General features: G+C 56.5%; 1 protein-coding gene across 1 annotated transcript; it reads right to left on the bottom strand.

Annotated features, from left to right (window-relative positions):
* Positions 1 to 34,806: 34,806 nt before the first annotated feature.
* Positions 34,807 to 68,267, bottom strand: SV2B (synaptic vesicle glycoprotein 2B). The gene is made up of 12 exons (XM_058665382.1): positions 67,739 to 68,267; positions 63,631 to 63,811; positions 62,690 to 62,841; positions 54,830 to 54,963; positions 54,199 to 54,288; positions 50,836 to 50,946; positions 50,137 to 50,225; positions 43,942 to 44,106; positions 39,418 to 39,551; positions 37,609 to 37,809; positions 36,653 to 36,812; positions 34,807 to 35,169 (listed from the first exon to the last, which is right to left on the bottom strand). The coding sequence occupies exons 1-12, from the start codon at positions 68,214 to 68,216 to the stop codon at positions 34,986 to 34,988; spliced, it is 2,079 nt and encodes a 692-aa protein (XP_058521365.1). The 5' UTR covers positions 68,217 to 68,267; the 3' UTR covers positions 34,807 to 34,985.
* Between the last annotated feature and the right edge of the window lie 75,047 nt (positions 68,268 to 143,314).

Genomic DNA, 143,314 nt, shown 5'->3' on the forward strand with positions numbered 1-143,314 from the left:
CATTCGGGTTCCTCAGTCTCGGTCCGCACCCAATTCCAAGCCCAGTTGACTCTGGCAAGGAATCCATAGCCTGGCGTCCAGAGCAGCTCTGGGGGCTCCGGGCCGGGCCTGTGCACGCCCTCACGGCAGTGACCTCACCTTGGCCCTCAGCTCACCTCCCCACTCCTCACTGGTCACTTCCCTGGCTGATTCTGGCGGTCTCCCTGACCCACGCTGTGCTTCACCGTTCCTGGAGTTGCCCAACAGCATTGGGAGTCGGAGGTGTGAGCTCAGGACACCGGGAAATTCCAAGTGCTGTAAGGTGGTGCTCATTCCACGCCTAAGTCACCCTCAGACAGTGGAAATGAGGATATGCGGAGGAGCCCTCAGATCCTGGGTCACAGCAAGGCGAACACCTGGCTCCTGGCCGGTGACCCTGGCTTGCCCCCTCGTCTGCCTGGCAGCTGTCCACACGGTTGTGACGTCCTCCCTCCGGGGTCATCCTGGGCCTGGAGAGAAGTGTGAATAGCACCTGGCCCGCAGACCAGGCTTCCACCATGTTGCCACTGGCACCCCCGTGCTTCCTCCAGTGCTGCGTCGCTAGCTCAGACTGCACCGTCATCCCTCCACACTGCCAAGGGTGCTCTGAAAGCCGCCAGCAGACACCACGGGAAGGGCCGGCCCTTTGCACTTCCTGCAAGCTGTAAGTAGGAAGGAAGTTGCCACTCTTCCTAATGAACAGCAGGTGTCCTATGTCGGCAGTCCTACCAGGAAATCGACCAGCACTGCCTGCTGGGGGAGCCTGGTCACATGGCTTGCTAGACACATTTCTCTGATCTCATCTGGTCTCATTGAACTTGTTAGATGGTTGGCTTTATTAGCTGGATGAACATGAGATAATGGACACTCCCTAATAAACAAATAAGGAGTGTCACACTAGGAAGAGACTCCTCCATGTGACAGATTAACTGCTCAATTACTGAATGTTGGGAGCCATACCAAAGCGAGGGGATGGAGCTCACAGCCCATAGCCCCACAGAATCAACTGGGCAGCCAATCCAGTGGGTCCAGCCAAGAGCCTCAGGGGCTGTGCCCTCCCACAGGGTCAGTCCCAGCCAGCGCGGACCTAGGCACGTGAGGATGCCCCTGGGAGGACTCTGTGATGTGTGTACAGGCCAGCACTCCCCCAGGGGTTCAGGGAAGACCCCACTCCACGGCAGCCACAGCCTCTGCTGCCTTGAGCCTGTGCTGTAGCCTCCCCACCTCACAGGCCCTTCCTCTCGTACATTGCTACCCAGCGAGGCCCTGACCAGGCTCTGCAGCCAGGGGAGTGGCCTCATTCTGTCCTCCAGCAGCTGCGGGCCTAGTGAACGATGGGACCAGGAAAGGTACAAGTGACACTCAGTGTCACACGGCAAATATACCAACAGGGAGGTACATGGAGACAAGGGCTCAGGCTAGTCCTCCAGCCAATCTGGTCCTCCAGCAGCAGCCATGCTCTGGGACCCCTCCCTCCCTCACTCCTGGTGCTGGGAGTGTAATGGCTCTGCCGTGTCCTCCAGCAGCAGCCATGCTCTGGGGCCCCTTGCTCCTGGCGCTGGGAGTGTAATGGCTCTGCCGTGTCCTCCAGCAGCAGCCATGCTCTGGGGCCCCTTGCTCCTGGCGCTGGGAGTGTTACAGCCCTGCTCCCTGCATGTCCTTCAGTGTCAGCTGCACCCTTTGCTCCTTTGGGGCCCTTCGCTCCTGGTCCTGAGGGTAAAATGGCCTTGCCATGCCCTCTTCTTGTTTTGCCATTCTCCATGGACCCCGGTAAACCACACGCTCCCCTTGAAATCTCATCAACAATGCTGTTTCTTCTAAATGCTCATGACACCTTTCCATTCTCTAAAGTTCTGCCTGGGCCTGCTCATGACAAGGTGGGTGCTGTGTGTCTGCTCTCAGACACAGAGTGTAAGTCCGATGACACAGACTTCATTCCACAAATAAAACAGTTCTACGGCAAATTAACACTGTCAGTGCGTCTTTAAGGGAAGCATCGCGGGGCAGCGAGGTGCCCAGCCCTGATCAGCACTGTGCTGCTTTTGGGAACACAGCACGGGTCAGCAGGGGTGTGTGCCACAAAAGTGTAGAGGAGGATTTGCTGCACCTCCCCCCTGGAGACCACTCATGCACAGGGACACCTGTGAGGGCCAGGAAGGTGTTGGTGTCTTTGTCGAGGACAGAGGCAAGAGATGTCACGCTGAAGAAGGTAGCAAGGACGGTCTCCCGTGGCCTGCAGCACAGCCTGCTGGGAGCAGCCATGGAGAGTGAGCTGAATGCCTGACTACCGTGCAGTGAGCCCAGAGTCAGCCCCAGGCACTGCCCACGGAGCTCAGCTCTGGCCAGAAGCCCTGTGCCTGAGCTCCAAACCAATCCCTAGAAACACCAGACAGGACACCTGCACCAGACAGGACACCAGACAGGACACCTGTCCCGTGGACACAGCGCCAGGTCGAAAGATTAAATTAAATTCTAATTTAAAACTTAAAAAAATTTAAACTAAACAAACAGGAAAGGTCTAGATCCATATTTGTACCAAACCATTTGCTCCTGGAGACCACACCAGAACAACCCAGGCCCACTCTAACTACAGGACCGCAGGTCCAGGGCCAATTCCACATGTCAGCTTCCAGGCCTGTGCTCCTGGACCCAGCCCCCAGGCCCATCTCAGGCAGCCATGGCGTGAGGCCAACCTGCATGGACCCCCGATCCAGGCCTGCACCCACACACCCAGGTCAAGTGCTAGAATAAACTTCACAAACCCAGGAAACAGGCAGTGTGCCCAAGGATGACAGACCCCACCAGCTGCCCACACTGAGCTTCTGGATATCCCTGCGGATCAGGGGTGGAGGGATTTCCCTGCCAAGGCCAATCCATTAGGGCTGTCTGCTTCAAACGCCCAGACAGCAACGTGAGATCCCGAGACTAATAAATAATCAGAGAAACAGGGCACCACTGAATGAACCAAGCAAAATCTCCCTAGATACTCTTGGAGAAGCTGCCTGGTAAAGAATCCAAGATGATCATGGATAAGGGCTTGGGGAGCCACACACACAGGGTCAGGGCGTGCTGGAGCCACCTGCAATGCACACACACTCCCAGGACTGGGAGTATTGGTGTCACTTGTGACACACCCAGGGTGAGGGGGCATCAGTGCCAACTGCAACACACACAGGTAGGAGGGCATTGGTGCCATCTGGGACACACAGTGTGGAGGGGGCATCAGTGCACCTGTGACATACACATGCACACCAGAGTACCTGGGTTCCATCCCACCTCCTGCTGCCCAACTTCCCATCCACCTTCCTGCTAACACACATACCCTGGCAGGTGAGAGACGACAGCTAAGTGCTTGGGCTGCTGCCACCCACACCGCACACCATGGTTGGGTCCTGGGCTGCTGGCTCCAGCCTGGGGCAACCATGGCTGCCATCCACACCGCACACCATGGTTGGGTTCTGGGCTGCTGGCTCCAGCCCAGGGCAGCCCTGTCTGCGGTAGACATTTGGAGGACGAATCAAAGGATGATAGACATACCCCTCCTCTATTCCAAATAAAATAAAAATAAATTTTTCAGGACACATAGACAACTACACAAAATTATATAGACCATACATGAACAAAATAAGAAATCCAGCAGAGACAGGAAAAAATAAGAAGTAATATAAAAAGACCTCTTAACCTGAAGAATACAATGACTTGACTGAAAAATATCATAGGGAACCCCAGAGCAAAAACAGATCAAACAAAACTGCAGATTAATGAACTCAGAAATCATCAAAAGCTACTTTGTCAGAGCCAGCGTGGTGGCATATCAGGCTAATCCTCCACCTGCAAGCACTGACATATCACATGGGCACCGATTTGAGTTCTGGCTGCTCTACCTCCAATCCAGCTCTCTGCTTATGGCTCAGGAAGGCAGTGGAGGACAGCTTACACCCTTGGACCCCTTAACTCACCTAGGTGACACAGAAGAAGCTCCTGGCTCCGTATTGGCTCAACTCTGGCCATTGTGGCCGTTTGGGGTGGGGGGGTGAACCAGGGAATGGAAGACATTTCTGTGTCTCTCTTTCTCTGTAAAATCTATCTTTGAAATAAAATAAATAAAGCTAAAAAAGCTACTCAATCAGATGTTAAAAATGAAAAAACTGAATGGAGACCATGGCCCTCATGGCAAACTCTCAGGAAAACCAAGAAAGAGAAAGGAAAATTTTCACTTAACTGAACATTCACAGAAACTTCTCAAGCCTAGAGCAGGACATGAAATCCAGATGGTTAAAACCCCAAGTATTTTCAATAAACTAAGTCTAAAAACACCTCCAGCACACATGATCAACACTTCACCTGCAAGGGCAGCAAGAGAAAGGATTGGGCACCCGCAAGGGGGTCCCACAGCCCTCAGATTTCTCAAGAAAAATCCTGCCTGTGGAGGGGTGGGGTACATCCAAAGTGCTGGAAAACCCACACCCGGGAAGGCGCCGATCAGAAATCCAACAGGGAAGAACGTTCCTAGCCAGAACGGGACGCAAGCCACGAGTGCCGGTCTGCCGGGGGCACCCGCAAGTGCAGACGGGACACTGACAACACGGACACTTCAGCAAGGGCAACACCCACTGGCAAAAGGAATAACATTCAAATTCAGAAAACTCCAATACTGAAATGGTGGCAAATAGACCACTTTTAAATTGCATAAAACTAAAACAGCAGAAGTGTTACAAACAGCCATAGCAATGCTCATTTGTTATTGATATGCCGTATAACAGGTGTGATTGGACATGCCGTATAACAGGTGTGATTGGATATGCCGTATAACAGGTGTGATTGGATATGCCGTATAACAGGTGTGATTGGACATGCCGTATAACAGGTGTGATTGGATATGCCGTATAACAGGTGTGATTGGATATGCCATATAACAGGTGTGATTGGATATGCCGTATAACAGGTGTGATTGGACATGCCGTATAACAGGTGTGATTGGATATGCCGTATAACAGGTGTGATTGGACATGCCATATAACAGGTGTGATTGGACATGCCATACAACCGGTGTGAATTGACATAAACAATTCAAGAGCAGAGGCGTAAATATGTAAGTTCTGTCTCCGTGGTTGAAGTTGCGTTGACAACTAAAAATACATTTTCATCATTATGTTGTCTTTAAGTCTGGGGTAAACAGGAAGAAAAAGCCTGTAGTAAACACACAAAAAACTAATGAAAGGAATCAAAATCCTCCAAAACATGTTCAAATTACCAATGACGGCAGTGAGGAATGGAGAAGTAAGTGAAGGGGTCACAAGGCAGCGAACAGTCATCAAAACAGTGACAGTGGGGCCCGACCCACAGCGGCTGCCTTCAGTGGAAGTGGATTTACACTCTCCAGTAAGGGTATGGTGTGGCTGAATGATTTCAGCCACCTGCAAGAACCACCCTTCAGCGCCAGGAGTGTCAAGAGGCTGAAGTGAAGGTAACCAAAAGAAAGCCCGAGTGTGATACTCAGAACACAAAAGGGCGGGGTGAGAAACCCTCACAGCTCACGCAGCAGCAGCAAGGGCCACGAGGACTCAGCATTTGTACCTACATGTGCACCCAACAAAGGAACACTTAGGCCTTCAAAGAAATTAACAGAACTGAGGGGCAGAAACAGCAACACAACAGCAGGAGACCATGCTAACTCACACCCAACTAAGCACGACTCAGCCAGACAGAACACGCACTGAGGTCCGCACACTTGCCCGGTGCCTGCGTCCTTCTCTCCTGCTGCGGGAGGCCACGTGCTAGAGCCACGTCAGGCCACAAAGCAGTTCAGGCGATGGCAGAACATTTCCTTTGCTAATCACAATGGTGCAACACTAGACGTCAGGAAGAGGAGAAAAATGAGAAAATTCAAAAATATTCTGTGTGAAAATTAGACATATTCTCCTAAGTAACAAATCGATTAAAATCTTAAGAGAAATGAGATGAAGTCTTGAGGCAGGCAGGTGGCACAGTGTAAAGCCACCGGAGGAGCTGTGTCCTGTAGTTGAATTCCTGGCTTGGGCCCAGCACCTCTGTCTCGACCAGGCCTCCACTCCCGCCCACTCGTCCTCTGCACACTGTGCTGTGTGAGAGGGGGTGTGTTTCGTTGTATTCGTTACTTGAGTGTAGGAGTTGCTGCTATTATTATTATTTCCATGTTGCAGATTGGCTCTGCTGTTTCCTTATTGATTATTTTTGTACCTAGTTGATCCATCCCTTGATGACAATGAAGTATCAAAGTCCCCCGTTATCACTGTACTGGAGCCTAGACCTCCCTGCAGAGCCATTCACACTTTTGTTTTGTTCTTTTCACTAGTACTTATTTTAAACAGTCAGGTAGCATGACCTGTGGTTTCCAAGCCCCTGGCTAGCAGGATAGAACGCAGCCTAGGCTCATGACCCGGGATTTCTACCCCGCCAGCTGCCTGGATATGGCTGGCAGGATCTTGGGTTGGGCGGCCGGGCACCAATGACACCGGGTGAAGTTCTCGGGCCACCTGGCAGTGAGTTCTCAGGATTTGGAAGTGCGGGCCTCTAGAGAGTCGGGGATGGCACAGGTGGGGGTGAGCAAGGACCTCAGGGTTCATGTCCAGGACCTCAGGGTTCATGTCCAGGACCTCAGGGTTCATGTCCAGGAGCAAGGACCTTAGGGTTCATGTCCAGGACCTCAGGGTTCATGTCCAGGACCTCCAAAGACTGCTGTGCACAGTGCCACTGCTCTAGCGAGTGAGCAAGGGAGCTGCCACTGAGCTGGTTGGAGACAGAAACAGGAGGACCTGTGGAAGTTAGACCAAAGTACACAGAGGCGACGTAAGCTGGGGGAGTTTGCACTGAGCATCACCAAACACCACTCACCGGCACACACTGAGGAGGGGTGGGAGCCTTCCTGGCAGAGTTGGATCACGGTGCGTCCCTGTGAGTGTCAGAATGGGTGGTGTGTGCTTGGGCCAAGGCACTGAACGGCACATGAATGAATCAAACTGGGGGCAGAATCTGTGAGGGCATATAGGTGCTTGTCCCTATGGAACAACAATTTTCACTAGTATGTGCAAGATCTGGGGCTGAGACAGGCCTGGTTGGGGAGCTAAGGGGATGCCCCAGCTGGGCTGAGGTTCCCACTGGTGAGCGTGAAAGCCAGAATGAGGTCAGTGGGTCGGGCTGGACATGGCTGCAGTTGGCTTCAGGATGGGTGTGAACTGGGTCTGGGGCATGCCAAACTGGGCTAGACTCCAGCACCCACTGGTACTCGTGAAAGCCAGAATGGGTGTAGAACAGGCTGGGCCAGATCTTGGCTCCCGCTGAACCACGTGAGAGCTGTCTGGGTGTGGACCAGGTGTGGCTGGACTGTAGCACCCAACAGTGAGAACTAGAATGGGTATGGGCCAGTTAGACAAGGACACTGTTCTTGTCAGGACAAAAAAGAGGTGGACAAAGTCAACCTGGGCCAATGACTCACCAGTGTGCATAACACCTGCTATTGGGGCTCGGCAGTGTGGCCTAGTGGCTAAGGTCCTCGCCTTAATCCCATATGGCCGCTAGTTCTAATCCCGGCGGCTCCACTTCCTCTCTGTCTCTCCTCCTCTCAGTATATCTGACTTTGTAATAAAAATAAAATAAATCTTTAAAAAAAAAATAACACCTGCTATTGGGATGAGAGCTGATAGAGGAGCTTGGGAAACTCCTGGTCAGGATGCAATCCTTGAAGCTGAACACAAGAACCAAGACAAGGAGCAGTCCATGCCAGGTTACAGTGTCCACCACTATACAGGAGGTCAGCTCTGGGGGAGGACCAGGCTAGGCCAGTGCGAAAAATTCACTGGCAGACCTGAGAACCAGGACAGAAAGCAGGAGCGGCCGGATCAGGCCACAACACCAGACCAAAGCGAAGTGAGAGGCGCTGCGTCAGCTTGGGCCAGAATTACTCAGCAAAACATGAGCCTCCCTGACCAGAAAATCCAAGGAAGATGCCCTGAGGCCCTGGCCACACAGCCCATGACCCAGAGCAGGGAGCATTGCTCTCCCAGGTCTCTCAGTACATCTCATGTCTGACTGGACCCTCTAAATACAGGCCCTCATTGGCAACATAAAACTACAGTTAACACAAGTTACAGATCTGAGAGTCAAACGCCACATTGTAGAATTCCCAGAAGACAGAACCAAACCTCCATGGCCAGCGTGTGGAGGTGCCTCTCTAACACCGCACTAAGAAGTGATGCAGGAGGAATCACTGATGTGCTGGGCTTTCACTCTCTGTGAAAGGCACTGTAGCGGAACCGGAAGACAGCCTCCAGCGAGAACAGACGCCTTGGAAAAGGATCTGTGTGAGAAAGAACTGACACCCAGCACTCAGAAAAGGAACAATCCACTCTCACCAAAAGTGTATGCAGATGACAAACATATGAAAGGATAGTCCACATCACATGTCACAGGAAAAAGCAGATTAGAGTGACAATGAGACCTGCATCCACACCTGTTAGAGGGCCAAAGCCAGCATGGTGAGAGCAGACGCCTCTGAGGATGTGGGGCAGGTAGAACAGCCTCACTGCTGCAGGAAGTGCAAAATGGGGCAACCACTTCCGGAGACAGCTGGCTGTTCCCCCTGGAGCAAAACACACTGTGAGCACGGAGACCACACTCATGCACCTTGGCAATGACAGCCAGAAGTCAGGCTGTGTCACAGCCATCCTCGCAGTCATATATGGAGCAGCTCTGCTTGAAGCTGCCAAAAGTTGGAAGCAATCAAGACCCCCCTCAGCAGCTGTACAGAGAAGTAACAAGTCACTCCCACGTAGTGGGCATCATTGAACGAGGGAAACTTAAATGTGTGTACAACATGAAAGAAGCCAACCTCAGACAAGAGCCTAGTGATAAGATTCCACCTGTGTGACCTTCAGAAAGTGAAGCTGTAGAGATGTTGCAGGAGTGGGGGTGCATGAAGCTGCAGGGCAGAGTGGAAGGGGTGGATAGGCCAGGGAAGGAGGAGGCGACAGGCAGTCGGTGGTCCCGGAGTTGCTATGGTGCTGGGCAGCACCAAGCCTTATTTATCAGACCTCAGCAGGAGCTCTACAGGGACTTGGTGAGCAACATAGGTCTGTGTTGACACTCTATTGGGAAAAAAGTCACGACCATGATGGGGGGAATGACAAGGAGGGACTGAGGGTGTGTACTGGAGGGGCAGGTGGGAGGGTGTGCACTGGAGGGGCAGGTGGGAGGGTGTGCATTGGAGGGGCAGGTGGGAGGGTGTGCATTGGAGGGGCAGGTGGGAGTTTGTGTACTGGAGGGGCAGGTGGGAGGGTGTGCACTGGAGGGGCAGGTGGGAGGGTGTGCACTGGAGGGGCAGGTGGGTGGGTGTACGTTGGTGGGCAGGTAGGAGAGTGTACGTTGCTGGGCAGATGGGAGGGAGTGCGTTGGTGGGCAGGTGGGAGCTTTCTGCATTTGCTATTCTACTTCCTGCTAACCTGCAACTTCTCCAAATAAACCCCAATGAAAAATGCTGAGCTGTTAACATAGTCTCTGCTTTCATGGCTGGAGATTTGTCTTGAACACCCATGTCACCGGCAGTGACCGCTTCCCTTTGGAATTGGCTAATACAACATCCCCTGTCACCTTTTCCTTTCAAAATCATTTCTACCAGCGAGTGTTTTCTGTGATAACTACTCTTGAAAATCAGGAAATGTGCGGAGACTGTAGTCCTCTCAAACGACTGAAGCACTAAGGAGCCTGTTTCTGTAGAGACGCCGGGAGGCTCAGCCCTCCAGCACGGTGCTCACTGCTTTTCAACTTCTTGGTGACTGTGTGTGTCACCAAAAGCAACGACAGACACCATGTGATTGAGACAGACTCGCGTGCTGCACGGATGCAGACAAAGGAACTTCAAACACAGAATCACAAGATAAGTCTATTTTGGCAAAAATTCGTATGTGGATTTTTTCATGATGGATATCCATGAACTTTTGGAAAAGGCCTCTTGTAAGTTCAAATATAAATCGCATTAATGCCACCATCAACGGTCTCACACCTCTGTCAGCAAGGTCCTGAGACAGTGAATTCCGTGGCCTGCTCCTCAGGTGGCCATGAGCGTGTGGGCAGCTGTGACCGCAGGCGTTATGGGAGGAAGCAGAAACGATATGGGATTTACTGATCTTTCGAGGGAAATAGGGCGAGTGACACGTTTCTTCGAGAAACTAGCAACTGTGCTGAGACGCGGCGTTTGCAGTGCGCATCTGAAGCAAAGTGCTGATTTTCTCCTACGGAAATTGTCAGTATTACCAAGCCCAGGAAGGCACACACTTTAAACACAGAAGTGAAAAATAGCTTGACTCATTTAGTTAGCACCACTCCTAAGTTTTCCCCAAAAACCCTCTTTTAAAGAACTTCAGAGTCACAGAGCACTCCAGTAGAGAAAACCAGCTAGACAAGAGGAGCTGTGTGCGTGAATGCCAGCCAGCCGAGAGGCTCCGCAGGCTGTACTCAGCATTCACACGCTGTCTCCCAGCCTGACGGCAGCGCAGGCACAGCATCGGTAACCCCACTTGGCAGGTGAGGTGTCCCTGCAGCGGCGCTTGCTCCCTGCGTGATGGAGCAACCGCGCTAACAGCCTCTGTCACTCTCTGCTGTGCCCCTCTCTCTGCCCGACCCAGCAGTGACAGGTTTTGCCTGATGACTCACTGAGTCACAGCCGCTTTTCAGGAAGTTTGATGCCAACGTGATCAGCCAGCAAGTTGCCTGAGCTGATTTATTAAATGAGTACAGAATGAGAGCAGTTGAACAAGCACAAATCCACGGCAAAGGACAAAGCCTCGTGCAGAGGTGGCTTGCAGGAGGGAGCGACACGCACAGGAAGGAAGCCACAGGGGTAGCAAGGACACTCTAGAGGCCTTCAGAGCTGGGGCAGCCAAGGATTCCCTGTCAGGACCCGAAGCCCTCTAGGAGCGAAGGCCCCTGTGCCCATGGAACATGAGTGTCGGTAGTGACCCCTAACGGACGCGGGGAAGCCTGGCCTGGGCGGCAGCTTCCCATCCCACCGGCTGTGCTGCTTGGCTTTGCTCTGACTGCCATGTGGACCTGCGTGATTGTGTCTGCAGTGTAGACGGCTGAGTGTGTGCACACCTGTGTGTGAAGAAATGAACTGCTTAAGGCAGGGCAGCCCGGTGCTCACCCTACATCCCAGCCGTGTCAAACAGTGATTCATGAAGCTGTGAGGTGTATGCTGGACCAGAGGCGAGCTGCAGCCCCAGCTAGCCCAGAGAGCAAGTGCGCTGCGAAAGCCAGCCCTTGGTGGTCACAGGATGGCTTACAGTGGGGTCCCTGTTGGAGGTGGCTCCTGAAGGTCCAATGAGCAATCCTTCTCTGCCTCCACAGTGGCACCACAGAAGCTGGAAGGGAAGGAGAGAAGGAGAGAAGCCAGCCAGAGCCCCTTCCGTCTCCACAATGCCGTGACTCCGACATGGACCAGGACATGACTGCTCACAGCCATGACTCACACCATCCTGGGATCTATGTCTGTACTGCCCGTGAGCTAAGAATGGCTCCTACCAACATTCTGTGATATACAGACGATAGGAAACTATCTTCATCATCCCTGAGCAAAGGGGCACAAGGACCCAGCTCCACCTGCTGTGTGTTTTCATAGCTGCTTTCATGGGAGCCTGGAAGAGTGGTTGTCACAGCAGCACCAGGCCTGTGGGCGTCTGGCTCCCAGCCCCGGAGTGGCTTCCGGCCGCCCTGGCACCAGGAAGCTCTCCCAGTGCCTAGAGCGGCTCTGCAGCCGCTGCGCAGTCAGGATCACGCCTGCCACGTGCTGCTCCGTGAGCTCTCCCCATTTCTCCTTCTGTTGCACGTGCCCACACACTCGCATGCAACAACTGAGAGAAAAGTGGCTCAGCTGCTCACCGGCCTCGTAGAAAATCCCTTTCACAGAGCTGGTTTGCTCACTGTAACACGTGACTATGCCTCGCCCTAGAACAGACCTTGTGTGCATGTGTGTGTGTGGTGTGTGTGCAGGAGCCATCATGGGGGGATGCATGTCTGCCTAGGCACAGGCGCCCGTGTGTGAGACTGAGTAAATGCAAGAGTGTGTATGCGTAGAAAGTGGGAACATATCTGAGTGTGTGCATTTCTGTGTGTGAATGAGTGTGTCATGCAAATGCATCTGTGAGTGTGTGTGTCACTGTGTGTGCGGGTGTGCGCATGTCTGCATGTCTGTGTGAGTGTGTGTCACTGTGTGTGCGGGTGTGTGCATGTCTGCATGTCTGTGTGAGTGTGTGTCACTGTGTGTGCGGGTGTGTGCATGTCTGCATGTCTGTGTGAGTGTGTGTGTCACTGTGTGTGCGGGTGTGCGCATGTCTGCATGTCTGTGTGAGTGTGTGTCACTGTGTGTGCAGGTGTGCGCATGTCTGCATGTCTGTGAGTGTGTGTGTCTCTGTGTGTACGGGTGTGCACATGTCTGCATGTTTGTGTGAGTGTGTGTGTCACTGAGTGTGCGGGTGTGTGCATATCTGTGTGTCTCTGTGTGAGTGTGTGTGTCACTGTGTGTATGGGTGTGCACATGTCTGCATGTCTGTGTGAGTGTGTGTGTCACTGAGTGTGCGGGTGTGCACATGTCTGTGTGTCTCTGTGTGAGTGTGTGTCACTGTGTGTACGGGTGTGCACATGTCTGCATGTCTGTGTGAGTGTGTGTGTCACTGTGTGTGCGGGTGTGCGCATGTCTGCATGTCTGTGTGAGTGTGTGTGTCACTGTGTGTGCGGGTGTGCGCATGTCTGCGTGTGTGTGAGTGTGTGCATGCGGGGTGAGGTGCACATGTCCAGGTGCAGTGCGGGCAGGGGTGGGGAGGGTGAGCAGGAGTAAGCAGACAGAAGTCACAGATGGAACATGCACACGTCCTCTCCTCCGTTCAACCACACTGACATAACAAGGTTTTAAAAATGAAGAAGCGCACAAGCTAAGGACAGCAAGAAGACAATGCCTTCCGTAGGGGCTGAGAGGACAAGGGTGGGCGACACGTGACACAGCAGCCCCAAGCCAGTAATGAGGAAGCCACCAGGAGCCCCCTGACTCTTGGGGGTTGGCAGAAGTGAGTGTGGGGTGCATGCAGGGGTCCCAGGCCAGCACTGGCCCTGGCCTGGGTGGCTGTGTGCCTCCAGTGGCCACAGCCAGGAGCATTCTTCCTGAGGCTTGGCGGAGTCCAGGGCGGGAGCTGTCCACCCACACAGTGCTGAAAGCAGGCCCCAGCGTCACACACCAACACTGGTGTCACTGGCCGGCTTGGGTCCCTGCAGAGTGGCAGCCGCACAAGCAGAATGCAGAAAGACTGTCCTCTGGGGAGAGGCCCTGGAGACGCTGGTGCCCAGTGGGGACCCAGCAAGGCCACTTGCAAGGACTCCCCTCAGTGCCGAGCGCCCATTAGTTTTTAGCCACCAGCTCCTGGTCCAACAGAAAGAGGTGGAAATCATCACCTTACAAGGCAGATACTGTGTTCATGACGCGAGAACCCAAGCTGGGGAAAAGCACAGCGCTGGTTTAAAATTGTCACTGGAAATGTAGAAAGATAAACCCAAGACCTGTTTGCACTAGAATATGAGTGCAAACAGAATAGACACAGAACATAGAAGATGACAGACAAGAAAATTAAAGGAGACTGAGCCCTGAAATAATGAGAATTCCAGAGAGAGAGGAGGGCAGACACCTGGACCATCGCGGGAACAGGAGGGGAGGGGGATGGTGGGAGGAAGAAGGGCAAGGCCGGGGAGAAGGGGGATTGGAAAGGGAGAGAAGGGAGGAAGGAGAAACATGCAAGGAAGATTATTTACACCTTACCAGTCATCTCACTTTATCAATGATTCATTTGTTCCCACAGAGTTTGATTCATTGGAGTGGATGCCCTGCCTGCCCTCCCTCCCAGGCAGGTGTCAAAGGGCAGCTGGAAGCAGTCATCCACTGAGATAGGTGATGCTCACATCCAAGAACCTCCCAAGAAAAGCTGCACCTCCAAGGGGCCATCTTCCAGGAAAGCTGCACCTCCAAGCGGTCACCTCCCAGCAAAGCTGGACCTGCAAGGGGTCACCGCCCAGGAAAGCTGGACCTGCACCTCCAAGAGGTCACCTTCCAAGAAAGCTGCACCTCCAAGCAGTCACCTCCCAGGAAAGCTGGACCTGCAAGGGGTCACCGCCCAGGAAAGCTGGACCTGCACCTCCAAGGGGTCACCTTCCAAGAAAGCTGCACCTGGAAGGGGTCACCTCCCAGGAAAGCTGCACCTCCAAGTGGTCACCTCCCAGGAACGCTGCTCCTGCACTAAGTCCTCAATACACACAGCACACCTGAACGCCCAGGTCAGTGTCACGCCTCGGTACAGCCTGGCATGGCTCGGTACGGCTTGGGATGGCTTGGCACAGCCTGACACGGCTCAACACAGTCTGACACAGCTGGACACAGCTCAGCCAGACTCGAAGCAGTCGCCACAGATCTCTCCCCACCTCCCACCCACAAGGCTGGAAAGGCCCTCCCCACCACACATTTTCTTTTCCCTTTTCCTGTTTTCCTCCTCATTCTAAGGGCTCTGTGTTTAACAAGTGTTTGTGGCATAACAATAAAGATGCATTCTTTTTCATGTAATATATACGAGGGTTTTGGAACACGTGTTCAAACTATATAAAACAGAGACATGGAGAAAAAGCTCTAGGACTCAGCCGAGATGGCCACGGCATGTCTGCACCGTAGGGCCATGAGTGACTCTTCACTCGGGTCCTCTCAAACACTGATTTCATTATGGTGGGAAAGTTAAGTATTTGTAACAATTGGGTTAAATAAAAGGATAGAGATTGTATTCCTTAAAAATCCATTTTTTAGCCTGACTTATAAAATGTCTCCATTCCTAATCATTGCACCCCCCCAAAAGAATCTTGTTTGTAAAAAAAAGGGAGAAAGAAAGAAAGAAAGAAAGAAAGAAAGAAAGAAAGAAAGAAAGAAAGAAAGAAAGAAAGAAAGAAAGAAAGAACGTTTAAATACAGTCGGTTGGGGTGGTGCAGCAATTCCCACTGATGCTCCATGCCGCCCAGCCCCACGAATCCAAGTAAATCCCGCTTGACCTGTCCCATACAGGCAGCAGCAGTGGAAATAAAACAGAAAAACACAGCCCTGGGCGGGGCTCACAGGGCACAGCCCTGGGCACAGCTGCAGCTCCCCCAGCTGCCTGCACCTGTGGCCTTGCCCACTCGGGGCCCCTCATACCCAGCTCCCTCAGAATACGCTGCCTGTTGTCTTAACGTGTTCTGACTGGCCAGTCCCAGTGGTGAGTGGGCCAACATCAGGCTCAGTACAGAAGCAGCACATTGGGCTATGATGCCAGCATCCCACATGGACTCCAGTTCAAGTCCCGGCTGCTCCATTTCCAATCCAGCTCCCTGTTAAGACGCCTAGCAAAGCAGCAGAAGATGGCCCAAGGCCTTAGACTCCCACTGCCCATGTGGGAGACCTGCTTGAAGCTCCTGGCTCCAATCCCACCCTCCTGCAGCCATTTGGGAAGTGAGCCAGCAGATGGAAGATCTCTCTGTCTTTCCTGTCTGTACATCTTAGAGGGCACAAGGGTACCCTCTCCCGCACAGCACAACCATCTGCCCCTCCGGTGTAGCAGGCCTGTCTTAAATACATTTCCCTCTGACACAAAGCGCAGATGCCTTGGTCAAGCAGCTCTGCTTACCACGCCTGTTCCTAATAACCCACTTCACCTCCCCACCAAGCCACGCTTGATGTCACCACAAACACCCCTTGTCAGCCCTGCCCCTAAGTGGAATGGGCCTTAGGGTCCGGAGCGAAACCCTCAGAGTTTCCATCCCAGAGCTGCCACTTCCATGCTGCGCTGCCCTACCTGGCTCAGGCCCACATGGGAAATCTTCCACCACCTCACCAGGCATGCCAGTCTCCTGGTCAGACAGTATTCTGCTGCCCCCAGCCCCACCCAGGCAGGATCACAATCTATCCTCCACACATGAGACAGACATCGCTGGCCTAAGGCCACAGGGGAAGAGCCCCAGAACTCCGAGTTCCCTCACCAACAGTGTCTGACAGCCGAAGCTGAAAGGTGTGAGGAGGGGAACAGGCAAGGACAAGAGGGCAGCCAACACCAAGGCCAGGGCCTGCCTGGGCACCTGTGCCAACTGCCAGCATGAGGAACTTGTGGCCGTGTTAGAGGAGCAGAGATGGGTAGGTGACCACAGTGAGGCTGGACGGTCTGGGGACCCTGGTGCTTGGCGGAGGGCAGGATGGGGACCCAGAGCTGCGAGGACAGGCTGTTGGGAAGGGTACGGGGTGAGGGGAGGGGCTGAGCTCACAGGAAACGGGGTGCCTTGCCTCATTGCTAACCCCTGGCGCCGCAGAGCTGCAAGTCTTGGGCCTTGGCCTGGGAAGTGGAGGCAGTAGTGCCTGGGGTCTCCATTCTGTTAGAAGCAGGACAGAATGTCCCTAAAGTGACCGGTCTGCGGCCTTCCCCCAGGGACACAGCAGCTCTTCCTGTAGAGGGCTCCACCCTGACCTGCCGGCCCACCAGGGACCTCAGCCGCTATCTCATCTCACTTGTCCCACTGCTCCACCTGCTCAGCCATCACCCTATGCAGTGATCAGCATCCCGGGCTGACATCACCCCTGCAGTTCTGTCCACACCTGCTCCCTTTGCCAGCCAAGGGGACACACTGGCAGCACACGCTGTCCCCAGCGGCAGCACCTGGGCATCAGGAGTGGAGTGTGGAGCTAGGACACCAGGCTAGAACAGAGCCACCTGCTTCCAAGGGGCAGGGAGGGGACGGGCTACACACAGAATTGTGTGGCATCGAAGGCCCCATCACACACCAGCTGCAGCTACAGCCGGGGCGGGGCAGGACAGGCCTTGTGTTGATCCTTACAGCAGTACCAGTCGCCAAGAATCGAATCAGCCCCCAGAGGGACAGCGAGCGTCCAGGCTGACCTGCAGCTTCTGGATCCGGAACACAGCCACCCAAACCCCCATTGATCAGGCGGGAGCCTCACAAGGCAAATCTGGGGGACGGTGCCCCTCCCGTGGCCAAGCTGAGCACAGGCCCACACTCCTAGGGACACTCATTCGCTACCATTACCTCAGAGTGCATTGACAAGGCTGGACACCAGCCATGTGACACAGTGCTTTCCAAGTTGGAATTCTAAGTGGACGGTGAGAGACCAGAGGACCCCCTGCGCCTCTGTCGTGGTTTCTGTCCATGCCGCCTCACCAGACTTGCATAGGACAGAGCCGATCCGCCGCAGAGTCCAAGCAGGGAATTCAAACACCTTCTTGGGTTTTTGGTAAATGTATACAGCACCTCCTAGTGTCCTAAGAGGGAAGCACAGGGTGGTCAGTCCACTTCAGCCCCAAAGAGGCATGCACCCTGGGGTGGGCCACACCACTGGGGGATGCTTGAGCTAGCGGCACTCACATATCGAGTTCCGACCCTCACTGGGTGACCATCTTGGGCAGATGACTGTCCAAACAATGAGTGATCATCTGTGAAATGCGGCGAGAAGCCTGCCAATGAGCGGGGTCCCTGGACACGTGTGGGCACAGCACTCGGTGTGCTTGGCATACCATGCAGTTAACCACAAAGACTTTTTATTGTGACGAACCCCAAGGTCACAGCCCAGCTGTCAGCTTCATGCCACACAAGCAAGCTGGCTGCTGTGACCCTGCGGTGGGATGGGATCCAGGTCGGGGCCAATACTCCTAAGCTAAGAGGCTGAATCACACAAGTCCCCCATTCCCAGAGGACTTGGAGTGTTAAGCAGAGAGAAAGCAGCACGCCTGCCCAGGGCTGAGAGAGCAGACCCTGCGTGTGTCGAAGGAACGGCAGAGAGAATGAAGGAAAGGAGTGGGCAGGGTGACCAGCAACAGGCGACAGGCACTGCGCAACGTGGGCTTGTCCGGAGGGTTTGAGAAACACGCCTGGGGAGCTGGAGGCCAGCTCCCTCATCCCTGTCCTGCAAGTCCCCTGTAGAGCCGACCTCATGTGGAAGTGCCCAGACACGGGCAAGGCTCTGCCCACGAGGGTGTTCTCACAGCAGAGCAGGGGCCTGAGGGGCTGGGGAACTGGGTGCTGCAAGCTGGCCGGGCCAAGCAGTAGCCGGGGGTGCAGCTGTCATCTGCACTCGTCCGTCTCCATGGCTGAGGCTGGCCGTCCACACACCCTGAGGGGGAATCTTGGCTGTCCACACAGCACAGCAGTGTCCTGACGCAGGTAAGACGGGTGTGTGGGGTGGGCAGGTCACATGGGGATTGGAAGGTCACATGGGAGACAGAGCGATCTTATGGAATAACGTGAGAAACAGGGTGGTCACTTAGCAGGAAGGAAGGCAGGAGTCCTGGAACAGCCTGACCCGCTCCTCCACCCCAAGCCACTCCCCACGTCTGTCTCGAGGAAGTCAACTCTGGTTCGAGGAGTCTTTAAAAACGTAAGGTTAGTCATGGCTTGAGTTAGTTTTATCACCTCTTTTATCCCAGTAACTCGGGAGTTTAGAATAGCCTGCCTTCAGGGCCGCATCCTGAGCAGAAGCTAAGCCACCTGAGCCTTCCGAGACGCAAGCCCCTCGTGCCCGCGGGTGAGGATGGGGTGTCACCGACTGCACCTGCTCAGAGGGAGGCAGGACACACACTGAATGAGGTAGCAGCCCGCCTGAGGGGTACGCAGCCACGCTCTGCGCCCAGATAAGCCAGGACAGGGGCAAGCTCCTGCTCACTGCAAAGCCATCACACAGGTCAGGGGCTTTAGCTTCTGCTGCGCCGGGACCCGAGAGGCTCACGGAGCTGGGCCCCATCCTGCACACAGAGGTGCCCAGCTTGAGGATGCGCAGTGCATGGCAGAGAGCCAGCTGCATTTTCCTGGCGACGATGCTGCCTCCAGCTGCCTCTCCTTATGTTTTCAAGCAGAGACGCAGCATCTTACAGGTGCTTCTCAAACCCTCCCACCTCCATTGGCCCGTCAGCCTCAGGTTCGTCCCACCACACAGAGCTGAAATCAGGGGATTCCAGTAGCCGAGAGGGGTTGGCCTCGGGACGGCTTCCTCAGCCCACATCCCATGGCGTGGCAGCACCTGACAGCTGCAGAGGAGCGGAGACCAGGAGGTGACAGAGATCCCTCCGAATCACACAGCTGAGGGGCACGTCAGGGCCAGCCAGGACCAGGACACTCAGCAGGTGGCTGTGATGAGAAGCCGGTGGGGAGCCACATCGACCCCATCTGCTGGAGTCCCGCCCTTCCTTCCCCTGCCCTCTCCTTCACCCAAGACGGCCAACCAGCAGCACACAGGGCATCCGAGGCCATGTCCCAGGAACCACACGGCTTCCATCTGGGTCTCCTGGAGCTTGTCCTTGGCGGGACGCCAGCCAGGGCTGGGAGGACACCCGGCGCCCGCAGCTGGGTTCTCTCACTGGCCGCTCGCTCATCCTGCTTCCTCCACAAGCGCCACCCCCTCTTGCCCACACAAGGTCACAACCCCACTTTCCAGCAGCTCCCGAAACTCCAACCTTGGATGCTCCTTCAACAATCTGACTCTGACCTTCACCCAGCAGCTTCAGCTGTTCTCTGTCTCGTCCCACCTGGAGCCTGAGACAAGGCTGCCCGGAGCAGGGGACGAGGCTGCTACCTGCTCCGCCTGAGCCTGCGGGGCTGGAGTGAGGGTGCAGACGGCAGGTCCAGAGCCTAGCCAAGCTCGCGTCGAGCCCAGATGCCAGGTCCCTGTCTCCTTCACAGCACAGGCTCCGTCCTTCCTAGTTTATCTTCCTCACTCCGGAGAAAGCACACCCAGAGAAGCAGGCCGTTGCTTCCCAGCAGCTCACCCTTCCAGAAAATGGGTTTGTAAGTCAGACACTGAGGGTCCCAAACTAAATACATGGCAAAACCACAAGTGTCTGAAGTCGGGCCGCAGCTGCCATAAAGGGAGAGATCCGAACCTTAGCCCGGGCCTGGGGGCCGTGTGGGGCCAGAGGGAGGGAGGTGGGCAGAGGGCAGGGCCGCTCCAGCATGACTGCAGGGTCAGCAGCACGTGAGGCCCTGGCCGTGCAACTGAGCTGACTGCAGCCAGCGCATCCCCGAGAAAGCTCATGACAGGGAGGGGCACGCGTCCCCCTTCTCTCTGGGGCTCCATCACGAAACAGAGCCATGGATTTGTGAAGGGACAGGCAGGGAGACATTGCAAGGGAGAACCTGACAGCTGAAGGACGCCACCGAGAGAAGGCAGCCACATGTGGGGGGGTTCCACCCCCAGCCAGCACTGTGCCTAGTGCTCAGTGCCTGGTATCCCTGTGGGCCATGGGCCAGCACCATGCCTAGTGCTGAGTGCCTGGCACCCTTGTGAGCCACAAGGCCCCCCTCCTGTTGAACTGTGTCCCACACTAAGGACTTCCCAGGCTGCCCCAGAATCTTCTGTCAGCAAGCATGAGCTCTGAGCGCCCTCCGCAGGAGGTTGAGTGGCCTGAACCAGGAGGCGTGCTCGAACTGCTGACCACTCCTCGGGCTGGGACTGACTGCCCGTGGTTCAGGGGAGTCCAGGAGGGTCCAGGAGGGCTCATCAGGCCCCGTAGGCTGGGGTCCCCAGCTAGGAAGCCACCGCAACAGCTGGGCAGGGCGGAGCCAGTAACAAGGGCTGCAGTTGGAGGGAGCAGCGAGAAAGGACGGAAGCTTCTGGCAGGCGACTTCCTCCACCGTGCTTCCCCCACCGTGCCTCCCGGCCTCCCAGGTTCACAGAACACACCAAGAACACGCGTGAGCTGTGTGGGCGGCAGTGAGGCCTCCTGCTCACACTGTGGACTCTGCCCCCACACCCAGTGATGTTGGGCAGGGGGAGACATGAGGAGTCCTGGGTGGCTCCCCAGGCCCAGGAGTGCCCCCAGCTCCCTGCATGCCGCAGGGCGGGAGAAGCAGACAGATAACCGCGCGTCCTCTCTGGGAGGTGGGCTGCTGCCACTGCAGACACGGGTGGAACCCTGAGGAAAGTGCTGAGCGGCTCGGCGTGGTGTGAGCGCCAGGAGCAATCCTCAGAGGGCAGGCCTTTCTGTCCCTGCCCTGCTCTTCGTGCCCAGTCCCTACATGGCTCTCTCTTGCTCACTCATCCTCTCTCCCAACAGGGAATTTGCTCTCAGAGGTGGGAGGTGTCCAGCTTGGAGTCCTGGGTTCCTACACAGCTGTATCTGGGGAGAAGGTACCAAATCCTTGGCCCACTTCCTGCCACTATTGGAAGCGTCTGATCCAGACCCAACTCCTCGCCAAGGGGTGTGCAGCACAGAGCCCTGCCCTGGCACTCACACCCACGGCCACCCAGCATCCCAAGGAAAAACACTGCCAGCTTGAAGACAAGGCAATGCCCTGGGCGTGGCATGTGCCAGGTGAGTGAGGCGTTCTGGCGCAGACAGGCAACTCCAAGGTCAGGCAAGGGAGAGACTTGGTCCCCCTGTGAGTCACAGGGTGGGGCTTTCTCCCCTTCCAGGCCCTGGCCCAGTCGCCCCTGGCCGAGAGCCACCAGGGGCCATGACGGGCCATGACAGGCCATGTGCGCACTGCAGACGCTCCCAGTATCATCATTTCTGGGTGGAGTGTGGGACACAGGGGACAGGCAGGGACACATGCAGTGAGAGTTCCAGTGCAGCACAACGGACCTGCTGGTGGCCGAGGGCACCACCCATCCTGCTCCTGACTTTGACTCTCACCCAAGCCCCACTTTGGTAGGTGCTTGAGGGTGGCCAGGGGGACATCTCCCTCTCCATGTCCGGAATGTGCCATGTGCCATGTAATGACGTCAGTTGCTCTGTGTGCATGTGTCTGAGGCACGCGCCAACCCCAGCATCTCCTCTGAGTATCCCCGGAGTCCAGTGAGGAGCCGGAGAGTGAGGGCCTTGTGCAGAGGGAGAAGGACTGCCGGGCACAGTGGGGTGTGCCAAGCTGGGTGTTACCCCTATCCTGGTGCAGTGAGGCCCTGAGGGTGCCAGCGGCCTCCAGCCCCAGCAGCCTGGTGGAGAGCTTGCAGCAGAAAGCCGAGGGGAGCTCTCAGTGCCCGGGCATGGGCAGCAGCAGCAGCCCCTAGTCCATGTGGATCTCAGCTGCTCAACCTGTCGTGGCCGAACTGCAGGTCGGACCTGCAAGAGCCGAGCATAGAGCCGCAGGGTCAGCCACATGTGGGCGCCCTTGCCAGCCTGCTCTGTTCACCCCCTGTGTCTTGGGCAGCTGCGACAGCACTGTTCCAGCCGTGCGCATACTGGATCGGGAGGTGCACAGCCTAGGGATTTTCCAAGGATTACTCACTCATGCATGCAGATGTGACGCTGGACATGCAGTATTTGTTAAACCACTATTCACACTAGCAAACAGCTGTCCATCCATGGAGGACTGACCAGTATGTACAATTAGTAACAGATGCACAGATCAATGGACCAGGGGGACCATTAACTGCTCATGCCCCGGACTCCAAGCCTGGAAACAGTTCCAGCCCTGCCTGGTCTCCACTTCTAATCCAGCTCCCTGCTGATGCGGTCGGGAAAGCAGCGGAGGACAGGCCAGGACCCTCTGAGTACCGCCGCCCCATGCCTGGAGGCCAGCCCGCAGCATGGAGCTCATCAGACTGCCAGGGCTGGCTGTGGCAGCATCGGGCACCCTGCCACCTTCCCGAATCTGCAGGACAGCAAGTGTTTGTGCGTTTGGTCCTCAATGGCGTCTGTGAATAGCAACAGAAACATGATCGTGTCTTCTGTGGCCTCGCGGGGTCCTACAACACGAGTGAGCATCACACCCAGGGCTGCCGCTGTGGCTCCAAGCTGCCCAGCGCCCACCCGGGGAGTGCCTTCCGCCGTCTCCGCAATGCACAGGCTAAGCTGAACCGCGGGCTCCCAGCAATTCCCTGATGGCTGGCACACAGCCACGCTCTGTTAGGTGGAGTGCCCAAGTCAGATGCCAAACCTCCTGCCCATGAGAGTGGACGGTCCAGTTGCCACCTGCAGCTCAGATGCCTTTGATGAGAGTGAAGAGAAGGTGCAGGGGTCACTCATGTGGCTGATCCCACTGTGCCCAGCGCCAGCTGCTGCACACACACGTCTTCAACTGAGGCTGTCATCAACTGAGCTGGAGGAGGTCCGCATTCCAGTTCTGACCCATGATCTGGTCTCTGCTTCCTGGTCCCTCAGAACTCGCGTGGGCTGAGGGTCTCGCTGGACAGCGCTGCTGGCCTCTACTGCTGTCCCTACTGGCCACGCCACCAGGCAAGTGCAGCTGACACTGAGGCCCTAATGGGGACACTGTCCTGAGGGTTAGCCATCCGTCCCCTGCCTGCTCCCCTGCTGGCCGCACCCTCCAAACACCAGAGGGGTGCACGTCTCACCTCTACATGGTAAAATAATGTTTAGCAAAATTAAAATGACCTTGCCAGGTATCACAAGACAGTATTGATTGACCGTGTGAACCATGGGCAATATTTTATTTAAAAATAAAATCAGGAGCAAGTAATCTGGGCTAAGCAGTCATCCTCAGTGTTGGCATCCCCACATGGGCACTGCTTCGAATCCCGAATGCTCCACTTCCAACCAAGCTCCCTGCTGCTGAGCCTGGGGAGCAGTAGAGGCTAGTCCGCGGCCCCAGGCCCCCACAGCCACGTGGGAGACTAGGTGAAGCTCCCGGCTTCGCTCCCGCCCAGCAGCAGCCACTGTGAGTCACTTTCTATCTCTTCCTCTCTCTCTTTGTAAATCTGCCTTTCAAATAAGTGAATCATTAAGGAAAATCAACAAATAAATAAAAGTAACATGAAGGGATGAGATGTGTTGGTGTGGCCCGACAGTCTCCCCAAGCTCTAGCACAGACTTGGCTGTTGCACCCCACGGCACTGCCAGGCCCGCTGCAGGGAGCCCATGTCTTCTGCCGGTCAGAGCTGCACCCCACGACACTGCCAGGGCTGCTGCAGGGAGCCCGTGTCCTCCACCGGTCAGAGCTGCACTCCTTGGAAGCTGAGTCAGTGGCCACCGACCCGAGTGTCTGTGCTCTCCACGCCTCACCTCACCTTCCTTCTATGGCAGCTCCAAGGAGCCACACAGCACACACACACACACACACACACACACACACACACACAGAGCTATGGCAGCTCTGAGGAGCCACACACACACACATACACACAGACTGAGCAAGCCCCACATGTGTGTTATCACACGCTGCTCTAACAAGAGCACCATGGAAACAGCGATTTGTCTGAGTGGTTGCCTGGCGAAGGATTGATTTCCTGAAGTAACTGAATCTAGTCCGTCACAGAGACTAATGAGCCCAGCCAGAAGCGTCACCGCCAGCCACCTCAGGAGGACTAGCGGACCCAGCAGGGCTCATGCAGCTGAGTGAATGGTCGACTCGCACACAAACAAGTGACCTCTTTTCATCTTAACAGCCCTTCTTCCCTCCTGTGGCCCACCTGCCGCCAATCACGCTGATGCCATGGGAGCCGGAGCCAGGCACGCCCCAGCCCTGGGCTGGCACGGCGGTGGTGCCAGGAGCCAGTCCCCATGGGAGCTGGAGCCAGGCACGGCCCGGCCCTGGGCTGGCACAGTGGTGGTGCCAGGAGCCAGTCCCCATGGGAGCTGGAGCCAGGCACGCCCCGGCCCTGGGCTGGCACAGTGGTGGTGCCAGGAGCCAGTCCCCATGGGAGCTGGAGCCAGGCACGCCCCGGCCCTGGGCTAGCATGGCTGCCTTGGAGGTGCGGCCAGGAGTCAGCCGCTGGTGGGAGGCTTATCGTGGTGGGAAGCCCCGCTGTGCTTGCAACCTTGTCCACACTGGAGGGATGGGCTGATCTTACAAAGAATGGAGCAAAAGGAGCTGGTGCACACAGACCAAGAGGTGGACAATAGGCACGTTCCAGAAGCTTCTGTGTGCGGGACCCAGGTGTCCGGAGAACAGATCACCCCCACTCTGTTCCTTTGACTTACCTCGCCTGCTGCCCTGTGTACCTACTCAACCTTTAACGGTGCTGTGGCCGCCAGCGGCGACACCTGCCAGGCCGCCACACAGGCAGAGTGCGGCCGCCAGGGCCAGGGGTCAGCTGAGCGCGTCTCAGGCTGTGGACGCAGCAGGGACAGCCCAAGATCCACCCGCGCTCAGCCAGCCAGCGTGCAGCTTTCCACACAGGGGAAGACGCTGTGAGATTGCCCGAGGCCTGGCCAGCTGCACTCGGGCTGATGAGGGAGGCAGAACTTGCCAGGCCCGCCCAGCTTCCCCATAGAAAGGAAACCTCAGACCTGGGTGAGTTCTGTCAGCCCACCGCCAGTGGGAGGGAGGGAATATGTAAGACAGAGCTGACCTGGACAGACGCACTGCCTCTCCCCCTGGCGGGGCAGCCTTCTGCCACCTCCTGGCTCGTTGGTTGAGGCCCTCCGTGGCCGGCTGCCCAGGTGGGCAGTACTGGGGAGGCAGGGCTGTGCACCAGGCTTGGGCTTCTGCCAGCAGCACGTGGAACCAGCCTGGGCTGGAGCAGCTCCTCCTGGCTGCGGCCGTGCCGGATGCTGCCCTGCGAGGCTCTTTGTAAAGCCACGTTCAGACTTTGATGACATCCTCTATATCTCCAGGCAAGAGTCCCCAAAAGTCACCAGGAGGCCCAGCTGGTGGCTGAGGTTTTATTTTTGACACGTGCACAGGAGTTGGTGTGAGGTTGATAACGTACCTTCATCATGCAGTGACCAAATTCGTCTGCTCAGAGGCTCAGCATCTCCTCGTGGGGAAACAGTGCCCTCTTGTGGCCATGTCTGAATTGCGCGTCCCTGCAGGCTGTGCTGCAGAACTCTAGGCAAACCCGGTCTGGGACTCAGAGGCCTGCCCTGGCCTGCCCTGGCCTACCCTGGCCTGCCCTGGCCTGTCCGGACTTTCCCTGCCCTGCCATGCCCTGCCCTGGCCTGCCCGGACTTTCCCTGCCCTGCCCTGCCCTGCCCTGGCCTGCCCTGGCCTGCCCTGCGCCCCCACCCTGCCCTGCCCTGCCCCGGCCTGGCCTGGCCTGGCCTGGCTTGCCCTGCCACCCCACCCTGCCGTGCCCTGCCCGGACCTTCCCTGGTCTGCCCTGCCCTGCCCTGGTCTGCCCGGACTTTCCCTGCCCTGGTCTGCCCTGCCCTGCCCTGCCCTGCCCGGACCTTCCCTGCCCTGGTCTGCCCTGGCCTGCCCTGCCCTGCCCTTCCCGGACCTTCCCTGCCCTGTCCTGCCCCCCTCCCTGCCCCACAACCCTGCCCTGCCCTGCTCTGTCCTGTCCCACAACCCTGCCCTGCCCTGCCCTCCCCTGCCACCCCACCCCGCCCTGTCGTGCCTTGCCCTGCCCTACCCTGGTTCTGAACCCACTATGCCCAATTCCGGTGAGCTGAGATTCCACAGGCAATGGACAGCACATGCTGGAGCTGCGTGACGGGCTGTCACCCAGTGTCACAGGAGCCGAGGTTAACCCAAGCCGTCACTCAGAATTCGGGCATGGGGTTACCGTATCCCAGCCTCAACGCTGCTCATAGTCACTGCTGTCATGCTGGGGTGGCCATGTCCCCTGGGCCGTACTGTGGGACAGTGCCCTGACTCCACCAGCAGCGGTCAGTGGCACAGCCCTGCCCCATGGGCCCTGCATGCAGCCTCCCACTCCCCCCTTGCTGTGCTTTGGAGGGGGTCAGGTCTGTTCTCCCAGGGGCTTGTTCCCCAGTGGGGCCTAGAGCACCGTGACCAGTCACTGGGACACTACCCTTTGCAAGGACCAACGCGGTGCCCAGGGGACCTGCCAGCTCCACCAGATGGGCGAGAGGAATACTATCCCCGCCCCCCGCTCTGTCCCTCTCTGGTCATCTGTAACCTTGGGACCCCTCTGGCACGCATGGCTGCCTGGGGGCACCACCAGCAGAGCGGACATCTCTGGAACCTTCTCTGCCCATCGCCCAGGCTAGCTTCACATCCGTCTGAAACCGAGACGTGCGTCTCCTCCGTGTGCGTCGCTGGCCTCAGATGTTGCCCCCTGTCCTAAACACACGCTTGGGTTCCCGGGATCTCCCATGGGGCATCACGTGCTGTCCCCTTCCAACCTGGCCTTGTTCCACATTCTAGCCTTGTGGGCACATCACCCAGATGTTCATGAACACCTCTCCCCCACCCTCTCTCTCTCTCTCTCTCTCTCTCTTTCAGGCAGACTAAGTTATATCTGAGAACTTGAGGCAAATGCACTGTTGATGCTGTAACTAAGACTACTGCCCATGGTCTGTCTGTCTGTCTGTCTGCTTGCTCAAACCCCGCTGAGGAAATGACAAAGCTGTGGCTCCCTGCTGTCAGGCAGATTGCGACAGAACTGTAAGAAGCCTGACCCTGACCCTGACCCTGACCCTCAGCGGTGGGGGTCAGCGCTGCACCTCACCCTGGACAATCGTCCACCCCAGACCTGGAGACACAGCCCTGCCAACCTGCGCCCACGCTCTCCCTGCTTGCCACCCCTGCCCTGCCAACCTGCACCCGTACTCTCCTTGCTTGCCACCCTTGCCCTGCCTGAGCTGCGTCTCCCTTTGTGGGGCGCACTGCTGAGGATTGCCCACGCTTACGGACTCCCCCAAGCTCACCGTGCAGGTGCTCCCCACTTAGGGAAGTGCCTCAGCTCACCCAGCTCAGCTCAGCAGCACCATCCGCACCACAACCCTGGGGGCCACAGGGAGCTGCACTCAGGGCAGGCCGAGCTCACTGTCCCGAACAAACAAAACTGTGCATCCAGAGACAAGGAGTCCACCCTCACAGGATTCAAACAGGAGTGCAGTCCTCCCACCCTCATGAATCACAGCCCAAGATCGGATCCCAGGGCTTCCAGGCTGCAAACTGCACCCACCCACCTGTAGACCCAGGGTCTGCCGCTGCTGTGCTGGCATCCGGGCTGAGGTGCAGACGTGGCCAAGCTGCCCTCTGCCTTCCCGACCAACCTTTGCCCAATTCTGAGCCTGAAGTCCACCTGTTACTAGTTCCTATGGTCTCCTTGGTGGAGGCCGGACAGGCCTGGTCAGGCATGGCCTGCCAACACCCCCAGTGATTCCTGGCTGAGCCTGCCCCAGCCTCTGTCTTCTGTGCTTCCCCAGGTGGGCACCGCCCCCGTTCCAGATCCATCTCACACCTACCCACGTTCCCGCTGGGGAAGTCGAGGTCAGGCTCCAGCCTGACACTCCAGGGCTGCCTCTTGGTCGCCGCGCAAGCCGAGAGCTCCCAGCAGAGCGCCTCCCCCAGTCCGTTTGCTGTCCTCATGGGGGACCCCCTGCGGGGGTCTCTGGTCTGCATGGAATTGGCCAGCAACTGTGAATGGACCAGGGCTGGCGACATGAACCGTCTGCCAGGGCCACGAGGGCATTGCCACACTATGCTTAATAAGTAATAACTGAATCTGATTGTGCCAACAAAGTTCTGGACCCAAGCCCGTTGTAAACACCCCCACCTCCACCCCAACCCACACGCCCAGCAAGCGCGACATGGAGCAGAGAAAGCAGATAAGCCTGTGCGGGGGACCAGGCGCCCCAGCCTGGAGGGGTCCTGCTGGCATCCTCCAGGTGGCTGCTGCCCTCCAGTGTTGGCTGAGGAACCAAGCTGAGAGTACTCCTGGCAGACCCCTCAGCCAACCTTGCTTCTTTTATGGGTGAGGCCTCCCTAGCCTGGCAGCTAGCTTGGAAGGCACTCTCCCACACCCCTACCCAGCCTGAGTGCTGGCTCCCCAGGTGTCCGTGTAGTCCTCCACCCTTAAGGCCCACTGCCCCCACCCCCAACAGCCGACAGTGAATGCTGAGCCAAGCGAGGAGCCTCCCATAGCTGTCCTCTCATGTCAACCATCACTGGAGCCAGCTCCATGGGTGGGTGACCCCTCCATGCCCCTTCAGCATGGGACCACCGTGCCCACACCTGTGTAGCCCCCAGCTGGAGTCACAAGGCCGCTGGGACGCCTCTAATGGAGTGTAGGAATGCCTGTAGCTGTGAGCATGCATGTAGGAGCGTCCCCAGTCCTAGAGGGACGGGTCGGGTGAGTGGAGGCAGGAGGACCATCGCACGTCGTTGTTAGGTCACACTGCAGTGTTGGCTGACACCGATCACAGGGTTACTGTGTATTCAGCAGTCACCACATCCACACCCACGACCAAGGCAGTCGGGGCAGCAGGACAGGTCCACTTCCGGGGTTAGCCAGCCCTCGATGAGAGCGGGACAGGGCAAAGCAGAAGAGGGACACGGCCTCGGTCACACTTTGCAGCACCTGCTAACCACGCGGCAGCCGCACTTCTGCCGCACACGACGGCATGGACAGACTGTCAGCTGTCACACCGTCCCGGGCTGGCTGGTGGGTCGCTTTGCCTGGCGCCTTTAGGGACTCACTGCTTGGAGGCTCCGTGTCCTCATATTACCAGGGGCTTCAAGGCTCGAAGCCCACAAGTGTGAACCAAGGGACTCTGCTGCCTCCCCGCTGTTTGCAGTGACGGCCCCTCCCCGTTGCAGCTGCTCTTCCCCACACAGGTGGGCCTCCCCACGACAGGTCTCTGCTCCCTCCCCGACAGTCCAGCAGCTGGGGATGCCGGAAGGCAGGGGTGTGGACTGCATGGCCCAGCCCCACCCTAGAGGAACCCAGGAACCAGGCGCTGCAGCAAGCACTGCCCAGCCCTTCGTCTGTCTCACCCATTTCTGCTCGGCCTGAAAGCCCCGCTGCGTGTCCAGTCCCCAACTGCACGACCGGCCCCAGCATCTCAGACACGTTCACAATGTGGCGCAGCTGGCAGCTCAGCGTTGGAGGCCGCGAAGTGGTCTAAAGTTTCAAACCTTCCCCACCTCATCCTCACAGGAAGACAGACTGAAGAGGGGAGGGAAGTGGAGCCTTAATATGTCCTCTGTGATATGTGCATTGACTTTTTAAACTATTTATTTATTTATTTGGAAGGAACAGAGAGGGAGAGAGAGAATGAGTCTTCTATCTGTTGGTTCATTCAAGAGTCAGAGCGGGGCCAGGCTCCAGCCGGGAGCCTAGAGCCATCGGAGCTCCCACGTGGGTACAGGGGCCCGAGTACTTCCTGAGGGCATTAGCAGGGAGCTGGACCAAAGAGGAGTGGCCAGGAGCTGACACCCACCTGGCTGCCCACACCATGGCTGGTGGTAGCGCCTGCTGCAGCACAGCATGGACCCTGAGTGTTCTGAACAATTCTTTGTTGTCTCCCAAGGCCTGATGGCCCCGGCAATCACTGATTAATTAAGGAGCCTGCTTATAGTGTGTGTGGTAGTTGTTGTAAGCCAACACTGAGCAGTGGCCGATTCCAGCTGCTTCCCAGATGTGTCCACTTACAAACTCACACTTTCTGATCTGTGTGACAAGAGGAAAGCTGCCTTTCCCGGCCTGGCAGTCACATCCTTCTAAGATGGTCACTAGTGCTGACTTAGACGCTTGAGTTATTGAGATTAGAGATGCATTGAATGGCCGTTCCCCTGGGTGACATGCTCCCTCCTTGCCCCGTCACCCAGTGCGGCAACTCCATCACCACCTGGAATAACTTCCGGCCTAGGACAGAAACACCTGCATCCAGAATTCTTAATAAAAACTACCCCCTGTGGGCAGACTGTCAGTGTTGCTCAAAATGTGGTGCCCACATCACCAGGAAGTTGGGTCAAAATGCAGATTCACAGGCCCAACTTGGCGAGTCGCGAGGGCTGGGGAGGGGCCTGGCCTGGTCCTTCTAACGCCTCCTGGTTGCCCTGATCGGCCTGAAGCCCAACGAGCCCACCCTGGCCCACCATCGCTGCACATCGAGATTCTCTACTGCAGGAAGGTGGCAACGTTTGCAGCAAGCGAGCCGAGTGTGACCGTCGCTGGCATCTCCGTGTTGGTACTAGCGCCCACGGCACACCCCCCAGCCGAGGGCAGCAGGGCCTCCAGGACTGGCTCCACTCGGAGGGGCAGCCCCTTCTTGCCCACATCCTCCTGCTTCTGGCTTGAGCTGAGGATGTTACGGTCCACACTCCAACAGCCAGAACAGCCCAGGAGGCAGCCCGGTGAGGAGAAAGCACTACAGCTGGGGAGCCCACGGTCAGCTGGGCAGAGGGGGCGAGGCCAGATAAGAGGCAGCTGTGGCAGCCAGGGCCCCTTTCCTGCAGGACCCGTCAGGGGATGAAGAAACCAACCATAAACTCGTCCACGCGTGAGGAAGCTGCTTTTGAGAGTTTCAGAATGTGCTCTCCAATCTAAGCCGCCCCAAATCCCAAATATGGCATCTGCCCTGGGGCAATGAGAGATGCCCCACGAACATTCAGCAAGCAGGAAGGACCCCTTCTGGCCCACTCACTACACGCAGGTCAAGGCAGGAGGCAGTGCTGAACTCCCAGGTCTTCACACGCAGAGTGACACAGCAGGGCATCAACGAGGGTCTACCAGGTGAACACATGAATAGATGGATGAATGGACACATGGATGAGACGGAGGGTGGGTGGGTGGATGGGTGGATGGATGGGTCAGTGGATGGAAGGAAGGATGAGTGGATGGATGGATACATGGATGGGTGGATACATGGATGGGTGGATACATGGATGGGTGGATACATGGATGGGGGATACATGGATGGGGGATACATGGATGGGAGGATACATGGATGGGTGGATACATGGATGGGTGGATACATGGATGGGGGATACATGGATGGGGGATACATGGATGGGGGATACATGGATGGGTGGATACATGGATGGGGGATACATGGATGGGGGGATACATGGATGGGGGATACATGGATGGGAGGATACATGGATGGGTGGATACATGGATGGGTGGATACATGGATGGGGGATACATGGATGGGTGGATACATGAATGGGGGGATACATGGATGGGGGATACATGGATGGGGGGATACATGGATGGGTGGATACGTGGATGGGGGGATACGTGGATGGGGATACATGGATGGGGGATACATGGATGGGTGGATACATGGATGGGAGGATACATGGATGGGAGGATACATGGATGGGTGGATACATGGATGGGGGGATACATGGATGGGGGATACATGGATGGGTGGATACATGGATGGGGGGATACATGGATGGGGGGATACATGGATGGGGGGATACATGGATGGGGGATACATGGATGGGTGGATACATGGATGGGTGGATACATGGATGGGTGGATACATGGATGGGAGGATACATGGATGGGGGGATACATGGATGGGTGGATACATGGATGGGGGGATACATGGATGGGTGGATACATGGATGGGTGGATACATGGATGGGGGGATACATGGATGGGGGGATACATGGATGGGGGGATACATGGATGGGGGATACATGGATGGGTGGGTGGATGGAGGGACACATGGATACGCAAGCAAGTAGATGGATAGATTACAGATAACAGAAAAATGGAGAGATGAGGACGGACAGAGGCATGGCTGCATGGATAGATGGATGAGTGGATAACTGCCATTTTTTTCATGTTTATAGTGATCATTCTATCTCTCCAAAGTAAAAATTTCCAAGTAAGTATTCAAGGAACGGCCCCAGGGAACAGCGGTAATTTGGTCCCATTGCCCATTCTCCAAGGACCCAAGGGAAAGCTCTGCACAGCAGGGGGCAGTCAGTGATAGACCCCCAGAATCCTGCACAAGCGCCCTCAAAGGCCTCGGAACCATTGAACCTCTGTGCTGAAAGCAAACCAGACGTCAAAGGAAATGACGCATGCCAGTCCTACCAGGCAACTAGGTGCATGCAGGAACACAGAGGAGACCCCAGTGCCCACACACAGGCTCCAAGCTCAGGCCCTCGGGTTTGCCAAGAGGGAGCTTTATTGTGATTCGTCGGGAGCAAGAGGGCCGGGGAGTCTGGGGAACGGGGTTACAGCTTACACAACCTCAGGCTAATGTGCTGGAAATGTCACAAGTGGACGCGCCTGTTGCTAGTCACTTTTAATAAATCAACAACTAGAGCTTGGTGTCGGCAGGGGACAGACTCTAAAGGTACTGACTCCCGCACCAGGCTCGCCTGTCATGAACTAGACCCTCCTGCCAACGGGGCACTCGCCTGCTGCCCGCTCCGATACCAACTGAGCCTCTTGATGGCAAACAGCAAATGGAAGAGCAACAGGCCACCAGGGCCACCAAACATCACCCCGCCCCTTCCATCACCTGCGCAGGGACCGCTAAGGCGGAGCGGCACAGCAGGACCAGGACGGCGCCCTGGTGGGCACCGCCCGGGCTGCTCAGGCCGGAGGCTGAAGGAGCCACGAGGGCAATGCGCTGGTGAGAGACGACACTCAGCACAGCCGCTGGCTCCCTGAAGCCACAAGGCTCGAACGCACAAGCAGGACAGCGAACGGACGGCAGCCTCTGCATGGCTCGTGGATCTCACGAGCGGCAGCTGCCCAGTGGGCTCTGTGCCCGCAGAGCAGCGCCAGGCGAGGGTGGCACTCCCAGTTCATATGTGACGGCTGCACCCCCAGGCTCGTGCCGCATTGGGTAACTGCAGCAACGCGGATGCAGGCACCCCCTCAGGAGACTCAGGGTTGAGCTGGACTCAGTGCATCTTCCTTTCCCGAATGGGGAGAAGGGCAAGAGGTGGCCGAGACAGGGGCGGGGGCAGAGACACGGAAGAACAGCATCTAGACCCTTAGTGCAGGCAGGCCCCAGGGGGCGGGCAGGAAGGCGGGGGCAACCTGTGCCTTGGGTCAACCAGAGGCAGGGCCTGTTCAGCTGTGCGAGAACGCCGGGCACAGCACGTGCCCATGGACGTCCCTGGTCGGGGGAGTGCCCTAGCCAGGGGGGCTGGGTCACGCCCGAGCTCTCACAGGCTGCTGCTCACTTCCCTCCAGGAGCAGCACCGTCTGTTCTGTGCGGGGACAGCTCCTGCCCCCGAGTCCCACTTAGGGCCACCACCGAAGCTGGCCAGGGCAGCCACACCTGCCTGTGCACACTCCACACTGGGCCTTAGGGATGGGAAAAGCACACGTCACAGCTGCCCCGGGCCCCAACTCCTTGCCAACGGCCTGCATCCCAAAAGGCCCAGGCCGGGACGCAACAAACAGACATTACCACCTACCAGGCGTGGATGGCACCTTGTGCTAAAAAGCCCTGACACTGGCCAGTGTGGCTGTGCTCCCCAACCCTTGGCCCAGGGGGTCAGAGACCACCCAGCCGCTCCCGTGGACAGAGAGAACAGCAAAACCAGATGCCAGGGCCAAGGGATAAGCAGGTGTTTCCCACACGACCCATGTGAGACAGAAAGTGACCGCTCGCCGCACCAGAGGAGTGCCTGGCTAACTGTGCACAGGTGAGCGTGCTGTGGGCACTGCCCACAGCAAATCTGATGGCTTTGAGAGAGTGGCTGGTGTGTCCCCTGACCATCCCCAGTGTCTGGGGCCTCAGACACCACATTCTGCCCAAACATGGCTCAGACGCTGCCTGTGTTTGCAGGCGCCATTTGTGGAAATTCAGCCCAAGTATATACAGACTGGGACTACAGAGGTGCAAGCCCATTGAGTCCCTGTGAACGGTGCACAAGCCAGGGGGCTGGGGCGACGGCAAGCAGGATCCTCAGTGTACCCCCTCATTGCCGTGGAAAGCCGGGGTACCGGCAGGGAGAGTCCAGCTCTGTGGATATTGCTGCCATATCCAGCCCTCCGTATCAGGACATCTTCAATGCCAGGATGCCAATTTTTAAATGGAAACTGCAAAAGTGCAAAAATATGTGTGTGTGTGTGTGTGTGTGCAAGCTCACTGCAGGCTCTTCTACCTGCCCTGGCTGGGGAGCCCACGGCCACACACAGCGCAGGGCACTCCTACGTCAGTCACCTGAGTTGCCAACACCACAAACAACTGGAGAGGTCATGAAATGAGCCTGCCCTCCTGCCCCCGGGGTCACCGCCAGAGTGGGACAGGCAGGAAGTGCGACTGCACCACGCCGCTGTCGGCCCCTCCCTCCCCGGGCGGTCACATCAGGACCTGCTCTCGCGTCTCTGGCAGCCGCAGAGCGATCAAGCCCCCGCCCACCAGCGAGGCAGCAGCCAGAAGGATGGGGACCACCTTGGTGATCCCCACAAAAGAGGCAAAGATGGTGTTTCCCAGGATGGCGCCGAACTTGCACAATCCGTTGAGGATGCCAAAGGCCGTGGCCCTGCAGGGAAGAGCAGAGGACATGGGTTACTCGACGCAATGCCAGCAGACGAGGGGCTGGCGTCCTTGTGAAAGGCCACAGTCTGGCACTCGGGCAAAGCAGCCCTGGGCACACAGACTTGTGCCCAGGAAGAAGTGGCATCTCACACACCCTGCAGTGCTGTCTGGGGCTGTCCACAAAAGGCCCTTAGTAAGAACCTGCTCAGCAAGGGGTGCAGAAGCAGACAGAGCAGGTGTCCGCATTCCATAGCGACACCTAGCCCACTGCCCCCAACAGCCTTCTCAGATTCCCAGGGCACCCTGTGGCCCAAGCAGGAACAGCGGAGAAGACAGCTGATTCAGAGAGCTCCTGGGCAGGTCTCTGTTCTGTTTACTCAACCCTCTTCTTTCCCCTGGGCTTCTGGGCAAGTCTCCGTGAGTGAGGACACAGAAGCCTGCACTTCCCGCTGTGTGCACACACAGGAGAGATCCGAGACAAGGCCTCGTCCTGGGGGCAAGAGGTGACTGTGGTCTCTGTCATGTACAGGGGAAACCGCTGCTGATCCCTGTCCCTCCATGGCCAGGGACAGCCATGGTGGGCCATCTCCCTCCATGACCCGGAACAGCCATGGTGGGTCATCACCCCCATGACCAGGGACAGCCATGGTGGGCCACCTCCCTCCAGGACCCGGGACAGCCACGGTGGGCCACCTCCCTCCGTGACCAGGGACAGCCACGGTGGGTCATCACCCCCATGACCAGGGATAGCCATGGTGGGCCACCTCCCTCCAGGACCCGGGACAGCCACAGTGGGCCACCTCCCCCCATGACCAGGGACAGCCACGGTGGGCCATCTCCCCCCGTGACCAGGTGTGCTTTAGACGTGGCACCCTTCGTGCCCAGTGTCTGCCTCCGCATGCCTCTGCTCCTGCGTCTCTGTGGTTGAGCTCATGTGTGACTTTTCCTAGCCAACCTCAAGCTCCCAAGGGGAGACGTTCGCATGGAGTTCTGAATAGCAGCTTTAAGTTCTGCAGCCCTGCCTCTCTTCTCCGACCTGTGATTGGCCTGCACGCCCCACCAGGCTCGGCGGTTCCCAGCGTGCTGTGTGGCGCCATGCTAACAGACTCCTGGATGTTTCAGGATCTGCGGTCTGGCGTGGATTCTGACCATGACTTAGCTTATTGATATATTTAGGATCCAACACCGTTTCCTGTTCCTGTTTCTCTCAGCTCTGCCACAGGAGTACCAAGCCTGTGGGCACCAGCACGTTGTGGGCAGAAGTCCACTGGTCTGCCCCCTACACCATGGCCCTTGCTCGCTGGCCACGGGGCCACTCCTCCACTCTCCCCACAATGCACTGTTTCTCTTCCAGCAGCAGAAACAAGTGCCGGGGCTGGGTCTGACTCTGGCTTCTGAGACATGGGGAAGACAGGCTCCCAGGGCAGGTTGTGACAGGCAGGCACAGAGGGGCCCCCGAGCCCCTGAGAGGCCAGGTGGACACTGACCTCTGGGTGGTGGGGTAGAGCTCCACAGTGATGACGTCCAGGGCGTTCCAGGCCGCGATGCTTGTCCCACAGAACAGGCACTGCCAGCCGATCATGGCCGACTCACTGTTGCCGAAGAACAGGAAGAAGCAGCAGACGGCCGAGAGGAGCATGGAGCCACCTGTGCAGGAAGGGCGAGGCAGTGAGGACACACTCATCAGCCACTTCCCACCCCTACAGGTGGCCGATGGGAGTGGCTCAGAACCAGCAGAGCATAGCTGGGTCCCTGGCTCAAGAACCCCAGAATGGGCTGCCAGTTTGTCTTGAGGAAGCACTGAGGTCATCCACCCCAGCATGGGGCCTGGGGTTAGGGTTAGGGTGCGAGTAAGTGGGTGCCCTGACCCGGCACAGCACAGCCCCACTCCCAGCCCCACCATGAGTTCCCGTTATCGCACCCACAGCTGCATGTACAGACACCCCACCTGCTCTCAGCGCCTGTAGCTGCTGCCCACGCGTGGGGAGCTAGAAGCCTCTTCCCCTCCAGCCCGGGAGCCCTGACCAGCAGCCTCTTCTCTGCCCAAGCAGGAAGTGCCCATCTTTGTTCTTCCTGGAGTTTCACAGCCAGGAAGCCTGGCAGTAACTTCCCTGGCCAACCTCAGCCTGGGTGGATCTTTAAAACACACACATTTTCCTTGGTACGGCGACTGCCGCCCCACCCCTACGGCCTTGATCCAGACTGTAGCGGACACCTCCCGCTCTCGGCATGTGTGCCCTGTGCCCCTGGACTGGCCACACAGGCCACATGGTCTGCCGCAACTCTGGGGAGGGCAGGGCACACATGGGCGCTTAGCCCGCGAAGCAGTGGGCGGGCCTATGTAAGAGGTGAAGGGTCGCCTGCCTGGGCCCGCCTGCTGCTCCCACGATGCTTGGGACCCCACGGGAGCCACGCCTGCTGGGAACACATGCCAGCCGCTCACCTATCATCTTGAGCCTGCCGACGCGGTCGATGAGCAGTGCAGAGACGATGTTCCCGGGCAGCACGGACAGGCTGCCCAGGAAGCTGACGAGGTAGACGAGGAAGTCATTGTCCTCCTCCGAGTCCAGGTGGCAGCCCTGCTTCTGCTCCAGGAAGGTGGAGTTGACAAACCGGCAGTTGATGAACTTGTGCTGGTGCAGGTCTGGGGAGAGATGGTGGGGTCGGGGGAGCGGCGGGGAGCCGGCCAGCAGGGCCTCTGCCCCGGAGAGCCCAGGGGCCCTCGAACTCAGGAGCCCCAAAGCCCAGTGCCACATGGCTGGGGCTGGAGGCCACGTGGAGCCTCCAAGAGCATAACCCATCCAGGTTCCAGCACAGGTGGCAAGTGGCAAAGATTCAACCCCCAACTGCCCCACTTCCGACCTAGCTCCCCGTGGCTGTGCCCGGGAAAGCAGCAGAGCCTAGCCCAAGTGCTTGGGCCCTGCATCCACATGGGAAACCCAGATGGAGTTCCAGGCTCCTGGCTCCAGCCTGGCTCAGTCCTGGCTGTTGCACTCAGTTGGGGAGCGACCCACTGATGGAAGCTCTACTTCTCTCTCTTTCCATCCCTGCTTCCTTCACTTCCTCTCTGCGACTCTCTTTTAGATAAACAAATCTGTTTTAAAGAACAGCAGATGGCTTCTTGGCCTCCTCCCAAAACTTGAGGCAGGGCAGACACTGTCACCTGTGACCTGGCTGTACAGCAGGCCTGCCCGTGTCTAGCACTAAGGGCCACACCTCTGAGGCTGCACCACTCAGGGAAGCAGACCAGAGGTGGTTCCAGCACCCACGCTGGGGTCATGGGCACCTGAAGCCTTGGGACCACATGGCACGTCCTCTGGCATCTGCCAGCCCCAGCTGGCTGGGGGGTGAGAGCCCACAGTGCACGCAGCAGCCCAGCAGGCACAGGGCCAGCCCACGCGCGTCCTCTGTATCTCCAGGTTAGAAGTGCAGGTCGGGTGGGGCCATGCCCCCCCACCAGGCTGACACTTCGCAACCAGCCCCCATGCGAGCCTGCTGAGTGCACAAGCCTGTCTTCAGGGAAGACAGGGCCTACAGTAATGACTGCTTCTGCAAACTCAGGCTCAGAGACACATGTCAAGACAAGCCCTGAGGCACTGCTGAGTGCAAGCCCTGCCCATGAAGGCCAAGGCCCCGGGGGAAGCTGGGCCTGACAGTGCAGCTCCCCCTACCAGCTGTGGGTCTGAGGGCTTGCAGGTGCAACTCCTGCACCATAGTCTTCCAGTGAGATGAGCACGGGGGGCCTGGAGGGGGTCCCAGACACCCTCCTCATCTCCCACGCTCCACATGGTTGGCCACTGCCTCGTGAGCACAGCAGAAGTGCTGGAACTTCACGGTCTGCTGTTTTATCATGGAAACTCGAAGCAGTGATTCGCCCACATCCTTAGCTCTGGACTCGGTAACAGACACGCTTTTTCCTGTCGTTACTGTGAGAGGCCGAGTTGGGGAGTGTTCAGGTTCCTGAGTCTGTGTGTGCAGGAAATGCAGCCCCCAGAAGCCTGGTTTCTTGCCTGTCCCCCTTCCCCGAGTCCCGAGGGACCCCGGCCCAGAGCCTCTGCCCCAGCCACAGACACAGCTGAGACGTGGGCCAACCCACCACCGGGGCAAACGCGTGCACCCAGGTGGTGCAACCAGCTGGAAACCGCGTCCCCCTCAGGGCTCAGCATGTGCCCCTCTGAATCCCCTCCTGCTCCTGAGGCCCCAACAGCCCTGCCCACCCACGGTGGGTCCACCTGCTTGTCCGAGTCCTCACCTGTGTTGTAGAAGATGGTGGACTCAATGGTACAATTTTTGAAGTAGGTGTCTGTCGACGTGACGTCCTCAAAGTAGCATTCGTCAAAGAACGTGTCTTCAAAGAGCACGTGCTTAAAGTGCATCTTTGTGAACCTGTGGGCGAGATGCAGGCCCAGAGAGGGTGGGAAGGGAGGCCCTGCGCCATGAGGTCCTCCCTGTTCTGGAGCTGGTCAGCTGTGAGCCATGTCCAGCTCCGGTCCAGCGGGCCCGGGAGCTCCAGCACACAGGCTCTGTGCCTGCTGCCCCAGATCAGCCCATGGACACCGGCCGGCTCCCTGCAGGGGCCGAGGCTGTTCCTGGGAGGCACGCAAGCCTTCCAGGGTCTAAGACAGAGACCAGGAAGCAGGCACTTCCATGGAAGAACTCTCAGGGCAGCTTCGGGGTGGGGTCGCCTCCTCCAGGGATCCACCCTGCTTATGATGCAGGCAGCTTGCCACACCGCCCATCACGGCAGCAGAAGCTAAAGCTCCAGACCTACACACACACACCACAGCCAGGCAAGAACCAGAGCAGACCCAAAGTACCCCAACCCCTGCGTTCTGCCTTAATCCAGCTCCACCCTGCCTAAGCTGTTGGCCCAATGCCTGCCAAGTTTAAGGAGCCTCCACAAGAGGCCAGTGTGATGGCACAGTAGGCTAAGCCTCCAGTCGTGATACTGGTATCCCACATGGGCACCAGTTCATGGGTTCTTGTCCCGGCTACTCCACTTCCATCCAGTATCCTGCTAATGGCCTGTGAAAGTATCAAAAGCATTTATATATATACATATATATATATATATATGACTTTCAAATAAATTAAATGAAGAAATATTTTAAAGTGAGAGAATAAGTATTAAAATAAGTATTAAAAATAAGTATTAAAATACTTATTCTCTCACTTTAAAATATTTCTTCATTTAATTTATTTGAAAGTCAGAGACAGACATCTCCCCTCTGCTGGCTCACTCCTCAAGGGCCTGCACCAGACAGGCCTGGGCCACATCCCAGTCAGGAGTCCGGAAGCCACGTCTCCACCCCTTCCGCGCAGGTGCGTGCCAGCAGGACGCAGGGCTGGGGAGGCGCCCCTCCAGGACGGGCGTCCCGGGCAGCACGCCGACAGATGTGCCACAAGCTACCCGCTTTGCGAGTTGCAAGCACTGTAAAGATAACAGTGTTAAAGCAAAAACCAGAGCAGCAGCAGGGCCTGCAGCACGGGTGGGAGACACACCGATAATGACGGCAAAGAGGGATTAGGAAAATAACTAGGATAAAAGAGGGCAGGAAAAGGGTTTTTCCAGGACACAGGAGATGGCATGCCAGAAAGCAGCCTACAAGACGGCAGATGTTTGCTCCAATGATATTAACAATTCCTATAAGCGTAAACATCAGAACACATCCATTGAGAGGCAAACAGTCGGCCTGGGCCAGGGAGTAGGGCCTGACCCCAACAAGCATGTCTCAGAGCATAAACACACAGGCTAAAGGAGAGTCGGACCGTGTGAACCCTGGCCAGAAAGACGCTGGAGAGTCAGATGAAAACAGATAACGTGGCCCAGGAGCAGCAGCAGGCATCCACAGCGTCCTTCACCGCTGGGCACAACAGTCATGGCCACGTGCGTGTGACGGGCAGCGGGCACAGATGCTGCTGGCTGCCGGCAACCCTCCCAGACAGTCTGGGTTCTAGTCCCGGCTCCACTCAGATTCCACCTGCCTTCCATCGCAGACCCAAGTGCCTGGGACCCTGACACTCAGGTGAAGTCTTGGCTGAGCTCCCAGGGCCCACTGCCACTTGATCCAACCACAGGCTGGTGCGGGCACTTGGGCAGGGAACCAATGAAGACACATGCTCACTCACTCTCTGCCCTTTAGTAAATATCTAAATGTGGGTGTGTATAGCGATACAGCTGTAAAAGGGTCTGGCGAGACCTGCAACTTTGCACTCCTAAAAATAAACTCCAGCCACATCATCTCCGCGCTGCCCAGGCACCTCTGTGGAGCCGATCCCTGGGCAGTGGCACCGTGATCCCTTTGAACATTTTAAAAAGTTGTTTTTGGCTTATTTAAAAGGCAGAGAAGCAGAGACAGAAAGATGGACAGACATCTGTTCACTGGGTCACACTCCAAACGTTCGCGGCAGCCAGGGAAGGAGGAAGCCAAAGTCAGGAGCTAGAACTGACTCCAGGTTCCCTAAGCAGGTAACAATGAGTGCTGTCTTACAAGGCGGCATTGGCAGGCAACTGGAGCCAGAAGCAGGTGTAGTCAGAACTTGAACAGGCATTTCAGAGTGCGGTGTGGGCATCCCGGGGGGCATCCCGGGGGCGTCCTACCACTGGGCCAATGTCTGTTCCCTGAAACTCACCCACACATGCCTGTGAGCTACAGAGCAAGCGCTCGGGGAAACAGTCGTGTGTGTGTGTGTGTGTGTGTGTGTGTGTGTGTGTGTGTGTGTACTGCCCAGCCCTGACAGCCAGGTGGCGGGACAGGCAGGGCAGGCAGGGCAGAGCAGCAGCTGGGGCACCTCTTGCAACCCCAGCATCCCTTGTGAGCACCAAGTCCAGTGCCGGCTACTCCACGTTCCATCCTGGACCCTGCCGATGTATCCGGGAAAATAGTGGGAGATGGCTCAAGGCCTTGGGCCCTTGAACCTGTCTGGGAGACCCAGAGGAAACTCCTGGCTTCTGGCTTCAGTCTAGCGAAGCCAGGACCCTTATGTACATCTGAGACTGAACCAGCAAGTAGAAGATTGTGTGTGTGTGTGTGTGTGTGTGTGTGTGTGTGTGTGTGTCTCTCTGTAATGCTTTCCAATAAATGAATAATTTTTTTAGAATTACATGTTCTAACTAAAGCAGCAGATGGAGGCCAATGTATGCACTTAAAATCACTCCAATTCTTAAAATCAAGAAGCCTGAAAAACAAAGTAAACCTAAAGAAAAAATATTAATGAGTATAAACATAATTAAGAATTGATTCTTACGAATGATTACTAAAACATGCGATCTCTAGGAAGAATCAAAGGGTACAGAGTCTTACTTTTGGCAGAACGAGACCAAGAGCACAGATGGGCGGCATGAGTGCACGCCACCCTGTTGGTAAGTCGACAGGAAAACTGCAATTCCATTTAAAGATGGGCTGGCACTGCCCGGAGAGTCGCAGGGGCTGGCTGGCTGCGCCAAGCCTTCAGGTCCTACCAACCCTACCAGATACAGTCTGCTTTGGAGGAAAGTAGACCAAAAAGCTGAGCCAGGGTGCTGCACGCCCTTCTGGGCGCACACAGCACCTCCTCCGGCAACCTCACCTGCAGGCAGGCGTGGCCACTGCCCATCAGACAGACAGAGCAACCTGAGGGAGTGAGCAAGGGTACATGTTAGACACAGGTGTGACAGTGCTGGCTGCTGCCCGGGAAGGCGACCCAGGGCACTGTGCTGGGCCAGCTCTAAAGCTGACAGCCGCCACCTTGCACCTGCTGCTACACCTTGCACCTGCTGCCTGCAGTCTGCGTGTGTGAGATACTGCCCAAGGAAACCACAGGCAGCCAAGAGTATCTGCAGGCATGGGATCACAGGAGGAGAACCTGAACGTGCCAGCAGGAGTAAAAGCAGCACAGCTGGAAACGCCCCTGCCCTGGGACGCAGCCATCTCCAGCCACGCAACCTGGGATTGCCAAGCTCAGGCCTTTCCCAGCTCACGACCAGCAGGTGGCAGCACAGCTCATTACAGTTGGCAAGGGTCCCCATTCCTGCCAGGGGAAAACACTCCTTGAAGTCCAGGAACGGTAGGGGTGCGGTCACAGGGACGGTGGCTGAGTTCTTGGTACCCGCACAGAGAACAGGAATCACAGTTCACAGCAACCTTGGAGAGCATCTGTGTGTGCACAATCGCACAAGGCCCTCTACACACACGGAGACCACAGGCACACCGTGCATCTTGGAACTCGGTGGCTGCCTCCTGGGGTTTTGCAAGGATTAAACTGGACAATTGAAGACACCCAAGGTAGCGCCCACACAGCTGCCACGGCGACTGTAGCTGGCACATCGTCTGCTTTCTTTGCTCCCCCCACATGCAGCACCTGCACAATATCTCGGCTGTGTAGGACACGGAGCCCCCCAGCCCCGTGTGACCCATCACCCACCGGGCTCCTCGCTGTCCCACATGCACGAGGCTTCCTCCACAGCACACCCCCCTGTGCGCCTGGGAGGGCTCAAGGAAGGACTGCCTGTGCCTGGACGCCACCAGTCCCGGAGCATGGCAGCAGCCCAGGAACTCACAGCCACTCACTCGCAGGGGTAGGTCCTAAGCATCTCACGCGTTGGGGCTGGCTCCCCAAGTCCTGTGTCCCATGCCTCCCATCTGTCAGGGCTGGGTCCCCAACATCCTGTATGTCCCATCTCTCAGGGCTGGGTCCCCAACATCCTGTATGTCCTGTGTGTCGGGGCTGGGTCCCCCACAGCCCACGTGAACGCTGGTGGGCTAGGTGGTACCTCCCCCCGGCCGGCCCCACTCACTTGTCATTCACGAGCTTCCCATGCTGGTGGATCTGGTTTTCCATCGTGAAGTTGATCGTGGCACCATGCACATGCTCACCAAAAAACACCTTCATCTTGGACTTGTATTCTTCATCTTGGAAGTAGCGGATCATGTCAGGGAACCAGACAACCAGGCCGTAGTAGCTGCAAGAGAGAGGGCGGAGCCCTGAGCAGCAGCCCGGCCAACGCACGCGAGCCACACCTGCACGCCGGACGCACGCAGCCCTGGCTGATTCCGCAGGTGTGCTGTCAGAGATGAGATGAGACACTCAGAGACGAGATGAGACACTCCCATCGACACAGGTGCCGCAAAGGCACTGGAGAAGAAAAATACTCCTCCCGATCTAAACACAGAGCAGGAGATGGGGAAGGATTCGCCCTTGGCACAAAGGAATCGCATGTCTCAAACGCCGGAGCCTTGGGGAACGGAAAACAAGACAGGACACTAAACACAAAGCACTGCTTGCCTGCACCGGTGAGGGAAGGGCGGCGTGAACCCAGGGCAGGTGCCAGGCCCAACGGCCGTGGCGCGTGGCCACAATGCGAGACCTGGGTTTGCTTCCCAGCCCCGGCTCCTGACTCAGCTCCTGCTGTGTTGACGGCCCAGTCGCTGATGTCCTGGTACCTCCGTGGGAGACAGACTGAGCTCCCAGATCTCAGCCTTGGTCAGGCCCAACACTGCACACCCAGCAAAGCACTGGGTTCTGGCTGGCACTGATTGCAGATCAGGCTACAGAAGCCCGAGCCCGACCAGGGTGTGTTATGCCACAGGCCTGGGAGGCCTCCGGCTAATGGGTCAGCAGGGAGAGCGGCCTGAGGCCCCACTGCTGTCAGTCAGCGGGTCAGCCCAGAGTAACAATGAGGTAGCTGCCAGCAACCTGTTCCCAGCACTGCACGCACACGTGCACGCGAGCACACGCACATACATGTATGTATGCAGACACACGTGTGCACACACATCACAAATGTGCATACACACATGCCCAAGACACATACGCAAGCATGTGCAACCCACACACGCACACACAGGTACACACAGAGCACCTCCCCCCGGCACACATACACACGCAAAAGCAGAAGCCAGGAAGGGATGGTGTGTCTGTGAGCTGGATCCTCACTGCGACTTCCAACACAAAGCTGCACACCATGGTACACATGACTGCAGGCCCCGGTCTCCCAAGGATTAACTCCACAGCTTAACTTGTTTCTCAGAGCATAACAGGATTGGTAATTTTGGCCTGATACATATAGCCACTGGCTTAACCGCAAGTTCCTGCTTCCTATTGTCAAGTTATCTGCCAAGGGATTGGATAAAACTCAAGGGATTTAGGGTGGCCACTAGAGGATTGGATAAACACTGGGAGGAACTGAAGGGATTTAGGGTGGCCACTACTGGGAGGAGCTAAGCAGAGTATAAAAGAAAGTCTGGAGTTGCAATAAAGATCATTCTGTCATCGATCGGCATTCGGTGTACTGCGTGTTGCCTTGTCTTGTCCCTCTGCGTTGTCTGCGTTGCAACCCTAGTCCCTCCGCTCAGCTCGGATTACGTGGCGACGAGGGCGTTGCCAACATCTGGAGGTTCTCACCGAGATTGAGAAAGAGAGGATACGACGAAGGGTCGTCCCAAGAGTCTGGCCAGCTGATTCAGGTAAGTGGGACGTATTGTAAGTCTCTCCTAAACTGGTAGGAGAGGGAGGTTCATTTTGAAATATAGTCAGGTTTTGGATTTATTTTGAAATAGAGTTAGGTTTTAGACTTATTTTGAAATATAACTAGGTTTTGGATTTATTTTTTAAGTTTTCGATTTATTTTGAAATATAGTCAGGTTTTAGATTTATTTTGAAGTATAGTTAGGTCTTGGTGTTTAATTTATCCGTTGAAAAGGACGATAAAATGGGTTCTGCCTTCTCCCGGGATAAATTGGCCACCGAGCTTGAAGAACTTCTACGTCAACTGGGGATGCCAGTTAAATTTAAAATGATTAGAAATTTTGTTAAAGCCATTCAATCTAGCAGTCCTTGGTTTATTGTTTCAGGCAACTTCAATATTCCCGATTGGGAACAGGTTAAGGCCAATTTACAATCCTGTTTACAAAAAGACCCAGATAATTTCCCCATTGTTAACTTTTCTTTGTGGCGCTTAGTCCGTGATTCATTATTTACTGATAAAGTGAAAGTTGAGAGACAGTTAAGAGAAGTACAGACTACTTTTGAAGCAATCCAGGGGTGGGAAGTTCTACGGTCCTTGGAAGCCTGGAACGAGGCGGCCTCGAGTGAAACCACCCCGAGTGAGACCTCTTCTTTAGAGGAGAGTGAGGTCTCTTCTTTAGAGGAGAGTGAAGCCTCTTCTTCAGATGAGAACGAGGCCTCTTCCTCGGAAGAGAGTGAGGACAAACGAGATGAGGAGGCTTTCTTAAAGCGGAAAATTAAGGATAAGGAGAAGGTTTTCTTAAAGCGGGAAATTAGGGACATTAAAAGAAAGTTAAAGAAAGCAGGAATAGGTGCACGTTCCTCTGGCAAATTGTCCAGTTCAAGACCACCACCTTATGCCCCTAATTTTGTGACCCCTACCGCTCCTCCTGAGGAGGATGCCGCGGGCCATTCACCCAATAATTACCCCACACGGCCATGGAATGACGGCCTCACTGATCAGCCGGTGGGTGGGGTTCGATGCTTCCCTGTAATAGAGGTCCCAGTTCGAGGAGGTCCCCCTCGCCGGGAGCATCAGCCCCTTCAATTTAAAGACCTCAAAAATGTAAAGCAGGCTGTTAAAGATTATGGTGCCCAGGCACCCTTTACTCTTGCACTCATAGAATCCTTTTTGAGTTTGAATCTTACTCCTAGTGATTGGATGCAATTGTGCCGCTCTGCTCTCGATGGTGGTGACTTTCTCCTATGGAAAGGGGATTTTCAAGATAGGTGCAGATTTTTTGCTGAGCAGAACGCGGCTGGGGGACACGCAGATCGAAGCCTTGAAATGCTTACTGGCACTGGACCTTTTGAGGGCATCCAACAACAAGTTAATTATGACCTAGGAGTTTATGCACAGATAGCAAATGCAGCCCTTGGAGCCTGGAAGGCCTTGCCTAATGCTAATACAGGAGACCAGCTTTCCAAGGTCTTGCAAGGCCCTACAGAACCTTTTCAAGAATTTGTGGACCGTATTATGCAGGTTGCTACTAAAATCTTTGGTAACGTGGAGCCAGCAATGCCAGTAATTAAGCATATAGCCTTTGAGAATGCTAATAAATATTGCCAGGATGCTCTCAGGTTCCACAGAGATAAGTCCCTGCATGATTATCTCAAAATCTGCAGACATATTGACTCCACCCATGCCCTTGGGCAAGTGATAGCAGCCGCTGTTCAACACCCTCAGCCCCACCCTAGGGCGCCTCCCAAAACCTGTTTCAGATGTGGACAGCCTGGACATTTTAAAAAACAGTGCCCCAAAATTCCGCGACAAGGAAGATCACCCCCACAATCCTTGCAGGCCCCAGATCTTTGTCCAAGATGCCATAAAGGCTATCATTGGAGCAGTGATTGTAGGTCCAGATATGATGCCCAAGGCAATCCCCTATCGGGAAACGGGGTGAGGGGCCCGCTCCGGGCCCCCCAACCTCAGGTGTACGGAGCCCAGCAGACACCTGTAACTTCCGGAACAGCGCAGACTCCTTCCAGAGTCCCTCTCCCACGGCGAGGAGCACAGATATTTCAACCCTCCTCAGAGCAACACCAGGTAGCGCAGGACTGGACCTCTGTGCCACCTCTGGAGAGGTATTGACCCCGCTCCTGGGACCCCAACGGATAAAAACAGGAGTCAGGGGCCCCTTACCTAAGAATACCTTGGGCCTGATCCTAGGAAGAAGTAGTGCTACTATGCATGGAATCAGAGTACTCCCAGGAGTGATAGATGAGGATACTCCAGCAGAAATAGAGGTCATGGCAGAATCAGCCAAAGGCACTATAATCATTCCACCTGGAGCTAGATTTGCCCAGCTGATCTTGATCCCCAAGGTTCCAACTGACAACCCCATTCTTAAGAGAGATAGACAAGGAGGATTTGGACATTCTGGCCCCTTGGCATGTTGGGTCTCCGACATGCAAACCCGACCCACCTTACAGTTAGAGATAGAAGGGAGAAAATTCACAGGTTTACTTGATACCGGAGCTGACAGTACAGTTATATCCCAGGCACAGTGGCCAAGTTCCTGGCCATTAGAGGCCACCCCAACCGTTCTCCAAGGGATAGGAACTTCTCAGCCACAGAAAAGTGCCAGGTTGTTAAGGTGGAAGGATCAAGAAGGGCATTCAGGAGTTTTCCAGCCGTATGTCTTACCACATATTCCTATCAATCTGTGGGGACGAGATTTGTTGAGTGCCATGAATGTTGTATTGACCTCTCAGCCTGTGCCAAATATGCTTAATAGACAGAGATACTTTCCTGGAAAAGGTTTGGGCAGACATCTTCAAGGTGACCCCCAACCAGTCTGTGACAGGGTGGAACAGCTTGAGAGAAATTAAAAGAAGCCCATTGTTTACAGGCCTTTGCCTATATTTTAATATAACTCACAAAACAGGCATCCCTTATAATCCTCAGGGTCAAGCCATTGTTGAACGTGCTAACCGCACCCTTAAAGTTTATTTAGAAAAAATAAAGAAGGGGGATGTGGCTGAGCATTGCAGCTCACCCCATTCCTTACTGGCATCTGCCATCTATGTGTTAAATTTTTTAACTGTCACTAATGATGTAGCTCCTGCAGAGCGCCATTGGCTTCGCCCTTCTAATGAGAATAAAGGCCAAGTAAAATGGAAAGATCTGGCCACAAATAAATGGCGAGGACCAGATCCAGTACTAACATGGGGGCGAGGCTCTGTTTGTGTTTTTCCCCAGGATGAAGAAACACCTAGATGGGTTCCCGAGAGACTTACACGACAAATCTCCTTGGCTCCAACTCAACATGATCCCACTCCTAATGATGTTCTTGCAGGATAGGAGACCTTGACAGCAGTGGTGCAACTTCCTGGTATCCTGCCCATGGGAAACGCAGATCTCCAGCTGCTCCCAGATTTACCATCATATATGTGTTACCCCTGTGAAATGGCATTTAACTGGCAGCATGGATGCTTTAGGAACAAAGCGGAATCTTGGCCATGGGGCTGATGGTCGTAGCCATGATTGCAGTACTGTTTAGTCTTCTTTGCCGCCTATGCAGGCAACAAGCCTGGGAGCAGGTCATTATTTGACAAACCATGATGGATTTAGCTGTGGAAAACCCTAGTGCTGAACATGGTGTGATGGGCAGCCAGAGACGGGTAAGATCTGGCAGCGCTGATGACCAACCTAAGACAGGGATTCCCCAGGTGGGGCTCCCCATGACGGGTAAGGCGTCAACTGACTGCTGGACAACCTAAGACAGGCGTCCATTAAAAAAAAAACAAAAAAAGGGGGACATGCAGGCCCCGGTCTCCCAAGGATTAACTCCACAGCTTAATTTGTTTCTCAGAGCATAACAGGATTGGTAATTTTGGCCTGATACATATAGCCACTGGCTTAACCGCAAGTTCCTGCTTCCTATTGTCAAGTTATCTGCCAAGGGATTGGATAAAACTCAAGGGATTTAGGGTGGCCACTAGAGGATTGGATAAACACTGGGAGGAACTGAAGGGATTTAGGGTGGCCACTACTGGGAGGAGCTAAGCAGAGTATAAAAGAAAGTCTGGAGTTGCAATAAAGATCATTCTGTCATCGATCGGCATTCGGTGTACTGCGTGTTGCCTTGTCTTGTCCCTCTGCGTTGTCTGCGTTGCAACCCTAGTCCCTCCGCTCAGCTCGGATTACGTGGCGACGAGGGCGTTGCCAACACATGACCATTGTCCAGGAGACTGCCCTAAAGACAGGGAGAGCAGCTCTGCCCGGGGCTCTTCCTGGTCCACAGACCCAGAGCAGGGCCTCCCCCCAGATGACCACCAGAGCTGGCTGCAGGCTGGACACCTGCGGCCCTGCTTGTCCAGTGGAGTCTTCAGAAGGAGAGCAAGTCTGCTCTTGGAGAAGCCTCTGGAACAAGCTGCTGCTGCATGCAGCCGAGGGCACTGCCCGTGGGGTCCGGTCGTGACCATCACTGCTCGTGCAGGGCCAGGGAGGCCCCAGGACAGGAGCAAGGCAACGGGGGCTTACCTCAGAGCCATGGTGAACCAGACCACAGCCAGGATCAGCGTGTTTGTCCGATAGGGTCCCATCACGCAGTACAGGGCATTGTCCCAGACCTATAGCCCGTGCCGGAGATGGGAGGGCACGGGAAACGGGGGTAAGGAGTGGCTTACGAGAGTGCCCAGGTTTCCTGACCAATCACTTGGGGACCCACAGAGTGGACGGGCCACCCGAGGCCTCTGGGTGGCAGCAGGCCGGCCCCGGCCCCAGGCCCTGTCGCATGTTCCCAGGGAGTGGGACAGCCCAAGAGTGCCAATGGAAGCTCATGAGTTGGGGCACCACTGCGGCAGTGAGCTCCCTCCTCACCGTGAGCAGGGCTCACCCCACACACCTCCCAACCCCACGGCACGCACTTCTCAGCCATCCCCGACGCAGGGGGCTCCGTGGCCACCAGCCTCTCCCTCCTCACCGTGAGCAGGGCTCACCCCACACACCTCCCAACCCCACGGCACGCACTTCTCAGCCATCCCTGACGCAGGGGGCCCCGTTGCCACCGGCCTCTCCCTCCCCATGTGGTGCTAGAGCGCTGGGAAGACATGGGCTCCAAGCGGCTGTTTCTGCACATTTCAAATCCCCACCGTGGGGGGCACAGGGAGTGTGACAGATGTCGCCATGGGGTGACAGGACACTCAAGGTCCACTGGAGACCCACAGCCACCACACACACCTGCTTGAACGTGGTCTTGAACCTGACCAGCCAGCGCTGATACCAGGTCCCTGTTGCACTCTGGATCTCGATAAACTCGTCCACCTGCTTGGGAGTCTTGATGTTGGAGACCTGAAATGCAGAGGGAGACAACAATCCTTATTTCCCTTCCCGGCAGTCTCCACTGTGCATGTCTACAAGCCACTCCGGCGTGCACCTGCAGGACACAGGTGTGGCCCAGTCCCAGTGGGCCTGAGGGAGGCTGGCCTGGAGTCCCTTCACTGAGGGAAGCTTCACCAGCGAGTCCCTGCGCTGAATTCCCAGCACAGCTGCTCCGCCTGCAGAGCTGATGCCACCCTGAGTCCCTGTCATCTCACCCGAGGCTGTCCAGGTCCTGGAAGCCCACTGAGCAACGGGTGTCGCACAGGACACCTGCAGAGGGAATCGCAGCCCCCCTCATCTTCATGACTTTCACGGAGGACAGCAATGTCCCAGCAAGCACTGGGATCCCTGCGTAAGCAGGGACAATGCCGAGAGCCTCTGGCCTGAGGAATGCGGCTGGAGAGAGAAAAACGAAGGGGACCCCAGCCCAGGGAGGTCCCGGCCACATCTCCAAGGCCAGCGTCCCGGATGTTCTCCCTCCCCCACACCGTGGGATGGAGGGAAGAACAAACAGAAACTGCAAACGTCCCTACTGCCTTCTTCGCCAAGCCTGCAAGCAGGATAAAAGTTAGCCATAAAAATGTCAGCCAGGCCCTGAGGCTGGAGGAGATGCAGAGAGGGCCTGTGAGTGAGGGAGGCAAGCTGCTGTGGAAGAGGCTGAGGAGAGCACAGGCTCCCAGGCCACAGTGCTGAAGGCATCCATTCGCGCATGAACAGGGCCGCTCCTCCAGTCACCAGGGCTGTGGCTAGGCAAACACCACAGGCCACCACCCACAGACATACAGAACACACCCACAGACACACAGACCACCACCCACAGACACACAGACCACCAACCACAGACGCCCACAGGTCAACACTCACAGACACCCACAGACACCCACAGGCCAACACTCACAGACACCCACAGACACCCACAGGCCAACACTCACAGACACCCACAGACGCCCACAGGCCAACACCCAGACACCCAGAGGCCAACAACCACAGACACACACAAAACAACACCCACAGATGCCAACACCCCACCGACAGCATGAACCTAAGCCATGGCTGAAGCAGGCCTTGGGCACGGTGGCCCCACTGGGAGGCTCCTGGACAGTCCAAGTCTGATGGCAGCCCTGCTCATACGGCTTGGTCCTGGCATGTGCTGCAGGAGTGTGACACCCTGCAAGTTGGTGAGTGCACGTGTGCACGTGCGTGTGTTCGCGCTCACAGCTTCAGCTCCATGACTGACAGCTCATTACATCATTTGCTTCTGACTGCCCAAGTTGGCCCCAAAGAGCACAGGTCCCCAGGTCCTACCCAGGAGTCATCCTGCCCTCTCCAAAGGTGTCCCTGCTGGGGCTGCGAGTGGAGCCTGAAGACCCTGGCTCCGCGCCCACAGCGGGCAGGGAGGCAACAGCTACAGCCATGAACATGGAAAGCCCACTGGCCCTGGCCCATCCTGCAGAGCCCAGGGTTGTGACAGAGACAGCATGAGGCGTTCCCCAAGCTGTGCAGTGCAGGCACTGCTCCCTCTACAGGGACCCATGGCCACCGAACTGTGGGATCACCAAGTCCACAGCAGAGATGGATGCCTGGTTGGGGGGAGCCTTCTACTGTTTCACACCCCAAATGCCCACCATAGCCTGGTAGGCATCAGGAACCAGGGACCCCCTGCAGGTTCCCCTCATGGGTGGCAGGGTCCCACGCACCTGAGCCCTCACCTGCAACTGCCTCCAAGGAGTGCAGAAGCAGGAAGCTGGATCAGTACGGGGTCCCATCTGGGAATGCCCGCACTTGGGGTTCCAGGCATCCCAGTCCCCAGCAGCATTCTAACCACCACACAACCCCACCCACCTCCCAGGCTCTGTAACGCTTCCAATCCCCTCTCTTGGCCTGTAGAAACTAACAGAGGTTATGAGAAAAAGGCACACGCCCACTCTTGCCTCCTTGGCATGTGCCTGGCAGCTGGTCCTGCAGGCAGAAAGCCTGACTTGGTGCCGGCTTCCAAGCTGAGTTCATTGCACACTCCGAGGCCACCTGCCTTTGTGGAGCTGTGACGTGGGAGGCCAGCAGGCCTGCCCGGCTCTTGGCAGGTCGCCCCATCCCCCTGCCAGCAAAGCAAGCCCAGCTCAGAACTGCAAAGGAAACGAAGCAAGCCCACCAATCCCGGGTGGCCGATGGTCTGTTAGAGCGCGTGAGCTCTACAAACACAGCTCAGATACGCCACTGGCTGCAACACGAACCAACCAGACCCCTTCCTTCTCCGCAGGCATTCTTACCCCCAGAGTGTCCAGGAGCAGGGACAACACATCACAGCCCTGCACCAACAGCCCGGCGTGGTCAGCACGCTCCAGGGCTTTCTCCAACACTCACAGTACCTGCACCTGTCAGCACACTGTCCACAGCCAGACAGCTGGAAAGACTCGGGCCAACATCTGGGCCCAGAATGGCCCCCGGGACACACATGTCCACCACGTGGCCCTGCCCAAGACACAGGGGTGCAAGCAATGAGCTGGAAGCAAGGACACATTTCACCCAGGACTGAAACTGTGGTGCCAGCAAAGCAGAAGCAGTGACGGGAGGCAGCTGAGAGTTCATGGGCAAGATTTCCCAGAGAAGGCAAATCCAAAGACATCCTCAAGGAACGCAGGAGGCAGCACACAGATCCACCCTGGGCAGGCCTTCCCCAGGGCTGGTCACAGCGGGAAAACAGCCTGCGTCTGATGAAGAGGACATCGCGGAAATGCCCAGCGTTGATGAGCAGCCGTGAGTCCCCAGGGGCTAACACAGCCCAGGTGGAATGTGATCTGGCAAAACAGGTTGAGACCCAGGACCGAGCCCACACAACCGGGCCAGCGCCCACGAGGACAGCAGGAATCGTGGGCCCAAGAGCCGTGGACACAAGAAGGCTCACTGTGATGACCTCCACAGGACCAAGGCCATGGACAGGGCCTGAGCTGCCAACCTCGGCAGCTTGGTCAGGAAACGCCGTCTCTGTGCTAGTGTTTCTGTCACCAGGACGACGGGGCATGCTCCGTGGATAGCGGGGAGATGCCACGTGCAGGGTCCCAGTGCACACAGACATCCCAGGCATAGGCGCGCCCGTGTGAACATGTACGTAACAATGAGCTGCCCACAGAAGGCCCCGGAACAGGGTGGGCGTCCTGCCTGCAGAAGCCTGAGAAATCCCGTGGTCCGGCCATCCCGAGGCAACCGCCGCCCACACACACTCACCGTGAATACCTTCTCCGGGGTACCCTTGGCCCTCATGTTGGTGTCATGGACTCGCTTGAGGATCATCCAGGCCTCGTCGTGTTTGCCCATCTGGTAACACCAAGGGGAAAGGCATGAGACCACCCAGTGCATCCATGAACGCAGGGATGAGGAGGGCAGCCTTGCTGCCAACAAGGACCGAGGACAGCGGGCAGGGCTCCTCCGTGTCTGAGTCTCAGCCGGGCACACACAGTTGGGGTCCCAGGGCTGTGATGGGTCACATGCTTGGGTCCCGTGGCCAGTACTACACAGAGGGGAGCTGGCTCTTGATGGGAAACTCCCTGGGGCATGGGACAGAGGAGGTCCCTGCAGGAGGCCCCTCGAGAGGCAGGCATGAGCACACAGTTCCTGTCTTCAGCCACACTGCCCGGCACCATCCCTGGACCTGTGATCCCACTGTACAGTCGGAGTGCCGGGATTCCTCTCCCAGCTGCAGGAGAAGCTTTCTGGATGCTGGGCACAGTGCCATGGAGTTCACAGTCCCGATGCAGAAACAGAACCCAGGGCCCTGGAGGCCTCTGAAAGCACGCCCCTGGACACAGCTCCGGTCCCCACCCCCAGCCCAGCCCGAGAGGGCTCCCCGCCGACTCACCCCAAGCAGGAGGCGGGGGCTCTCTGGCATCAACTGCAGGGCCAGCAGGGACAGGGCGCAGGGTAGCACACAGACGATGATGAACACCCGCCAGCTGTGTAAGTGTGAGTGTGTGGCCATGGCGTAGCCCCAGCCTGCGGGGAACAGCACAGCGTCCTGCCACAGCCAGAACCCATGCCACCCACCACACTGCCCGAGCTCCAGGGTTCAGTGGCAGGTGCCAGGAACCTGCACACTGACCTCTGGGGTGAACCCTCCAGGCCAAGGGTCAGAGAGAAGACAGACAAAGTAACGTGCCCCAGCTTCCGTCGGTACAGGAAGCAGCTGTGAGAGCCAGCCTGCACCTGCCCAGCCAGGCACTCACAACCCGACAGCCCACCCAGAATTACAGCCACCCTCACCAGACACCATTCCCCAGCTCCCCAGCCCTGCCTGCAGTCACACACACACACACACACACACACACATCATAGTGACATGCGCACACTGTATGCCACCCACATGCATGTGCACATTACAGTGTCACAGTCATAATGACACATGTACAGCACACACACCACATAAGTGTCACACATATATCAACGACACATGTACACACACCATATGCCATGCACATACTACAGTGTTACACATGCACACACACACACACACACACCAGTCAGCCATGTGCAGGCACACACTCTCAATCCCTTGAGTTCAGAGCCAGTGCTTGGGGTCTGAGTACCAGATCAGGAGGGGGCGGCCGGGCCTCACCACCCCTGGCACCAGGGGTCCCGAGTTTCCCGTGGGTCATCCTGCCAGGCTGAAACCCGGCCCCAGCACCAGGTGACTCCAGTCCCTGTAACTCAGGACCACACTGGCCAACACAGCATGTTGTCAGGACAGAAAACAACAGGGAAAGGAAAATGCTGGACTTGCCCCTTTCGAGGACCCTCTCCCCCATGTCCCATCCTGTGGGCGCTGTCTGAACCTCCTGAGACTCCAACATGATCCTGCACAGTGCCTGGCGGCCTGGCCCTGCTGATTGGGAGCAGTGCCCAGCAGGGAACCAGGCCCTGCCGACAGGGAGCAGTCCCCAGCAGGGAACCAGGCCCTGTGCAGCCTCATCGACAGAAGGTGAGCCCAGCTTCACCACGCTGGTGTCACAACCCAAGCCCCGAGGCGTGTGGGCTGCAAAGCCACGTGGTCTCCCCTGCTCTGAAGGTGAAGCCGCGACGTGACATCCAGAGTCAAGAGGCCAGACAAAAGGGAGCAAAAAACGGCCAAGGCGTCGTTCTGTAAAAGCGCACAGACACAGTTTGCAGGGTAACAGCTGTTTGAATATGCACGCCGTGGCTGAGCCTGGTGGCTGTGGGGCAGCTGAGTCTGGGCACTTCTGGGACGCCCCTGGTGGCCCACATGCTCCGCTCATCCTGGGCGCCCAGCCAGGACCTGGAGCCCCTCAGACACTTCCTAATCCATGTGCGTGGCAGGAAGTGGGACAGGGATCAGCCACACTTGGCCATGGAGCTCATATCTGCCCCACTCCCCCAAAAAACAAACAAACAAAAAGCCACAGAATCCCATTTCTTTCTGCATAGCCTGGTCTCTTCCCATTTCGCTGGGATCTGGCTGGTTGGTTTCATTAACTTTGTACTTATTTGTATACTCGAGAGAGTGAGACCTTGCTCTGGTCTCTTGATTGCCCCTCCAAATGTCCCCCACAGCAGCCAGGGCAGGGCCAGGCCCAGGGGCGGCCTGGGGGAGGGCGGGGGAGGGCTGGGGGAGGGCTGGGGGAGGGCGCGGGGAGGGCTGGGGGCAGGTCTGTTTACAGAGCATTCCTCTTGGGAAGATTTGTTTTTTCAGTTTATGATAATATGTGTAAATTGTTCCAAATGCAAGCTTCTCTCCTGCCTCTGTGGTTGCATGGAGATTCAAGAATTCGCATTCACAGCATTCATTAGGCACATCCTTGGGGCCTTAAATTAAATGAAATTAAATGGCGAGCTGCTTGCAAACAGTGTTCATTGGGAGGCAGGCCTGTTCTGACAGCTCCCCTTTTAGCTTGCCCCACTTTCCTCTGCCAGGATTCTGCAAACATCTGGCGCTGCTGGCTGCAGAGAGAACCCCTCCCCCAGAGCAGATGCACCCACGCCAGCTGAGCCTGAAGTGCCCAGCCAACACTGGGCTCTGTGGGTCCTTTCTCCAGCAGGGGTTCTGGCTGAGGACACGCACTGGCCTCCTTGAAGTTGGGGCCTTGGGGTGCTGAATGCATGAGCAACAGCCTGAGCACCCACAGCTCCTTGGACAGAATACCTGCTCCTGGCACCGCCTTGCTCATCCTCCACGCCCAGAGGGCAGGCTCTCTCTGTCCTATTCAGCCCCACCGCCCAGAGGCTTCTGGTGGGACACAGAATTAGGGAAGCATTCAAACGGGAAGACTCCTGTCCACTTGGGTTACAACGCTCACCCCAGCAGCCGTCGGCCAACATGCCCCCACCCTACACTCTAAGAAATCAGGCACCTGTGGGGCCGGGGCCAGTGCCGTGGTGTAACGAAGCAGCTACCTACAATGCCACGATCCTACTGTATGGGCACTGGTTCATATTCCGGATGCTCCACTTCTCATCCAGTTCCCTGCTGAAGCTCCTGGGAAGGCAGCAGAGGATGGCCCAAGTGCCAGGGTCCCTGCACCCACGTGGGAGACCCAGGTGAAGCTCCCGGCTTCATTCTGGTATAGCTGGCCCCATCTGCAGAGTGAACCAGCAGGGAAAGACCTGTGCGTGCTCTACCTCTCTCACCTGCCCTCACTCTCTGTCTCTCCCTCTCTCTCTTAACTCTGCCTTTCAAACAGATAAATCAATCTTAAAAAAAAAAAAAAAGAGCCATGATGTACATGATGTAGACTCCTGAAGACCATAGGGGGCAGTCTCCTTTCCACACTCACATGAAGTGTGTGTGCATGTGTGTGTGCATGTGTGTGAGTCTGTGTAAATATGTGTCTGTGTGTGCACATGAATATGTATGTGAGTGTACACGTTAGGGATGACTGTGCATAGTGTGTGTGTGTCTGTGGTGTAAAGACCCTGGACAGTGTGTTTTGTCAGCCGTGACCGCCACAGGTGGCCAGCGCCCTCACAGCGCCCTTGCCACCATTCCCCATGTGTTGACCACAGGGCCTTTGGTTTGGTGAACAGGACCCAGCATGGTGCCAAGGCGAGGAAGGGGATGTACCCAAGCCCACAGGCACCTGCCTACCCTGGGCACAGGAGCAACGCTGACCCAGCTGGGTGAGTTCAAAGGCCTGGCAGCAGGCGCCATCGAGGACCTGCTACATGAGGGACATGAGCATGCCTCCACTAGCTCGGCACTCATGGCAGAGGGCGGCTCTAAAGCAAGGAAGCAAGAACAAGAGTGGCCTAACCCACGCAGGAGGGCAAGGGCTTGTAGGGGCCTGTGGGTGTGGGCTTGCAAATGGCCTGGGGTATGGAACCTGTGGAGACCTGCGGGCACATGCCCAGGCAGGCAGAGCGAGCCTGGGGATCTCCCCGTGTCCTTGGTGCAGGGCTGGAGGGGAGAGGGCAGGCAAGAAATCTATGATAGAATGCCAGCCCAGTGTGCTGGTGGACCCGGCTTGGGGAACCTTGACTGGGCCTAGGTTTTGAGTGAATGGAGGGGTAGGCTCCCAGGTCAGCACACATGCTAGGAGCTTGGGACCCTGGTGAGCAGGCAGAGTTCTGGGCCAGCACGCCATCCCATCAAAAGACTGGGCTTAGGAAGGGTAGGCTGGGAACCCATGCGCTTCCGGGAGCAGAAATTGTGGATTGACCAGGGCAGGGGATGTGTGGGCAGGAAGACCGCTGAAGGAGTATGAGAAATGACCTCTGAGGGACTTCCATCAACAAAGCCACTGTACTTGCAGGTAAGCAAGGTGGCTGAGACCAAGCAGTTTTGAAAACAGGAGGCTGGAAGACCTTTCCAGGTTGGACCTATGCACCAGCTCACATGGGAGACCTGAGCTGGGCTAATCAGCATGGATTGCAGCTGACCACCACTGGCACACACTAAAGCTAGGGCTGGGGCCTACCAGGCAGGGCTAGTGACCCACCAGTGAGTCAGAACAGGAGATGGGTATTGTCAGGCTGGGCCATAACACTGACCAACATGCAAGAGAACCAGGTCTGGAGGCAAATTCTGTCGGGGATAATGTGGACCCACCCTGTGGAACCACAATTTCCACTGGTTTGCTTAAGAGCTGGGGGAGCAATGGCCTAAGCTAGGCATGGCCATGGAACCCTCCAACACTCATGGGTACAGGGTTAGGAAAACAGGCCGGGCAGTGTGGGAGCAGGGTGTTAAAGCCGCTCCTGGGACTGGGAGGGGCCGTTGCAAGATGGCGGCTGGCCCAGGGCCAGGAGGCGGAGCTGGTCTCGCCAGCAGGTAAACAGGAAGTCACAGGGATAGGCTAATGCCCTCACTGCGATTATGTCATTGCTACTAGCCTATCACGTAGTGCCAAGTGGACCCACGGGGAGAAGTGATTGGTGGAGAATGATATAAAAGTAGCCAGTAATAGCTAGGCGGGGAAGGACGGGACGGACGGACGACGAGGATGACAATGAGAAGGACTGGGATGAAAGACAGAGCGACTACGACGAAGACAGACGGGGAAAGGAACGAGGGCCAGAGCAAGAGGAGAGGAAATTAGACGGGACGAGGAGAAGGACAGGCGGGAAGAAGGGCAGCGGAGAGAAGGATTTAAACGCAGCTGCTTTTGCCAGTGAGGGGTCCGGCTGCGGTTCCAGCTTTTCCCAGACCCTCAAGAGTATGCCTCATTATTTTAGTGTTGCTGCAGGGCAGCGACAAGGCAGGTTCAGGCTGCAGTACACACAGGCACACCCAAGAACGGGATGAGAGGCAGGCCAGGCTGCAACATCTACCAGCTCACACAAAGGCCAGAATGGAGGGGGCAAACTATGTCAGGTAGAGGTGTAGCATCCACCGGCACATGTGAGATCTGGGCGCAGGGTGAGCCTGCTCGGGGAACTTGCGAAACTCCCCTGGTGGGCCAGAGCTCCCATGGTGAGCATGCGATTCAGGCCTGGGTGCTGCTCAGGCCAGGCAAGGTAGTTCCATCCATTGGCAAGCGGTGGTTTGGTTCTAGATGAGGGTGGGCCGGGTAGGGCTGGACCAGCCTTAGCCCACTGGCATGTGCAGGAGCCAGGTCAGAGTGCAGGTCATGCCAGGCTAGGCTATCACACCTACAGTTGGCATAAGCCAGGGATGAAAGTAGACTGGGCAGGCTGGGCTGCAGCACCGCCAGCCTGAGCTGTGCCAGGCCTAGACCAGGTGTGGCTGTGCTGTATCACCCAACAGCAAGAACTGTAACGGGGTGGGCTGGTTGGGCAGGGCCACTGTTCTTGACAGTCATACTGGGCCAAGGACCCCCCCACCCCATGTATAAGAGCTGCTCACACTGGGTCAATAACCCCCCCCCCGTGTGTATAAGAGCTGCTCACACTGGGCCAAGAACCCCCCCCAACCCCATGTATAAGAGCTGCTCACACTGAGCCAAGAATCGCCACCCCCCCCCGTGTGTATAAGAGCTGCTCACACTGGGTCAAGAACCCCCTCCCCCTGAGTGTATAAGAGCTGCTCACACTGGGCCAAGAACCCACCCCTCCCCGTGTGTATAGCACTGCTCACACTGGGCCAAGAACCGCCCCCCCCCCGTGTGTATAAGAGCTGCTCACACTGGGTCAAGAACACCCCCCGCCCCCGTGTGTATAAGGGCTGCCACCGGAGTAGACCTGACAGAGCGGCTTGGTGAAATCCTTTGTAAAGACACAATCCCTGCAGGTGAGCACAGAAACCAAGCCAGGTTATGGCACCCACTGAGAGATCAGAGAATCAGGATGGGGTACAGAATAGGCCAGGTCTGTCCACAACACCAACCAGTTTACGTTAGTGCTGGGACTGGGAGCAGGCTGGGCTGGGCTAGGCTGCAGAACCCACCAGCCTGAGCTGGAACTGGGGATAGGCCAGGCCAGGCCAGGCCAGGTTATAACATCTGCTGGCAAATACTGAGCTGATGCGGGCCAGGCCAGACTGGGCCACAGCAGCCACCAGCACATGCAAGACCCAGTGGGCGCAGGGCGGGGCGCTGCAGGGAGCTCCCCTAACGGGACACTGCTCCCACTGGGACAGACCAGGCCAGACAAGACCACAACACCTGTTGGCCTACATGTGAACAGAGTTGGGGGAGAGCCATGCTGAGCTAAGCACCTGTTTCCACATGTATGGGTCAATGCAAGGGCAGGCTGGTCGGGCTTTGCCGCAGCATCAGCTGGCAGCTGCCGTGACTGGGGGAAAAGCCTGTCAAGCTCGACTGCAGTTGCACGTGGAGAGTGCAACATCCGGGATTGGAAGTGGGTACAGTAGGGAAACAGTGGGCACCCCTCTGATGGGCTGCAGCTCCGACTGATGGCCATGAGAACCAGGGCTGGGGCAGGGCCTGGCTAGACAGACAGTAGCACCCGCCAGGATGAATGTGGGCTGGATGGTGGGGCAGGCTGGGTTGACCTAGGTTTCAACGCCCATTGATGCATATGAGAGATGTGGGACAGACTGGACCAGTATGCTGCACATGCTGGCAAGCCCAGGAACCAGGTCTGGGGGTGGGCCTTGTGAAGGTTATTGGGGGTCACTCCAACCAGGCTGCAGCTCCCGCTGGAGTACACGAGGGCCGAGTGTATGGTGGGCAGGGTTGGGCTGCGTCACAGCATCCGACCCTGTCTTTACATTTGAGACAGGGCTGGAGACAGAATCGGCCCAGCAATTGCAACTACCAGTGAGTGTGTATGCTGACATGGGTGATCAACTGAGCCGGACACACAGAAGAGTCAGGTCTGGGACCATTTCAGATGAGGTTTCTTTGGGGAATCCCTCCAACTCCTAAACTCAGAACTCCAATACTGGGAGAATCATAGGATCTGTGGTCTGACCGTGGAGTACTTGTGTAAGAACAGGACCGTCTTAGTGGCTTACACATGTGCCCAGATGCACATGGAGGACACGGCAGTTCACTGGGGCCTGCAGAGGACATCTGCTACCAGTCCAGAGGAAGACAGGCAGAACAACTACCCCAGCTGGCCGACTACCCCAGCCAAGCGTTGGCAGCAAATATCTGGGAGAACGGAGACTCTAAGGTGGATTCTGTCAGCAAATGGGCTTTGGAAGGATTTCCTCATCCTTGGAGCAGTGAGATCAACAGCACTTCAGAATTATCAAAACCATTCTAACAGTACCCTCAGAGCATTCTCCACATTGGGGCTCTGGGATGACAACGGGTGGCCATTCCCCGTCCCCAGGTACTGGGGTGGTTGGGAGGCTGGGTGCAGCTTCCTCCCTCTATGCGCCCCCTTCCCCTAATCCTTGAAGAGGAGAAAAAAAGAAAATTTGGAAACAATGACCTCACCCCCTTTCCCCTAATCCTTGATCCATCCCACCCCAATCAACTTTGTAAGCATCATCAAAAAAATACACACACACACAGATATATATGTATATCTATACAGTGGCCGGTTCTGTCAGCTCTCCCCCAAGGTTTCCAGGGGTCTGCACTCTGAGTCTACGGCCACAATCGGCCGTTCAGAAGAAAGGGTTCAGAAGGACGCTGACAGGTTTGCCTGCAAACTCAAAGGGCATTAAAAATATCTGCTGTTCCCTCCTTCCACAACAGAGCCAACAGACAGTGTGGAAGCCGTGAGTCTCTACAAGCGCCAAGTATAACAGGATAGTCCTAACTCCATTAACAAGGGCCACCCCACTTCTGCACGGCTGCCTGCTGTGAGCAGGCCCCGGGTGGCCGGCAGCACTCACCGTAGTGCGGGATGATACTCCAGGCCATGGCCGACGCATAGATGCCCCCGGTCATCCAGAACATGCCCAGCCAGCTGAGGTGCTCGCCTCGCTTCTCCCGAGACAAGAATTCGGAAAAATAGGTGAAGACAATCGGCAGGGCGCCCCCGATGCTGCAGAGAGAAAAGGCCAGAAAGAACAAATCAAGGGCCTGGTGCTGTAGTGGGTGGCAAGCACGCCTCCTGCAATGGCAACATCTCACAGGGCACTGGTTCAAGTCCCAGCTGTTCCACTTCCCACCCAGCTCCCTGCTAACAGCCTGGGAAAGCACAGAGCATGGCCTAAGTGTCTGGGCCCCTACACCCACAAGATGGGAGACAGGCAGAAGTTCCAGACGCCTGGCTCTGCCCTGGCCCAGCCATCGGGGAGCTGAACAAACATTTCTCTGTGTGGGTCTTCCTATCTCCATCACTCCAAATCTGAAGCGATAAGTCAATCTTTTTTAAAAAGAGTCCTGTCCTGCCCAGGTGGAAGCCCGGGGCCCTGGCTTGAGTGCAGGCTGCATGTGGGACACCATGGTGACGGCAGCGGCCAGGCATCCAGGCTCCATCCACACCGGCAGCGATGGGCTCGACTAACTTTAACGACTCACTCTGTGCCTCACCCCTGCCTCGCTCTGTGCCTCACCCCACCCCTGCCTCACTCTGTGGCCTCACCCCTGCCTCACTCTGTGGCCTCACCCCACCCCTGCCTCACTCTGTGCCTCACCCCTGCCTCACTCTGTGGCCTCACCCCACCCCTGCCTCACTCTGTGGCCTCACCCCACCCCTGCCTCACTCTGTGCCTCACCCCACCCGTCTTCAACACAGGATCCAGAACATGGCAAGCCTGCGCCCAGCAGCCCCAGGCGCCTCGGAGCCAGTGGGGCAGGCCCTGCTGGAGCACTCCCTCTGGGTACATACCCCAGGCCTGAGAGCAGTCGGCAGAAGAGGAAGGCTCCATAGCCCTGCGCGAAGGAAGAGAGGGTGGCAAAGCAGGCATTGACGGCCAGGGACAGGCTGAGGACACGCTTCCGGCCCAGCTTGTCGGCCAGGCCGCCCAGGACGAAGGCCCCAGCCATCATGCCAAGGTAAACAATCAGCCCTGCGGAGAGAATGGGGTAGAAGCCACATGGTGCTCCTTCCTGCCCAGCCCAACGCCCTCGCGTCACGAACATGAGGTGAGACAAAGCCAACTCAAGCCCTGGCACGCAGCGCCCAGGCTCACACACGTGCATTCATACCAGCACAGATCACCCAGGATGAGCAGCAAGGGGCCTTGCTCTGCCACTGCTCCCTCACTCACAATCCACACACAGCGACCCAGCAGGGCAGATGACCGGAAGCCTCCGTGCTGGGACAGGTCTGAGCTCAGGGTCCGGGACAGAGGAGCTGTGTGGGAACAGCACATGGGAAAGACAGGGAGGGGAGCAAATAGTGTGAGCCCACAGTGGCAGGTGTACATGCTGGGAGGCAGGCTGCTCGCTAGCCGGCCAGGGCCCAGGCCTCCTTGGGGTGGACACAGCCCGCCTACGGTGGGGAGAAGAAGCCAGGTCTGTCTTGCTGCTCGGACAGGCCCATCTCCCCACCTGCTCCAGCGCCCAGCCCTTCCCCACCAGAGTTGCACTCAGACATCAGTGACCCGCCCCGACGTGGGGCTTTGTTCTCGGCCCCAGTTCTGTCCTGTTGGTTTTCCTGTCTGCCTTGCCTCAGTGCTCTGCTTCTTTCTCCGCGTAGCAGGTTTTAAATCACAAGGTGTGACATCACCCATTCCCTTTGCTCATTCCATTCGGGGTAAAATGCAGTTTCCTTTTTCTGTACATACGCTGCTGGAATTTTCACAGTGATGCCGTTCAAAGACCACTTTGATAGGATGGAGTTTTCAAAGTTTTATTTATTTGAAAGGCAGAGTTACAGAAAGAGGAGCAGAGCAGTCGAGACTAGGACTGCATTCATATGGGATGCTGGCTTTGCAGGCTTAAGGTCAGCCTGGTACGAGGGGGCGGCAGCCCCTGCCTGTGGGGCTTGCGGCCCAGCACTTCGCCCAGCTCATGTCTTCACAGCCCCCGGCAGGCTCTGCAGGCTGTGTAAATGGAGGCTCTTGGAGCGGCAATGAGACAAGTCAGCTTCTTCCTTTCTGATCTTGATGCCTATTCTCCTCCCACCCAGCTGCTAGAATATGCCGCGACAGGGGCAGCGCGAGTGGGCACGCTGGTCCCCAGCTCGACCCCAGAGAAGCCACTCTCGCAGCTTCCACCACTGAGCACCAAGTACGCTGGAGCTTGAGGCGCTTGGGCAACCACTGACGATTAACAGGGCGCTTTGCAGCAACAAAAAATCAGCACTGCCCAGACAGCCTCTGCATCCTCTGCCATTTCTGCAGGACAGTTCCTGGCATCTCCACTCCATTCATGAGCCTCCTTGAAGGGCGATGTTCTCACACTGGACACTGGCCCACAGACACACAAAGTGGGGAAGGGATGGACAGCTCCAGGCCGTGAGGCTCACCTGCAGAAGGTGGCCCTGGCGATCAGTAACGGGGTGCTTATCAGTGCCACCTGTGGCTACAGCACCCAGCAGCTCAAGGTGTCTGCCCACACCGAGTGTGATGGCTTCCCCTGGAGTCTAGGTGCTGAGCAGTCAGGAGGTGGCCTCCACAAGCTGTCTGGTGGAACCCCATCCAGAATCAGGTCAGACCTTTCTGTACCCAGGCAGGTGCAGTTAAGTGACTACAGGTGTAGGACACAGTACAGGTGTAGGACACGGTGCAGGTATAGGTCACGGTACAGGTGTAGGACACGGTACACGTGTAGGACACGGTACAGGTGTAGGACACGGTGCAGGTCTAGGACACGGTACAGGTGTAGGACACGGTGCAGGTCTAGGACACGGTACAGGTGTAGGTCACGGTACAGGTGTAGGACACGGTACAGGTGTAGGACATGGTGCAGGTGTAGGACACGGTACAGGTGTAGGACACGGTACAGGTCTAGGACACAGTACAGGTGTAGGACATGGTACAGGTGTAGGACACAGTGTAGGTGTAGGACACGGTACACGTGTAGGACACGGTACACGTGTAGGACACAGTGCAGGTGTAGGACACGGTACAGGTGTAGGACACGGTACACGTGTAGGACACGGTGCAGGTCTAGGACACGGTACAGGTGTAGGACATGGTACAGGTCTAGGACACGGTACAGGTGTAGGACACGGTACACATGTAGGACACGGTGCAGGTGTAGGACATGGTACAGGTGTAGGTCACGGTACAGGTGTAGGACACGGTGCAGGTCTAGGACACGGTACAGGTGTAGGACACGGTACAGGTGTAGGACACGGTGCAGGTCTAGGACACGGTACAGGTGTAGGACACGGTACAGGTGTAGGACACGGTGCAGGTCTAGGACACGGTACAGGTGTAGGACACGGTGCAGGTCTAGGACACGGTACAGGTGTAGGACACGGTACACGTGTAGGACACGGTGCAGGTCTAGGACACGGTACAGGTGTAGGACATGGTACAGGTCTAGGACACGGTACAGGTGTAGGACACGGTACACATGTAGGACACGGTACACGTGTAGGACACGGTGCAGGTGTAGGACACAGTGTAGGTGTAGGACACGGTACAGGTGTAGGACACAGTGTAGGTGTAGGACACGGTACAGGTGTAGGACACGGTACAGGTGTAGGTCATGGTACAGGTGTAGGACACGGTACAGGTGTAGGACACGGTGCAGGTGTAGGACACGGTGCAGGTCTAGGACACAGTACAGGTGTAGGACACAGTACAGGTGTAGGACACGGTGCAGGTCTAGGACACGGTGCAGGTGTAGGACATGGTACAGGTGTAGGACACGGTACAGGTGTAGGACACGGTACAGGTGTAGGACACGGTGCAGGTGTAGGACACGGTGCAGGTCTAGGACACGGTACAGGTGTAGGACACAGTGTAGGTGTAGGACACGGTACAGGTGTAGGACACGGTACACGTGTAGGACACGGTGCAGGTGTAGGACACGGTACATGTGTAGGACACGGTGCATGTGTAGGACACGGTGCAGGTGTAGGACACGGTACAGGTGTAGGTCATGGTACAGGTGTAGGACACGGTACAGGTGTAGGACACAGTATAGGTGTAGCACACAGTACAGGTGTAGACAGGTGTTATTGCAGATGTGGATGTAACTGAGAACTCCTGAGTCTGTCCCATGGTGACCCTCACATTGACTCACCCTGTTTTTCTTGTTGCCCTGCCCATCCCTGCTGTCCAGTGTGTGTCCATGCCAGTTGAGAGGCAACGGCTTCCTTGTTCCCATGCTGATTTAGCACACAGCACCAGAGACAAATTTTGCACTCATAGGACCCTGACCAAGATCCCGACTCCCCACAAAACCCTGACATGTCATGTGTTTTCTGGACAATCAACTGTGGGTCTCTAGATCCAAAGTGGAGACGCCTAGGGGGACATCAGGTGACCCAGACATTCCCCCAGATCCCCAGTGGTACATCTCTCATCACTCCTCACCCCTAAACCCTCTTCTGCAGAACCTGGTGCGTCTCAATGTGGTCCTCTGCCCCCGGCCAACTCACACCCCACTCGGTGCTCCACCTGCTGCCTGTCCCCCGGCACTCCCCACCTGCCCACGCCCCACTCGGTGCTCCACCTGCCCACGCCCCACTCGGTGCTCCACCTGCCCACGCCCCACTCGGTGCTCCAGCTGCTGCTCGCACCCCATGTCCCGGCCTACTAGCACTATCAGACACAGACACCAGGCCAGAGGCCGCAGGCTCTGCATACAGTCAGACCTGCCACTCCCAGATGTGAGGCAAGGAGACAGGCAGATCTGAGTTTCAGGGTCCAGAGACCTGGGCAGGGCTCCAGGCTGCTTCCCTTCAGGATGGGGGCCAGTCAGCAGTTCTCCCAGATCCTTAACTGAGAGAGAGAGCGGGTCTATGTCAACCATCCCGTCCCTCCCCCACCCTCCGCCTGTGACAAAGGGAGTGACCTCTGGGAGCACACACCTACCGAGCATGCCTTTCTTGGAACTGGACAGGCACATGTCCTTCTCGGCGCTGGGCAGGGCGAAGCTCACCACAAACACCTCCACGCCGTCGGCCATCAGGGCCAGGCCCAGGACGAAGAAGAGTGTCCACTGGAAGCGCCCGTGGCCGCACTCCTCGACGATGGTCTCGTACTGGTGGGCCAGCTGCTCCTCGTCCTCCAGCCTCTCGGCCAGCAGCTCCGCCCGACCCCGCGGCCCGTCCTCCCGGGGGACCGCCCCCTTGCTCGGCCTGGCCTTCACGTCGTCAGGGTGAGGGATGCCCTGGTACTCGCCCTCGTAGATCTCGTCCTCCTCATCGTGGCCCTCGGTGACGTCGCTCTGGGCGTCCTCCTCCAGGTTGGACTCCTGGCCGTGGGAGTGGCCCTCATAGTTGTCCTGGTAGCCGTAGTGGTCAGGCCCTTGGTCCCAGGGCTGCCTGCTGTGTCTGTACCCATCATCCATCGCTGGGCCAGAAGGTAGGATATGCGCATGCAATGCCTGGGTGAATGTCACACCTGCTCACGCCCCCCGTGGCAGCTTCTGGGGCATCTGAAGCCCCACGGGGCCTTGTTCAACAACCCAGAGTCCCTGCCTCGCTGGCTGCTGGAGATGCGACCCTGTGAGGAGACAGGGAGAGGGACAGGTGTTACAGCAGGTGGAATGCTGGCAAAGTCTACATGGATTGCACCCTCCCCTGAACAATGCTCAGGCGTCGGGCGCCACACGGAGGGACTCCAGTCCTGAGTGAGAACCATGCGGTACCAATGAAGGGTGAGGGAGAGGGAGAGGGAGAGCGGGTGGGGTGCCCCAGAATGGGGGGCACAGGCCTCTCGTGAGAACGACACATGATGTGCCACAGAGGCGACCATTTCAGACACAGACCTTCTGCCGTGGCACAGCTGGTCCTGGTAACCAGGGGCTGTTACAGCTGAGCGTCTGTTGACCAACTCAACCACCAAGAGGGCACACGATTCTCACCCAAGGTGGGCACAGCAGGAAAGCCCAAGGACCAACTTCCCTGAGGCCCAGCCTCCCCGTGGGACTCGATCTGTGACCTTGTACTTGGATGACCTAGGGAGACACGGGGGGCTGAGGGCCCACAGCCAGGGAGCTTTTTGTGCCCTGGGCACACGTCTACCTGAGCCTCAATCTTCCCATCTGTGAAATGGGCACAGCTCATGGGGTGACACCCCAGGAAGCTCCCATGATGCTGCAACTTTCCCTTTTCTTACGGATGAGTAGCTGGCTCCAAGCACACGGGAACAGGCCCAAGGTCCTGGCACCAGAGCTCAATGGGGGGGTGCCCCTGGTCCCACAGTCGGCCGGTTCTTTCAGCCCCTGTGCTTACTCGGGGCTCAGTGGGAGCCTGGGAAACAGGGCAGCCAGAGAGGCTGGCTCAGGCTCAGGCCCTTCCCATGGCCCAGCTCTCCCTGGTTCCCTAGGGCCCAGCCCCACCAGTACGCACAGCTTCCCTCCCCACTGCGGGGGCTCGTGTGCAATCACGGTGACGGACATACTGGTCCTCACCAGCACTGATGACCCTCAGTGGCATGTTGAAACAGCCAGAGAAGCTGACACTGTCACATAGCATGCTAAGACACTTGCTGGGGTGCCAGCCTCCCACACTGGCGGCAGTTTGTCTCCATGTTTAATACAGCCCCCTGGGAAAGCAGTGGCTGACGGCCTATGCCCCTGGAACCCCGCGCCCACCTGGGAGACCCTGCTGAAGTTCCGGACTCCTGACTTCAGCCAGGCAGCTGTCTGCAAAATGAACCACCAGATGGAAGATTTCTCTCTCCCTCTCTATAACTCTGCCCTTCAAATAAATACAAGTGTTTTTAAAAACAATGAAAAAACAATCAGCCACAGGAGGGAGCAGCAGGCATCGCCAAGGACGACTGTCAGCTGCCCTTCTCCCTGTTCTGCCCGCCTGAGCCACACCACACGAATCTCCTAAATGTGCTTAGGGGCTGGCGGAGGACTAGTGCCACCACACACACAGCGCAAGAGCTGCGGGATGCCCAGCGCCAGGCTCTGTGGTGCCCCTTCCGTCCCAGGGCCCGGCAAAGCCCCCTGGGGCTGAGGCTCTGGCTGCCTTCGGGATGAGCAGGAGGCTAACCAGGTTCCCCCACCGCCAGCCAGGTGCCCACCATGGTCACCGAGTGGGTACAGCCCAGGGCACCGCTGCCTATTGCCCTGAGAGATGCCACATTGTCCAGCAAAGCATTCTAGAGCCAACACGAGGACTGCTCACTCGCAAGGTCGCAGGTCACACTGGGTGGCCCTGTTCTGTGAAGGCAGCTCTCACGACCAGTACACCTCACCTACAAGAGCTTGTCACTGACAGCAGGCACAGCTGGTGCCAGCCCAGCCCAGATGCTCATCATATGCCCCCATCCTCACTCGCAATGGAGCCAGCACCCAGTGAGGTCACTCTCTGTGTCCCTGACCAAGGCCTTGGGGTTCAGAAGACAAGGATGTGCCAGAACTGGCTCAGGGGGTCCTCCCGGGGGCTGTTCTGACAGCATTGGGAGTGTGCGGGGAGGGGCCACGAGCGGGGGCGGAAACGGTCACACTCCCACTGGTGGCAGAGGAAAAGCCAGCCTGGCTCTGAAGCCCAGTGTGGGGCCAGCTGCCCACCCTCAGCTGGCGTCTCCTGGGAGCATTGTGCTTCAGGCTCCAGGGTGAAACCCCCTGAGCCGACCCCAAGAGTCGACCAGAACACAAGGCGCCTTGCAGCACCCCCAGCCGCCCTGACCGTGGCTCGTCTCACCATCGCTGGCCTTGTGGCTTGCTGCAGGCAGCGCGTCAGGGGCACTGCCCGCTCCATCTTGTGACCTGAGGAGACAGCCCAGGTGACACAGGACATGGCTGGGGCTGAAGAAGGGGCAGGGACAACCCGGGTCACAGAGGGCAGTGGGGCGGGGTGGGAGTCCCCACGACTTGGGATCACTGGAAGAGTATCCCCGGGGTGGGGTGTCCACAGGCAGGAGAGAGCTCCCAGAAGCCAACCTGAAAGGAGGACGCTGCGCCAGAAACCAAGGGCAGGCAGGCCCCGGCACGGCACGGCTCTGCTGCTCCTGCAGCCGCAGGGAAGCAGCTGGTCCAAGCGGGAAGTGTCACAGGAGACGCCAGAGGGGGCCAGCAGCTGGCAAGACAGGGAGGGGGCCCTGGCACACGCGCGCAGAGCAGGGCCTGTGTGCTCTGGTTTTAAAGAGAAAACCTACAGACAGGGAAACCGGGGGAAGCTTGCGTGTGTGTGTGTGTGTGTGTGTGTGTGCCTGTGCGTGTGTGTGCCTGTGTGTGGGCGTGTTGGTGTGTACATGCATGCGTGTATGGTACGCACAGCATCTTGATAACTGCCCAAAGGCAATGAGGCCTGGACTCGGGGGGGTGACCTGGGAGAGGAAGGACACAGGGGACTCCCACGGCAGGACGGGGTCCAGCTGCCAGGATAGCAGGTAATGGCTCCAGGGAAGCCACCTGCACCCATCCTGATATCCCTCCCGGGGAGCTGCTGTCTCGGAGGACACAACACAACCCTGGACTCGGGGTCCTGTGGTCAGCCACGACTCGACTTCCTCCACCTGCCAGTGTGTGGGCTGGGGGCTGTGCACCTCTGCGCCCTCCCCTGGGGACTCAACAAGATCACACGTGACGATGCTTAGTAAGGAGCCTGGCAGATGGGGACCACAGCACCCTCACCCTGAGCTCCAAGTGACCAAAACACACGCTGGCTACATCTGATGCCGGCCATGGTCTGGCAAGTACAGATCATCACCACACTGAGTACTGACCGTCACCTCATTGAGTACTGACCACCTCACTGAGTACCACTGGCTATCTCATTGAATACTGACAATAATAATGAGTACTGACCACATTACTGAGTACTACTGACCACCTCACTGAGTACTGACCACCTCACTGAGTACTACTGACCACCTCACAAGTACTGACCACCTCACTGAGTACTACTGACCACCTCACTGAGTATTGACTGCCTCACGAGTACTGACTGCCTCACTGAGTACTACTGACCACCTCACTGAGTACTACGGACCACCTCACGAGTACTGACCACCTCACTGAGTACTGACCACCTCACTGAGTACTACTGACCACCTCACTGAGTACTGACCACCTCATGAGTTCTGACCACCTCTCTGAGTACTGACCACCTCATGGGTTCTGACCACCTCACTGAGTACTGACCATAACAATGAGTACTGAGTACACATGTGCACACAGGCACTGTACACACACGTGAACACACACACAATGCTACATCTACCTGTGCATTCACCCACGTCCACAGCTGTGCACAGCAGGGACACCGGGAAGCCAGCCTCACCTCACTGCCAAGTCTCAGGCCAAGTCCTCTGCTGGGCTGCAGCCTTGTCCAGGTCCTGAGCAGCAGGCACACCAGTCCTAGCACACCCTCTCCTCTAAGAGCCCAGCGAAGCCCACAGCCTGGGGTTGCCACACAGTTCTCTCCCAGGTGACAAGGGCCCACGGTGCGTGTCTCTCACAGCGAAAGACACCACTGTCCACGGCGCCTGATGTGACTCGAAGAGGGGTCAGCAGCTCCTCTGTCGGCCTTGTTACTTCCCGAGCAAGCACGGCTGAGGTGAGGCTGCAGTGCAGCTCGCGTGCCGGCTTCCTCTCGGCTTCCCGTGTCCCTCTCACCTGGGCTTCACCACCTCGAGGACTCAGCATCATCAGGGGGCCATGTCTCAGTGAGGTCCCCACAGACCCTCCTGCCCGGGCCTCCTCTCCACTGTGCCACCGTAGGAAGGCCATGGGCCTTGACCACACAGGGCCAGGCTGAGGGAATGCCGGGGGTCCATGAGGCTCCCTCAGGATCCAGGACACTTCCTGCCAGGCTGAGTGGAGAGCACGCACGGACACCAACTTCCTCTGGCCTCCAGCTCCCACTCCAGCCCCCAAGCCCATGGGATCTCGGCCCTGCATCCCTATACCTACCCTGAACATAACAATGAAACTGTGTTTCAAAAACAAGGTCTTTGTCCACGACTGTTTTCTAGCAGAAAGAACAAAATTTTAGTATTTTGGACTCCATCTGCACCATTATTTCTGAGTCTTAACCTCTATGTGGGCAGAAAATCAATTGCAATGCACCTGAACCAGTTCTCTTGACGGTTTAAAGGGACAGACACATTCTGTCTGTTCTAGAACTGCAGAGCCCAGCCCTCCAGGCTCCCCTGCTCCAACCTCAGCAGCTACAAGGACAGCCCAGGGTGGGCACCATGGGCAGCAAAGCTTCCCTGGGACATGTGACCCAAGGGCACTGGGAAAGGCCCTAGAACATGGAAGGAAAAGATGCATTTGTTGTAGGGCAAAAGCAGTTTTGAAGCCCACACATCTTCAGAAAGATGGAAAATGCATATTATGGAAAAAATGGTTTTCAGAAATTTTTACAGCAATACAAACTGATCCTCCATCTTCCAGGAACACGGCAGCTCCCAGACCCGGAGGGCCGGGCCAGTGCTGGGTCCCTGCCGCTCTTTTGTGTAGTCGGCCCTCACCCCTGCAGGGCAAATGACTACACTATCCACAGAACTGACCCAAAGCCCTCCAGGAAGTTCATGGGCCAGCCACTCACCCCCAAAAGGTCCACCACGTGGCAGGAACAAGCCTGGCGCATGGATACAGCGCACCCCACACACAGTTTCCCAGCCGGTCACTGATTCCTGGCACAGTCACACCCCAGATACTCAGGTAAATTCACCTACCTATCTCATAGGGCAGGTGGCTGGAGGTCAAGGACCCACATGGCACACCCAAGACCCATAGCCAACAGGAGCCACATGGCACACCCAAGACCCGTAGCCAGCAGGAGCCACGTGGCATGCCTAGGACCCATGGCCAGCATCACACACACGGCATACCCAGGACCCATAGGCAGCAGGAGCCACATGGCACACCCAAGACCCGTGGCCAGCAGCAGCCACATGGCACACCCAGGACCCATAGCCAACAGAACCCGCATGGCACACCCAGAACCCATAACCAACAGAACCCGCATGGCACGCCCAAGACCCGTAGCCAACAGAACCCGCATGGCACACCCAGGACCCACGGCCAGCCGGACCCACACGGCACGCCCAAGACCCATGGCCAATAGCCGTGGCCAACAGCCTATGTTAGCACAAGCTAAGCTGAACTGTCCTAACAGCCACTGAAAGTCAGTCAAAGAGCAAACCCTCGTGTCTCCCACACGTGTGCGCCCTGAGTCCCTTGTGGCTGACTCCATATCCTCAGAGCCCACACAGTCTGACAGAGTCAGCCCCAACCCCTGAACACTGCTGGCCACAGTAGCAGAGGGGAGGAACCCCTGAACACTGCTGGCCACAGTAGCAGAGGGGAGGAACCCCTGAACACTGCTGGCCACAGTAGCAGAGGGGAGGAACCCCTGAACACTGCTGGCCACAGTAGCAGGGGGAGCAATGTGGCACCGGATTTACCCACTTGAAGCCGTGACCACCCAGACACAGGTCGCTGCCACACATTCCTTCTTGGCCAAAATGTGTCACGTGACCTGAAAAAACAGAAGGATCTCCATGACCCCCCACACAGCATGGTGAAGCCCCAGACAGGGCCATGCCAGGTCCTGAACCCAGATGTGCCATCTCCCTCCAAGTCCATGATGTCCCCAGAAGGAGTTTCCCCTTTGGTGCCTGCATCCCCAGGGGGCTCCGGATTGAGGGAGTTCTCCGGAGCCCTAAGTTGCTTCAATAGAATTTCTAAATTCATCAGAACTTTGTTCCTAGAATTTCCCAGAGGAACAGTTAGGCAGAAATTAATGCGTGTGTCAGAGTTCAAATTCCATGCTGGGAGTTTACTCAGGGAGAGGGAGCGCACACACCCACACCAAAGCCACGGACAGCAGTGTTCACAGGCTGCCGGCTCACAAGCACCCCAGCTGCCGACAGCTGGACCCAACATTATCCTAAAGGGAGAGGGGGTTTGCGGGGCCCGGGATGTGGGTGGCCTGGCTCCAGGACACACCTCACCAGGCAGAATCAAGGGAGGGTCCCCAGGCCCACTCCATGTCCATCGCTCGACCCACTCTGTGTCCATCGGCCCCAGAACCCCTGCCTGCCTGTGCTGCTAGACTGAGACCTGGCTGCCCTTGCTAATACCAGTAGGTGATAGCCAGGCATGGCTCTGTCCTGAGCTGGCCACTGTGCCCAATGACAGGCCTCCCTGGACCGCATGGGCACTGGGGAGCACTCTGCAACCCCATGCGGCCACCATGGGAAAACCTGGGGGACCCACAGTGCCAGCTCAGGTTTGCTGCCCTGACCCTTGAGGCTGGAGCTCACATTCACCCTTCTAGAGTGCCAGACCCAAAACGCACAGCCCCATGCCCCACACCACTCAGGGACCACAACAGGCTCTTCTGGCAAGGTGCAGCCCTTCAGCCCACGCGAGGGCACATGTGGGTGAGGCCACAGGGTACACAGATGCTGCAGCTGCCCACACTCGGGGCTGGCCAAGGGTCCCTACACTCGTGGGCTCACATCTCCGGATGACGCCAAAGGTCTTGGTGGGAGCTGCACAGCGCTGGCCTGGAGCCACTCTGAGAGCCACCTCGCTGCACTGTCCACTGGCTCCCAGGGACAAGAAGACACAGATGGTCTGGCTCTGCCCAAGTCAGGGGAGTTCCTGGTACTTGTTTTGTTTCAGTTGCAATAAAACTTTGGTTTTGTAATGTCCAATGGGCCTGGTCAGGGCTGGGGGACATTCAAGCTGTTCACTGGCCAAGCACACAGGCCACAGGCTCCCTGGTCCAGCAGCCTGTCCCTCCATAGCCATTACCTCTCGGGCATCCTCCCTTCATGCCTTGCCCACCCTGCACTCCCACAGGTTCTGTTCTAGCCCTTGCCCTCCTGGCCCTGCTCCCAGCCTTCACTGGCTGCCCACCAAGAGCTGGGAGTCCACATTGCAGCCAGGACACACTGGGTGGCGAGCAGAGGGGACCCTGAATGCTAACAGCGAGCCTAGCGGGGCCTGTGGCTCTGCCATTCTCCCATTTCACCAGGGTCAGGGCGGCAAGGTGGTCTGTGCTGTAACAGCCTTGGCCTCCTCCTCCTGGACACAGCCTGGCACCACTCAGCAGGCTCCTGGAATGCCAGCAGCTCCCTTCCAGCCAGGGCTCACCTGCTGGTCCCATGGGAGCTGCTGAAGCCACTCACCTGTCACAGGAGCCGGGCTCTGGGACTGTCAGGCCCTGACCTTGTTGCTGTCCTCTACTCATCCCCCCTTCGGGCCACCTGGAATGTTACCATCGCGTGGGAGGAGACTCAGTGAGGATCCTCCTGCCCGGGGCCGCAGGGATCACTGGACACATTTCCCCTTCACGGCATCACTCAGGTCCCAATGTCATCCCAAGGGTCACCTGGGCCAAAGGGCACATTAGCGGCTCACCTCACAAGCACAAACCCTGCACGTGGGAAGCCACTCGCACCCGGCTACAGGAAAAGAAGAAGGTTGGGAGAAGAGCCGGACTCCAGGAGGCCTGGTCGGCCTCAGCTGAGCTCCCAATTCCGGTGAGAGCAGACCAAGCCAGGCCTCAGCCAGGATGCACACAGTGGCATATCGGAAAACAGCAACCTTCAGAAGACATGTGCTGCTGAGCAAAGAAGGACCCTGCCAGGGAGGGAGGGAGGGAAGGGAAGGGGCCATGTGTATCGTGACCAGGAAGGACCCTGCCAGGGAAGGAGGGCAGAGAAGGGGCCACGTGTATCGTGACCAGGAAGGACCCTGCCAGGGAGGAAGGGAAGGGGCCACGCGCAGCGCGTTCCGCTCAGCATCAGTGCTGACTTAAAATATGTGAAGAACTCAGGACTAAAGATGGCATACTAAGAGTTAAATATCAACACCAAGACAAAAACTCAGAACTACAAGCATTAACACCAACACAGTGGGGAGGAGGGACACGGGCCAGCATGTGCTGGGGCACAAGAATGCATTTACTTTGGTGGAAGAGTTGGAAGGATAATTATGATCAGAATAATCAGAGGAAACCCCCAGAAAACCAAAGCTGCCTGCAACATCTGTAAAATACAAGTCACTGCCCATGGACAACAGGAAGAGCTACAACGGGACTTTTCACGGGTATACGCATTTAAAAGAGACAGAGAAATGACCCCCAATAGAATGGTAACTATTATTAATGTCAAAAGTTAAGCTGAGTGATTAAAATATAATGTTCACAGAGTGCACTTGGAAAGCTGCCCACGAAAGCACTGCCTGCGGGAGATCTGTGTGAGGCCAGAGCACTCCACCTCGCGCAAAGCGGCAAGAACGTGTACGTGAGCTGGGCAGCAGGCAAGGCGGACTGTGATGCGCGCTGACCTCACTCCGCTGCAGCCAGGACAGCAGATCCACGATGAGAGAGCAGAGGAGGCCCAGCGGACAGAAAGTTACCCAAAGGCGCCGGGCAGATATCAAGGGAAGGAGGCATCGGGGAAGATCAGCTGCCCTCACCAGGTTCTTGCTAAGGCAGCTGAGAACTGGGTGTGGGCCTGGGCAACTCGTTGAGGGCTGGGTGTGGGGCTGGGCCGCTCGGGCAGCCCAGGACTGGGTGTGGAGCTGGGCCGCTCGGGCAGCCCAGGACTAGGTGTGGGGCTGGGCAACTAGGGCAGCCCAGGACTGGGTGTGGGGCTGGGCAACTAGGGCAGCCCAGGACAGGGTGAAGGGTTGACAACCCACTGCCACATCAAGGGAAGGAGTGCACGCTCTGTACTGCCTTCCATGGTTCTAGTCTAGAACTGAACAGATCAACTTGACAGAACAGGTCAAGAGCCAGGACAGGCCAAGCAGGGACTCGCAGTTAGAAGGAGCTCAAGGCATGACCAATCGGGAACCAGAAGAAAGCCACAGCAGCCATCTTAGTATAGGAATAAAACAGATTTAAGGTAAAAAAAAAAATTACGGGACCTGGTGGCGTGGCCTAGTGGCTAAGGTCCTCGCCTTGAATGTGCCAGGATCCCATATGGTCGCTGGTTCTAATCCCGGCAGCTCCACTTCCTCTCTATCTCTCCTCCTCTCTGTATATCTGACTTTGTAATAAAAATAAAATAAATCTTTAAAAAAAAAATTACGAATAGGACAAAGAGGTATGAAATCAGCTGGCAGATGACAGCAACATAAACATGGCGCTCTGCAGAGCTAAAGCCAGACCCAGCAACACTGACCGTTGAGAGAAGCAGGCCAGGCCACTGTCCCTGCCTGAGCTCTCCTTGGTGCTTCTCAGGCAAGACAAAGCCAAGGGGAAGGCCACGGCCTCTGAAGGCACTCTGAACACCCAGCTGTCCTGCCCAGAGGAAACCACTTCTGCAACTCACACCCTACGCTCTGCTCCCGCGGAGACAGATACAAAGAATTATTAAATCAGCCGCAGTGTATACTCAACAAAAGTAACAAATCCATCTTTTGTCTTCACAAGAGCAAACGTGAGTGGGTCATATTAAATAAAACATGCACACACACAAAATCAAATAACTCGCTCATTCTCAGATTCTATCCTACCAGTCCCAGGGAGCCCACTCCTCTGAGGGAACAGAACTTGCTGAATTATACATGAGAACCAGAAGGCTCCCAGGGAACCCCAGGACTGCGACTTGGAAAGCCTTGGCAGCTTCCAGCACCCTGGACAGTGACTTTCCCCAAGGCTCCTGCCGGCCTCATTCCTGGATGCTGCTGCCAGGCAGGAAGTTACAGCTGAAACTAGACAAACTTCTCTCCTAGGAGGAGCACTTAGGGGCATTTCAGCATCCATGTTATCCATGCAATACACGCACCGAGGGATCAGAAAGCAGGAGCCACTGGCAAAGCAGAGAAAGGTTTCCTAGCAGTCACACGAGAAGAGTGGATCACCTCTAGCAAAGTGCCAGGACTCCTGGATGCAGGGCTCCAGCCCCAGCAGTGGCTTCCTGGAAACGCTAATGTCTTCCAGCTCTGCTCAAACTGCTTCCTTCTCCCCTCAGAACTCCCTCCATGATTATCAGAGGAGGTCATGTCCGACCACCTGCTTCTCACATGAGAAAAAACACGTGAAAAAAAAAAGTTCCGAGAATGGAGAATGGATCTCTTTGTATGTTTGGCTGATACGTCACGCTGCCAAGCGGCAACCAGAATATTCTCTTGCTGCTTGAAGCTCTTTAAAGTGCCTTCCTGTTTCTAGAACTTGTTCTGGCAGCAGACAGCTGTGGCCTCAGCGAAGTCAAGCAGTGTAGAAAGACACACAGCTTATCTTACAGGTAGGAAGTAATTTAACCTGCGCCCCTAATGTTGTTAACACACAACAGGTGAATGACACTGCGTGCCAAAGACGCTGTGCGGAGAACATCTCGGAGCAAGGAGGAATCACACCCAGCTTCTCACACTGTGAGCCCACCGGACAAACGTCCACACGGGCCAGTGAGTTTGAGCCTCGGTCAGAGGCAGTAGCAACGAGGGCTACTCGGAGGGGGAGGGGAGTAGGTGTTAGAGGAACCAGGAGGGATGGCCACAGGAGTGAGAACGGCGTCCACCACACAGAGCTGGTGCACTGCGAAGGCACAGTCCAGCCACAGCACGCAGCTCTGAGCCGTCAGCTCCTCGGCGGTACAGCAAGATCCCCAGAGCCTCCAGCAAGGACCGAGGCCAAGGAGGTAGTGGGACAAGGAAAAGGCAGAACGGACATGGCTCGCCACCATCGTCCTCACCACGAGTAAGTCACGGTCACAGCTCAGCTAGTGTGTGCTTTTAACTGTTCAGCTCTACAGCTGTATCTGGTTGTTCCCTCCATATTCTTAGGATGGTTGTATTACTGGAAAGACAAATTTGGACTGTCTGCTTGATGGAGGGATTTCATCGCAATGACATTTTCTTCTCTCAGAGTCTCGGTTCAACACTGTTGACGGCTTTTCACTTACTGGTTTCTGGTGAACACTGCTGAACTTGGCTGATGACGGCTGCTTGAGTTTTTGGAGTGTCTTTGTGGCCATACGTGTGTGTCACTAATGTTTGTCTTTTGTAAAAGTTGTTTGGAATTGTTATCATGTGTTCTAGCTGTGTTTACTGACCTACAAGTTTTGTACTTTATTCTACCTATACTTGTAAGCTATCTGTAAAAAATGGTAAGTTTATCTTGTTAGGGATAATTCTAATCAACTGGTTATAATTTTTTAAAGTGTCTAGATGATTTTAAACCATTGCTAAAAACTCATTTATTTTGTCCCACAGTAAGGTTGTTAACACAAATTTATTTGATTTATGTAACTTAAGTTACTAATAAGCTGTCTTTAAAATATGTTAAGTCATTAATACATTTATATTTAAGTTTACTGATCAAACAAATTTATAATGTAGTTTAATTGTTAACCTGAACTCTTGTCTCAAAATTACAACAAGCAATAGGCTTTGAGGTGAATGTTTTCTAATGCTGTTATTTGACGGTTTTCACTTTATGTTGTTGCTAAGAGCAAGCAACTGGGTGACTCAGACTTAAAAACTTCCCTACAATCTTTAAGGCCAGGGCATAGTTAAAAAGAAACACCAAAATTTTTTAATTATGCTTCAAAAGCAGAGGGGGGGATATACTACCTAGCCCCGTGAATATGTTAATTTGGCTCTGCATTCACCTTAAGTCTAAATTCTCTTCAGATTTCTTCTCCCAGCAAGCCACCACCAGCATCAGCTAGTGGCCCCTTACTGGCACAATAAATGACTTCAATTCTATGGAAAAATTTAGCTATCTGAAAGGGGAGAAGGCCCCACCCCTTACCAACTCTGGGAAGAGGGTCTGCTTATGTTTTTGCAGAAGGCAATCTTTGTGGGTGCCAGCTCATAATGTAAAGCCCTGGACACCCCCTACCAGAGGACACCCTTCCAACAAGACAATATCAGAATCTGGCCTTTGAAGACCCACCCTCAAGGAGACAATGGAAGAGGAGGAGGCCAGCCCCTCCCAACACCAGGTGACATGGGGGATCTTAGGAACTGGCAGACCACGCATAGCAACCCTCCCTGACCTCCCGAATTAAATCAATCTCTAGTGCATTAGAGCCACAGAGAACTCTCCCACCTTAGAATGTTTGAGAAAGATCTTAAAATCCTCGGCTAGATTCTAACTCTGTGAGAAACAGGCAATTTATAAATGACAGAAGCTGAACTGTTCTGGACATTAACACAAAAGCTGTAGAGACTTACAGTGGGACCTTTGAGCACCCTTAAACCTCTTAAAGGTGGTAACACGGTCTTTTACTGCAGGCCAGGAAGGGATCCACCAGCACAGCAGGAGGATAAGAGCAGGTTTGTAATCCTAGTCCCAGTGAGACCCTCAGAAGCCTCCCAAGAAGCAGCCGACTTCTTCACCAAGGGCTGTCAAGGACAGCCAGGGCTGTGTCCCAACTGCCAAAGAGATCACTGGAGATTTGACTATCCCTGAAGGCCAAGAACCCCGGGGTCAGCCACTTCCCACTGAGTCTCCCACTCGGGACTGAAGCAGCCCAGAATTCTCCACACAGCCAGGGCTGTGTCCCAACTGCCAAAGAGATCACTGGAGATTTGACTATCCCTGAAGGCCAAGAACCCCGGGGTCAGCCACTTCCCACTGAGTCTCCCACTCGGGACTGAAGCAGCCCAGAATTTTCCACAGACTCCGGTGCCACACCAGACCAGCACCCGCGAGCCTTGGGTTGTTCTCATGGCAAAGGGAAACTTAGGAAGTTTCTTCCTGGACATGGGAGAACAGCTTTCTCCATCCTTGTCTCTAGCTTCGGTACCCTTTCCTCTCAGAGTGACCATGAGGGTCTCTCAGGAGCCCCAGTCTGGCTCAGATAAAGACCACTGTTCTCATTTACAACAGAGATAGAAACCAATATAGAAGTTGGGATGCTCCTGCAAAGTTGGCTGGCCTATAACTACTCAGCCTGTACCACTGACCAGGAACCCACAGGCCTACCTGCCAACCTCCCTTTAACACTTCTGCTAGATTCCATCAAGTAGGACGCCCTTACTGCTCTGATGCGGAGTTCGTGCCTTCCTCCTTTGTTAACTTACTGAGGATTTCTCTGCTCATCCACCCAAGACTCCCCTGTTCCCTAATTATCAATATATGGCTTGTTCTCTTAGAATCATTTGATTGCTTGTCTCTGCCATAAGTATATAAAGTTCTGTAAAATCTCACTAGACCGGTATAAGTTGCTGGATTATTTAGGATCACAACTAGTTTTAAGATATTTTGCCAGCTACTGTGTGACTCATATATGTCTTATAACAAGTGCTTTGTTATTGTGTTTTATGTTCTAAGATAAATGTCTTCCTGAGACTCTTAGGATTTACAAAATTGGTACAGTATAATTGTATTAGAGAATCTAACACTTGTGTATTTCCTGCTTAGATGCAAGATGGCATTAGCCTTTTCAAAGTTCAAACTTCAACAAAGCAAAGCTTCCAAGTTCCAATCAATTCTTCAGACACCTGATGACTTTTGCTTTGATCAGGGAACTCTAGATCGAATCCCTGGGAAACACCCTGCTGCTGCCCCTGGCCTTTCAATGCCCCTTTTCAGCACAAAGCAGCCAGAGCGGTCGCGGTCCTGTGTCCCTGGCAGCAGCTGGAATCCATTCTCCTGGGGGAATGTGAGGAGCCAGGTGGGGCAATAGGCAGTTAGGGACTGGTCCCTGGTGTAGTTACCTCTTAATTTCCAGAGTGTGTGGACTCCTTGGCCCCATGCGTAGTTTGGAGTGACCACTTGTGAATTTAAATTCATATAACGTTTACCATTGGCAGTGATGTTTCATTTTGCATCTCATCATTGTGCTATTTAATTACAAGTGGCTTAATATGTCTTCAAATCTTTCTAAGAAGAACGATGACCGTGCCTTGGATCCCCACCAAGCCAAATGGCGAATGGAAGAGACCCTGAAAGCAAACACACACCGGGATCCTGCCTCCCATCCTGGCCGGACGCAGCGTGCACCTGTTATCTCTGCTGCTGTCTCCCTTGTAGCCATGGTGGTTCCCACTGCAACGTCTGTGCTGCTCTCGACTCAGAGTCTGTAAGAACCCTGATTAACATAGCCATGCTGGCCACCTGTGCACTTGGGATTCAGAATTAGGTCAATCACTTATGGATCCACTTACCAGTAAGTATATCTATGGACATACTTACCAGCTCTCCAACAGAAACTGGACTTAATATCAAGAACATTTAGCATTGTTGTGATAGGCATTCTGCCTCCAATGTGATGCTGTAACGGGTGATGTTCTTATGTTAGTTTTTTTCCTCAAATGTCTGTACCAACATCCTAGAATCACAGGACATATAGCTGCCCTGTTGGCGGAAGTAAAATATGTTCCAAAAGCAGAGGGGGGAGTTGTGGGCAATCACACCAGGCCCCTGCCCTGCTGCCTGGTGGGCATGGCTCAGAGCTTCCCTGCCCATGGCCTGAGGTGCAACCCCCAGGCCTACATGTGGAGTGTGACCTCTGACATGGCTAGAAGGTCAAGGGATCTAGACACCCTACAGCCAATTACAGTGTCTTCGGTGGCCGGGGGCCTGCGGGAAGACACTCTCCTGCCCTCAGCTTTCTTACACTTTCAAAGCTGTAACCTATGCCTAATAAAGCAGACATTCTTCACCAAAATTAAAAAAGAAAGAAAGAAAGATCTCAAGACAGCCATGGTGCCACGTGGATCACAGAATTTCAGCAATGTCAGGAGGTTGGAAAGGAAACTGCCCTGGCTACTCGCTTTCTAAACCATCAGTGGAGGTCAGATGGACACGCAGCAGGCCCAACCACTACAACAAAACATGGCTCTGCCACAAAGGACGGAAGGCATTTTCCAATTCCGCGGGGGAGAAGCAGCCGGCAAGCCTGGAAAAGCACAAAGAAAGAAGAAAGTGCAGGGCCCAACACAGTAGCCTAGTGGCTAAAGGCCTCACCCTGCATGCAGCAGAATCCCAATGGGTGCCAGTTCTAATCCCGGCAGCTCCACTTCCCATCCAGCTCCCTGCTTGTAGCCTGGGAAAGCAGTTGAGGATGACCCAAAGCCTTGGGACCCTATACCTGTACAGGAGATCTGGAAGAGGCTCCAGGCTCCTGGCTTCCGATCGGCTCAGCTCTAGCCTTTGCGGCCATTTGGGATGTGATTCAGCAATTGAAGCTCTTCCTCTCTGTCTCTCCTCCTCTCTGTATGTCTGACTTTCCACTAAAAATAAGAAGAAAGCATAGAAAGCAGAAGGGTCCAAAAGGAGATGCTGAGAAGGCTGCACGGGCTCCAGGAAGCAGGCCTCAGGGAGGACGCCGAGGGCTGCAGGACCTGGTCCCAGGGTCATGGCTCCCTGTGTCCCCATGTGGCGCCAGGGGCAGGCGGGGCAGGTGGCTCACTGAGGGCTCTCGTGCAGAGCAATTGGCGAGCCTTCCCTCTCTTGTCCAGCCCTCCCTGTGACCCCAGCACACTGGGCCATCCTTGCCCAGCCCTCCGTGTGACCTCACCACACAGGCCATCCTTGCCCAGCCCTCCCCGCGGGCCAGGTTCAGCGCAGACCGGCACCACTGGGCTCCCCAGTCGTTTCCTAGGCATCTGCCCCTACCTTTGCCAGGGCGACAAAGGGAATGAAGGCCTCGGTCCCCACGCTGCGGGCACAAGGACCACAGACACTAGCCAGAGCCACCCCACACCGCAGAACAGGAACAGCGAGCGCAGGGGCAGGCCGCCAGCCAAGGACAGGGCGCGCACAAACCCAGGCTTCCTCCTGACGTTGCATCTGCTCATCATCTAGGCATTTCTTATTTTCACCATCTGCTTCACACCCACAAACATTTGCCTTGGGCCAAAAAACAGGCATAGCACTATCGCTGGGCATCACTCGGATGCTGGCATCCGGAGGGGGCTCTGCAGCCACACTCATTTTGATGAAGGGCCCAGCACATGAGACCCCCACAGCCATGACAGAAGTGAGGAAGGGGCCGCATTTATGATGGTGTCCAGCACTCAGTCCCACTCGAGACCCTGCCCTGCCAGCCCCACATCACAGCAGGGCCTGGCAGGGCACACGGTGAGCAGAAGAGGCACTGGCAGGTCATGGTGGCACACCATTCGAACAGGGCTCGGCCCAGTCAGGCACTGCCCAGGGAACGCAGACAAGGGACACACCCAACCCAGGGCCAGGGACAAAGGCTGACTCCCCGCAGCGGCCAGCGTTGCCTGTCCCGGAACCTGAGCGTATCACAGAGGCTTGGCGACCTGAGCCAGCCCAGCCGCCTGCGTGCAGGCCCCGTGCTGTCACTGGCCAGTCCTCCCCTCCCCCTCCCGAGGACTCCCCAGTCAGGGCAGGCCAAGAGGACTCAGAGGACAGAACACTGAGGAACAGAAAGAGCTGCTCCACAGACCCTGAAAGACAGTGACCTCACCCCACCACGGACCCGGTGCCTTCAGGCACAGCACAGGCAGGGACAACGGGCAGCTGGGGGCAGGGGCCAGGCAGAGGGCAGGAGGTGCTGGGGCCAGCACAGTGCACCAAATGCTCAGCGAGGCTCGCCCTGTGGCTGCTGACTCCTCCCACGGAAGCACAGCCAACACGCACCGCTTGTAGGTGCCCACTGCCATGTCTGACAACAACCCCCTCGGTCAGTCAATCCCCACTGCCACAAGCACGGTGCCAGCCCAAAAAAACTTCCTTGCATAAAGGTTTGTGACTTACACAGCAAGCCAGTCAGGTGAGTGCCTTGGGAAGACGCTGGCATGAGCAGCACGGGGCGAGGCGTCTGCAGCCACCTGTGTTGCTGGTCCTTGGAGCTGGCAGGCTCAGCCGATGCCCACATGCCAGGACATGGCTCACCATACAGGCTCTGTCCAAATGCCAACAGAGGATAGCACGGTGCAGCAGAGCGGGTCCTGGAGGGCGATGCACGGGGTCTCCTTGAGTTCCAGGGACAGCAGCAGGTCAATGCGGCCACAGCCGGCCACCCTCCTGGCAGGGGGAGCCGAGGGCCGTGTCTGCAGGACCCGGTGTTCTACGGTCACGGACACCGCCTCTGAGATCTGTTCCAGCCAACCACTCCAAGGAAATTAGCTGCCAAGATGACACATGAGCCGAGCAGCAGAGCAGGCGAGACGCATAGCGTCCCCTGCCGTGTGCAGCAGCCCAGCCGGGCCCCAGCCACTGCAGCTGCACAGTGGCAGCCTGGCCCAGAGGGTCGGGACAGCTTGCCTCTTCCGCCGGCTCCCAGGACCAGACAAGCTATGTACCCAGAGCCCAGAGGCAGCAGGTCACCCCATGAACACCTGAAGGGATCTCACGGCCTGGGAGGCAAGCAGCGCTCTCAGTTATATCTCCAAGGTGAGGAAACAGAGGCACGGCGAGGGCCAAGCCAGAGGCCAGACCGACAAGGACAGAGAGCCACAACCGTGTCCTGCAGCACGACCCTTAACCCCACCTGTGTGACCTCGGCTGTGGGGAAGATGCAGACGTGTGGCTGACCTAAGCTGGGCCCACAGCAAAAGCGGAGGTGGTCAGGTTCAGGGAGCTCACAGGCCCTGCTCCCCACAGGCCAGGCGTGACCCACTTCACTGTCACACCTGAGCACTCACCCACGGGTTTTCACTAAAATGTCACTCACTGCTCTTTCGGTCAGGAAGAGGCTCCCTGGACACACAGACACACTCGACAGACACTGGTCCTCGCTCACTGCTGGGCAAGCCGGAGGAAAAGCCCGACCTCGGGCAGGGGCATGCAAACTCTGGAATTGGCTACGTAAGCCCTGATGGTTAGGCTCTGACCTTACACGTGTAATCATGGGCACTTAAGATTTATGTATTTATTTGAAAGCCAAATAGAGAAACAGATCTTCTATCCACTGGTTCACTCCCCAGATGGCCACATGTCCAGTGCTGGACTGGGCCGAAGCCAGGATCCAGGAGCTCCGTCTGGGTCTCCACATGGGTAGCACAGGTCCAGGCACTTGTACCACCCTCTGTGTGAGATGCCAGTACCGCAGGCAGTAGCTTTGCCTGTTTTGCCCCACAGTAGTAATTTTAAGATTTTTCCTAACAATATGGCTCACTTGCGACAGCCTCAGACGTACCCCAGCCATTGCCATAGACACTGCCCCTCAGCCCCTCTCATCTCCAGCCGCATCCCCAGTCAGTTAGCCCCATGTCGATGGGAGAGGCTTGTCCCCACTCACTCTCAGGCATGGGGTTAGGGACCACCTGCCAGTCCCCACAACTGCCCGGTGCCCCGATCAGGTGAGCAAGTGGAAAGCCACCCAGCTGATGTGTGCCTGTGAAATGGGAAGGGACGCATCAGTAAGGTCTCCCTCTGTACCTTGCCAAGAGGGCACCTAATGCACAGGTACCGGCTCAGCATCTGCGATGGCCCACGGCCAGGCTTGGGGACACACAGGACAGTGAAAGACACAGGGCCAGGCCTGGGAAAAGACACTGGAATACAGACTCAAGCCTAGCATCCCTGCCAGGCTCACACTGCTGAGTCACCCTGCCAGGTGGGCACACTGCTGAGTCACCCTGCCAGGCTCACACTGCTGGGTCATCCTGCCAGGTGGGCTCACTGCTGAATCACCCTGCCAGGTGGGCTCACTGCTGAGTCACCCTGCCACGTGGGCACACTGCTGAGTCACCCTGCCACATGGGCACACTGCTGAGTCACCCTGCCAGGTGGGCTCACTGCTGAGTCACCCTGCCACGTGGGCACACTGCTGAGTCACCCTGCCACGTGAGCACACTGCTGAGTCACCCTGCCACGTGAGCACACTGCTGAGTCACCCTGCCAGTGATGCTTCTTTTTTTTAAGATTTGTTTTTATTGGAAAGGCAGATGTACAGAGAGGCGGAGAGACGGAGAGGAAGATCTTCCGTCCGATGATTCACTCCCCAAGTGACCACAACAGCCGGAACTGAGCCAGTCCGAAGCTACGAGCCAGGAATTTCTTCCAGGTCTCCCATGCGGGTGCAGGCTCCCAAGGTTTGGGTCGTCCTCCACTGCTTTCCCAGGCCACAAGCAGGGAGCTGGAAGGGAAATGGAGCTGCCGGGATTAGAACCGGCACCCATATGGGATCTGGTATGTGCAAGGCGAGAACTTTAGCTGCTAGGCTACCGCGCTCGGCCCACCAGTGAAGCTTCAAATTAAGCTCCCGGCTGGTGTGTCCTGTCACTGGATAGAGTTCCTGGCTCCTGGCTTGGGCTGACACAGGCTTAGCTGACATACACATGTGGAGAGTTAACCAGGGGACAAAAGATCTGTCTCCCTCTGCCTTCCAAATGAAAGGTGGGGCACCCTGGAGACAGAGCAAGGGCAATCCCAGGTGCAAAAGCCATCCTCCAAGCCCCAGCCTGTAATCTCATGCTCCTTCCCCCACTCATGGACCAATCACAAAGCTGACAGTGACCCCAAATCCCAGATGGCACTCAGGGGCTCGCCTGACGAGCTGACCCTCAAGCCCCAGAGCCTGCGAAATCCACAGCATTTTATCAGACCATAGCTTAGCCCAGCTGCCATTCTGTGCGGTTACAAAGAAGCCACCTTTGTCTCTGGGCAGGCCTTTGCTGGAAACTGCAGGCGGGCAGGTCACATGACCAGTCGTGTCTCATGCCGCCCCTTTCCCTCCGCCCGTCCTGAGGTCAGGCCACACTGACCCCTCTTGCAGCCCTCCCGTCTTCTCATCAGGCCACAGGGAGATGAAGCCTGCACTGTGGGCACACGCAGCCCCCTTTGTGGAGTCTCACTCGTGTCCTCTGCACCCCTGTCTTGCAGCCAAACACTGAAGGAGTTTAAGTGCAGGCAGCTGGGCAGGGAGCCACCCAGATGGAAGAAGGGCCCTGGTCCTCCTCACCCTGCCTGCCTATGGCTGCTCTGAGCACGTGCAAGTCAGACAGCCCTGCCTTCCACGGGAGGGAGCTAAGCCTTCGTTGTGTGACACACTGACTCAGGACAGGGTGGGAACTGTAAATCAATAACAAGGGGGCACTCAGTTTGATTCAGTGCAACATCACCTGAGGCACCAGGCAGGTGGACCCATGGGTCCAACACTCTGGGTCACAGCTTGCACTTGGCACTCTACCACACACGGGGCGAGGGTGCTTCATGTTGAACAGGATTCCGTGCCCTGGGGACTGCCTTTGACAAGAAGCAAGCTGAAGATGGACAGCTCACCCACGAGGGCAGGGCTGGGAGGGAGCCATTGCACCGCCTCTGACAGCAGAAGCATGACACGCAGCAAGCGTACGCTCAGCTTGCTCCTCGATGCGGGCGCCAGCAGCGTCGGACCAGCTCGCACCCAGCAGGTCAGCACGAGCTGCCCACACAGGCTCGGGAGCTGACCTGCAGCTGTGGCAAGTGAGCCGACTCGATGGCAGATGTGTTTATTCATCATGTGTAAGTACATGTGTGTACATACCTGATGTTCATGTGTTTACACATGTGCAGTATTCATATCAGGTTTATGTACACATGCATTTACATAGTAATGTCACGTTGTAGGCACACACACCAGGTTTATGTACACATGCATTTACATAGTAACTTCATGTTGTAGGCACACACACCAGGTGTGCACATGCATTTACATAGTAACGTCACGTTGTAGGCACACACACCAGGTTTATGTACACATGCATTTACATAGTAATGTCACGTTGTAGGCACACACACCAGGTTTATGTACACATGCATTTACATAGTAACGTCACGTTGTAGGCACACACACCAGGTTTATGTACACATGCATTTACATAGTAATGTTACGTTGTAGGCACACACACCAGGTTTATGTACACATGCATTTACATAGTAATGTCACGTTGTAGGCACACACACCAGGTTTATGTACACATGCATTTACATAGTAACTTCACGTAGGCACACACACCAGGTGTACACATGCATTTACATAGTAACGTCACGTTGTAGGTACACACACCAGGTGTACACATGCATACGTGCATACAGTAAATGTGTATGTGTACCTGCTCACCAGGCTCTGTATGCACAGTAAACATTCCTATATGCACACACACATCATGTACATGCGCACATACATGTGTGCGTTTGTGTGCTGCACACATGCAACACACATGTCCGTGTGTCCAAGGGTTTGTCCATGTTGTACATACACAGCACACATGTCCACATATCCATGGGTTTATACATGTTGTACACATACAACATGTCTGTCCATGGTTTATACATGTTGTACATGCACATGTGACCATGGGTTTATACATGTTATACATGTGCAACACATGTATCTGGATCTTCACATGTGTGTTCATGCAGCTCATGTGTAAGTGCATTCTATGTAAATATTTATGTATTGTATGCACTATATACACATAGCTGACATGTGTGTTCACGTGTGTGTCATGTATGCCCATGTGTGCATGGATGGCTGTGTTTTTGGGTGTGAGCACACTGTGTGTACGGATATGCATGTAGCTGACAGGTGTGTTCACGTGTGTGTCATGTATGTCTGTGTGCATGGATGGCTGTGTTTCTGGGTGTGATGTGCACATCATGCATATATATGTGCATGCATGTGTTCAGTAGGCGCGTGCACCTGTGTGCACAGTGCATACGCAGCAGACCCCCACTCTCTCCCTCTTTCTCTTAGAATCCAGGCCAGTGTGTTGGCTTTTTCCCTGCACCTCCCACCCCGCTCCCACCGGTAATCTCACCTCCCCCATTTCCTGCGCTTGAGGCTCCAAGGGGGCAAGGGCCCAGGCAGGCTGACCCACAGCTGCTCCCACGTTGCCATGGAAACAGGCTTGCCTTCCCAGCTCCTGGGACTTGGAGTGGGGGTGGCAACCCACCCCAGACATCATGCCCACTGGGCTGGGGACTGGAAAGCGAGCCCCTGCTCACTGCGACCAAGGAAGTGCCAAAAGAACGCACCTCCTCGTCCATCTCTGCCCTGTCTTTGCAGATTGTGTCAATCTGGCTGAGAGGCAGCCAGCCAGCCAGAACCAGCTTCCCAGAAACACCAGGGAGCTGGCGTCAGGCGCTCAGTGTGTGACTCAGGCGCCTTAACCACATGGCTTCCTGTTGAAAATGCTGCGAGGCCACGTGGTGAGTCCCCATCCCACAATCCCAAGGGGTGGCAGTCCCTGCAGGCCTGTTACACCTGCCAAACCACACTGGCCAGGCCAGGCCCCCATACCTAACTATTCCCTCCTGGGTGCTGCGTGTGTGTAATAGGGACCAGGTAACATGTGCCACACCTATGTATACAAGATGTGAACTGTTCCTCCTGGGTACTCTGCGTGTGTGTGTGTGTGTGTGTGTGTGTGTAACAGGGACCAGGTAACATGTACCACACCTATGTATACAAGATGTGAACTGTTCCTCCTGGGTACTCTGTGTGTGTGTGTGTGTGTAACAGGGACCAGGTAACATGTATCAAACCTATACAGACAGGCTTATATAGATAAGATGTGAATTGTCCCTGGCCACACGCAGGCATGCTGATCTTCCAGAGACAAGGTCATCATGACTTTGGTGCAAGAGGGAGAGAGAAGCGTGGGAGGGCGACTCGCCCCCATGGCAGGGTCCTGTGTTGGGGCAAAGGCAGAAGCAGAGCCCACTGGGAAGACATGTGCCCACCTTGCATCTAGGAGCTCAGGGCTCGCGCAGACCAGGAGGGCCTGGCAAGGAGGGATGGGCTATTCTCCCTGCCAAGGGACTCCCATGCTCTGTCAGGTGGCCAAGAGAGTCGGGGCCATGGTTCCCATTACCTGGGACACACGCAGGAGAACAGCTTGGGGCCCAAATGCTGGCCGCACCTCGGCTCCAGCCACTGCACGGGGGCAAAGAGTAACACCATCAGACGAGACCAGTGAGCCTCCATCGAGGCGGGGATGCAGGAGAGACAGGGGCCCTGCCCTGAGAGGCTGACTGTCACCACTCACAGCCAGCCTGGTGACAAGGTCAGCACACAGCTCCCTCCTGCTCTGCTCCCAGCGCACAGCACACACAGCACGAGGCTGTCTCCTGCAGGAGGCCTCAGCCAGACCTGCCTGTGTGCCTGCCATTCAAGCACAACTGCTACACCTGCTCTGAGCGCAGCGCCTGAGAGCACCTCTGCTCAGCCCACCCTCAGGGCAGGCCCCCTGCCTGCACGCATTAATTACTGCAGCAGAATCAGGCTTGCTTAATTACACAGCCTTCCCAGCTGGGAGGACCCAGCCTGCAGCCAGAGCAAGCCAGGGAAGCTGCTGAGCGTCAGAGTGCCTGAGAGGAAGCGGCCCCAAGGGCCGGTGTCCACGCCAGCCACATGCTGGGTCGCTCTCAACTTCTCCACACTCCATCCCCACAAGCAGGACGTGTGCATCAGAAGGAGCCTGATGGGTAAGGAAGGCCACGTCGCATGCGGCCTTTTCGGCGCTCAGCGATTCCCATCTTCCAGCTCATTCCGAGAGAATGAGCTGAGGGTATGTGAGGCACGTGGCCAGTGTGTGACCTCCAAGGCCTGGAAATGCATGTTAGCCCCCAAATCCCCTGCTCTTCTCCTGCCTCAAGGCCACGCTGTCCAACCCGCATCAGGCTTACGTTTGTCCTCTCGTAGTTTTGAACCAGTAGGGTCCAGCCAGGCACTTCCATCCCTCAGGGTAACTTCTGCAGCTTTGCCACATCAACAGCATCTTCAGAATCAAATGCATGTGGCCAAGTGGCCTTGCCAACAGTGTCCCTAGATCCACAGCACGGACAATGACCAAGAGACTGCGAAGCCCAGAAAACTGCAAAGCCGTCCATATTCTGTGCTTTTAAGAGAAAGACAGGGTTGGGTCTACTGCAATAGCCTAGTGCCTTCCATTCCCGGGATCCCATGACGTCACCGGTTCCTGTCCTGGCTGCTCCACTTCCCATCCAACTTCCTGCCTGTGCCCTTGGAAGGCAGTGGAGGACGGCCCAAAGCCTTAGGACCCAGGACTCAAATAGGAGACCCACAGAAGCACCTGGCTCCTGGCTTGCGATAAGTTTAGCTCCGCCGGTGGTGGCCACTTGGAGGGTGAACCAGCAGGAAAGATATTTCTCTGAATCTCTTTCTATAAATCTGACTTTCCAAAAAGGATAATAAATATTAAAAGAGAGAAAGAGAAAAATAGGCCCACACAGCCACAAATCACTAACACTAAACACAGGATACAAACAAACCAGCATTTGAGACTCACACACACACACACACTCACACACACTGGAGAGCACAATCCATGATGACCACAGCAGCTTGTCCCTAAAGCCCCAAAGACTGAAGATGAATGAACCATGACTAAAACCAGGTAGCTGACCCTCACACACTCGCCTCCCAGGACCTGGCCTCACACACTCGCCTCCCAGGACCTGGCCTCACACACTCGCCTCCCAGGACCTGGCCTCACACACTCGCCTCCCAGGACCTGGCCTCACACACTCGCCTCCCAGGACCTGGCCTCACACACTCGCCTCCCAGGACCTGGCCTCACACACTCGCCTCCCAGGTCCTGGCCTCACACACTCACCTCCCAGGACCTGGCCTCACACACTCACCCCAGGACCTGGCCTCACACTCACCTCCCAGGACCTGGCCTCACACCGAGTATCTGCTACATACCGCAGGTTCCTGAGTTTGGAACGTGCTATATGCACACTGCTTCTGCTTGGGCATTGTCATCAACCACTGCACGTTCCTGGCAATGGCTGCCCATCAGTGCCACTCTCCGCCTCACCACCTGCTTGGCCCAGACTGGCCAGCCTCGACTGTGAGAACTGCCACTCTCTGGCCCGGCCAGAACCTGCCCCACCTGGGCTGAGGGACCTCATTGTGCTGTGAAAACAGACTGCAACATTAAGAAGGACAATCTACGCAAGACCTCAGATGCATTATACAGGAAGCAAGGATAGGCAGGGCTTGTTTTAGCAGAACTCAGTTTGGGAGCAGTGGGGTTCCCGTAGAGTTGAGGTAAGCCTTCCACCCTGTGTCGGGGAAGCACAAGTGACCAAGAACACCTGCAGAGAACACAGCTTCCTAACTCAGCCCTGCCCAGAGCCCAGTCTGTGTGCTGCCAAGGGCTCGGCACGCTTTTGGCCCTCTGAGCATCCGTGTCCGGGACAAGCAGAAGAAAACGCACAGGGCAGCTATAGGCCCCACACGAGGTGCTGGCATCCACCCGCAACCCGCTCCTCTGCTTCCCTTCCTCCTGGGTCTGGGTGGTCATGCCAGGCTCCCACCAGCTCTAATCGCGCCTTTCCACAGCTCACACTGCCACCCACACAATCACGCCTCTCCGCTTGGCATCTCACGACTCAGCATCGTCTGTAGAGCGGGCCCAGCGTGCTGTCAGCTCACTCTGGCAAATGAGCTCCACGCCAGGGGGGCACTGGGACTCTGAGAGCAGGGGAGGACAGAGAGGATGGGGCAGAGAAGAGGGGAGAGGGAGAGAAGAGAGGAGGGCCGGGCTGGGCTGCGGCAAGTCCAAGAGCAAGCCCTGCCATAGGCCAGGTGGCTGAGGAAGCCAAGGCTGAGCCCCAGAAACCCAGGGGTAGGCACCAGTGGTCTAGTCACGCCCAACCATGACAGGCCGGCACCTTCCATGGGCTCCCACCAGCTCTAAACGGTTCCTGGACATTCCCACCAGGCTCCCACCAGCTCTAAACCCCCCACAGCCAGGTGCCCGCCCTGGGTGACGCACCTCAGAGCTGGAGCCCAGCCGCATTACTGGCCACCCGGTCTCAGGCATCACCACCACACGGGCAGCCTTCAGGACGTGCCCTCTGGTACTGCCATGGGCCAAAGCCACTTCGGGAGAGCACACTTCTGTGAAAGGACTCTCCACTCCTGCAGCTTTCAGAAGCAACCTTTGAGAACAGCGTGGTTCTGGGCCACTGGTTGCTGCATGCCTCCCCCCTGGGTGCATGTGACACTCGGCTCCGGGCACAGAGACAGCTCGGTTCTTGCTTAGCTGAGGCTCCTCTTCCAGCCTGGGACCCCAGAGTGCCATTCACAGCCAACGAGGCCTGCCTGCACCCTGCTAGCGAGAAGAGGCTGGTGAAGGGGTTGCCAGCCACAGAACTCTCGAGCTGCTTGCCCTGGCTGCCCCAGGATGCCCTGGCTGCCCCAGGAGGCCTGACCTCTGTGCGAGGACCCCCAGGAAGTGGCCCTCTTGGCCTGGATGGGAGCTGCATGGGCCACCCCGGGGAGGCCTCAGGTGAGCTCCAGCAGCCATGCAGCCACGCTCCCGCATCCAGCCTCCCACCAAGGCCCCTCTAGGAAAACCACCAAATCCTGGGGGCCAAAAACAATGGCAGAAGCCATGCAAGGGCGTTTTTCTAATTTGTGAGTCCATCTCAGTCAGTACCGAGCTGTGAGCTGCACCAGGCTCTATTTATAGGAGCCAACGCTGCATTACCCAGAAATGCACTGTCACTTAGCAAAGGTGTGGACGCCAGCTGCCCGGCCCTGAGACTGCCTTCCCAACTCCTAGCCCATTCCCAGAGGCAACTGGGAAGTGGCCCCACCCCAAGTTTCTCACTGGTGAGGGCTAGGCTGGGCCTGGGGGCCTGCATGTCTGAGCGCTCCTGTGTATTCATGTAACCCCAGCCTGAGACAAGGAAACCCCTGTCCCCACCAGCCTGGGGCAGAGCTGCTCATCTCCCCACATTTGCGGAGGGACCAAGGAGCTCCGGGTCTCCAGGGAACCCCTGGCCTACCTCTGTCACCTTCCATCAGCACTGCTCGTCTTGTGGCCTCCAGCATCGCCAGGGTCAGATGGAAGCTGTTCCATTGACCCTCACATCTGCCCACACGGGCCAGCCTCATTCTGGGGGACCCCTCACAGACCACCCATCAGCCTCAACTCTGGGGGACCCCACACAGACTCCACCAGCCAGGCTCACTCTGGGAGGACACCACACAGACCCTGTCAGTCAGTCTCACCCTGGGGGACCACACACAGTCTGCTCCAAGCCCAGGCACTCTGCTGGTCCTGCCAGCTGGGGCAGCAGCCTGACAGGGCAACCCCAGGCCGGGTCCCCAGCATGCACTGCCCTGGAGACTCCTGCCCTCGCCCTCCCCGGCCACAGTGCTGGATGGGGTTCACTCTCGAGGGAGCTTGCCTTTCCTGTCTGGGTGTCACATAAGCCCCTGCCCTACCCCCAGCTCTGGCCTCTTCGGCTAGATGGTGGGACTGCCCCACTGTGGCTGTGACAACTGTCGCTGCTTGGTACCTGGGATTAGTGGGCCCCTCCAAAGCTCCCCATCTTATTGTGGTGATTTCTGAGAACAACCAAGCACAGAGAACTCCCACACACCACCAAGGAACCTCAGCCGTCACTCACTCACTCCAGTCTCCCATCACCTCTCCGGCCCCTCCCCAGCGCCCCTCCCCAGCTCCCCACCCGCCTTCCTGCAGCCACTGGATGCCACAGTGGCCCAACGCAGCGTCATCTGGTTTCCTCGTCATGTCCCGGCAGCACCTCTGCCAGGACGGGACTCACACCTGCTGACGGAAGCAAGATGATGCTGAGGACCAGAGAACAGAAGAAAAAGCTCCGGCGAAGAAATCTATACCCAAATCTGCTCAAAAATAAAACCTACCGGAAAGACCAAAAACCATCAACACCAAGATCCAAACATCAGAAGCCCCCCCCCAAAAAAGGGGGGTTGCAGAGGAAGTCCTGAGACACCAAAGCGCCTCATCACACAGGAGACAGGGAAGCTCAAAGGCAAGCAGGCCAGGACATGCCGGGGCTAGCTCCTGAGTGGGAGCCACGTCCCTCAGTCACAGCAGCCAGGGGAGGACGTCGCTTCGGGAAGGTCTGAACAGATTCCACTTCTGTAACGGCTGACATCAGGCCGTCCTTGACGCACGCAGAACTAGCCCCACTGCGTCTGCACCATGCTGTCCAGGCTCCACTGCCAGCACTGTGCTATCTGCCCAGAACGCAAGCTGAGCTTTCAAAGCTGCAAGTTCAGCCTTGGCATTCAGTACCACCACGATGTCATGTTACAACAAGGCAGAGCAGTGACACACGTGGAAATGGCAGGGAGATGAACACACACGTGTGAAATTAACCCAGTATCTTCATCAAATAACAAAGTCTGAAAGGCACAGTAACTTTGTAACTTGATTAAACATCCCAGTGAGGATTCAATTTCCCCAGCAGTATCAGATGTCATTATTTGCTCCAGCCAGGACCTATGTGACAGGTCAGGCCCCACAGTCCCAGCGGCTAAGCAGCAGGTGTAAGCGGCCATCTCCCTAGCAGGTGTAAGGGGCCAGCACACAGGGGCTGCAGGCTGGGGCCCTCTCCCTAGCAGGTGTAAGCGGCCAGCACATAGGGGCTGCAGGCTGGGGCCCTCTCCCTAGCAGGTGTAAGCGGCCAGCACACAGGGGCTGCAGGCTGGGGCCATCTCCCTAGCAGGTGTAAGCGGGCAGCACACAGGGGCTGCAGGCTGGGGCCATCTCCCTAGCAAGTGTAAGGGGCCAGCACACAGGGGCTGCAGGCTGGGGCCCTCTCCCCAGCAGGTGTAAGGGGCCAGCACACAGGGGCTGCAGGCTGGGGCCCTCTCCCCAGCAGGTGTAAGGGGCCAGCACACAGGGGCTGCAGGCTGGGGCCCTCTCCCCAGCAGGTGTAAGGGGCCAGCACACAGGGGCTGCAGGCTGGGGCCCTCTCCCCAGCAGGTGTAAGGGGCCAGCACACAGGGGCTGCAGGCTGGGGCCCTCTCCCCAGCAGGCATACCTCGGGCCCCGAGACTCTAACCCCTCACAGCCCCTGTTCACCGAGCCTGTGCTGCCCCAGGACTGCTCACTGAGTGCACCTAGTCATCTCCGCTGAGAGTACTCATCCCTGTGGCATTTCGCAGTCCTTTGTCCCCAGACCCTGAGGAGTCTGACAAGGTGTTAACACATGCAACGTTCTCAAAATGTGTGGCTTCTACTTCTCTCAGTAGGAACTCCATTCCCACCCACTGGGAAACAGGTGCCAGGCACACAAGAACTACCGTGGTTCTCCTCACCTCCTGCAAGGCGGTGGCTGTGAGCAGCTCACGGGGGCAGTCGGGAGAGGCAAGCCTGGCTCTAGCACCCAGCGCCCAGGACATGCTGGCTTCCTGACACTGGCAAACTATCTCTGGTGTAACCAGCCATCTCCTGGGTCACAGAACAAGGTGTACATTTGAGCAGAGATGCAGAGTGAGGAAGGATCATGACCAGGGCTCCAAGGCACCCGCCACGCCAACTCCCCTGCTCCCTTTGCCAGCAGAGGCCTGGAGGGGCAGGAACTAGGACAGACAGGCAGGGCCGCCGCAGCGAGCCTGACAACTCGCCCTGAGGCCCCACCCACCGCTTCCCAGGGCTTTCCATCCCTGCTGGGGAGAAGCTGGCCCTGCTCCCAACACAGTGGTCATGGTGTGCAGGGAGAAGCTGCCATGGGTCAGGTGGCCACACCCAGGTGCGGGCTCCAGGGAGGCACAAGCAGCCTCTTGGGGGAGAGAGGGTGAGAACACACTGCAGGCGTGGCTCCTAAGATGTCCAGGGCCTCCACAGGCTGCAGCCACGGGTCAGGGCTGGACAGGGGGAAGCTGGGAGACAGCCATGGGAAATGCTGGGCACTGAGAAGGCATCTCTCTGGAGCCCAAGACATTTGAGCAGAACAGCAGCTGGGCTGGGGCTGACAGGTGGTGAGAGGGGATCCTGACCTGCCACGGGAAACCCAGGCATGCTATGCACGCCCACCCACACAGGGCAGCTTTGCACGACCATCCACACAGGGCAGCTTTGCTGTGGGTCCTGCTCTAACTGCGCACATTTGCTCTCTAAAGCAAACCAAAAGGAGCTGACAGCACTCAGTGCAGAATCGAGCCTGGGGCCTTGGAGAGAAGAGTCCGCCTTGGCCAGCAGTGGATTCAGTCAGACGAGCAAATGGAAGCCCTTAGACTTAGCAATACACATCACGTCACAGCCAGTGCGCTCCATCCGTAAGATGGATGAGGAGACACCCAAGTTAGGAAACCTCACGCCCCTGGCACCACAGCCATCCGGCAGACGGAGACCATCTGGACACACACACACACACACACACACACGGGACCCTCAGCCCATGACAGGGGCACTGACAGAAGGATTCAGCTGAGAATTCATGCTGCCTGGGACAAGCCCTGTCCCAGCACGGCCATGCCTCCACTAACCTTAGCAGACACCAGGAGCAGGCTCCAGCCAAGACACTCTGTGGGTGCCCGCCTCTGCATAATTTAACAACCGCTCCAAAATAGGCACCATTAGAATGTGTCAATTCCTGTGTATTTTAGCAGCCAGCGCCACACACACGCACACACGAGAAAAAAGAGGACAGTTTCGGCACACGCAGCCCCCAGGGCGCCGGCGCTCAGCACCAGGACAGTTTCGGCACACAGCCCCCAGGGCGCCGGCGCTCAGCACCAGGACAGTTTCGGCACACGCAGCCCCCAGGGCGCCGGCGCTCAGCACCAGGGTTTCCTTCCTAGAAGTGGCGCAGCACCCCAGCAGGAAACGCCTGCATCTCTTCAGCCCAGGACATCCTCCCCGATCCACTCCTCCATGGGGGCTCCAGGCCCTCCCCCTCGGTGCGGGGCCATGTGTGTGGACAACAAGCCTCTCCCTGGGGCTGTAAGAACCCAGCCTGGCACCTCGCAGGCCCCCAGACACTCGTGGAAACTGGACTGCATGCACCTGGACATGTATATGTTCACATGAAAAGCACATTCCACCCCAACCTCCTCAGGTGTCACCGGCCAGACACGCACCCGCTGTGCCTGCCCAGCCTGCTGGCCAGGCCAGCAGCAGAGTCAGGAGCTCCTTACACGCAACAGGCTCAGGCACAGCCTGGGGGAATGCCTGCGGTGGGAAACCCCAATGCCTTCACCTACACACACACACACACACACACACACAGACGGGAACCAACAATCTGTGACAACGGAGGCTCCTAGGGCATGTTTAGGTAAAGCACATTCGACATCCATTCGGCTTCCTTCTAACATGCATTTTCTGTGACTTCTTAAGAGCCTTCATGCATACACAGATCATGCACACATATGTCCATATGCATGGGCCACCAGCCAGTCACGGCCATCTTCAGCGCCCAAGCTCACAGTCCACAGGGCTGCTTCAATATCACCCCACTTCCAAACTCCCCCGTCTCCTCTCCTCCCTGCACCCCCATCTTCACTGCCCCCTCTCATCTGCAAACCTGCTAGAAAGTCCCTCCCGCCCTTCCCTGCAGCCTCAGGTCTCGGCCACTGAGTTTGCCCCAGGCCCGTGTGTGGTGGGCAGATGTCTCCCAGGAGCTCCTCTCAGTCCCCCTGCTGGCTCACCCACATCCCCGTACCTTCACCTCCCTCATCTCTCCTGCCATAGTCCCTGGCAGCTCTCGCCACACATGCCACGCCACTCCATCCTGGTACTTCCTGCACAAGCTCCCATGCCGCCCCCTCGGCCGCCCTCTGCACTGCTCCTCCCAGCCTCCACCCACTGGCCTCAGCTCCTGGTCCCTCAGTCACGTGAGTCCCTCGGGCCTTCCCCCAGTGCTGCCTGGGCCCAGGTCTCACCAGCCCACTCCGGCCTAGCTCTAACATTGCAGCCACATCCAGGATCTCAGCCCTCTCCAGAATACAGCACGCCGCTGGGTGGCTACCGGCTCCCTCCCCCTCCCTCCAGCCCACCCCTCAGGATCCCCCCTCCTCAGCACAGCCTCTAAGCATCTCCAGACATCCCCCCTGCCTCCCTGTGACACTTGACCTACCTGCTGGGGAGGGGCTCGCCACACCGACCCTGATCGTGATGGGCAACAGGCCTGGCTGCTGCAAGCCCAGTGCTCAGGGAAGACTGAGCAGCTCTCTCAGTCCCACACCTCCTCCTGGCTGAGCCACTGAGGATGACTCACTGGGAGAGAGGAAGGCAAGCAGTTCGGGGATGTGGGGAGGGGGGGACGCCAGCCTCCACAGATGCAGAGCAAGGCTGGGGCGGGGGCCTTACCTGGGGATCTCCAGGTTGGAGGGAGGCCCAGAGTACTCTCCTGCAGCTCCCTAGCGCCCCTGCACACTGAGTCCCCTCGGCGGAGGAGCACTGAGCCCCACGCCACCTCCCCAGGTCTCCTCACAGCCCACAGAGCGCCTGGTGATAACCGAGCTTGGCAGTAACTCCTGAATAGGCACCCCAGACAGGAGCCACCCCACAGGGCCTGGGCCCTGGAGCCACCCCTTGTGCCCACCACTGTGGCCAGAACTCTGGTAAATGGAGCGAGTCTTCCTCTCCCCGAGATGGGGTAGCCAGAGCCAGCCATCTGCTCTCTCGGCCCCTGTGGCGCTTCCGGCTGCAGAGCCAGAGGAGCGCAGGGAGAGCCGGGGAGGAGGGGGCATCTGTGCAGCATGGGCACGGCAAGGGCATGGGTGCCATCTCTGAGCCTCCAGGCAGAGCGTGCGGGTCTGTCCAGTGCCTGGACCTCAGCAACCAGCCTGCCCTTCCCACATCACCCCTGCTCTCCCTTCTGAGGGAAGCTCCTGGGGAGCGGGCCAAGGACATCCTCCCAGCATCTACCCCTGCCCTCCCGCCCTCGTGCCCAGCTCTGTCCCTCTTCACTGGCAGGAAGGCCCGTGAGGCAGGCTGACAGTCTGATGTTCAAAGCCATGCAGCCCATTGCCAGTCGGGCACATGACTCCAAGGTGCCCAGGACACGAACCCGACACGCTGAGTGTGGGCGTCACACCCTGTTCGTGGCCACAGGCCCTCCCAGAAGCAGGTGACAGAGTCTCCCCCGGAGCCTCAGCCACGTGTCCACCCTCCAGCACCGCCACTCAGGGACCAAGGTTGCCGACAGACAGCCAGACTTCAGCACTGGAACCCAGCACGGAGCCTTCACGCTGGCCGCCCAGCAGCTGCTCCCCAGGAAGTCAGCGGAAGGACGCCAGGGAGCAGGCATTGGACGGAGTGCATGGACGGCACCAGGCAGGCTCCCCAGGGACCCCGATGCTGGTCTGTCAAGCAGGGCACCTTCTCAGGCAGGATTTGGCACCCACGGCCCTCCGTAGAGTCCTGATGCCCAGCTAAGCCACCAGCTGAAGCCCCAGGCCCAGGCAGGAGCAAGCACTGGACTACTCGCACACCCAGTCACACCCAAAGTCACCCCTCCCTCTCTCCCCACCCAGAGCCAGATGCCCCCAAAGCAAGCCCCCACATTCCTGGGGGAAGTCCAACAGCCAGCACCAGCCACAGGCACAACAGGGACAAGGACAGGACGGGGTCACAGGCAGCTGTCCTGAGATCCTTTGCAGTAAACAAGAAGTCGGACGCGGAGCAAGAGCACAGCGCCTGGCACAGAGAGCCCCTCCCTGTGCCCCCGCCCACACGCCCAGGCTGCACTGGGTCCCACCAGACCCCTGGGGCTGGGTGGACTACAGGGGCCTTCAGAGTGAAGCCACAGGAAGGATAGGCCTGGGCCAGCTCACCGACATCCCATGATAAGCAGTGGCCAGGACAAGGACACGCAGAACAGCAGCAGTGAGCGGAGAGTGGGGCCCAGAGAAACGGGGCGGCTGCCGCCCAGCCCCACACAGCCAGGCTCACGGCAGCCCTCCCCTTCCAAGGACAAACCCTCCTCGCGTCCCCCAATAACAGTGGGCTGCAGGACCACCCCTGGGACTGCAGTGACGGAAGGGGTCTGCCCACCCGCCTCCGGAGTCTCCCACGGGAGCAAGTCTTCAGTCTCGCGGTGGCCCTAGGAGGGGCTGCGTGGAGGCCGTGCGTGTCCTCACTATGCAGAGGAAACACCCCTGGCTCGGCAGAGGAAAAAAAACAATCTGCAAATTGCAAATGACAGATTCGTGACTTCCCGGAGAGAATAAATAGCGGGAACAGATGGCCCCAGGCAGGGAGGAGTCCTCCAAGTCGCCACCAAGTTTTGAATATTTAATGAGCACGCTGAGAAGAGCAGAGTGACCCAGGATCAGCTTGGACACAGGCGGCCCACCTCGGCGCCCACCGCAAGGCCACCCTACCATGACGAGGGCCGTGCTGAGGCTGGCAAGGCCCTCCCCAAAACTGGAGGCATCCTGTCGCAACACAACCACCATGCTGTCCACAGCAAGGTACACACCCCGTTCCTGGGCAAAGTCCCCTGCGCGGTCACGGCCATCTCCACTAGGGACACTCAGGGATACAGACCTTGTCTGCCCCAAGCTCAGGCTTGCCCTGGGGTCACTCGGCTGTGACCTGGTTGACAGACAGCTGGGTAAGTGAAGCAGCCAGAACACAAACCAGTGCCCATGAGGGATGTCAGCACTGAACGCTGGGGGTGACCTGCAACACCAACTCCTGCAAGTCAAGCTAAAATAAGAGCAGGTGTCATAGCACACCAGTGATGTCAGCATGCCATGCGGGCACAGGTTCCAATCCCAGCTGCTCCACTTCCTATACAGAGGAGGATGGTCCAGGTCCCAGGCCCTGCCACCCACGTGGGAGACCTGGAAGAAGCTCCCAAGCAGCCCAGCCCTGACTGCGGTCATTCACGGATGGCCCAGAGACCCCTCGATGCAGACAAAGAGATGGCTGGGAAGAGGGCAACCCACTGGTCAACAGCAAAGCAAATATCAAAACACAAAACTGGATACTTCCACATCTGACAAACCGGCCATTTGGGATCTCCTTTCCCTGATGCCCGGTGCTGGGAGGGGCGTGCACTGCACTGCCCCCAAATAGGCACGCACTTCCTGGGGGGCAAGCGGCCAGCGGACACTGCGTCTTCCACTTTACACACCTTGTGCCCAAGCTTGGTCCACCAGAAATACAGTGACCCAGCCCAAGAAAACCGAGTCCTTGGGAGGAAAATCAATATTCATGCATGCTAGCTACTGGCGGGCTTGGGTTACTGCCAACTCCCTGGCAAGCGGGAGGCCTGGAATCCAGTGCATGCTGAGGGTTCTGCTAGAGTACAGTCAGAGCCAGCAGCAGCGTTTGTCACTGGCCACACACAGGCAAGGGACCGAGGGGCCCGGGTGCGAGCGTCCACTAAAGCTGTGCCCTCGCATCTCCAATGCCACCCTGGGGACATCTCAGCCTCCTTCCTTGTCCTGCAGCCATCTGACCAGTGCTCACCTCGGAGGGCAGCCCTGACCACCAGGAGAAGCGCTCCCAGGAAACGCCAACCTTCCCTCCCACCTCTCTCTCTCTTACACACACACACACACACACACACACACACACACTCACACTCCTGGCCAGATCTACACTCAGTCAGTTTGGACGCTGCTTTGTTCTAGAAAGTGGAGCAACTGGCCAGGCACCCTGCAGACAACTCCATCTGCTGCCGGCCAGGCGGATTAGCAGTAAAACCCTGAGCCCAGCCGCAAGCAAGCGGATCAGCCAGGCGCGCCCACACCCCAAGCTCATCAGCAGTGAGTAGAAGCAGGTGAATGGAACTGTGGAAGGTTCCAGGCAGAGCTGGGGGCGGAGAGAGAGCTGTTAAGAGGAGCCCAGATGTGGAGGAAGGGAGACCCTTTTGTTCCTTCAGACCAAACTTACAGACAGCTCCAGCCCACAGCCGTGGTTACAAGGACAGACGTGTGCCTCCCTGGCTACGCACAGGTGTGGGCAAAGCCCCCAGTCCCGTGGCTTTTGGGCTCACAGCCTTCCTGGGACAGCAGCCAGCTCTCAGGAGCTCTGGACACTCGGATGGGGACAGCTGGGTCCCACCGCAGAGCCTCCGGCTGTCAGCACACCCGGACACTCCCTCCCATCACCAGCCACTGTGTGGGCAGCCTGGCCCGTTCCTGGAGACCCTCCCCACAACAGACAAGCATTCTCTCCTTCCCCCGCCAGGTACCACCCCTCCTTCCCCAGGAAGCCACCCTCCTGTCCAACCGCCCTGAGAAGTGACCCTTGCCCACTGACTGTCTTGCAAAATCCACGCCCCGGTGGTCAGGGCCACAGGGCAGCAAGCTGCAGGCCGAAGAGATTAGGTCCCTCCCTGACCCCAGGGCAGCAGAGCCTCTCCCCGGAGCCAGCACTTAGCCCAGCCCGCCCCTCCCGGGGCTTCAGCAGAGCTGGGACTAGAGGGGAAACCCAAGAGGACACAGTTATTGGAGTCTCCCTGGACACTCAGCACAGCCATCAGGATGCACGGGCTCCACTCCAGCTCTGTTCTGTGTGCCAGCTCCCTGCCAACATGTACCCAGGAGGTGGCAGGTGGAGGCTCAATGACTTGGGCCTTTCCACCCACATGGGAGACCTGAATAATAGTTGTTCGGGCTCCGGCTTCAGTTGTTTGGGGACTGAGCCAGTGGGGAAGCACTTGCATGCTTGCTCACGCGCTCTCTCTCTCACTCTCACTCTCTCTCGCTCGCTCGCTTGCTCTCTCTACCTTTCAAGCAAAATGAACAGAAATGAATTGCAACACAAATAAAGAGCGGCATTCTAAGACTTGTTCTCAGGCTTGCGTCCTGCCTGCCCACCCACGGTCCTGCCCACCCACGGTCCTGCCCACCCACAGTCCTTCCCACAGGTGACTCCTCGGGTGTGTGCTGCTGCCCCTCCCTTCTCCTCTCCTTCCCAGGCCTTAGCTGGGCCCTGCTCCACACTCTGAGCCATGCTCTGTTTGTGCCCTCCTCTCTGAGCAGAGCATGCTGGCACACCTGGCTGGCACTGGTTTGGCAATGAATTCAGAGCAAGCACCACATGAGCAGAGACTACAACGTGGGGAACTGTCAGCGCCCCCTCGTATTCTCCTGTCCTGCCACTGGCCTTGAGAGGAATGGTCCTGAGGCTGCCGGGAGCACCAGTCAGCACAGCTGGAGCACAGCTGGCAGCGTGAACATGAACTTGAGCGACAGTAGGACCAGCATTGTGGCACAGCAGGTTAAACCTCCACCTGGGAGGTCAGCATCACACAAGGGTGTCAGTCTGTGTCCCGGCTGCTCCACCTCTGAACCTGCTCCCTGCCAATGCAGCCAGGAAAGCAGCAGAAGACGGCCCAAGGACTTGGGTCCCTGCACCCACATGAGAGGCCTGAACAAAGCCCCCGGCTTCTGCCTGACCCAGGCCTGGCTGTTACAGCCATCTGGGGAGAGGACCCACAGACGGAAGCTCTCTCTCCCTCTTTCTGTCACTCTTCCAGTTGGAAACAGGAGAGCGGAAGGAAACGGGGAAGCAGGAGGGGGAGGGAGGGAAGGAGAGGAGATGGCCACCCGTGCAGCAGGAAGGGCAGGTCCCCTGTTGGCGCTGAGGCAGCCATGAGCACAGCCGAGTGGCTCAGCGGCCAGGGAGCTGTGCTGCAGCAGGGCAGCTAAGCTCTGGGAGCATGCTGTCACCTCTGACCCCCGAGACAGGGTCCCAGAGCGGGCACACCAAGGGAGGATGTGTGGGAGTATCCGTGGAAATGGCCCTCTTGGCTCCCCACATTGTCCTGGTAATCCCACCACCAAGACAAAGCGGATTAACCTCAGAGCCGTCCTGAGCGCACAGGCCGCAGCGTGCCCTCCTCCCCTGCATGCTCGACTGCTCCAGCCCTCCGCAGACGCAGCCCACAGCCCTGCGTGGGAAGGGGCAGGCCTCTGGCAATCCCTCCCAGCTCCCTGACATCTGGACACACGGGTTTCCCTGGGATTCAGAGAGTCTGGCACAGAACCATACCCCACTAGCACCCACAAGCACCTGGGCCAGATGGCAAGAGGCCCAGCTCTGGAAGTTTCCAGTTCAGTGGGAAAGCCTATTGTGCCGTGGCGCACAGTAGGACAACAGGCCCAGAGTCTGGGAAATGGCCGGGTGAGAGCCGATAGCTGTGCTAGGCACGTGACTGCCAGGCGGACACGGAAGGCAGCATGTGGGAGCGGCCAAGGGTGAACTCGAGCGAGCCCTAAGCATCTGTGGATGTGCGGGAGACACACCCAGAGCGCCAGATGGAAACTCTGGGGTCCACCTGCCACTGGGCAGAGGCCTCCCTCATGCCAGCTACTCCCCAGTGAGATGCGGACAATAATCCTCCTTTGGCGGGGGCTGTGAGGATTAGGTGGACTTGCGTAATAACCGTCCCTGTGGCTCCCTCAGACCACCAGCCCCTGCTGACAGAAACGACACCTGCTCTACAGCCAACCTTTCCCTCACTCCCACGTCATCACCTGTAAAACCAAACTACAGATGCTAACCTCAGCATCGCGGTGAGGAACCGGCCATGCTGAGTGCACGCAGGCTGGCACAAGCCTTGTCACCCGAGGCTGACCTCGCCCCAGGCCCCGAGTGGCCCACCAAAGCAGGGGCTACAGGCTGGATCTGGAAGACAGCTGTGGGAATGGTGGACTTGGAAGTCTATCCAGCTGCATGCCCCAGCAGCAGGACCTGCCATCTTTCCCACAAGTTAACACATGGGCGCATGACCCATTTCACTGGCAGGCAAACTGAGGCACAGGGTTAGAAATGACTGGCATGAGGTCTCCTAAGAGCCTTGCAGAGTCACACAGGGGATGGGACAGGACAGGAACACACCAGCCTGGGAGTGACAGATGAAATAGCAAGACCTTGCAGGAACCTCCCGGCCCTGGGAAGCCAGGGGCCACACCAAGCCCGGGTCACCAGGGCTGGAGCCTGCCAGAGGTGCGGCCAACACCACCAGAGAGGACCTGGCCAGCAGGAGCCGGGAGGAAGGCCCTGCAGCCCTCACGCACTGCGCTGCTCCAGCCATTCCAGTGCCCACCCTTGGCGTCCCTCGTCATAAATCTCTCTACACTCTGCTGGAAACAGTCCCAGTGGCTGCACCCAATCATAGGCCGGCACGGGGAGGGTGTGGAGTGCCCAACCTTGCCATGACCTTCCAGCCCCAGCCCTGCCCCAAGCCGCCCCCATGGTGTCTCTTCTCATTCTCAGAGACCCCTGTAGCCACCCTGGGCTCATTGCCAGCACCATCTGCTTAACCCAGACTAGCCGAGGGGCCACAGTTGCATTCAGTGCGTGCAGGCCAGCGGCGGCCACACTGGTGAGAAGCCCCAAGAGGACATGTCAGAGGCAGCTGTTGGAGGACCCCAGGCTGCCTCTGGCCACAGGAAGCTGTGCCCATCAAAAGGTTTCTCCACTGGTGGGTCCTGCTCACCTCTCCCATCTGCAAAATGGACACAGCAGGAGTCCAGTTCCCAGGTTAAATCCTGGTCAGTCTGGAAAGCAATTTCAAACACCTTTTGGGAAGAGAATGCCAAGCCTACCCTCAGCCCTGCCACCCAGAGCAGGTGAGAACAGGAGGTGGGTGGAGCCATGGTTTCCATGGGAACCAGGAGGCCTGGTGTGCTGAGGCAGGTGTGGGTCTGCAGAGGGCAGGCAGGAGGCAGCCACCTCGGACTCTGCTGACACAAGTCTGCAAGCTACAGAAAGTCAAGTGCATGACCCGTGACTCAGAGCACCAGAGACCAGACTGCAGACCACTGCGGAAGCCACGGCCAGGGGCATCGTGCAAAGGTTCTGCGTCCACACGCACAAGCTAAGTGGCTCAGATGGTCTCCCCAGAACTTCACAAACCGTGGGACTAGTTAGACCCAGGTACAAGAGGCTGGCTTAAGCAGAGGGCAAAACACCTTGAAATCTCAGTCCATAAGGGTCGTTATCACCACCTGCCTCAATTTGAACCTTATGAATAAGTCAACAGCACTGACAAGATAAAACGACAGATGCCCAATCCTCTCCCAACAGAATCTCGGTACCACAGCTCCTTTGACAACAGTCAGACCAGGAGCATGCAAGGGCTGCAGAGCACTTGATGCTACTGATGTCATCATCATTATCATCCACTATGACCACCACCATCATCACCATCACCACCATCATCACCATCACCACCACCATCACCACCACCATCACCACCACCATCACCACCATCATCACCACCACCACCATCACCATCACCACCATCATCACCATCACCACCATGACCACCACCATCACCACCACCACCATCATCACCATCATCACCATCACCACCATCACCACCATCATCACCACCATCGCCACCATCACCACCACCATCACCACCATCACCACCATCACCATCACCATCATCACCATCACCATCACCACCATCACCATCATCACCATCACCATCATCATCACCACCATCACCATCACCATCACCATCATCACCATCATCACCATCACCATCATCACCATCACCACCACCATCACCATCACCACCATCACCATCATACCATCATCACCATCATCACCATCACCATCACCACCATCATCATCACCACCATCACCACCATCATCATCATCACCATCATCATCACCATCACCACCTTCAACACCACCACTATAAATTCACATTCTACAGGTAAGGGTTTATCCAACTCATGGTTTGGAGGTACATAGCCAAGATCCCAATAGAGCTTGGCCTTTGACAAAGGCTCCCTTGACCACATCACAAAATGTCAGAGAAGGGACCAAGCATCTGAGGTGGAATCATTTTGTCACAATCCACTGTCACTAACCATGCCATGAGACCAACCTTAAATCCTTCCAAGGCTGGGGTCCCTCGGTCTCATTACCCCTACTAGGTCCCAGCCTGACAGGTGCCACCATGCCAACAGCACACACAGGGGCCCAGGTTCCAGGACATGAACCTGCAGGGACACATTTAAATCGCACAGGCTTCAGTGCATATCCGCCTCCCCTGCCTCCCACCACAGTGAACTGCAGCACCTGCTCTTCCTTGTCTCACGGCCCCGACATCCCTGCAGATGGGGCCCCTCCCACCTCAGCTCCCGTTAGTGAGCCCCGGTCCTCGCCCTCTGTGCCAGACGCGGGGTCCCCAGGAGTTGCCAACACCTGTCATGTAGCATCCGGATCTGCACGCACAGGTCCCCCATCAGGATCCTTGCTCGCTCTGCTTCTGCTTGAAGTCAGAGCAGTACAATAATAACCCAGAACATCACGCCCCGCATCCCAGCCACCGAGGCCTAGGCTTCTCTCCTTTTTGGAAAGCAGGAGCTATTTTTTGGTTTCCTCTTGTTCCCCTTCCCTCCTTGTCAGCACGCACGGCTTTCTATAAGAGAGAACCGCCTGGAGCGCCTGATACAAAAGGCTCCCACGCAGCCTCAGAAGTAGAGGAAACGGCTTCCAGGAGCCACCTTTCGAGATCCAGCAAAGCAACGATGCCCGTGACCCCGGCGACTGACTGTCCCCTTGGCTCACTCAGCAGCCACTCCAGACACTTCGGGGAAAGGGTGAGCATATTTCAGCACAAAGAAAAACATGAAACCAATGCAGAGTTTTCTCATAACATGCATTTTCATGCGTTTTGGTATGCATGGATTTCAAGAGGTTGTTTGCACCAAAATAAATATATTTTAACCCAGTTTAACAAACTCCTGAGACATGCCCTGATGCAGGGTGCCAAGCAACACTCCAGACTCCGTGATAAGACAGTGACCTGGTTCATCGACAGGGTGAGGTGAGAGCGGGGTGAGGCTGGGGCATTGTGGTGAAAGCCGCCACTGTGACACCCACACCCCACGCGGGCACCAGTTCAAGTCTCAGCTGCTCCACTTCCAATCCAGCTCCTTGCTAATGAGCCTGGGAAAGCAGTGGAGGTTGCCCCCAAAGTGCCTGGGCCCCTGCAGTCCACATAAGAGACCCAGGAACAATTCAAGTTCCCAGCTTCTGTCTGGCGCATCCCCAGCTACTGCAACCATTTGGGATTTGAGTAATAAACCAGTGGACAAATCTCTCTCTCCCTTCCCCACCCCCCATCTGCCTTTCAAATAAATGAGTAAATCTTTTTAAAGAAAAAGATAAAAGTTCTTAGAGAAAAGGAATTTTTAAGAGATAAGTTTATTTGGGCGTGAAATAGCTTTGAAATCCATGGATCATTTTCCCAACAAGTGAGTGTCCATAAACTTTTTGGAGCATCCTCCACTACATGGATTTCAACTTGTTACCTTTTAACTGCATGACTGCTACAAAGTAGTCTTGTCTACCAGGCAGCAGGTCAAGGCTCCCAGGACTCAGATCTGCTTGCTGGGCCTCCCACCTGAACCAGCGGCCTTCTCAGCCTTGCCCACAGCCTGCCCAGGCAAACCCCAACATCATCCTTCGCTGCCCAGGGAAGGGTGATTCCCCCCAGCTGCTCAACCCAGAGCCAGGAGTCCCCCTCACTCCTCCCTCCCCTCACAGCCAGTCCTGCCTGCTCTACCCCCAGATACACCCAAAAAGTGGCCCCTACTGGCCACATCAATGCCATCCCATTAGCTCAACCACCTCGGCCGCTCACCCGGTCACCACACCACATTCAGCCACCACCCCACACGTGGCCATGCACCTAGTGATCCCTGCTTCCACCCTGGGGCCCCAGGAGTCTGTTCTAAGCATTAAAGCTCTAGACCTCACTGTAAAAGAGAAGGCCAGCTGCTGCATGTCACATCAAGATGCTCACAGCGAAACCCGAGTCCCCACGCTCGGGGAGCTCCCTCTGCTCCCACTCACCGCCGCACACCAGCCACCTTGCAGCCCCTGGCCATTGCCAGGACGCTGGGAACATGCTCTTGCTTCCTTCCCTGGCCACCCCTCAGCTCTCCTACCCCACACGCCTAGTCAACTCATACTCACTCACACGTCATCACAGGTCTCCCCACTCCCAGGAGGGCTTCCCGGGGCCGACCTTCCACCTTCCCCACCTTGCCTGGCACACGGGGGGCACTCGCAAGCTCTCTGGGAGAGAAAACGACCCTGTAAAAACTGTCCCAAAGACCCCTCTAGGCTGAGCCACTTTCCTGCAGGGCCCATCAAGAAGGGGCACCTGCCCCACCTCCTTCGTCTGAGCTGCGTCATGTCTGTGACAAGGACAAAATGACAGTGTACCAGCCAGAGGCCTGCAGGCTTCGACTCCATCTTGGCGCCCTGCAACAGCCATGGGGAGGAGCCAGCTGGCTGCTGAGACAGGCCCAGGGGCAGAGCCAAGCTCTCCCTGCAGGGGCGGCATGCAGCAGCCAGGCCTCAGGCTTACCGGGGCAGAGCATCCTGGCTCACAGGAGCCACACAGCTGGGACTACCCTGCCCTGCCACTGGCAACCCAGCCCTGCGGCACCACCCCTAACAGAGCCTCTGCTGGGGGGGGGGGGTTGGAGGGGTGCTCTGGACTCCTAGGGTGAGACCAGTCCGAGAGTGCGAGGGGGTGAGGGGGTCTTCAGTGAATGCCCTGCAGACACGCACTGACTGTGTTTCTCCTGGCAGGGGCCCCACGGGCTCCCAGCACGGCCACCCAAAGCCAGCAGATAAAGCCACTGGGAGCGGCCCAGAGACACAGCAGATTCCTGAGGCAAGCCCAAACCATGATGGCACCCTGGGTGAGCAGGACACAGGACCAGACAACCCAACGCAGCCCAGCCTCAGCCCAACCACGTCACAAAAACAACGACATGACCTGGCACTTGGTCCAGCTTCTGCCCACCCCAGGAGCCCCGCAGCACGAGACGGCCATGCCACAGCTTCCCACTTCCTGGAACACACGCTGTGTGCAGGGCCAGGGCCTCAGGGGGAACAGAACAGCAACACATGGGCCTCCCGAGCAGCCTGAAGGATGGAGGCTTCACATGAGTCCCCGTCACAAAAAGGCATCATGCAACATCATGGAATGTCGTGGAAAGCTCAGGAGGCCTCTCGGCAACCCCAAGCACCGAGCAGCAGCACCTCCTGGCCTGTTTGCCCCCAGCGGCCCCTCCCTTCACTGGGGAGTGGGGCAAACATGACAGCGGGTCCACAGCCCAAATCAGTGACCCCTCACGATAAGAGAAAGCTGCTCCAGACCCGACCCTGGCTCGGCCCGGGTGTCGGCTCCACAGGGCTACAGCTGCCCACAATCACTCCTTCTCCTGATCCAGTTTAGGACCCCAGCCAATGCCAGGAGCAGGCACAAGCCAAGGCCAGCAACGCTCCACCCCTGGCCATGGGCCTCAGCACCCGCATGGCCATCACGGGCCCTCCGCATTCTCCCTGCTCCTCCAGAGCTGACAGCCACGTCCCCTCACCCCCTCAGGGCTCTGCAGGTGCCCGCTTCTTCCTGCACCTGCTCACTCATATGTGTCATTCACAACTCAGGTGGCACTCCTAGCACAGCCTCCCCCGACCAGGCTGTGCCAGACGAGCTGGCCCACCCCCGGGGGTCCGGTCCCTGACAGTTCCTCCAGGACAAGGCTGGCTGCGTCCCCTTGTTCACCTGTGACTGTCCCCAAACACACATACCCCACGCCCCACACCCACGCAACGCCTGACACGGCGGGAACTCTGTCTCCTGCACGACCTTTTCTTGGGCACACCTGCTGAGTCCCACAAATCCCGCGGTCATCCCACAAGCACACAGGTCTGGGCGTCCACTGCAGACCAGCAGGGCAGTGGGCCCAGGCCTCCCGGGTCTGTGTGAGCAGCCGAGGCTGCACCTCTTGCACAACGGGTGGGTCAGCCATCTGCCACACACATCATGCCCTCACTCCTCAGTTGCACTACCAAGCACACCCTCCTGAGACTGCACTTCCATCTCCCCAAGCAGAGCGTCAGCTGCCCTCTGGGACTGGGCTGGAGAGGACCGACAGAGAAGCTCAAAGTTAGCAGGTTCTGAAACCCCCTCCAAGACCCCACGACTGCCACCCCTGCAAGGGCTGAGGGGCCAGGCAGCCTAGAAAAAGCTCCCGTGTTTCCAAGTGGACCTGCCTTGGGTGTGCTGCTGCGCGGGGGCTCGCGGTGTCTTCCCTGAGGCTGTGAGCCACACGGAGAGCTCTGCCCATCCGCTCACACGGCAGGCGATGGGGTTCCCGCCCGCCACCGACCCTGCCAGGAGCCCGCTCCTGCAGGAATGCCAGGAGCGCTGCATTTTTAACGTCACCACGGCCACCCCGCATTCCCGCTCACGGCGGCTCTCATGCCTCCCGCGCGTCCCGTCCCTCCGAAGACAGATGCGGCCCTGGAGGGATCCCGACCTCCGCAACCCCGAGCGCGAAGCCTCCGGGCGGAGGAGATTCGCTGACTCAGGCGCAAGGCCGAGGCCGGAGGCGCCTGCCTGGCGCGCTTCACCCTGCTGGGCAAAGCCAGCGCGGACACGCTCCCGGAAAGCGCCAGGCAGCGGCCCCGCACCGTGCCCCCGGCTGCACACGCACCTCTCGGCCTCCGTGGCCTCCTCCAGCGGGCAGGGCCGGCGCGCGCAGCCCCGCCGAGCCCCGCCGAGCCCAGGTCGCCGTCCAGGTGCCTCCAGCTGGCGGCCTGAGGCCCGACCCCGCGTCCCAGCGCCCGGGGCGGGGCCTCGTCCTCCCCGCCCTCCCCGCGCCCAGCCCCGCAGCGCCACGCGGAGCCGATCCGCCCGGAGGCGGCCGAGGAGTGCGAGCAAACCCACGGAGCAGGGCGCCACGACAACCCGAGCGCGGCCGGCCCCCGGCGCTCCTGGCTGGAAGCTTGTCCGGAGTCCCGGGTCCGCCGCCCCGTGAGCCTCTCCCTGTCCGCCCCACTGCGCGCCCGGCAGCCCGAGCCCTGCACAGCCCTCAGCAGCCCGGCGCCCGGGCGCAGACTCTGCCACGCCGCCCCTGCCTGGGACGAAGCCGCGCGCTCCGGCCAGCCCGGCGCACCTGTCCCTCTGCTCCGCGGGGACGGACCCGGCTCCCGTCTTCACGCGTGGTTCCCGCCGCGGTTGGAGGAGTCAGAGTGTGTGGAGGTTCAACTTGACCTGCCGCGTCGTGGCCGGAGCGCCGTGGTCGTCATCCGCTCTCCCTGCCCACGTCCCGCGCCGCTGAAAACTCCACGCGCCCCTCCCTCGAGTTCTCCGGGCGCGGGAGGAAAAGCTGGCAGGCGCGCTGCCGGCTCCGCTCCACCCACGATGCCGCGAGCGAAGCCAGGCGCTCCCAGCACTGCGGAGGAAGCCACGCTGGGACGTGGGAGGCGAAAGCTGCAGGCACGACGGGGCCGGCTCTGAGTGGGCCTTCCCTGCGGCCAGCGGCACACTCCTCCCCCCCGCCCTGCTGGCCACCTCCTCACTCTGGCGATGGACCAGGCCTCCAGGGGTCACCTGCTGGGTTCCACTCGCTCCACGCCCCTGGTAGCTCCTTCAGCTGCGGATCTGAGCCTGACTCCTTCCTCGGCCAGGGACCTAGAATTACAGACGCCGGACAGGCCTCCCGCGCCCCCCCCCCCCCCCGGGGACCTAAGGCCTCAGCTCTCTCTGCACGCTAGGCCTCCCTCAGCCTGAACCTTGGGAGGCTCTCTCCCCTCCCCTCTTGCCATCCACCTTGTGAGCACACCCTCTGCTCCACGCGCCCTCCCCCCGCCACGCGGACCTGCAGGTGGCCCTCCTGGAGGGAGGGAGCCATAGGAGAGCCTGAGGGGACAGCTGGACTGGCCCGGTGCAACCAGATGCCACCGGCAGACGGCTCTGGGCAGCAGCCCTTCCGCTGGCGCCCTCCCGGGTCAGACCGCTGGGCTCACCCCTTCCAGCACCTGGCACGCTGCCCCTGCTTGCCTTGCACTTGAACACAGCCATGCGTCGGGCTCCTGGGCATGGCTCCATTTGCTGACCGTGTGTGTGAGAGAGAGGGAGGGAGAGGCAGGCAGAGGCGAGTGGGGGCTCCGCTGGGGCAGGGTCTGCAGCTGCAGGGGGCTCTGGCTTGCTGGGTCCTGCTCTCATTCAGCTGCCTTCACTCCTTCTGTTCTGGACATCTGAGTTGCTTCCAGGTTTTAGCTGTTTAGAGTAAAGTAATTATGCAGATTTGATTGACACATGTGGCTTTTTCGCTTGATTCTCTGGCTGCAGGAGACTGGCTGGGTGGGGGTGGGGGTGGGAGGTTTCCCTCAGTAGACTCAGCCAGCGTGACCCACATATAGGGGCGCCTGAAGCCCTGGGGGTTTCAAAGACCCTACCGCAATGGCACAGCCAGGACCAGCCCCTGTGTGTGTGCTGAGCCCTGGCCATGCAGTACCGTGGCCAGGCCCTGCCCTGTGCGTGTGCTGAGCCCTGGCCGTGCAGTACCGTGGCCAGGCCCTGCCTGCCCTGTGTGCTGAGCCCTGGCCATGCAGTACCATGGCCAGGCCCTGCCCTGTGTGTGTGCTGAGCTCTGGCTGTGCAATACCGTGGCCAGGCCCTGCCCTGTGTGTGTGCTGAGCCCTGAGCCCTGGCTGTGCAATACCGTGGTCAGGCCCTGCCCTGCCCTGTGTGCTGAGCCCTGGCCATGCAGTACCGTGGTCAGGCCCTGCCCTGTGCGTGTGCTGAGCCCTGGCCATGCAGTACCGTGGTCAGGCCCTGCCCTGTGTGTGTGCTGAGCCCTGGCTGTGCAGTACCGTGACCAGGCCCTGCCCTGTGTGTGTGCTGAGCCCTGGCTGTGCAGTACCGTGACCAGGCCCTGCCCTGTGTGTGTGCTGAGCCCTGGCTGTGCAGTACCGTGACCAGGCCCTGCACTGTGTGTGTGCTGAGCCCTGGCTGTGCAGTACCGTGGTCAGGCCCTGCCCTGTGTGTGCTGAGCCCTGAGCCCTGGCCGTGCAGTACTGTGGTCAGGCCCTGCCCTGTGTGTGCTGAGCCCTGAACCCTGGCCATGCAGTACTATGGTCAGGCCCTGCCCTGTGTATGCTGAGCCCTGAGCCCTGGCCGTGCAGTACTGTGGTCAGGCCCTGCCCTGTGTGTGCTGAGCCCTGAACCCTGGCCATGCAGTACTATGGTCAGGCCCTGCCCTGTGTATGCTGAGCCCTGAGCCCTGGCCGTGCAGTACCGTGGTCAGGCCCTGCCCTGTGTGTGTGCTGAACCCTGGCTGTGCAGTACCGTGGCCAGGTCCTGCACTGTGTGCTGAGCCCCAGCTCTGTGCTGCTCAGCCCCAGCTCTGTGCTGCTCTATTAGGCCCACGTGGTTTTAGCTGTCATTTTCTTGTTGCTGATTGACTAATGTGCTTACTGAATTTAGCGGTGACCAGGTTCGTGTATTCTTTCAGATTATGTGTGTCCACGTGTAGAGTTAAGGAAACGGTCCTCTTGTTCGTCCCGGGAGTGTCAGTTTTCTTGCATTGACCTCGGCCAGGACGGCTCATACAACGTTGAGCAAGAATGGCGATACAGACATCAATTTCCAATCCAGGACTCTTCTTGCCGTTAGGCATGCTGCCCATTTCAAAAGTGTAATTTTCCTTCTGTTCGTCTAAGTTCTTGGCCCAAGCCCTTTAACAAAACGAAAAACAAGTCACACAGAATGGCAGAGGCCCAAGGAGCGAGTAACCCCAGGAGAGATGACTTTAAACACCAGCTGATGCAGCACTTTCAACAAAGAGCAATGCATTTTTAGAAAAATAACAAGACACGAAAAGGAGCTCCCATCGCAAGGGGCAGCAAGCGGTGGCGAGGCAAAGCCTGGCAGAAATGACTGGCTCCTTAGTCAGTGTGTGGGCGGGGCTCCTGCCACCATCTGCAGCCTGAGCCAAGGGGAACTGCATCTCGGATTAGTGTGTGTCCTTCCTGGGCGGGAGGGGAGAAAGCCCTCGGATCAACACCGTGTCTCTGCGGGGTGGAGGAGAGAGAGAGAGAGGCAGGCAGCTCTCCTCCACTTCTGCTGCTTCTTGGCAGTGCACTCCATCTGCCAGCCTTTCCTTTTTATTTTTTGTAAAACCACAGAATTGTGCCTCTGTTAGTTTGCTGGAAAACTCACAGTCAATGTGTGTTGCATTTTGTCAGCTGTAGTACATCGTTCAGGGCCCAGGAGGTTTTTTCTCTTGTTCAGTATGGAGAATTAGATGGACTTTAATCTGTTTAGTTATCTTAGTCTTCTAATTTTTAACAGACTCAATATACTTCATAGATCCCATTCTAAGAACAGAACGAAATGCCCTCCAACCACCCTTTTTTTTCTCTAGTTTCTGAGATGACATTTTTGGTTTGTAATTGAAGAGCTCAGTGCTCCATCAAATAAATAGTTCCACAAATAAGAAGTCAGGAGACCCTGCTCCGCAGGAATATAGGCAAGGGGTGTGGTGACGGTCCCACGGAAAAATGACTACTTCTCCCACACATGCCCGATGTTAAAGTCATCACAGATCGTTAAGACCATAGTAGTAGGAAATTCTTAACCGTCGATTTAACAAAATCAAACCTGACAACACTCTGTGTCTAGCTTCACTTTTGTTGCTTTGGGGCTCTTGTGCAAGAAGTGTCTCCTATGCCACCCGATGTCTTGGAGTGTTTCTCCCACGTTCTGTTCCAGTACATTCACAGTCTTAGGTATGCAGATCGGCTTTTCAATGCCAGGCTGACCTCACATTGTCACATCGACCTCGTTGCTCCTTGTTATCCCTGGACTCCATTGGGTAATATATTGTTGAGTATTTTGCATATGCTCTTGAGACACATTAGTGTGGGACATTCCAATCTTTTAATTATTATTTTTATTTGAAGGGAAAATAAGACACAGAGAGAGAAAGGGAGGGGGCAGAGGGAAGGCACACGCCAGGTCAGAAGTGGAGCGGCCAGGGCTCGAGCTGACATGCAAGCAACGTGGCTCCTTGCTTCCCAACCCTAGCCCACATTCCCACCTTCTCGTGTCCTGGGAAATGTTTCAGGCTGTGCTAGCCTCTTAAAATAACTCAACAAGTTTTCCTCATTTATCCTTCCTGTAATAATGTATGTAGACTGGTTTTTTTCTTCTTAAACTCTTGAAAATTAAATCAGTTCTCTCCTCCAAACCCTCTTTAGCCTTGCTGTTCTGGGTTCTCTGATTAAGCGGATGCACTGGGGGCTTTACACTACAGCTCAAACTAACTGTAATTCTTCTCACTTCCCAAACAGTGCAAAACCCTTGTTATTTCTTATTAATCATTTAACTCTTTCTATGCTGGTGTTTTCATCTGCTCTACTTAAATACATGTTGAAGACCTAAAACATGACGTTTTGTCCTGTTGAACAGCATGGTTCCCATTGGGCGGTGGTCTTTGCACACATCAGAATGCCGAGGCCCCCTTGGCCTACAACACCCCGTGGGGGCTCTCACAGGCAGGTCTGTGGGCTTGTTCCCCAGCCCTGCCTGGTTCCGGATGTGCCCCAGATGTGGCAGGTCCCGGGTGAGCGCTCAGCATTCTGCGGACAGTGACCTGGCTGCTTTGGATACTCTCAGTTGAAGAATCTGCTGTTGACTTGTTATTCATGAAATTGTGTCTTCCACTGACTTTTTCCTCAGTACTTCATTTACATTTTTAGTAAGTGTAGTATGATATTCGTGGAAGGGGTTATGACATGTCACCCTAATAAATGCCATTTCTGATATATTGATTGTTGTAAAGCAAATGAAAGTAGGACCAGCACTGTGGATCAACAAGTTACCTTGCAATGCTGGCATCCTATACTGGTGCTGGTTCAAGCCCCAGATACTCCAGTTCCAATCCAGCTCCCTGCTCTTATGGCTGGCAGAGCAGAGAAGATGGCCCAAATGCTGGGACCCCTTCCACCCAGGTGGGAGACCTGAATGAAGCTTCTGGCTTTGCTCTGGTTCAGGGCATGACATCATGGTCAGTTAGTTAATCCTCCCCTTGCAGGCACTGGGATCCCATATGGGCACCGGTTCTAATCCTAGCTGCTCCACTTCCCATCCAGCTCCCTGCTTGTGGCCTGGGAAAGCAGTGGAGGACGGCCCAAAGCCTTGGGACCCTGCACCTGTGTGGGAGACCCTGAGGAGGCTCCTGGATCCTGACTTTGGACAGGCTCAGCTCCGGCCGTTGAGGCCATTTGAGGATTGAACCAGCAAATGAAAGATCTTTCTGTCTCTCCTTCTCTGTAAGTCTGCCTTTCCAATAAAAATAAATAAATCTTTCAAGACAAACAAACAAAAAAGGTGATTCTCTTAATCCCACCAACCTGACTTGGGTTGGATCTACCAGCAGCTAGAAACTGCAGGCTGGAGTAGCAGCTGCCTCCCCTACGGACTTACACACTGTTTGCTCTGAGTTTGTCCCACAGGGGGCTCCCTGGGGGTCTTGATTTCGTGGCTGACAGCTTTCCTCAGTTTCAGAAAAATCCCCTTTCCTTGCCTTTTAAAAGGTTTCTCTGTGATGACGCTAGAAAACACAGACTTCCCATGCAGCTAATGGGGTTTGCTATCACTCTGGCCTTTCTGGAACGTTCCTTTTCAGCCGCTTTGTGCTTCAGCTTGACTGTTTCAGTTCAGGTCTTTTGCAGGTCTCCAGCTTCTTGTAGGCTGTGCCGAGGTTGTCGCTGAACTTGTCACATGGATGTGTTCACTCGTTACATGGCAGCTCATTCGTTCACATAAGCTTCCTATCCATTCTCTTCCTCCTTTACTCAATTTTCTGTAATTTATTTGCAAAAAGTCTATTTACTTTGACACACAGATAATTTTCCCTGTTTTATCATCTTCCCTCAGTTTCTCTGCCTTTTCGTGTGTGTCCGGGTTCCCTGCTGTGTACCACATGCTGTCTGTAAAGGGACCAGCAAGGAAGAGTTGATGCTGACTTCCTAAAGCTGGACCTTCTGGTGACCTGTGAGGAGGAGCGGAGGAAGGCCGGAGCTCTGTCCACGCAGGAGCGAGATTGGAGCTGCTCACAGACACAACCTGGGTCCTCGCTGAGGCCGGAGCTCTGTCCACGCAGGAGCGAGATCAGAGCTGCTCACGGACACAACCTGGGTCCTCACTGAGGCCTGAGCTCTGTCCACACAGGAGCGAGATCGGAGCTGCTCACGGACACAACCTGGGTCCTCGCTGAGGCCTGAGCTCTGCCCAACCACACAGGGAGGATTCCTCAGGGAGACGGTAGGATCTTCACCTGCACCTGCATCTGCTAATCAGATCAGCATACCCCGTAAGGCATCAGTGAGCAAACAGCACTGCCAAGGGGTCCAAAATTGGCACCTCGCTGCAACTTAAACTAGAGACCCCAGGACACCTGCCACTCTCACACACACACACACCTGCACACCTGTCACTCACACACACCTGCACACCTGTCACTCTCACACACACACCTGCACACCTGTCACTCTCACACACACACCTGCACACCTGTCACTCTCACACACACACCTGCACACCTGTCACTCACACACACACCTGCACACCTGTCACTCAGACACCTGCACACCTGTCACTCAGACACCTGCACACCTGCACACCTGTCACTCTCACACACACACACCTGCACACGTGTCACTCTCACACACACCTGCACAACTGTCACTCAGACACCTGCACACCTGTCACTCTCACACACACACACCTGCACACCTGTCACTCTCACACACACCTGCACACCTGCCACTCTCACACACACACCTGCACACCTGTCACTCTCACACACACACCTGCACACCTGTCACTCAGACACCTGCACACCTGTCACTCTCACACACACACCTGCACACCTGTCACTCACACACACACACCTGCACACCTGTCACTCTCACACACACACCTGCACACCTGTCACTCAGACACCTGCACACCTGTCACTCTCACACACACACCTGCACACCTGTCACTCTCACACACACACCTGCACACCTGTCACTCTCACACACACCTGCACACCTGTCACTCTCACACACACACCTGCACACCTGTCACTCACACACACACCTGCACACCTGTCACTCAGACACCTGCACACCTGTCACTCAGACACCTGCACACCTGCACACCTGTCACTCTCACACACACACACCTGCACACGTGTCACTCTCACACACACCTGCACACCTGTCACTCTCACACACACCTGCACACCTGCACACCTGTCACTCTCACACACACACCTGCACACCTGTCACTCTCACACACACACACACCTGCACACCTGTCACTCTCACACACACACCTGCACACCTGTCACTCTCACACACACACCTGCACACCTGTCACTCAGACACCTGCACACCTGTCACTCTCACACACACCTGCACACCTGTCACTCTCACACACACACCTGCACACCTGTCACTCAGACACCTGCACACCTGTCACTCAGACACCTGCACACGTGTCACTCTCACACACACACCTGCACACCTGTCACTCAGACACCTGCACACCTGTCACTCTCACACACACCTGCACACCTGTCACTCTCACACACACCTGCACACGTGTCACTGTGAAGCTCCTGGTCCCTCCCTGCATTGCTGTCTCTCTCCACCCTCAGCCCCCTCCACCGCAGCCCTTCCAGCACACACTCTCTCTGATTCTGATATTGAACCTCAGGATTGAAAGCCATCTCACCCGGAGCTCTCTTCCCACTTCTCAGTTTGGTGTGCCTTGTCCTGTTCATGCCTGGTGCCCTCTGATGTCTATTTAATGCGCCCTCTGGAATTGATCCTTTTCATGGTTTTTAAGCAGCGTTGCTTGCCAATACCCGTTCAGAGGAATAAGTTGCTGACTCTTTTAAGCCTCAGTCTTTCACTGAGTTGTCACATCATGATAAGGAAGGAAGCCCAAGAGCAGGACCCCAGCTGTGTCACTGTGACGCCAGGGGTGGCCATGACCGCTGCGTCCCAGGTGACAATACTCTTAGTTGGCAAAGACATGTTCGATCTGACTTCTTCCTGATCTTCTAAATAGAAGGCCATCCCTTTCATTCTTTGAGGTTTACTTGAGAAAAATACATAAATAAGCCATTTTGAATTCCAGGAACATCACTGAAGTTGTCCTTTAAAAATTGAAGCATCCTTCTCTATCTGTCAACACCCGAAGGACAAATTGGCCAAGTCAGAAGTCATTTATTACCTGTTTTTAGGCAGAGATCCCTCGGGGGGCTGGGGGACGAAGCCCAGGGGACAGCAGCTCTCATATTGCTTTGGGTTCCTGGCCGGGGAAGAACTGCTGGAAGGCGGTTCAGAGGCCAGCACCGGGACGCAGGCCAGCAGGTGGGAGGAAAGGGGGGGGGCTTAAGGAAGCGGGGCGTATGGGGTGGGAGGAAAGGGGGGACCCTGAAGGAAACGGGGCGGAGGGAGAATGAGAAAGGCTATTGGATATGGGGTTGGGGAGAGAGGTTAACCATGGAGGACAGTGGTGGGGCAGGTGAAATCGCAGCCGAGGCAGACAGAATGGAAACGACGGAGGGCTGTACACTGAACCCACGTGAGTGGGGATCGGCACCTGAGTAGGGTGACCACTCTCCTCCCGTGCTGCTCCCTGTCTGGGCCACGCTTCTCGCAGAGCAGCACACGCAGAGAGTTCATGATGCTTCATTTTGAACTTGACGTCAGTGCTTTCAGAGCGTGCGCAGAACTGGCTCCTGCGAAGAACCAGCTGCACAGCGTTTCGATGGGAACTGGTCCGGGCTGCCAGGCAGCAGGCATGCAGCTGAGACATTAACACGGCTGAGCCTGGGCCTCCCACGTCCAGCGCCTCTGAACTCCTGCTCTCACAGATGCACAGCTCACACGTGAGCTGGCTTCCCCTCCTCAAGGGACAGCGCTCGCTTCCTAAGAAGCAAAGCGTGTGGAGTGCCGTGAGTGACGCATGAGGGTGGCAGGATGGCCCCTCCCAGACTCAGCGGAGGAACAACTGGGATGACAGTTGGGCAGGGCACTGCGGAAAACCTCCTGCTCCACGCTGCTCCCCCAAAGAACCAGAGCCGGCCTCTTCTCCGCCACTGCACATGGGCGCATGGGCGTCACGGGCTGTGGGAGAGGGGCGCTGGCCACGAGGAGCTAATCAGATGGAGACCAGAGCCTGGTTCACAGTGGCCACATCCCCGAACCCTCCCAGCTTGTGACATCACTCCAGGCGCTGGGGACATCCATGCTGACTGGCCCCATGCGCCGTCAGCTGCCAGTCGGGCCTCAGCGGCTGCCTGCAGCCAAGGCAGGCGGTGCTGGCTCGCACAGAGGCGGGCAGCGGTTCAAGCGTGGCCCCGGGTGGACCCTGGCCAGTAAGCCACAGGCCACCGCGCCACCAGCTGTCCGCGGAGTGAAGCGCAGCGAGGGACTGAGCGCTGGGTTCAGGGTAGGGCGTGCACAGTGTCGCGGCAAGCACCAAGGCAGTGCAGAAGGCTGTAGCCCTGCCCCCCAGGAGCCCGTTAGGATGGACACCGCCTGCCAGGAGGGGCAGGTTGGGAAGGTCCTTCCAGGTATGTTCCTGCACGTACGCGCAAGTGGACCATGGTGTATGTGTGTCTGCCCCATTTTCTCCTTGAACCCATCAGTGCAGACAGGGCACCTCATGTGTTCACGGTTTAAACGGTGTTTGTCCGATTCTCCCATAACATTAGCCCTGAAGAAAAAAGCAAGAAAAAAACCACGGAGGGGCTGGGCCTTTAGGATGGCATGGGCACATTTGAACAGTCCTGGGGAAAGGCAAAATCGTGTGCCTTCATCACACACGCACCACAGTGTCCCCACGGTCACTGCTCTGAGTGTAAAACACTCAGCCGGGAGCGGGGAATGCCTGCCTGGACCCGACCCACAGAATCCAGGGGCAGAAACGCCCAAAGGTGACCGCATCGGGCGACTCCACCTGGTAAAGCAAGGAAAGGAGGAAAGGTGGACAGAGCCTCCGGACAGCGGCCGTCAAGACGCAGGGCCAATGCCGACTGAAGCCAACAACCGGGAACAAACACGCACACAGACACACACCTGTTTGCAGAACAAGCTGAGAAGTTTGGAACATTGATCAAGTATATGAGCTTAGGCAGTAGTAGTAGATTATTTTTAAATAATTTTTACCTATTTTTTTCAAGAGTTTTAAGATTTTTTAAAAACTGTATTTATTTTTATTGGAAAGTCAGATATACAGAGAGGAAGACAGAGAAGAAGATCTTCCGTCCACTGACTCACTTTCCAAGTGGCCTGCAATGGCTGGAGCTACGCCGATCCCAAGCCAGGAGCCAGGAGCTCTTCCACGTCTCCTATGCAGGTGCAGGGTCCCAAGTAGTCCTCGACTGCTTTCCCAGGCCACAAGCAGGGAGGTGGATGGGAAGTGGGACCGCTAGGGTTAGAACTGACGCCCATATGGGATCCCGGCATGTGCAAGGTGAGGATCTTAGCCCTAGGCCATCACATCAGGCCTGAGTTGTAAAACTCATCATCCAAGTCTGGATCTCCTTCTGCTCTAAGAAATACTTGTACGGTCAGAAAGCTAGTGTTAGTTTTTTACTTATATCTCCTGAATTTGTTTTTTTTTTTCAAGATTCATTTTATTTGAAAGGCAGATTTTACTGAGGGAAGGAAAGAGAGAGGGTTTCCATCTGCTGGGTCATTCCCTAAGTGGCTGCAGGAGCTGAAGCTGAGCTGATCCAAAGCCAGGAGCCAGGAGCCTGTTCCAGCTCTCCCATGTGAGTGCAGGGACCCAAGGACTTGGACCATCCTCCACTGTCCTGCCAGGCCACAAGCAGGGAGCTGGATGGGAAGAGGAGCAGCAGGGACACGAACGTGTATCCATATAGGCTGCCAGTGTTAGCAGGCAGAAGATTAGTATGCTAGGCCACCCCATTGGTTTTGCTAATCACACATGGCCAACAGGAATAATTATTACTTTGCAAATGTCTGCAGTTCAGAAGTATTCATCACAACCAGCTTATTTTCGAGGTCTTTAAGAAGGGCCCAAGGGGAGGGTGCTTGGTGCAGCACTTAAGACACTGTGGGGAGGCTGCACCCCAGACAGGCGTGCCTGGGTCTGAGGTCCAGGGAGGCAGTGGGTGATGGCTGCGTCGCTGAGTTCTGTTCAGTTCCAAGCCTTGGCCTGGCCCAGTCTTGGGGTGTTCAGGAGATCCGCCTCTCTGCCTATCCCATGGAACAGCAAACCACGATGAGGCTGTGCGTAGTAGGGCCATCCTTCACAAGTGGGGAGCCGGACAGGCTCTCTCCTGTGGTGCTTCAAGCTGTGGGCTGGGAAAACAACCCAGCCTTCCACCTCTGTGGTCATGAGCAGGGCCAGCCAGCAGGCGGATGCTTCGCGAAGGGTCTCAGAGCAATGCTTCAAGACGCCTGGCAGCCACCGCAGGCATTCAGGAGCCTACAGCCCTTCGTGCACTGCCACCAGTTAGCTCTATGGGACCTGGCTTTGGATTCATTTCCAGTGCATGCCCTCTGCAGGCATGCCCAGAGAGAGCGAGTGCTTGGGTTGGCACTGTGCTGCCTCCCCTAACAGAAGCTGACACCCTGCCGGACGCCTGGTGTTCACGGCTCCATCCGCATCCTATCTCCTCGGGTCCCACACTGGCTGGTCCAGGCTGAGGACATGAGAAAGCCGTAATCACCACATTCAGATTCCTACCTCGCTTACGCTTTCAAACTCTGTCATGAAAAGCACCGGTGTTACTGCGAGCTCTGGGAGGAAGGCGTTGCCATTTCCCATTCACATATTCTCCAAGCAGGATTAGGAAGAGGCCCCACTGGGGCTGCAGTGGAGCTGAGGGATATGTCTTAGGAGAAAAAAAAAATTGTTTTAAGGTGAGCTGATAAACCTGGGAGGAAATCAGAAACCACAACCCTGCCAAAGTGAATCAAGTACAAATTATAATTGTCCTAATCTATAAAACATAAAGCACAAAAAATACAAATAGCACATGGCAACTTCATTAGATTTTTGCATTTTACTGGCTGTTTCGTTTCGACCACGGCCTTGGTCATGTGGGACTCAGCCTGGGACATCTTTGAAGCGTTACCACAAGGAAGACAAAACACAGCTGGACGGCCTGACCCTAGCCAACCTGTGAAAACACAGCAGCTGCCACGCCCCAGCTTCAGCTGCGTAACGCCCGGAGAATGGTTCAATTAAACAACACCAGCATTCTTGGTTGTACATGAAGGCACTACTCAAAATCTAGCTAGAGAGGACTTATTTAAGCTCTGCAGTTTGGGCTGTGGCTGCTCCAGGTCCTATCTTTCAAAGGCACATGTTACTAAGAGCTGCTTAGAGATACTAACAGATGGCATTCGTGGATGAAATCTGAGATTGACGTCAACCGAAGGAGTGGGGTGGGAGCTAAGCTACAGTAGCCATGAACTTGGTCACTGTTGAAGTGCTATGAGAGGCCATGGTGTCTCACATAAGTGCCCTGGGGCCAAGCAGCCATGACCAGCTCAGAGCAAAGCCGTGCAGGAGCAAGGTCTTGAGTGGAGAGACACTGCTGTGGTCGGAGCACACAGACACCCAGAGACTTGGGGTGACACCAAGTGCTCAGACTCCCTCCCAGCTACAGGAGGCAGAGGCCACATGTCCCTCAGGGCTCAGGCAGGTGTGAGCACCCGGGCCAGCCCCGCCACAACCCCCGTGGGTCAGGGACCAGTGTGCATCTGGGCCAGCCCGTCACGTCACCTATGGCTCAGACAGCTGTATGCACCCAGGCCCTGCAGCTCAGGGACCAGTGAATACCCGGGCCAGCCCTACCATATCCCCCACATCTCAAGGGAAATGAAGCACAGTGTCTGCTTAGCTGTGGCTCCTACGGCTCCCCGACATGGGTGCATTGGCGTTGCTGGCACAGCTGTTACCATGCAGAGCCTGGCTCTCAGCAGTGCCTGGGGACCTCTACCTGCATGGTCGGGCAGCACGCTGTGGCAAGGGGCACTGTGCCTAGGTCTCACTCTGAGTTCCCACACCTGCATTGACACTCCCTTCCCAGCCCCCGTGGCTCCCAGTACACCTGCTGCTGCTGCTCATGCTCCTGGGACAGCCCTGCTGATTTCAGGGGGCCGTGAGTCCTTGTTGGGAGTCGGGGTGCAGGGCCATCCTGGCCTGCCCTTCCTGAGCTCTGTGCTCCGTCCTGTCTTTCCTGCCAGGCTAGTCACAGGTGCCCTGAGAGGGGCGGGGGGGTCCCCGGCCACGAGCCACCGCCCCGGGTGGATGCTCACAGGAGGGAGTGGGTGGCAGGCATCCCTGGACAAAGTCACAGCCCAGAACACATGTGCAATGCAGTCAGCTCAGTGCGCTGGCTGCCAGGTCGCTGTGGCCCAAAGGCCTGCCTGTCACCCTGTCTACCTTTGTTCTGGCACTTTCTGCAAGGCTGAGCCCTTCCACCAGGTGGCAGCGTGCTCACTCGGCTGGACCCCATGTCCCCAAGGGTGACTCTAGGCAAAGCATTGAAGGACAGAGATGACCACGACATCACTGCCCACAACCATTCCTCCTGGGCAAGACTGCTCTGAATAAAGAAGGGGCAAGTCAGGCTCCTTCTGCGTGTCCCCTCTGGGAGCACTCCACAGCGTGTCGCTTCCCGAGTCTCACGCAGCTGCCTTCACCTGGGCAGATCCACATTCTCAAACCGGCTTGCTCTGTGGGCATCTGAGGACAAAAGCCACCTTGGTCTCCGTGACTTGACGCCACTGCTGGAGTGCCTGTCCGTGCGGTGGCCCCAGCAGCTGGGAAGGACAAACTCTCCACTAAGAACTTGTCCAGGGTCCATGTTGTGGCACAGTATGCTAAGCCACTGCCTGTAAGCTGGCATCTCATATGAGTGCAGGTTGGCGATCTGGCTGCTCCATTTCCCACCCAGCTCCCTGCTAAGGCACCTGCAAATGCCATAGAAGATGGCCCAGGTGCGTGGGCCCCTGTTGTGCATGTGGGAGACCAAAAGAGGCCCCTGGCTTTGACTTGGCCCAGGTCTGACCACTGCAGCGATTTGGGGAGTGACCATCAGATGAAAAATCTCTCCCCTCTCTCCTCACTCTGTAACTCTGCCTTTCAAATACATAAATCTCCTTAGAAAGAAAAATCCAATTAAATCCACAGAGCAAACACAATTTTTTTTTAACCTCTGAGAAAAAAAAGAACTTGCTCAATAATCTTCTGTCTTGTTGAAAAATGAACCCCCTGGGAAGCTTGAACACACGCAGTCGCTTGCACGGTGTGGTTGTCTGGGTTGCTGAGGGGGGAAGAAGTCCTTACCAAGGACCAGCAGGACACTCGCCATCTCCGGCTGCAAGAACAGAGGTCTGCAGCAGCCCAGCCACCCCACCAGGAGCGCCCGCAGCAGCCCAGCCACCCCACCAGGAGCGCCCGCAGCAGCCCAGCCACCCCACCAGGAGCGCCCGCAGCAGAAACGCCCTGACCCAGACCCTGGGACAGGGACCCGTCCTCTGCTGCCAGTCCACTGAGAGGTGGCGTTCCTTGGCCGCAGACCCAGTGCCACCCCACTGAGAGCAGAAGACACACCCACATTGCACGGCCTCAGCCCCACTCCAAGCTCCAGCTCCTGGCTCGTGTCCTGCCAGTGTAGGATCGGGTGCACATGGAGACCCGGATGGAATTCCCAGTTCCTGGCAGCAGCCCTGGCCTCTGTTGGGGGCACCTGGGGAGAAACCGGCAGGTGGCAGCTCGCTCGCTCTCTCTCTCTGATGAATTAAATGTGAACACAAACACAAACAGACTCAGGTAAAGCAGACTGTAGTGTACATCTGGGGAAACTAGAATTACTCCTCCATAAAGAAGCACCGGCATTTGCAGGCCTCAGACTTTCAGACACCTGCAATCGCCCAAGGCTGCACGTCCACAGAGGCCAACACCTTGGGGTTGGCTCTCAGCCCCTCGCGACCCAAGGCTCTTGAACAGGGAGGCAGCAAAGCTGCAGCCCTGGGCCCAGGTCCAGGCAGTGCTCATTAAACGTCAACTCACCTCCCCTCCTGGGCTCAACCTTATCTGAATACATGAGCACTGCTCACCGAGTCCTCAGCCCCTGCACAGCTCCTTACGAATCAGCTGATGGAAGCGGCGGCCAGCTCGCAATACTCCGTCACATTACAGGTAAGGATTTTATCCTTATGTTCATTTTGACAATTTCCCGTGACAAAGACACCACCCCGGCCTCTACCTGCTTCTCCCCTGGCTAGCTTGGCCACCATGTGCTGCTCTTTGGCACACGTTGCCATATGGATGGTCAGCTTACAGGCCTTGCCAAGCTCAACCAGACACAGCTGTCTGAGTTGGTGATCGGCTTCCTGTGTTAAACCGTCCATCTTCACCCCCCTGCAAGCACACCTGCTGCGCATCAAGAGCTGAGATCCAGCTGACAGGGGAGGCAGGCAATGCAGGTGCAAGAAACGACCTCAGGACAGAGCTGAGAGGGGCCCGGCGTGTGGAAGCTGGACCTGGGACGGCGTCTCCGTGTTGGAGCTCCAAGGAGGAGGAGGATGCCAGCTGAGCCAGGACGCCCACGGGCAAAGAAGCGCCAATGCGCTCCTGCGTGGAGGCCACCGGAAGCCAGCTGGTTCTGGACAGCAGGTGCCCGAGGTCTCAGCGGCCCCAGTGCCCGTTTCCACAGTGACATCGTGTGGCAGAAGCTGCAACCCCAGCCCCGGCTGGCTCAGGTCAGCAGTCGGGGAGCAGACAGAGAGGGTGCCGAGGCCAGCCTCCAGCTCAAGCTGACAAGTGCCTGGGATCAAGGCAGCCTTCCAGGCGCACTCAGGAGGGAAGAGAGGGGTTCCGGTACCCTGACACACGCGGGGGTGGGATGGGGAGCTCAGCAGGCAGCCAGGCTAGTCCATAAACCCCAGGTCCTAACATGGCCGCCTGCAGCCTCCCACCTGACGATGCCGGCTTCCTGCCTCGCTGGCTTCCTGGGTCCCCTGACTCACCAGGAGAGGGGAAAGTGGTGGGTGGAGGCGAGTGGAGGGCGCGTGAACTGCAGCCAATCCAGCGAGTGGGACCCCACCAGCGTGGGCGGCCACGAGGGCCTCCAGGGCCAGAGAGCCAGGAGTGGGCGGGGGAGGCAAGCCCCGGCAGGTCTTGCCCCGTCTAGAATTCCTCCACCACCGGCCCCGGGATGGCTCAGGCTGGCTGAGGTGGGGATGCTGCTCTCTGGGTGGCCAGGGGGCCTGGGACAGCTCTATGCTGTCTTCCAGCCTCCACTGGGGGCAGTGGGCTGCTCACACGGTGTCGCACAGGGCCACCTGGGAGATGGGGAGGGGCGGAGGCTCGGATCCGTGGGGCAAGAGGATGGGCACTGGTTCAGGGGAACTGACCAGGCTAGGCCTGGAGGACCGCCGGGCGGGCATCATGTTTACTAGCTAATGAGCAGCGGACCCTCGGAGACCAGGACTGTGCTGACATGCACAGCAGTGGGTCCTCGGTGGGACTTTTGAACTGCACGTAATTACAAAAATTTTAATTAAGTAAAAATTTTTAAGCGAAAGCCATCTGTCGCACAATATAGCTTATTAAAGTCAGAAGGGACCCAGCGGGCTGGTGAGGAAGAGAAGAACCTTGTGTTGTGGCAGCACAGCACCCCACAGGGGCACCAGTTCGTGCCGGGGCTGCTGTACTTCCAACCCAGCTCCCTGCTTGGACGGTCCTGGACTGTGCCTGTGTGGGAGACCCAGAAGAAGCTCCTGGCCCCCAGCTCTGGCCATGGCCACCACTGAGGGGTGAACCAGCAGACGGAAGATGTCTTTTCTCTCTGTGGTTCTTTCAAATAAAATTAAAATAAATCTTTAAAAATGCACAAACAGGCCCAACTCAGTAGCCTAGCAGCTAAAGTCTTTGCCTTGCACGCGCCAGAATCCCATATGGGCACTTCCCAGGCTTTCCCAGGCTCCCTGCTTGTGGCCTGGGAAAACAATTGAGGATGGCCCAAAGCCTTGGGACCCTGCACCTGCGTGGGAGACCTGGAAGAAGCTCCTGGCTCCTGGCTTTGGATTGGCGCATCTCTGGCCATTGCGGCCCCCGGGGAGTGAATCAGTGGATGAAAGATCTTCCTCTCTGTATATCTGACTTTCCAATTTAAAAAAAGCATAAATGGCAAATGTAGCATTTGTATGTATCTCGTCACAATGCTAACACAAGCCAAGGGGAGGGAGCTGCTGTGATGTAGTGGCATTCAAGGTCCGTGCTGTGCGTGTAACGGACGAGGCTTCCTCCTGACCCCCCAACACCTGCCCTCGCAGTGCTGGCCGCCTGGCCCCGGCCAGCCTCGGCCACTGCCCCCCTCAGCCTCCCGCCTGCACCAGAGGAGCAGCTGCTCACACCACGAGACTGCTGTGGTCTGGTCTACACCTGCTGGACCTGGCCATTTCTGATCGGTCACCGATCACTTTCATTTAAAACTCTGAGTTTCTGTGTCCTCATTTAAAACAACAATCACGCAGGGCTGCTATGGTGGAGTAGCACGTCAGGCCATCATCTGCAGCACCCCACTTGGACACCAGTTCAAGTCCCCGCTGCTCCACTTCTGATCTAGCTCCTGCTTGTGGCCTGAGAAAGCAGCAGAGGATGGCCCAAGGTCTTAGGCCCCTGCACCCCCATAGGAGACCTGCAGGACGCCCCTGGTCCCCAGTTTCAGATTGGCTTAGCTGTGGCCGTTGTGGCCATTTGGAGAATAAAGCACTGGATGGAAGATAATTCTCTCATCTCTCCTTTTGTTTGCACACTTCTGCCTTTCAATAAAAAATAAATATTAAAAACCAATAGTTTGCGCAAGACTATTGGAGAAACCTAAAAAAAAATCCATAAAAATTTACAGCAGTCTGCATGAAAACCAGGTGGTGTGGGCATCCAGCGCTTGCAGAACGCCAAGGTCCGCTGTGGCAGAGGTGGCTCAGGGCAGCCTGCTTCTCTGCCGCGTTCATCCACCCGGGACTTGGCCTGCACAGGTCTCCCCTGCAGCTCCCCGCACCCCTCACTGCTGGTGGCTTCCATGTGCAAGGCACACGTGTCCCAGCAGAGGGCAGAAGAGCCCCAAGTCCAGGTGTGTCCAGTGCCTGTGACCCACGGAGGCACCAGCTCTCAGGCAGCACTGGGAACCACTCATCTGCGTGGCATCGGAGGGACCACAGAGCCGGTGCCACTGTCAAAGCCTTGCCCACCTGGGCACCGTGGGCTGGAAGGCTGGCCCAGACAGACCCCGGCCCCAGCTCAGCATCTGGCTGGAATCCCAGGCGAACCCCCAGCCACCCCTGCCATGGCCCACACCCGGGCCAGCCGGTGGTCTCCATCAGCAGCCTCCCTGGAAGGTGCTCTGTGCTGCGCGACATCCATTTTACCCTCTCGGGCAGGCCTGGAACGCGGCACATCCTGCTTTAAAGTGCCCAGCAGTCTTCACAGGCCTCTCCACGACCCCACACCTTCACAGCCCGTCCCCTCCAGGAACATCCCAGCATGCTCTCCTTGCGTTCCCTGTAGCCTCCTGGTCCATCCACAGGCCCCTGAGGCACATGGACACCCCTTTTCTGGGCAATCTCGGGTGCAGATGGAGGTGGCGGATAAATGCATGGTATGTACCCACAGTGATGTTGAAGGAACCCCCGACTCCGGCTGTGACGCCTTGGCAGCAAGGCGCTCTGTGGGGGAGGCCTCACCCTTTTCCACACAGAGGCTGCGGCCAGTGCTCCTAGCACAGCTCGCGTGGTGGGCGGTGGGCTCCGCAGGCAGCCAGGTCTCCCTGTGCAGGGACCCAGCCCGGCAAAGGACGTCTGTCTCAGAGCAGATGACTGTGCTGCTCCCAGGGTCTTCCTGCACCTCGCCCACTCAGGGGGCAAAGCTCTGACGAGGGGGCCACCCACAAGGCAAGGCATGCCAAGGCTGCTGAGGGGTGGAGCAGCCACCTGCAGGCTCCCCTGGGCTGGGGCCTGGAGGAGGGCTCCTGGGGACATGGGAGGCACAGCAGGGCCGGCCCCACCCTGCCACCTGCCTGTGGTGGCACCAAAGGCGCAGAAGGCCAGCAGACAGGGTGGCCTGAGGTGCTGGCGGGTACCCAGCCACACCCAAGGCAGCAGGAGGACAGTGAGAGGCCTGCACGGGGACAAGCGCCGCCGCTCAGGGGCCATGCATGACAGCAACATGCACTTGCGTCTACACGCAGCATGCAACATGGGGCCAGTGTCATGGCCCAGCTGGCAGAGCTACCACCTGCAGCCTCAGAATCCAATGTGAGCACCGGTCCGAGTCCTAGCTGCTCCACTTCTGATCAAGAGCGCTGCAAATGGTCTGGGAAAGAAGCAGCAGAAGACGGCAGCCACGTGGGAGACCTGGAAGGAGCCCTTGGCTCCTGGCTTCAGCCTGGCCCGGCCCTGACAGTTGCAGTCATGTGGGGAGTGAGCCAACACATGAAAGATAAGTGTGTGTGTGTGTGTGTCTTCCTCTCTGTGGCACTCTTTCAAATAGATCATATATGTATATAGCATGTGTTTATATGTATATGTGTGTGTGTGTATATATATATATATATTTATAAAACACATTGTCCTGTGTCAGTTTTAGACTGAGGAAGTGGTTCTATGCTGTGAGACCTGCGTCTGATTTTGTCTGCCCAGGATGCATTTCTGAAATCCAGGGTGGTGCCCACAGATGTTTCGTGTGTTTCGACATCTCTGTGGTTTTATGTGTATGAATGCTGACATTTCTTGTGATTTCAAAATGCACATGAATATGTTTCCACCAGTATCCCTTTGTGCTTTTCTGGTTTTTTGCTTATTGTTTATTTTAATTTTTAATTCAGTTTTAATAGATTCAATGTGCCTTGTAGCTATGATTCTAACAGCATGACGTTTACTCACTCCCTCCCCCATCTCCCTCCCTCCCCTCCCCCTCTAGTCTCTCTCCCTCTCCCTCCCCACCACATCTCCCACTCTACGCCCTCCCCTTCCCATGTTCCTCCCCTCTCTCCCTCCCCCTGCCTCCCGCCCTCCCCATCTCCCACCCTCCCCATCTCCCTCCCTCCCCATCTCCCTCCCTCCCCCATCTCCCATCCTACCCCCTCCTCCATCTCCCTCCCTCCCCCATCTCCCGCCCTCTCTTGCTTTTCCCTTTCTTTCTTTCTGTCTTATTTTTTTAGGGGAGTTGAGATAACAGACTTAAAATTTATATCACAATAAAATTCACTTAATCCTTCATTGAATAAGAAGTTTAACAAGGAAAAAACCAGAAAGATTCTAGTTCAGCCAGAAAATAGACAATGGGAATTGAACAGCAAACAATAAAGATCACTTCACCCATATACAGTAAATTATGAAGTTATCACAGAGCCTTAAAGATGTGGTCGTATAACAATTTTACCCACTGGTTTGACCAAGGTGTAAACCAGTCTTACTAAATTATATTTGCAGCAGTGCTGATCCACACAGCCCTTTTCTTTTTTTTTTTTTATTTATTTATATTTTTTTACAATCTTGATATAATTACGATGAAAAGGTGCAAGCACTACAGGAAGATGGGCAAAACAATCAGTTCCGTATTGTTTCCTTAATTTATCTGATGTAAAAGGGGACTTTAAGGGAGCAGCCCCACCCAGGCTCCCACCCACCCCAGGTCCCAGATGCTCCGAGGGTCTCGCTCAAGTGGTTTTGTTAGTGCAACAGTTCTGAATTGCTGCCACTCTCACCACTCCAAGCACGATGAGGTCGTTGGAGAATCCACTGATTGACATAGTCCATCATAGAGTCTCCGTTTGCCGGGTATTTCACTGCCAACATATAGCTGAGGTGGTTGATTGACTTGTTCTGTCTTCTGTCTTTTCTTGGTTAGGGTTCTGAGTCCGGAAGCTCGATTGGAGGGATCCCCAAAGAAACTTTGTCTGAGGTGTTCCCAGACCAGATTCTTGCATGTACTAGCAAGCACAGGGCCTGGCATAGTCCGTTGCCCCAATCAACTGGTGGTTGCAGCTGCTGGGTTGGTTCTGTTTCCATCCCTGTCTTCCACTGGAACCAATGGGTGTTTGCAGTCCAGCCTGGTTCTGCCCAGCACATAAACCAGTGGGAGCTGCAGCCTAGACAGAGCAATCCACAATAACCCCCACCAGGCCCGCCCCCTACCCTGGTTTGCCAGTATGTGTGGCAGACTAGTCCAGTCTGTCCCACATCCCATTTGGCTCTCATACATGTCAATGGGTATTAAAACCTTGTTCCATCTAACCAGTTCAACCATCCAGTCTTCACGGATGTTGTTGGGTGTCTCTCTGTCTAGCCACCCCAGGCCCTGTCCTAGTTTTTGTGCCCTCCTGTGGGGGGTGGTAACCCAAGAGGGAGGAACCCACTGTTTCCCTCCCAGGCCACTCCCACTCCCAGATTATGCACTCTCCAGGTGGTTCTGTGGTTTAACTTGACAGAACTAGCCTCCAGTGCCAGCTTCTGCCAGCTGAAGCTGTAGCTAAGCCCAAACAACCCTCACCCACTCTAATTGTAGATTGCACCAGTAGGAATAATCAGCCCAGCCTGGTTTTTCCCTGATCTGGTCCACATGAAGTGCACAGGTGCCGTAGCCCTGCCTAGTCTGGTCTACCCGCATCCCAGCTCACGCTCTCCAGTGGGAGTAGCTGTCCAACAAGGGAACCCGGCTCCGCCCCCTCCCTTCCTGGTTCTCACATGTGCTGGTTGGGTGCTGCGGTCACATCTGGCACAGGCAGCCTCACCTTGGCATTCCGTGTTGTGTACTGCTTTTGTCGCGACCGAACCTGGCTCGACCCACACTCTGTTCTGACGTTCGGATTTGCCAGTGGATGACGTGAACTGATTCAGCCTGGTCTGCCCCCGACCCATGCCAAATGTATGCCAGTGGGACACTTTCCATGGCCTCTTGGCTGTTTCCTTCCGTGCATCTTAAGCTTACCTGCAGGGTCTGTGTCCTGCCAGAGGAGTTGCCCAGGCTCCTCCATCAGAACCCCTCCGAGTGCCAGATTTCACGCATACCAGGGGGTCCATGAGCCAGCACTACTCAGTTCACCTCCTGTCCTAGCAGGAACAGTGGCTTTTCCTGACTGGCCTTCAACCCATTCTGGTTCTTGCTGTTGGATTGTTTCAGCTCAGCCACGGCTCGTCCACACCCACATATAGCTCATACATGGCTCAGTTGGGGTTGAGACCTAGCCTAGTCCGTCCCACATCTACCCTGGTCCTCCAGAACACCAGAAGGTGTAGCAGTCTGGCCCGGCCCAGTGCGCCTTGTCCCAGTCCACACTTCGCACGGCCCTTTTCAAAGTCCGGAGGCCCCATCGGAGGGTGACCATGTGGGGCTTGTCTTCCTCAGCATGATACCGTGTCGTTGTATCCGCTTCGCTGCAGGTGGCAGCAGTCCATCCTTCTTTACAGCCACAGTTTCTCCGTTGCTGCTCCGGTGAGAGACGCCCTGGGGGAGGCGGATGCTGGCGCACGGGCAGTGCTGCTGTGGGCGAGGTGCCACAGCCACCTCTGCCTCATTCTGCCAAACCCTTTGGACACACACCTCGCGGGGTCACTGGGTCACTGGGTGTACTTCTCTTCTCCTTCCCTTGTTGTTTGTTTGGGTTTTTTTGAAGGAAGGAGTTCATCAAACCATGTGGGGGATAGATTCTTTTTCTTCAGTCTCCTCAATGTTTAGTGTGCGTGATCCACTCAAACTACGAGAACATTTGAACTCAGTGATCCTCCTCTATTTCCCCTCATTGTTCTCAGAATTTCCGCTTACTTCTTTTACCTCTAACGGCAATTTTTTTTTTGAAGATGGTATTCTTTGAAAGCCAGAGATACAGAGAAAGACCGAGGTTTCCCATATGCTGACCACTCCAGAGCTGGGCAGCTGCACAGCCAGGAGCCCGGAGGTTCTTCCAGTCCCACACACGGGTGCAGGGTCCCAAGCACTTGGGCCATCCTCTACTGCTTTCCCAGGCACGTTTGTAGGAAGGTGGATGGGAAGCGGAGCAGCCAGGGCTGCAGGTGGAGACTTAGCCAGCTACGCCAAAATGTGATATTTCAAACCCTGCTTTCCACAGTGGCTGTTTGAGATCTGCTTTGCTCAGCCTCCCCTGCCCTGCCCCTGTGTGCTCTGTGCTCCGTGTCCTTCGGTCATCGCAGAGTGACAGTTTCACTCGCTCACTATGTTTTCATTGCTCTCACTTCTGAGCAGCAGCTGAGTTGGGATGGCCTCACTGGCGTGTGCGCTGTGACGCTCAGCACTTGGCAGGCACGAGCAGTGCTGCTGACATGACATCTGTACCCTGCCCACCACGTGGCCTGGCACACGTCTCTTTCGCTTGTATTTGGAAACTTTTCTGTTTTGTATTTGAAGAAAGTGGTTCAAACAGTGTAGAGAATATTCATCTACCTTTGCACGTTCGTGCAACTCACCATTTACACAACTTGTTCTCTCTACAAGACACACACTTTTTTGAGAAGTTACCATAGCCTGCTCTTTCCCCCTAAATATTTTAATGTACACGTGTGAGTGGAGACTTGTAAAACTGAGTAGCATTACTGGAGTCAGTAAATCCAGCAACGACACATCGTTATTTGCACTTCCACTCTTGCTCATACTTTGAAATCGAGCTGGCTGTGTCCTTTGCTGTACTCTCCTCCCACCACCCGGACCACCGCCCAGCCTGGCCTCTGGCATTGCCCTACCCACTGAGTGTCCATCCATAGCAGTCATGCCCCCGGATCCTCCACCCGCCTCTCTGCGCCACTGGCAGCTCTGACACGGCCTGCCCAGTTGTACATGTACATCATGTTTCCCATGATGGGTGTGTCTGGGTCTCTGTGTTAGACCAGGTGCCGAGTTCCTGCTGCGCCAGGGTGAGCGCATGGCAGGCACACTGGGGAGGAGGAGCCAGCGTTCCGGGTCTCGGTGAATGAGTTAAACAGGAGTCCACTGTGTCTGTTGTAGTCTAGGTCTTGTTACATTCTTGCCTCTTCCATAAAAGCATTGTAAGCACAGACACCAAGGCGGCATAAACAAGTGGTAATGTTTGTTTATTCGGAAGGCCAGAAACAGAAATTAACCATACAACACAGAGTAAAAGGGGTGGGAGAGAGACTGATACTTTGTGTCCTAAGGGAAAGAAATTGCTACCTTTTCCTGAGTCCGCCCTCAGTAGAGTGGGAGAAAGGCATGCCCAAGCATGGAAGCTGTGCACCCCCAACAAAGTGGCCAAATGCCACAACCCAAAGGGCCAAAAAGGAGAACCCCTCTTCCCACGGCTTTTATAGGTAGGGCTTGAGAGTGGAGTGACCAGTCAGTGCAGCCCTACCCCTTGCCCAGTCCTGTGGGTGAGTAAAAAATATTACAGGGGTTGGGGAGGGGAGTGGGCAGCATGGAGTGTGGCCCTAAACTGCCCACCCGCCTAGACCATATCATCTTCAATATGAAGTGTTGTGGTTCAAATTTTGTTTCCCATAAGCTAAGGCTGAAGGTGTGCCGGAAAAAACAAGCTTAATGTTTACCCTGGATCCTTCACAGGCCCTCAGAAGTCCCTTCTGCCCCAATACTCCAGCTCAGACGGTCACCTGGTTCTTGTATCACTTGGGTCTAGGCCAGTGCTATGGGATAGTAGGCCAAGCCTCTGCCTGCTGGTTCCTGTCCCAGCTGCTCCACTTCCCATCCAGCTCCCTGCTTCTGACCTAGGAAAACAACAGACTGTCTCAAGTGCCTGGGTTCCTGCACCCGCGTGGGAGACTCGTGGGAGACCTGGAAGCAGCTCCTGACCTCTGGTTTCAGACCAGCCTACCAGCTCCAGCCATTGTGCCATTTGAAGAGTGAGCCAGTGGACGGAAACTCTCTTTGCCTCTTTCTCGCTGTAACTGTGATTTCCAAATACAAAAAAAAAAAGGTTTTTTTTAAAGCTCAGACATTTGTTCTCTCTTGCATTTCCTCCTCAACAGTTCAGAAAGTGGGTAACTGCCCATCAGGGAGTTCGCTTCCTGCCTGGGCCCCACCCACTGTTGCCCTCGGGCAGGATTCCGCAAGAACAGCTAGCAGGGGGGATCCTCCCAGACCTCCAGACTGCCCAGGCCTGAGCCCTGGGGCTTCGCGCCCCAGCCAGGGGACACACAGCAGCTTGTCCTTGCTTCAGCCTGAAGGGAAAGCAGGAGCACCCACAGCTCCTCAGGCCTGTCAGGGATCCAGTCACCATCTCGGCCCTCCCCTGAGTCAGCAACAGACATGGACACAGTCAGGCCAGCTTTACAGCCTATTAGCGAGGCTTGCCTAGTGGGCCGAGAAGCTGACTTTGAAATCAGAGTCAGGAGCAGTGTTCAGCCTAGCAGCTGATACAGGCTGACTCCTGGCTTTAGCTTTCTAACCATGTAGACCCTGAGGGCAGTGATGAAGGCACCTGTGGTGACCCCGCAGTGCGCATGGGAGGTCTGGGCTGCCTGGCTTTGGCCCAGCTCAGCTTACCACTCTGCTGCCCTCCTAAGCCATTAGCAGGGAGCTCGGAGAGGTGGAGCAACCGGGCAATGAGCAGGTGCCCATACCGGCTGCAGGTGCTTCAGGCAGAGGGTTAGCTTGCAACATTCCTGTGCTGGCCCCCACTGCAGTTTCATGGACCTGATATTTCTTCATGGTTAATTTATCTTTTTGTTCATCCTGAGGCATAACTTTCTTTAAAAAAAAAAATATATTGGAAAAGGCAGATCAGATCTACAGAGAGAAGGAGAGACAGGGAGAAAGATTCTCCATCTGGTGATTCACTCCCCAAGCCACCACAGCAGCAGGAGCTGAGCTGATCCTGTAGCAGGGTGCGAGCGAGATCACACCAGACATGTCTAAGGTTTATTAAGGAGTCTTTATTAATCAAGCTTGAAGACAACAAAGCACAATAGCAAATTATAAATCCACACAGCAATCCACCCAAGCATAATCCAACCAATCATAATCCCAAAAGAAACAAATGGTCATCATCCTTAAGTCCATCCATTAAGCTGAAGACCTATGTCCCAGCTTCCCCAACAATATATGTTATCCTAAGAGACATGCAACAAATAACCGGGACACACTCACAAAGAGCCTGGACACACTTACAAAGCTGCAGACATTCACCTTTCCCTGGCCTCTCTGCCCACATTCCACTACTGCTAGACCTCACCCCTCCTGGAACTCATGATAGCACACAAAGCAGTAACATTATTGTAACCGTTGTCCCATCTAAGCAGCACACAGGGACCATGCTCAGGGGATTACCTGTCCTGGGTCAGCCAAGAGTTGAGGTGCCAGAGTAACAGAAGCACCTGGCCAGAAAGAGAGTGCGAGCCCCTGCTTCATGGGCCTTTTTAAAGGGGCTTGTGAGGGGAGTGGTTACACAACAGTGCAATACCATCCCCTCTCAGTTGATAGGTGAGTCACAGGTGGGCAGGAGCGAATACCTTAGTGTTGTGGGCTAAAGAGTTCATTAGTGCTTGTTAGGATGGACAGGAACAGGAACTGGGCTTGTAGCTAAAAACACCTAGACTAATTGGACTTGCAATATCCTGGCTCATTTAGGATGTGGGGGAAGTGGTTGAGGATGCAATTACTATTCCATTGTGTAGGACCCACCTTCAGGACAGAGGTTGGGGGACACAGCCAAATTTCATTTGCCCACTGTCAATGGGTGCTGGCTATCACTGGCTGCACCCAATAACAATCCGAAGCCAGGAGCCAGCAGCTTCCTCTGGGTCTCCAGAGCAGGTGCAGGGTCCCAAGACCCTGGGCCCTTCTCTTCTATGGCCCTTCTCCAGGCCATAAACAGGGAGCTGGGTGGGAAGTGGAGCAGCTGGGATTTAACCAGTGCTCGTATGGGATCCTGGCACTTACAAGGTGAGAATTTAGCCATTGAGCCATGCACCAGCCTGAGACATCACTCTGCCTATATAATCTTTTAAAGGTATATGCAAACATGCTGACACATGGATAATTGGAATTGTCCCCGAATCCTGGCAACTTTTTTTTTAGTAGACGGTGGTAGAAGCATTGTCGCAGCGCAGTGTTTGCTGGATCTGAGCGTGCGCACTGCACTGAGCCTTGGCATCTGCCCGCCTACGTGAGAGGCGCTTTCATGTGCACCTTGCCAGAGTGTTGAGGCTCATTCTCTCGCCAACCATTCAGCCATCCAGTGATGTGTGTTGAAACCAACTCCATGTTACTTGCAATGTCCCAGTTGCTTTTTATGCAGACCTCAAATTCATATCATACTTAACTGACAAAAAAGCCAAGCCTTTAAACTCACACAGAGTTCCCAGGCTGCGGGTTGGGAAGATGTGTTATCGACATTGTCCTGTTGTACAAATGAGAGGCTGCAAAACAAAGGAGGGAGTCACCTGGCATCTGGAACTCCAGCTTTCTCAGCAATAAGGTCATTTATTATAAAGATGGAGAGGAAGGGCCACCGGGGCCTGCCAGGACCATGGCATCCCTGCCCATCGCAGCTGAGAGCTCTGGCCCAGATGATCCCCAGGATGGTGCAGCCTCACGGTGGCACCTTCATGAAACACAAGAAGAAACAGGTGCATTTCCTTAAACCCACGCTCCACTGGGCCAAGCGCGGGGTGCCTCTTAGAGTGTGTAGCTTCTACCCGTCTTTGCCGTGGCAGTAACTTAGAGTTTCAGGCTAAGGACCTTGGGACCAGCGGACACTGGTGCCCCGTTGTCTCCTCCGTGTTCACAGACGTCACATGCTCCTGTATTCATCACAGCATTGCTTTCATCCGGAGAACTAGCAAATAAACTGTATACCACCACACAGCAGCCACATTCAACACATTCCAGTTACAATTTAAAAACTAATATCACAAAAATAACATGAAACCATTTGTATAAAGACAAAAACATGTCAAAGTGCGGATTCAGACTCATCCTAGAGCTACATGCCTTCCCGTACATCCAAATGTGCTCAGAAGCATCAAGTGTGGTGGGTATGATCCAGCTGACCTCAGGCTAAGTGACTGCCCAAGAAGAGGCAGCCCGCAGGCCAGGGGAGTGGACGCTCCTGGAGACAGCCCGCAGGCCAGGGGGAGTGGACGCTCCATGAGACACCCAGCAGGGGAGGGAGGGTGGATGCCCCTGAGAAGAGGCAGCCCGCAGGCCAGGGGGGTGGACACTCCTGGAGGCAGCCCGCAGGCCAGGGGGAGTGGACGCCCCTGTGTCTTCCACCCAGTCTTTCTCCCTTCTCCCTCTGGAGTCCCAGCTGCACGTGTTCAACCATTTGATATTGTTTTGGAGTTTTTTTGGTGCCCTGGAGTTTTCCCTCTCGTTTTTGGTTCCCCCTCGTATTTTGCTTTGCGTAACCTCTATCCATCTGTCTCGGCCGCATTTGTTGTCCGTCAGCAATGTGAAGTGTCTTCGGATGCCCGTCAATAGAATTCTTAGTCTCTGCTGTCCTGTTTTTGTGTGTTGCTATTTCTAGGGTGCCACTCAACTCTTCGTTACATTTTCTAGGTTGCCACTGAAATTCTCCATGACTTCCACACGCTGTGTGCTCTGTGGGAGGTTGGAGCAGACAGAGGGTAGCTATTTCACATTTTCTGATACAGTCCAGGCTGTGGTACAGTGCGCTAAGCTTCTGCCTGCTGTGCCAACATCCCGTATGGACAACAGTTCATGTCCTGGTTGCTCCACTTCTGAGCCAACTCCCTGCCTATGCCATGGGAAAGTAAAGGAAGATGGTCCAGGTCCTTGAGCCCTGCTCCCGTACGGGAGACCCGTAAGGAGCTCCTGGTTCCTGACTTCAGACCAGCTCAGCTCCAATTGTTGGGGCCATGTGGGGAGTGAAGCAGTGGATGGCAGATATCTCTCTCTCTCTCCTTTCTAGAACTCTGCCTTTCAAATAAAAATAAAATGGATCTTTTTGCTCATGTTCTGTGTTCCTTCTTGTACACGCCTCTTGTGATTTTTGTTTGGAGACTAGACACTGCGCAGCAAGGTGAAGGTCGGGACCTTG

Source organism: Ochotona princeps, chromosome 6 (assembly GCF_030435755.1).
Source record: "Ochotona princeps isolate mOchPri1 chromosome 6, mOchPri1.hap1, whole genome shotgun sequence".
Lineage (NCBI taxonomy): Eukaryota > Metazoa > Chordata > Mammalia > Lagomorpha > Ochotonidae > Ochotona > Ochotona princeps.

Bases quoted from the DNA above. Each gene is read 5' to 3' on its own strand.
- SV2B (XM_058665382.1), bottom strand. From the start codon at position 68,216: ATGGATGATGGGTACAGACACAGCAGGCAGCCCTGGGACCAAGGGCCT. The intron at 54,964-62,689 runs GTGAGTGCTGCC...TGTTCCCCGCAG, and splicing joins GAGTATCATCCCGCACTACG to GCTGGGGCTACGCCATGGCC. The intron at 35,170-36,652 runs GTCAGTGTCCAC...TCTTCCCTGCAG, and splicing joins CTCTACCCCACCACCCAGAG to GGCCACGGCCTTTGGCATCC.